This window comes from Trachurus japonicus, chromosome 20, assembly GCF_045865225.1.
Source record: "Trachurus japonicus isolate A0001 chromosome 20, Traja_1.0".
Taxonomy (NCBI): domain Eukaryota; kingdom Metazoa; phylum Chordata; class Actinopteri; order Carangiformes; family Carangidae; genus Trachurus; species Trachurus japonicus.
The window spans coordinates 6,150,727-6,286,156 of NC_140926.1; the positions used below are offsets into that span (position 1 = coordinate 6,150,727).

A 135,430-nucleotide genomic window follows, 5' to 3' on the forward strand; every position below is an offset into this window, starting at 1 on the left:
AAGAAGCCTATTAGCGCAATTGTGTCTCTGTATGTGTTACTGTCTCTTACATAAACAGATCTGTTCATTGTAGCCATACATCAAAAATATCCATTAGCCTACATTTTTTTTTAGCTTGTTTTTATTTTGAAAGCAGCAGCTTGTGCGCTTCCGTTTTAACCCAGGTGAATTGTGCTGCCTTGACGCGCCTCCCCTCTGTCGTCACAGCTCAAGGAACAACCCCCCCTCACATAATTGCCTATTTATACAGATGCTGCCAACATTTTTATTCAATGTCACATCAGTCAGTAACTCCATTAAAACTGACAGCATCATCATCATCGTCGTCATTATTGTCAGCCTCATCATCATCACTAAACTCAATTTATTCACATTTTTCCTTTTTTTTAGAAGTAGATCAAAGTTGCCATGTTTTGTTACTGATAGAAATGATCTTTTTGAAATAATTGGCTATACATTTTCATAACTGCAAGAAGTGCATGAGAAGTAGTTTAGTTTCGATAATGAGGACTGTTTACACTGAGATGTTAAACTTTATTGAATCTCTAGCTACCTTATAATAAAACAAAATAAACAAGAGTTTATCACTCTATCACTTTTTTAAGTTCACTTTTCCACAGCCACAAGGGCCAATGTATTTATTGGATGAGTTTAAGTGAAAATAATCAACCCTGTTATTTATTTGCTTTAACCTTATTGGAAAGTTATTTCTGTCTCAGCAGCAACTGAGGAGGACACAGTGGAAAAATGTGAGAGAAAACAAACTATCAAGTCCGGAAGATCCGTGGATCCTGTTTAGTCTCTAGAGAGTGTTTACAGAGGAATGCAGCTCTGCATTTCCCTCAGAGCTGCTGAAGGACCGAGGCCTGTAAATGGGTGACAAGTTAAATCTGCCTTAACGTACGCAATCCAAGTTTATTCTGTCCTTTTTTTTGCAGCTCATATGTCTGGCATATGTAAGCTTGCTCTTTCTTTTTTCACAGTGATTCACCCAAAAGGTTCGTTTTAATTCCAGAGAATCCACAGCAACTTTAGTTATATGAATCACACTTGAGAATGAGCAGATCGGGTCCAAAAACCACAGACTGAGCAAAAGATATAGTCCAAATAAAGAAATTTGCTCTGACTGCACAGCAGGAAGTGGAGGTGATGACAACGAGGAATGTCTTATGACTAAAAAAGAATCTCAGATGGGTTCAAATGAAAAATACTGATGGAAATATGCAGAAATCAAGATAATAATAAAAAAAACATGAAAAAATGTTACATTTTTCTGCCCATAAAAGTCAAACACTGTAAAATATATAAAATACAGATGTGGTGCTTCTGTATATTACATAAGTGCAATCTCCATCTTATCTATCCAAATTGTTGTAATAGACATGCATGTGCAATTTGTGCAATTAAATAAATGACTTGATAAGAGAGTTGTTTATACCATATATGTACATCAGCACTTCCCTTTGTTCTAGTGCCTCCCTGTGGCCTGTTTCTGTCACTGCATGGACACATGGATTAATGTAATAATCTGTTTTTTACAGTATATTTTCTTGTTTTTTGTGTTCATAATATCCCAGGCAGTTGAGATACAACAACACCTGTCACTCTCAGGATGACTTAATATTCGTGTTTTTTTGTTTTATGATGTTTTTACACTTTGCCTCAGGTTAATAATAACATTAACTACAGTATGAACAAAACCTGCACCCTGAAGATTGAATTCAGCCGCCGTTTATTTTATTATTTACACATTATTTGCGCTTTTCAACAGCTGTGACCTGTCAAAATGTCTCCAATAAAATAAAACAGCACAGGTGTATATTATAGTTTGTTTATTTCCTCTGGTAGTGATTTCTATTTTAATACACATCATAAAATCTAATATAGGCTCACTCCTCTGTGGTGTTTCTATGGTTATATAAGACTCTTCTATGTCTGAGCCTTTGTGTTAAACTCTAATTACATTTCTCTTTTATGCCCATGATACAGTTATTCTCAGTGTTGCTGCTCCACGGGGCCATCTAGTGGCAGAAATAGAAAACTGCAGACAGTTCATACCTGTGTGAGAGACTGTTGCTACTATATTTTTAAATGGTTAAGTTGATGCCTCTGTCTTTCTTATATATCACACTTTATAAAGGATAAACTAACATTTTATTAAAGCTCTATATGGATCCATCATGGGGGCCACAACGTATAAGAGCAGATTTGTGGTTTTTCTGATTCTCAAGTGGTCTGAAAATGAAAAACAGACTTTATAAGTTAACTTAAAATGAAGAAAATGTTCAGCCAATGAGGAAAAAGTAGATGTTTCCACCAAAATCTCTTCTAAAATGATGGATTTTTTTGGGTGTAAAGACAAAACACCAAGTTATAGCCTATTTCAAGCATCAGTGAATATGATGCATTCAAACTTTCTAATATAAAGTGTGTCTGCTAAATGACAGAGTGAATATCCAGTGATGCATCATCATTATACAACTGAGTATAGGCTATTAATTTGTATGAATATATCATTTTAATGTTTTCAAACTCTCTGATTGCAGCTCTAAATCACTTCAGCTGCAATAAATAAATGAGTGATGACGGCGCTGCTTTGTCTCATTGTTTGCACGACTGATTAACTAATTAATGCAGAGCAGAGCAGTGTGATGATGCGTTGCCAGGCTTGTTGGTTCAAGTAGTTTTAAGAGAGATAAAAAAGGATGTAGCCGGGGTTGCTGGGTTACAAATCTCTGCCAGTTAATTGAGTGTGAAGGATATACAGCAGCCAAATGATGTTACGATGTCTAATTTGCTTGTTTATGATAATGGAGCCTGAGCATCGCCGCTGTTTATCCGAGATGAGCAAACGTTTTAACACAAATATCATCACTAATAATAATTTGCTGTTATGTTTTGCTGCTAGCTGGACTCATCCTAATTAATGATGTCCTGTCAAAATAAAAGACTCAAACAGTTTGGGATCTGGAATGATGACCTACGTATACTTGGAGAAGAAAAAGGAAAAAAATTACAGTGAAAATGAAGACGGAGCCTAATTTCAGCTAATGACAGAGCAACATGATGAAACCAGGCAGTGCAGCTCACATCGGCTTCTCATTAGTGGTCAGCAGCAGCAGCAGCAGCAGCCGCTCCCTGCCATCATGCCTCACCACAGTGCAACGCTCCAATAGGTGGGGTTATACAGGACTTCCATCTGCCCCATAATAAGTAATAAATATTCACTTATTGCTGTGTGATCAATGAATAATCAAATAAATAAATGATCAGCCACCTTCATATGAAGACACTGTTTATTTGGATCTTTGGGAAAAGCGATGGCTGTGAGACAGACACTGGACAAATAAACTGTCTTCTTTACATCACTGTCTTGCTGTTTTTCATTCAGTGCTTTCACCTTATAATAAGTGAAGCAGGAAACTGATTGTGTGTGTGTGTGTGTGTGTTTGTGAGGCTGCTGGTTATAACCCTTTACAGCACAACAGTGATGTAGATCTATATAGGACAAGAAAACTGTTGGGACTTTTCTGTTTTTTTCTTCAGACTCTTAGATCACAACAAATATTCTCTTTTTCTTTTTTCATTTTTTTAAGGCGTTTGCTGTTTATTCATTTTTTTTATTCCTACAACAGCAAATTACAGAAGCAGTATTGAAAATAAAAGTCTTATTTTTCTTATTCTTGTAAAAAAAAACAAAAAATCTGCACAAAATCTTTTGAATGACAGTACAAAACGAAGCGTTAATATGCCATGTTAATGGAGAAGGGGAGGGGGGAGGGGGAGGACAGGGGACATTACTGTTGGAAAAATCTATTATGCCTTTTTCAATAATGAAAACATCTCAATATCTTTACATTTCAGAATTATATCACATAATCTGAAACTATATATATAAAAAGATGAAAGAAATGAACACCAGTTTTTTTTGTGTGTATTTTTTTTCTTTTTTTTTTTACTTACTTCAGTTTTTTTCATCATTTTTTTTGCAAATGAATGTTATAAACACATAAACCTCTTAAATATATTTATCAGTGCAACATCGGTTTCTTTTTGAGTCCACGCTACAGTATCCTTTTTCTCTAGTTCATTATAGCACACAACGGCTGGAGCTACAGTCCTCTATAGCTGAGAAGAAGCGCAGACGGACGGTGGTGGGTGGGGTGGGCTGGGTGGGGGGAGAGGTTGAAATGAACTATAAGCAGAGAATGTGTTCACCACGGCACCAAAAATACAACGCACATGGATGTAAAAAAAAAAAAAAAAAAGACGCCACTGATCTCAGGATCAAGTTTTTTTTTGTTTTTTGTGTGTGTGTTTTGATTGTTCCAGGTCCCACGGGGCCCTCGAGTCCTGATAACTGTAAAATCTCACACTGAGTTCACTCAGAGTTCCCCTTGTGTATGCATGTGTATATGTGTGTGTGATGGAGGGATAGTCCCATCCTGTCCATCCATCTGCAAAAAAACAAGAAAAAAAAGGAAAAAGAGTCTCTTTTTTTTGAGAGAGTTCACACCGAGGTGACATTTGCTCGTCTTTCAAAGCTTATAAAGAGATAGAAAAAACAGACACATCGCTCGTCCCATCGTCCCATCATCGTCCACCCGGCAGGTTTCAGTTCAGTTCTCCTGCCCCTGATGACCGTTGGTGAACTGAGTTAGTTGTGTAACGGTGAGAAGAAGAAAAACCCTCCACCCTCCATCCTTTGGTGAAGCCACGGAGCAGAGGGAAGGCCATGATTCGGCGATCCACCTCCCTCCGCTGGTTGGCTACCAGTGTCCTGTCCTAATGACATCAGCTCTGACATCACAACGTTATGGCTGCTACACGTGAAACACGTTAAGAAACTTCTTTGCGCCCCTTTTTTTTTTATGGGCCTTTTAAGCTACAATACAGCATGTGAACAATACAAACTGGGTTTAATTAATAATTCATCATGAGACACTTTTTTTGTTGTTGTTGTTGTCTGGCTAAAAGTAACGATAGCACCATTCTTTCAGTTTGTGTGGCGACCCCCACTCTTCATCTAAAACAGGGGGAATCGGAGACAAAGTGCATTCAAGCTGCATTGTCCAGATAGCACTTCTTCAGTGAACAATCCACAGTGATGTTGGGAGGAGATGAGTCGATCTAAGATTCAGCTAAAACAAAGAAATGATGATTGTTGTAGTTTGTTTTTTTTGGTTTCACCACCACCACCTTTGTGTTCGTTTTGAAGCTGTGTGAAGATAGATAGTATGGTAGAAATGGGAGAGAAAGGTGCCAAGAGTTCATCATCATGTCAGCTTCTTTGTCGTTGTTACCTTTTGACTAATTCGTGGGCGATGACATTCGATGACAGGTGGCTTGAATGCACATTGAAAAGTCGCTGTAACATCAGCTTCACACAAATCTTGAGCAACGTAATCCTAAAGTGAAACCTAAAGAAAGAAAAAAAAGAAAAAAGAAAAAACAGACCATAACACTGCACCTTCCACAAAACAGTCAGGAGATTGTATTTACACACACACACACACACACATACAAACCCATGAAAAAAGGGATACTGCAGCTTTTTTCCTTTTTACTTTCTTTAAAAAGGGCAATAAAATATATTAAAACTTATTTACAGTGTGTGTTTGTTTTGGACAGAACGACAAAACTAAACAAAACAGAACAAAGCGCATGTGATAAGATTGTTTTCCTGTATTTTTTCGCAGGTATTTCCACGTTTCCTGTCGTCATAACTTAAGCCATGTACAATAAAAACGTCAACAGAGGAGGCAAACCCAAAATGTACTAAAGGCACTGTCAGAACCATACATTGCCATGAATGGGACCCTCACTTTAGAGTGACAGGGGTCATAGGGGAGGTGGGTGGGGGGTCGGGGTGGGGTACATGTGTCAGGGTCCGGGGGGGAATGGGCGCACACCCTGTATGCCACCATACACCACAGGGGCAAATCTACAGTTTTGCCGGTTATGGTTCATTTTAAGATTTTTTTTTTCTCTTTTGTTGAAAAAGTTCATGAACTGATGATGAAGAGAGAAAAAAAACCAACAACAAAAAAAACATTTTTCTTTCCCAGAAAACGATAAATACTTTAAACATTATTAATAAATTGGTCTCAACACCAGCATCCGATTGTAAAAATGAATGAAAATCAAAATAGAAAATTAAAATATTCATCTAAATCATCTGTACATATTTTTTTTCCTGTATTGTTTTTTTTTTTTTTTTCATTATTATTTGTACACAGTGTCCCCTACTGGTAGGTTCTTTTTACTGCAGCTCCTGAGAAAAGCGTGGATCAGTCCAAACCTCCCACTGGGTCCTGAACCTTGTCCCTCATCCAGCGAGTTGAGCCGAGTCTGAGGGAGGGAGGGAGGGGAGGGGTTTGGGCGGGTGTTGGCAGTCCTTTTTGAGCTCTCACCTTGCTCGTGCACACACACACACGAGAGGATGCGCAGTGCACTACAGCCAGTCACTCGTGCACGAACGCTCTTGCACGTGGTTTACAGTACAGTCACGCTTAAAATGCACCCAGCGGTCGGTCTGTCTCTCCCCCATCTCAAGCCTCCGAGTACGAGCTCTGTACGTTGAGTTTGTCCTTCTTTAGCTTCACGCCGTCCACCAGTTCAAAGTTATAGTTCTCCAGGGCCGATAAGTTCCTGTCCGACATGCCGCCGTGCGAGCAGGCGCAGTACAGCACCACGCCGCAGATGGCGCCCAGGAAGACGCCCAGCGCCGACATGGCGATGATGGTGATGAGGATGGGGTCCAGCGTCTTCAGCATGTTGCCCGCTCCGCTGATCTGGTTGGTTTCCACGAACACCGGGTATTCGGTGATGTCCTCGACTGCTGGAGAGAGGAGAAGAGTGAGGTGAGAAGAGTTTTTTTTTTCACCATAATGCAAAAACTCAAAATCTATCAAAGAATATTTGTCTTATTTCTTGTCAAAATGTCTCATTTCTAGTCAAAACTAATCTCTTTCAACTTAGAATAAGACTCATCACCTAAAAATTAACTTGTTTTTAGATCATTTTCACTTGTTTCAGACAATTTTTCACTTGAAATAAGTTTGTGCTTGTAATAAGAAAGAAAAACATGCTCCACTATCAGATTTTTCTACTTATTTCAAGTGAAAATATGCTTGAAAGAAGTAAAATGTGTCTAAAAACAAGCTACTTTTTAATGTGATGAGTCTTATTTTAAGTATAATGAGATTTGTTTTGACTAGAAATGACATTTTGACTAGATATAAGACAAATATTCTTGGTAAGATATTTGAGTTTTTTTGCAGTGCAGAGGAGACTTGTGGATAAATCCTCAGTGTGAGGAGACTTACGGATTTCATTGATGTGATCCTCAGGTAGCATGGGCTCAGTGGGTATGTCGGGATCTGTGAAGAAAGAAAGAAAAGAGATTCTCAGTGAATAAAAAGCAGAACGATGGACCAAAAAAAAAAAAAAAGTGCAGAGTCGTAGGCTATTTCAGATCGAGCGGTTTTCTCACCTTTGCAGTCCGTCATGCTGAGCCCATTGAGGACCTTAATGTCGTCCACAGCGATGTCCCCCCAGCTCTTTCTCTCCACCAGACCTTCAATCACCACCTGGAAATTAGAAGAAAAAAAAAAGTATTTGGGTGAGTATTTGGAAACATTTTTCTGGACAGATACACAAGAATATTTGTCTTATTTCTAGTCAAAATGTAATTTCTAGTCAAAACAAATCTCATTATACTTAAAATAAGACTCATCGCATAAAAAGTAGCTTGTTTTTAGATACTTTTTACTTCTTTCAAGCATATTTTTCACTTGAAATAAGTAGAAAAATCTGATAGTGGAGCAAGTTTTTCGTCCTTATTAGTACAAGCACAAAAAACTTGCTTTCACTGGCAGATTTTTAGACTCATTTCAAGTGAAAATTAGTTTGGAACAAGTGAAAATGATCTAAAAACAAGTAAATTTTTAGGTGATGAGTCTTATTTTAAGTGGAAAGAGATTAGTTTTGACTAGAAATTAGACATTTTGACAAGAAATAAGAGTTTTTGCAGTGTAAACAGCGCAGGTCAACAGTACGACAGGACTTTTTCCTTTAATTTACCCTGTATGGTTTGTTGGTGCGAGGCACAAAGACGCGACCTTCCCTCCACCGGTTGCCCTGGTGACCGCTGACCGTCCACAGCAGGATGTCGGCCGGCCCGTCCACCGTCTGTTTGCGTTGTTTGATGTGCAGCGTGCCGATGTGTGACCCGAACATGTGGTACCAGAAGGAGACGCACAGGTCCGAGTCCGGGGAGCTGACGGTGGGGCTGACCAGCCGAGCCACCTCCGTCTCCTGGGGGCTGGTCGCCAACGTGTAGATGAAGTTCCCCGATCCTCCTGAAGGGAGAAAAGACGGAGAAACGTTGCAAAGGCTGAAAGGAAACCAGGGTTCCCACTGATGTCATACACTGACTCATCCCCTGTCCCATTCATGCTTTGGAGAAGTGTTCTTTTCAACAATGGTACCTTATTTTGTACATTTAAATCAGTTTGTTTCTATGTTTATTCCTCTTTCTCATTCTCTCTCCCAGAAATCTGATTCAAAGATGTGCAGTCTATGGCTCTAACTTATGAAATAATCTCTTAAATGCTTAGAAATGATGACAAAATTATCATAGAACAGCACAAACATGTTTTTTTTTTTTTTTTTGGAAACAAAATCCTTAGCAGGGTCTGAAAAAGTCAAATAGAGCTCTGGTAGCTGATGTCATAATGTGACAACTCAAGCTTCTCCAGGACATTTGACTTTTTTTCTCATTTTCCATCTGTTTTCCATGACTGGAGAATTCTGAGCAGGAATTAGCAGGACTCTCTCACCTGCATGATCCATCTTGGGCCCCGTGTTGAGGGTCGGGGTGCCGCTGGACTGGATCTGCCACCTTGAGCCCGTGTCCTCGGAGGTCCAGCTGCAGAAGGACGGGTCGTTGGCCCAGCCGAAGTCACAGGCGAACGACAGGAAATCTGAAAAAATCACATTAAAGAAAGGTTGAGCCCCGACGAATCAGAGAAAGAATCTGGTTTCAACATCCTGCTTATTACAGACGGACGATGTGCCGCGAGCTCTGGGCTTTTCCCCGAGCCCTGACCCTGAGGGCATGTCAGGATTATGCTGCAGGCTACACTTTGTGGGCTGGGATTCCTCTTCCACTCCACTCACTCTGACTAATTAAACTCTGAGCAGCAGAGGGCAGCAGAGGTCTGTGGGACGTGAGCGTCCACAGCTGGAGGACGTGCACTGCAAAAACTCAAAATCTTTCCAAGAATATTTGTCTTATTTCTTGTCAAAATGTCTCATTTCTAGTCAAAATAAGACTCATCACCTAAAAATTAACTAGTTTTTAGATCATTTTCACTTGTTTCAAACAAATTTTCACTTGAAATAAGTAGAAAAATTTGTTTTTGTGTGCTTGTACTCATAAGGAAGAAAAACTTGCCCCACTATCAGATTTTTCTACTTATTTCAAGTGAAATATGCTTGAAATAAGTAAAAAGTGTCAAAAAACAAGCTACTTTTTTAATGTGATGAGTCTTATTTTAAGTATAATGAGATTTGTTTTGACTAGAAATGACATTTTGACTAGAAATAAGACAAATATTCTTGAGTTTTTGCAGTGTGGAAACAGTCAGAGCGACTCAGGAGGGAAGAAGAGACTGAGATAGAGGAGAAGTTACATGAGAGAGAGAGAGAGAGAGAGTGAACCGTCAGCACAGACCTCATGCAGACATTGTATCTTGGCTCTGGTTAATGAGCTCTTTTAATGAATGTAAAAGGCAACATAAAGAAAGGTATGGAGGGCGTTGAGGGGGGGCATTAAGAGCAGAGAGAGCGTCGCAGGAGTCGGGGTCTGGACACGGTGTCCAGTTGAGAAGGCAACACTCATGGAAACCCGCAGAGAGCTGAGGATTTTAATGAGAGCGGGGACTTGAGAGGTTTTGAAGACAGCTATGGTAACAGTGCCAGGGCCCCTCTCCAACAATGCAATCCCCCACGGACACACGCTGCGCCGGAGAGACGTCTCCGCGGAGGCAAGAAAATGTGTGGGAGCTCGGAGCTTTTCAAACCGGATAAATAGAGAGTTCCAAGGAACACAAGGGAGCGAGGTGTTTGGGATGTTATCCACGGCCCCCGAAACTCCCATCATCAGCAGATGCCTTCAGAGATACAAAGAGATAACTCTCCAAATGACAGAATATATGAGCCAATATTCCCTTTAATAACGAGGAAGGCTTTAACTAGCTTCTGCAGGCTACGTTTCTGTTTACCCATTAAACACAGAGGATGGAATTCCCATGTGGAGCCGCATTTTCAGACGCCAAGCCACTTTTTTTCACGGAGAAATCCCATTCCCAATTAAAATGGCTTTGGCATTTTTTTTTATTGTTCCATAATAATTCTTGGGAGGCTCTGACGGAGGCTATACCAACCAGCGCTGCTCGCTGGATTGATGAGCAGCCACATGACTCACTTGGCCATTTCAAGAGAAAAGAAAAAGACCTTTTCTTTTTTCTTTTGTGATTTTCTTCCTCCTCCGAGCGCCGACGGCAACTAGCTACGTCCTGTGAGATTATGGTGCCCAACGCACACACAAACTCACACTCACAATACAACGGACACACGCATATGAACAGAGCTGATTAGCATGCGTGGTTTGAGGCTCTTGAAATGAAAAGTCGGACAGATAAGTGTTTATCCCCAGCAGACACTTGGTTCTGTGCATATATACACACGCATGCACACACCTGGACCTGAGCTCTCATCTATTGTGGCGGCTGCAGACAGACAGACCACAAAGCCAGCTGATGGAGTGAGGGGGGTGGAGGGGGGTGGGGGGTGGAGCCTATGGCCCATTAGCCAAGGTCAGACTGGGGCACAGCCTCTCAGCTGGCTGCTGCCTCATCAACCTGCTATAGGAGACGACGCTATGTGTGTGTGTGTGTGTGTGTGTGTGTGTGCATGTGGCCCCGAAGCTCACTTAATTTCCTGTGGTCATTTGCATTGTGCTTCCCTGCTCTATGTGTGTGTGTCTGTGCGTGTGTGTGTGTGTTTAGTGTGAGTCAGTGTCGGCCCAGTGATTAGTGATTATGCTGAGAAGGCAGCAGCAGAGCACCAGTGCTAATCATCAGCTCGCCCCGCATCACGCCACCTCCCTCACCCTGTCAGCAGGAGCCTCTCAGGGCCGTATCATCAGCTTTAATAACAGACACACATCAGAGGAGAGAGGCCGCCTCCGGCTTCGCAGTCATTAACTCAGAGACACTGCTTGATGCGGCGATGCAAATGAATCCACAAAAACCTTGAAAAGTTGAATATTTTTACTCTCTTATAAATTCTTACTTTCAGCCAATGTGATGTGTTTAAAGGAGACATATGATGCAACTTTTTCCACGAAGTAAAATAGTTCCCAGGTGTCTTAAAGATATGTCTGTGACATGCTTCGGTCAAACACCCCAAGGACCAAACATCACAGCTCTTTTCATCCTCTCAAAACAGAACGGAACGGCTGGTTTCAGTGCCTGTCCCTTTAAATGCAAATGAACCACTGCTTGCCCCGCCCCTTCTACCAGTACAGGTAGGGGTGGTATTATGCAAATTTGAAAACTAGTTACATCATTGGAAGAGATCTGAGGCAACAGCTCATAACACCACATGGATTTTAACCTAGGGAGCCTGAAAATTACAGATTTTTTTGTCAATTTTCACATTTTGGAAGCCGGAAGGCAAGACAAACACCCACATGTATGTTAAAGAGCCTTGAAAAAGTGATATTTCCATAATATGTCCCCTTTAAAGGCAAAAAATACAAAGTTGTCTGGGTTCTCACCTGGGACGGTGTCCACCTCGGCTGTAGTGGTGTCTGGCATCGCCGTACCTGTACCAACAGATGAGCACAGTTAGCTCCATGCGGCTAAAGGAGGAGGTTTCTTCTCAGATAACTGCACCCATGCTTTATTGTTGTCTCCATGCTACAGTAGATACATTTAGCTAATCAAACACACGCCTTGGTGCCCTCCCTCCATGCTCATCATTGGAGACTGCTGGTTAATATGGAGGAAAGGCGGGGGAGGGGGAGGGGGGGCAAGCAGCAGTGCAGCCTCAGAGGCTTCTGGGTTAGTGGGACATTAGGCCAAGAGGAGTAAGTGGGAAACGAGGTGCAGGAGGATGAGAAGAGAGTTGGTGTAGACGCAGGTGTGTGTGCAGAGGTGTGTGATAATGTGCTGCTGTGGGTTTAACAGGGGACACATTGAAGCGGGAGGAACTGCAGGTGCAGCTAATAAGCTAGCTGTGTGTGCGTGTGCATGCACGTGCGCTGTGCGAGTGTGCACAGTAGATGGCAGGTTAGAGAGAAAGAGAGAGCGGTCAAGCCGGGCGAGCACACTGCAAAAACTCAACATCTTTCCAAGAATATTTGTCTTATTTCTTGTCAAAATGTCTCATTTCTAGTCAAAACTCATCTCTTTCCACTTAAAATAAGACTCATCACCTAAAAAATTACTTGTTTTTAGATCATTTTCACTTGTTTCAAACAAATTTTCATTTGGAATAATTAGAAAAATCTGCCAGTGAAAGCAGGTTTTTTGTGCTTGTACTAATAAGGAAGAAAAACTTGCTCTATTATCAAATTTTTCTACTTATTTCAAGTGAAAATATGCTTGAAAGAAGTAAAAAGTGTCTAAAAACAAGCTATTTTTTATGTGATGAGTCTTATTTTAAAGTATAATGAGATTAGTTTTGACTAGAAATGACATTTTGACTAGAAATAAGACAAATATTCTTGGTAAAATATTTTAGTTTTTGCAGTGCAGAGCAAATATGAGCCATAGCAGAAGGAAGAGGCACGGGAGGGAGAGGGGGGTGAGGTGGGGGTGTGAGTGGGGGAGGCGGGCGGTTGCAGTCTCATGAGGGCGATGTTAGCACCTGTCACATCGTAGTCATCACCTGTGCCGCTGTGGCAGCTCGCCTGGTCGTCGTCGCACTCGTCCGACGGCGTGGTGCTCTGGACCAGAGTGGTGGGGGGCGGAGTCGGAGCTGCAGAGGAGAGAGAAGAGAGAGAAGAGAGGAATTTAAATACAGGAAGTTATTTCATGGAGAGAAGAAAAAGAAGGCAAGGCAAGGCAAGGCATTTTATTTGTAAAGCATTTTTACAAACAGTTTGTCTCAAAGGGCTTTACACAGCATCATAACAACTTCCTCTGCTCTTAGACCTTCACATCGACTGAAGAAAAACTTCCAGGAAAACCCTTTTAACAGGGAAAAAGTTGGAGAAACCTCAGGGTGAGCAACAGAGGAGGGATGACCAGAACAGGCAGATGTGCAACAGATGTTGTATACAGAAAAGAAAACAGTTTATAACATGGAATATGTGAATAAGAAGAGGGTTAGAAGAATAATAAGAAGAAGCTTCATATAATCCCTTCATTTGTTTGTTTGCTACTTTAGCCCAAAGCAAGATACAGTAAAATATAAACTACTATTAATCTGGAATAGTGGCCTTTCAGCTGCTTTATAGTTAAAACTGAACATTGGAAAGAAAAACAGAAACATGTAAACACAGCCTCTGCCCACAGTTACACACTGGGTTTCAATCTGGGCCTGAGCTATTAGCACGACTCCCCCCATCAGGCTGTGGAGGTGTGTGTGTGTGTGTGTGTATAAATAGAGCTGAAGCTGAGGCTCGGTGCTTCGGGCTTCGGCTTTAGGCGGAGCGGCCTGTCATTATGGCTGTGCTGCACTTGGTTGTGGGCGAGGCCCCTCGATCCACGCCACACTCCACTGCTGCACAGCCGTCCTGCGGTGTGTTTGTGTGCATGTTTGTATATGTGTGTATTTGTGTGTGTGTTTACACTGACTGAGTAATGAACGGGCTTCCCCAGTGCAGAGGGAGGAAGAAGGAAGAGGGAAGAGAGAGAGAGGCAGATATACACTGCAAAAACTCAAAACCTTTCCAAGAATATTTGTCTTGTTTCTTGTCAAAATGTCTCATTTCTAGTCAAAACTAATCTCTTTCCACTTAAAATAAGACTCATCACCTAACAATTAACTTGTTTTTAGATGATTTTCACTTGTTTCAAACTAATTTTCACTTGAAATAAGTAGAAAAATTAGATTCAGATCAGATTTTTCTACTTATTTTAAGTGAAATATGCTTGAACGAAGTAAAAAGTGTCTAAAAACAAGCTACTTTTTATGTGATGAGTCTTAGTTTAAAGTATAATGAGATTTGTTTTGACTAGAAATGACATTTTGACTAGAAATAAGACAAATATTCTTGGTAAGATATTTGAGTTTTTGCAGTGTAGGGGGCAAACTGCCGGAAAAATGTATTTGTACAGTATCTGTGTGTGTGCTTGTGTGTGTGTGTGAGCCAATACTCTTGCTCACTCCCTGTGCAAGATGAAATATGAGGCAGATCAACCCCTGTCAGATTCAGGGTGGGGAAGGTCAGGGATGGGGTCAGCGCTGCGTCAGGGGAGCCTCGCACAGAAATGAGGATTTAGCCCTCCTACTATGGCTCCACACACACACACACACACACACACACGCTTGTATGTGCGTGCGTGATTGCGTTTACATGCCTGTAACCGCATGTTTTGGCGAGGTGATTGCGGTTGTTGTGCGTCTGTGTGAGTATTAACAGTGAAAACAAGCGTTATCATCCGACTCCAGCTCCCGACGGGAGTCCAGGAGGCTTACAACCCGACGGGCCGCCCTGAAATCCAATATGTAAATCCACTTAGGGGGCTGACGCTCGCTGCTAGCTGCACGTTCTCGTATCTCTGAGCCGTTTCTGTGCAACATCATCAGCTTCCACAGACTCAGATAAAGAAAAGAAGAAAAAAAACCACAACATTTTACAGATAGCAAAGTGTGTATGTGTGTGTGTGTGTGTGAGTGTGTGCTGCCCTTTGAAAGAAGAAAGACATGGAGGAGTGTGCTGCAGGGGCAGGTGGGCTTTGATTTGATCTCTTCCAGAAGTGGCACAGATATGGAGGCAGCTTTGATGTAACAGTGAGACAAGACAACTGCCCCCTTTTCTTTTTCTTTTTTTGTTCAGGGGGTGCAGAGCAGAGCAGGAGCTGGACAGCTGTGGTGGAGGCTCCACACAGGAAGCAGCTTTAAATAACCGGGACTGTGGCGAAAGGCACGAAGAGCAAGACGTGTCATTAGCTGAGGTGATCGATGGCTCACCTGTGTGTGCGTGTACTTGTACAGCTACACATGTGAGGACCAGTTTGAGTTTTAAACCACCAGAGTGAGGACGTTTTGGCCGGTTCTCACTTTCTCAGACCCCTTCCAAGGGCTTTGAGGGGTAAGACTTTATAATAACTAGGTTATTAGGTAACACTACAATAAAGGTCCCTTAATTAAGCATTAATTAACTGTTTACAGATATATTAACAATCATTATGTATTACTTTGGATTAGGAAACACATGAATTAATGTAGCCTATTAGTAAGCTGTTAATTAATGTTTACTACTCAAAGTTAGTTAATAAATTATTAAGTAATAATAAAAGTTGAATAATGTAATTAGTTATCATTATGTATGCATTACTCAGCATTAATTAACACATTAGTTTATATATTAATGCTTAATAATGTACTAACTAACGTTAATTAAGGGACCCTTATTGTAAAGTGTTACCGGTTATAATAATTAGGTTTAAGTTAAGAGTAATGATTAAGTTTAGGCATTTGTTTTGGATGGTTAAGGTTAGGGTAAGGGGCTAGAGAATACATTATGTGAGCAACATTGTGTGTGTGTGAATGACTGTGGTGAACTTAGGTGTGTGTCAAGTCATCATAACTTTTATATACTATATATACATGACTATAAATGTAAAGATGTAATCACCACCGCGTGTGAAGAGTAGAAGTGTTTTTTACTGCGTTCCAACAGCTGGAGCTGTCGTCAGAGTGGGAGGAAAAGTTCCAGTGTGAGTGATAACACCACAGGCTGCTGCCGCTCCTTATCTTTGATATTTCGCTACTAGAACTGAGGCGATTTTTTTTTCTTCTCTTTTTAACAGGACTCTGAGAATCCAATAGATCTCAACTAGATATCGTAACAAGGGGGCTTCGGTTTTACCTTCAATTTCACAGCCCAGCAGCTCGAGTCGCAGGCCCATGCCGGCAGGAGTGGCCCTCTCTGGGTAAATCCTGATGAAACGGGTCAGCAGGGTCTCCACTGTCCTCAGCTCGGGGGTGTCGTAGTTGCTGTTCCCTTCAAAAATCTGCAAGGACGGACACAAGAGAGGAGAAGGTGAGGGGTTTGCTGCCTTTTTTTGGATCGTAGGGCTCTCCGTAGCTCGAGGCGAGCTCATTGAACACCGCAGGTTCGGGTGGAGAGGTGGCACGAGCCGGGGGGGAAGCGATTAGATACGATACGATACGATACGATAAACTTTATTGTCCCGTTCAGGGAAATTTGTCTTGGATGTACTTTATTCATCCCACAAAGGGGAAATTTAGTTGTTACATCAGCCAAGTTAAAAAAGAAAGAAAGTAGAGAGGGCTAAAAAACGAAAACACAACACAACACAACTCAACAGACAGAAAATATAGACCCAATAAACAATAAAACGAATCAACCTTCAACCAGGCAATGTGCAAAACAAGTACTAAAGATATAAGGATATAAGGTGGCCTGATATAAAACTATTGATAGGTAAAGTGACTATGGTGTAAAACTATTGCAATGTAAGTGACAATGATATACATATAAGTATAAATAATATAAATTTCACTTCTGCAGGTGTGCATGAAATAAGAATATTGTGATGTTAAGTGACCATCATATACAAATATTGCCAAGTAAGTGACAGGAGAGAAGAGATGATGTGGAGGAACAGAGGCTGACATCTAAAGCAGAGCTTAGGCGTCTGACGCAGGAGGGGACGGGGGCAACGTTGGGCTCCTTCAGATCCTCGTCCAGCGAGAGAGGAATAAATGAGAGGATGAGGGGAAAAGGGAGAGGAGGATGTCGGGTGTGAAGGAAGCGAGCGGAGGTGGAGCTGCAGGATTGATGGAGGTGGATTAATGGGTGTGATCATGTTAAAGGAGACTCAGATGCTGGAACCTCTTATATTAGACGAAGGGGGGGAGAGAGGGAGCTAACTAGGACAAGAGGGGGGTGGGTGGGGGGGGAAGGTGGTGGTAGTGGTGGTGGAGTATATAGATCCTCTTCACTCCCTTCATAAATCAACCATCAGCCCATCTGGATCAGATTTATGCCCTGTCAGGGACGCTTGTAATTGGGGACAGGCTCTTGTAGCTTTTCTTGTGTGTGTGTGTGTGTGTGTATGTGCTCAACTCGTATATACATTTTGTTTGTGTGTGTGTGTGTGTGTGTGTGTGTGTGTGTGTGTGTGTGCATGCATGGAGCAAAGTGCCGGCATGTGTCTCGTGAACGTGCAGAGACACCGGCTGATAAATCTGGAGCCACTTCTCTAACGTTGTGCATCTCTCGACTCCATCACCTCCACTCTGGTGTGTTACGATTCACTGAGGAGGCAGGACAGTGTGTGTCTGTGTGTGTTGTGCAGAAAACAAAGCAGGGAGAGAAAGAAAAATTAGAGGGGTGAAAGGACTGGGAGAGCCAGGAGATGCTTATCCTAATGTGATTCAAAGCGCTGCTGGAATTGACTCGGAACGACTGGTGAATGACTCACGAGCGCCAGACTCACAACGCTCTGGTGAAAACTGACTAAGTGCATCGTAATCGGAATCAATGTTGTGTTTTTTTTTTCTTTTAGTGGAAGGAAGCGTGTTTTCAAATGATTTCCACAACTTAGGAGGAGGTAAAACCTGTCTTTTGGTTTGTGCAGGAAACCATCAACTCCAACCCATTCCCTTGAATAATGAAGCTGCCGAGGAGTTCCTCTGGTTACACTGCAAAAACTCAAAATCTTTCCAAGAATATTTGTCTTATTTCTTGTCAAAAATAATCTCTTTCCACTTAAAATAAGACTCGTCACCTAAAAAATAACTTGTTTTTAGATAATTTTTACTTGTTTCAAACAAATTTTCACTTGAAATAAGTAGAAAAATCTGCCAGTGAAAGCAAGTTTTTTTTGCTTGTACTAATAAGGAAGAAAAACTGGCTCAACTTTCAGACTTTTCTACTTATTTCAAATGAAAATATGCTTGAAATTAGTAAAAAAGTGTCTAAGAACAAGCTACTTTTTATGTGATGAGTCTTATTTTAAAGTATAATGAGATTTGTTTTGACTAGAAATGACATTTTGACTAGAAATAAGACAAATATTCTTGGTAAGATATTTGAGTTTTTGCAGATCTGATGCAAAAGAGAAAAAAAAAGAAGCAAAGAGAAGAAACACTCACCTTTGGTTTGCTCCCGGTGGCGTCGTCCATCACCATCCTCCAGTCGGAGCCGTTGTTGCTGTAGCCGAGGCGGAACTTCTTCATGAAGACTTTGTTCTCGCGGTGCTTCCCTCCCTGGATGATCATGCCCTTCACCAGCTTCTCCTCGCCCAGGTCCACCTGCAGCCACTCGTTGGCGAAGGGCTGCGGCTGGGGCAGCAGCGTCCAGCCCGTCCTGCTGGTCAGCAGCCGCGCGTTCTCCGGCACCCAGCTCCGGTCCGTGTGCGAGGACGCCGTGATCTGGCTGTCGGTGATCAAGCCCGAAACCATCCCCAGCATGCCCGAGCACGGGTACTCTGAAAGACAAGAGGTGGTTGCTCAGCGCTTTTTTTTGATGCAAACTAATGAAAACCTGCAGAGATGACGGGGAACACGGGCAACAAAAGACTTGATCTGCGTCCAAACGCTTGATGTTGGACATAATTCATAGTGCCACGAGTCAAGTTTGGTGAGTTTTAAGTTCATGCAGGGGAAAGTCGGGAGGAGGACAATTCCCCAAACTCTCTGTGATGTTATTGTGATCTCTCCCTCTCTATTCTCTTCCTCTTTCTCCCTCTCTCTGCAGATCTCATGCATACTAATTCCTCTGCCTGAAGCGGTTGTCTCCAGGCAGCCAATTAAAACCCTGCTCTCGGTCGGTGCTTCCACCTCCTGCATTCTGTGGGAGACGCTTTTCCTTTTCATCTCCACTCGTCCACCTCCTCCCTCCACACATTCGCATATACTCACACTCACACACACTCTCTCTTTGTGTTTTATCTGCTGCTGCACTCATCTACCTTCTGCTCCACAGCTGTCAACATCTGTGTGTGTTTTTTCTTCTTTTAACACCTCATTGTTTCCTGTGTGTGCACATTTTCAAACTTTCTTTCCTTTCATTCTTCTCTCTGATCTCATCCCATCTTAACTCGCTGTAGGTCCATTTGTTCATCCTTTCTTCTTCACGACGTTCTCTCACATGAAGAGTCGAGCAGGAGAACAACAACCTGTTGCAACAGCTTGTTTATCTAAAGCTGTTTTTTTTCATTTTAAAGGACAATCCCGGGCAAATTCAACTCGGGCTGTATTTTCCTATCATTTTAGGTCTAAAAGAAGGAATCTGAAGATTTTCAGTTTAATTGCTCCTGTTTTGCGGTAGTTGTGTCTGTCCCCGCATCGCCACGGCAGCGATGAATGGGAGCGGATTGGTGGCTACTCAAACATGCACCCAGAAGTTTGTTTACTTCAAGCAAGTCAAGAGTTGATATTCCTGTGTTTATGATACAAATGGGAGCTTCCGACTGCACGTGAACACACCGAGCACGGCAACTGGGTCTCACGCGAGACTCTGCGAGACTTTGAATTAGATCTAGTTTTACAAACATGTCGGCTTGCTTGAAGTCAATAAACTTCTCGGTGCATGTTTGAGTCCATCTGACGATGTCTGTGGAAAAGAATTGCGGCCTAAGTAAAGCAGCGGAACTTCAATCCTCTCCATTCATCGCTGCCGTGGCGATGGGGGACAGACCCAACTACCGTAAAACAGGAGCAATTAAACTGAAAATCTTCAGATTCCTTCTTTTAGACCTAAAATGTTAGGAAAATACATCCCTGAGTTGAATTTGCTCGGAATTGTCCTTTAACTTTCCACATGTTGTTGATCTTGCACCACAGGAAAAGTACTGTAGGTGGATATCCTGCACCATGGCAAGTTATTGTTGAGATCTAATGAAATGTTACTGACTGTACTGAGTCCTATCTAATGATTCTTATTTAACAACTTAAAATTCATGCAATGTCTCGAAGCTTTAGCTGTTTTTTTTTTAAGCGGCTCAGTGATGGCACAAATTCAGTTTAGCTTCAGCTTTCTCAAACCCCACGGGATGAGATTTACTGTCACCGGTTGTGAGCTCTTTCTGCCCGTCTTTTTTACCCACTGTCACAGTGAGTGACGCCAACTTAAATCCACTGGAGTTTAGCAAAGTTCCCCTGTGCTGTAATCACCAGCAGAAGTCAGACACTCAGCCGCTTGTCTTAGGACTAAATCTTCCTTCTGTCTTTTTTTCCCAAACTTTCTTCCAACTCTCAATCCCAGGACACTGAGTCAGGGGTCCTGTGGTAAAGTAACAACATATTTACTATCTGGCTCCCACAGAGGGATAATTCTGGGCATTATTACGTCCCCTCTGTGTCCGTTACCAGACAAAGCGCGCAGTGTGCGGCTGCAGGACCGATGGTTGCAGCGGCATCTGGGAAAAAGTGAGCGAAGACTCTTTTGCAGAACAAGGCTTCATTCAGACCGGTCTTTATCTGAAGAAGCTCCTCTGCAGACCCGTGGGACCATCTCGGAGCTCAGGGAACAAATGGAAAAACTTCTTCTCCACTGTTTTCAGACTCTTTCTCTAACTCTTTCTTTCGTCTCTGGCCAAGATCTTGTTGGGGGGGGGGGGGGGGGGGGGGAGTGATCGCAGCAGCTACACTGGCCGCCTTTGAAGTGGGAGGATATGAGAGGTGTGTGATTGAGTGTGTTTGTGTGGAGGCTGATCTGAGTTTAGGCACTCGGGTGAACTCCCCGGGTCATCTGGAGCTGTTAATCGACTTCAGCTGCGATCACAGAGGATGGCACACATGCAAGGACACACCCAGAGGGGCCGGTACAATGTGTGGAGATGCTGCTCCATCATGCCTGCGTACGCGGGGCCTCGCTGAGGGTTTTGGGTGGAGCATCAGTGGTTCATCATCACAGATATTTATACACCGCAGCGTATTTACCAACAACAGGGCGGTGGATCTTTCTTATTAATACGCAGCTGTTTGTATGAACAGGGACACGCGACCAGGGTCATGTGGGTCAGAAACATCTTGGAGCATTCAGGGGTTGAACTCCTCCCGTCCTCTGATGTCTGAATCTGAATCACTGCCTCCATATTTTGAAAATATTGCACCAATACCAGTATTGGCCAGGCCTTGCTTGGAAAAGAGATTTTTTTTTTATCTCAAGCAATCTGCCTGGTAAAATAAAAGTTAAATAAAATATTTTTTTCAGACTGTTTCAGATCTTTACTGTATCCTTGCACACTTTTTATTGCAAGTTGCTCTTTCTTCTATTTTCCTATATTTAGGTATTGTATCTGTCGTATTTATTGTTTCTGACTGTGATCATTAGCCACTACCATCCATTAGGACCTCATGTATAGAATCAGAAGAATCAGAATCAGAAAACCTTTATTGTCCCCTGCACATAGCAGTGGAAATTTTTCTTAGACGTGTGCATACGTATCCAGTCATGACAGCTTAGTATTTATTGTATGTCTTCATTGCACTTTACCTTTGTATATTGATGCTGTTTCTATTGATTGTATTTTGATATTGTTGATATTTAATATTTGAATTCCTCACACTCAGACAAGTAATTGATTTGTGTCACACAGCCACGGCTTCCTGTGTTGGCACAAACATTTGCTTGAAAAAGGTCTAGTACCGAAACGTTGCAAGTTGGCTATGTGTGCGGGAACTCTTTTTATTTTGAAAACATTGCACCAGAAAGACTTTCATGCAGCTCTACAGTATACTCTGCTGCTGCTGCTATGGCACCAGAAGTTTTTTTTCTTCCATCATTTATCTGCATAACTCAAGGTGGAACCGAGTGAGTCAGTGAGTTTGTTGCAGCTCTCGAGAGCTTCGCAAATTTTCCCTCTCTCTCTCTCCCACTGTGCTGCTGCTGCCGAGCAGAGGAGCTGGCAGCGTCTTCAGAGCACCCGGGGGTGCTGACGTCATCACGGAGGCCCTGCGGTGACTCCTATCCTTCTGATGTGTTTATGCTCTGGTGTTGTGCCCGAAACACACGCCCCGGCCGTAACCCCCGCCGCAGCCGCAGCCACACAGCCACACAGCCACACAGCCACACAGCCACACAGCGGCCCTCTGCTACTGCACCGACTAGATACAACACATGTAACATCCGTAACACCATGAAGGAAGCTTTGACTTTAAACCGAGGCTCAACTTAGATATACAAGCACAAAGGAGCAAAACACACAATTAGCATCCGATTCCACATGCTCTAAAAAAAAAAAACCCATACAGATGCAGCCAGATGTGCTACAACCATATGAAAGTCAGCCCCACATGCACGCCACTCATTAAGAAAAAAAAAAAGAGGAGCTTTTGCCAAAATCAAAGCTCTGGAAGCAAAAAAAGACAGACTGTGGCTAAAGATGAGACTGAGACCAGATCAGCAGGAGGGAAGGGACCAGTGCCGAGCCCACCCAGCTCCAGCAGCACTCTCTCTCTGCCTGCCAGCTGTTGGCTCCATTTATATTGTATGAGCGACATCTAAACATGGGGTAGCATAAATAGGTAATCCTCCTTCATGTGCCACTGCTCCATTATGCAGCAGCTTGCTTCAGCCTTAGAGGAGGAGGAGGAGGAGGAGGAGGAGGACGCTCACAGAAATGGGAGCTACATCTGGCAGAAGTGAGGTGTTTGTGCAACCGGGAGCCAGGGTGGCAAATACCAGCTCTGCTTGATAAAAAAAAAAAACCAACAACAACAACTGAAACATGTGCATAAATCATAAATAAGAGTCAGTGGCATCATCTGATTATTATTGCACTTGAAATTGGAAATAATCAGCGTTATGCAAAGTTTGTTTTCAGTGGCAGCTGTGAGCAAAGATAAAGCTGAGATCAGTGAGTGGATCAGTAAGAATCTCAACAATACCAACCTGATATCTTACATCCGTACACCTCGAAGCGCAGTGCGATGCCTGTTTCCCAGGTAACGGGACGGATCCGGACGAAGCGCGTCAGCGTGGGTTTGGGCAGCATCGTCTTGGCAACGTCTGTTGGGTTGGTGTTGCCTTGGAAAACCTGTGAAAGAAGAAAAAAAATGATTTAACAGAGAGGAATGTGTTTGAATGTGTCGGAGACCTTGGCTGCATTGAATCAGCATCCAGGTTCCTTTTTTTTTTTTTAAACCGGTGAGATCAATAACCGGAGCCGAGTGATCGGCCTTTTGTCTGCGTTCACTTCAGCCGAGACGCCGGCTGCCGACACACATGAACAAACAAAACAAAAACCATCTGTGTGAGAGAATGGGATCATAAAACCACAGAGTTGAAAGTTGTTTCTGTTGCTTCCCTCTCACTTCCTCTCCCAGCACAAACAAACCGCCGCCTGTGACCGTGAAACCTGAGGCAGTAAAAAATGTAACACTGACAGGACCAGATTGGCTCAAGACGTCCTCTCTCTCCCTCTCTCCCTCTCTCCCTCTGTCCTCCACCTCCAGATCTGCTGCAGGTTTTACTGCGGCGGCGGCGGCTTGTCCAAAGGTCAAAGATGTCACTGTTCTCCCCCGGGGTCGGCTGACAGTTTACTAGCTCCATACGAGGAGGAGGAGGAGGAGGAGGAGGAGGAGGACGAGGCCACCCAGTGATGAAGCAGCAGTTCGTCACAGTTCAACTCTGGGTAATTGAATCACACCGGTGACCATGTGACCTCCCTGATGTAACAGAGAGGAATCCAGCTGAGAGGAGTCAGATGGACGGACGGATAAAAAGACGACAACCGGGGCTAATTTAGGACAAAACACTAAAACAGACCACCACCGGGACCGGCCCATTATCTGTCACTGCTACTACGGCAAAGTCCTCCACTTTCTTGAATGTCACTCCTCGCTCCTCGCTCCACTCGCTGACTGCAAAGTGGCTTTTTTCTCCAAACTGCAGACTCAGCGTTGAGCAAATGGTGCCCGCGTCCGCAACAAGAGCACTTTACTTTAGAGTCCGGAAAAACACCGGCCGGCTTCACCGTGGCACCTTTAAGCCACCACTTTGCAGAGGGGACTGTGTACTTTGTTAGAGGCCATAAAGTGAGTGTGTATATGTGTCTGTGTGTGTAGTAGCAGGACAAACATGCTTGTTTGGTCGCTCTGACTGAAACTTTTTTGTTCCCAACTCTTTCAGTCAGAAAACGCCCAGTGGTGGTATTTACATGTCACACATACTGTACTGTCTTGCCTTTGTGACCCTGCACTGCAAAAACTCAAATATCTTACCAAGAATATTTGTCTTATTTCTAGTCAAAATGTCATTTCTAGTCAAAACAAATCTCATTATACTTAAAAAAAGACTCATCACATAAAAAGTAGCTTGTTTTTAGACACTTTTTACTTCTTTCAAGCATATTTTCACTTGAAATAAGTAGAAAAATCTGATAGTTATCACAAGCACAAAAAACTTGCTTTCACTGGCAGATTTTTGTGAAAATTTGCTTGAAACAAGTGAAAACAATCTAAAAACAAGTAAATTTTTAGGTGATGAGTCTTATTTTAAGTGGAAAGAGATTCGTTTTGACTAGAAATTAGACATTTTGACAGATATTCTTGGTAAGATTTTGAGTTTTAGCAGTGTATATATGTGTGTAGCAGGACAAACATGCTTGTTTGGTCGCTCTGAAACTTTTTTGTTCTGAACTCTTTCAGTTGGTATTTACCCTGCGGGACACCCTGCGGGACACCCACAGAGTGTGTGTGTTTACCTCCAGATGGACAAGACCTGGCCTGTTTGACAGGCTGATCGGCAATCGATGGTTATAGCACTGTCACGCTCCGGTCAAGCATGCCGTCCCTCCTGTCCGTCCTCCTCGTGGACACACCTCTACCAGCTGCTCAAACATCTCCTCTTCCTCTCCTCTTCCTCTCCTCTCCACCGCCATCGCCCTTTAGCTCCTGTTTGTCGACTCGTTTGTCATCGTCCCTCTGCTGCTTTTTACGGCGAAGCTGACGTGAGCTTGACATAAAAACGGCCGCTACGCATTCTTTACACAATCCTCCCTGCAGCTATACAGCCACAGTGTGTGTGTGTGTGTGTGTGTGCTGGAAATACTGCTGGCTGTATTACCACATTGAGCAAAGTGTGTAATTGCATGTTGGGAGACAAGAGGCTCAAGTACATATAGCTGGGTATTCCCCATTTTTGTTGAGTTCAAAGGCAACTTGGACCAAACCACAATTCAAGTCAGCTGCTACATGTGCTGAGATGGGATATTCCAAACGCAGGGGTGGTTTTTCTGGCACAGTCGCACATAAATAAAAGAAAACAACTATTTTATCTGTCTGTCTGTTGTTATTTAACTTTTTTTTTTTTTTAAAGTCTCCTCCTACCTTTTGCTTGGAGCCTTCCTTCAGCGTGATCCAGTCCTCTCCGTTGGAGCTGACGTCCACTTTGTAGGACTTGACAAAGTAAATCCTCCGCGTCTCCTGGGAGATGGCGCCTTGGGTCCCGATGGCTGAGACAAACCGCAAGAACCCGAGATCCACCTGTAGAAGCCAAAAAAGAAGAAAAAAGAAAGAGAGACAACTGAGCAAAAGCTGCTTAAAGTGGCTTTGTGCATGAAAATTTCACAGTCGCTATGTGAGAGCGCCAGGATTTAGCTTCAGTGTTTGGACGGGGATGCTGCTGAAATATAATTCTCCTCTCCTGCTCAAATGCATGAATAATTTCTGCAGAAAAGGCTTCAGCCATGTTTTAATAACACACTGAGCAGAGCTGAAAACTGTAACCTCACTACTACAGTCACCTTTGGCCATAGTTTCATCATCAGCTGCTACCTGGAATTTAATAAACAGCAATGAAATGAGATTCACATTAATGAAAGAGACACAGGATGACAAGTTAATTTCCTGAGATGGGAGACAAGAGCGCGTCGGATGAAAGTGAAACGATGAATAGAACGAGGTCTGCTCTGCAATCACATTATCAAAATCGGCCAGGAGGAAAAAAAAAGAGAGAGAGATACAGACTGAATATCAAATATTGTGCTTTTTAAATATGCAGGGCTTTATAAAGTAATCATGAGGCGCGGTGCATTACTGCAGGGGCTTTTATATTTTCACAAGGAGGCAGCCAGAGGCGCTGGGGTCAGAGTGGCACGTGAGTGAGTGAGGGAGTGAGTGAATGTCTGCTCTGTAGCTGCATGTACGTTATGCACTGCAAAAACTCAAAATCTTTCCAAGAATATTTGTCTTACTTCTTGTCAAAACGTCTCATTTCTAGTCAAAACTAATCTCTTTCTACTTAAAATAAGACTCATCACCTAAAAATGAACTTGTTTTTAGATCATTTTCATTTGTTTCAAACGTATTTTCATTTGAAATAAGTAGAATAATCTGCCAGTGAAAGGAAGTTTTTTGAGCTTGTACTGCAATAAGGAAGAAAAACTTGCTCCATATCAGATTTTTCTACTTATTCCAAGTGAAAATATGCTTGAAAGAAGTAAAAAGTGTCTAAAACCAAGCTGCTTTTTTATATGATGAGTCTTATTTTAAGTATAATGAGATTAGTTTTGACTAGAAATGACATTTTGAGTAGAAATAAGACAAATATTCTTGGAAAGATTTTGAGTTTTTGCAGTGTGTATTCGCTGGTGAAGCAGCAGAGCGTCTGCCAACCATCAGGCCTGTACACTGTGACTGGGAACACACACACACACACACACAAACACACTCCTGGCTTCTGTTTCTGTGTGGTTTTTTCCGAGCTGCAGCCTTCAAACCCGCCGTTTGATCCTGTTCTGTTGCTTTTCAAACGTCACCGGGACTTTTAACTGTCTGACCAGGAGCACAGAGCCGGTTACTAATAACTCTGACACACATGTAGCCTACTGTACTGTATAATTTTTTTTTAGCCGGCGGTGAAATAACAAATCGGTTCCCTCTCCTCTGACCTCTGCGGCGGCTACTTAACCCTGCCGTGCCGTCCCCTTCATCCATAACAGAGAGAGGATGGTGAGGCTTTTAAAAGAAAACCAGCTCCTCGGCGTGTTTGATTTTAACACCGTCCCGTCTGACGTTAATGAGGAGTAATGCGGCGTCAGAGAAGTCAGAGCGTTTGGGTGGAAACAGGTTTCCAAGATGGCGACGAGAGATGTTTCTCTTTGATGTTGTTGGAGATGGATGATGATGGCGACACGAACACCAGAGTCTTGGAGCAGATTAGCACAAAAAAAAAATCCCTCTGTGCAGTGAGTGAAGGGAGCAGGCAGACAGTCACAGTAGCGTGCACATATTTGAGAAAATCAAAGCCAGGTTCATCCGCTGCAGCATGTTAAAGCCATACAGCTTTGTCTGCCAGCCCATCTACACAGCACACAGCACACCAGTACCACACTTAATGACTCGGAGCAAAGACGGAGAGAGGGGAACATGTGCATGCCACAGAGCGCTGGTCATTCCTGCTCTTCCTGGGGTAAAAAAGACCTAAACAGATGGGAGCAATAAACGACGTTCCTCTGCTCTATGCCATTCTCTCACTGTCTCTTGGCCACTCAAAGGATTTGGATGGATGGAGACTAACAAAGAAGACAGTCTCGTATAAAGACAGGATACTTTTTTTTTTCTTTCTTTCTTCCTCCCCCTGTCTACGGGCTCAATGGGCTTATACAGTAAGACCCAGATTCCTTTTGGGTCCACAAATAGAGACAAAATCAAATCCCCGTCAGCTTCAGACTGGTTCCCATTTAATAATAACGCAGGAGCTGAATTCCAGCCCATATGTGCCAGCGCTGGATGGAGAGAGAGAGAGAGAGAGATGGCAGCGAAGGCCCGGGCAGGTCTTTTAACATCTGCGTTCAAACGGGGCCAGGCTGATTCGTTTCCAATCTGGACCAATGGCAAAGCGGCTTACTGAAAAAGAGGCTCAGTTTTTAAAAAAAAATAGCAAAAAGTAAAAAAAAAAGAAACATCTAATAGGAAGACTTGGCCTTGGGATGTTTTCCCCTGAAAGGATCTCATTAGACGTAATGGAGAAGTGGAGCCTCTGGGAATGAAGTGAGTGGCGGGGCTAATTGGGAACACTCATGGGTGCTCAGACTCCAACGGGCTCAGGACATGAGCGAGATGAAATACGGCTGATCTGAAGAGATTGGACTGATATATGACTTTAATCAATATTCTGAGCCTGTAAACCTGTTAAATTCACTCAGAGAAAGTTTTTTTTTTCTTTTTTGGAAGTGAATGTTTTCATTTGGAGGGCAGAAAACTTGGAGCCCGGTTATTACAGTATATTTTATTTTTTATTTCTTTTACTTTGATCAGTTTGAGGTCCAGTACTTATAAGGTCCTGCAAAACCAGAGAGATGGAAAAAGTAAAGTGAATTACTGTAATTATCTAAAGTTTCTTTCTAGCGCAGAAGCACAAATAGTTATGCACCTTTGAGTCCAGATGGGGCGTGAGGCGGGGGCACCTGGGGGAAAGGGATGGGAAAGAAAGAAATAGAGAGCAAGGAAGAAGAGGAGGAGGAGGAGGAGCCGCTGACAGACAGTGATGCCTCGTAAGAAGTGAAGGACAGAAGCTCAGGGTCTCCTGTGAAGAAGTGCACAGACTAGATCAATTTCACTGACACGGGCTGATAACAGAGGCCGGGTAATGAGCAACGCATGATTTATTAATGTGCTGCTTGTTAGAGGCAGAGGAACGAGGCCGAAGCTGCGCTAACAGACTGAGGTTGCGCGGGTCAGGGGAGGAGAAGCTCGGCTCGGCTGCTGCTGCTGCTGCTGCTGCTGCCAGTCCATCCCATCCCTTCCCACACCACAGAGACAGACCGCAGCGAAAAAACGAAATCCAGGGCCCAGATAATGATTATACTAGCAGGACTCCTTTTTAGCCCAGGGGCCACAAAACAGCACAAAATGACCTATATACATAAACCAATAGGAGACGTTTAGAAACTGCATGCAGCGCAACACAGAGCATCTCTAATAAACAATCGATCCCTGAGAGGCTGTGATGTAATCGCTGCATGGAAATGTGTGAATTACATCTCCTGATCTCTGATCGAACACACACAAACACACACACACACACACCGTCTGTACTGTCTGTTATTCTCCTCCTATGCACAAATGACAGTATGGATTCCTGGCATGCTGCTGCACTCACACTTGACACCATAAACATGTCAGACAGGGTATGAAATCATCTGCAGAGCTGCAGCACGCCGATGTGTGGGCATAGCTTCGATGTGCTCTTGCATCCAACACCCCCCAAAAAATGTGTGTGTGTTTGTCTATACATACTATATGTGTGTTTGTGTTTTCCACCTTCCTGTTGTGAGGCAAGGCGATGACTCAAAGCCCCCCTCTTTTCTCACAACAGCTCCAGTCGTTTCACAGACTAATGAAACCAGAGAGGCAGAAAAAGAATTAGTCGTGCTCGGGCTTGTAACATCAGCCAGTTAAAGCCTGGTGTGTCTGCAATTAGATCGACAACACAAGCGAAATCCACATCGGGCTCGTTTCGACAGAGGCTGCACGTTATCGTCTATATTATGTTTTTCTGCGTAAAATGTGGCAGATAGAGTGACAGCCAAACAACGTTTACATGAATTTACGTGTGTTTGTTGCACATTTTTTGACGAGATAATTCCTCCCCATAGATGATGCCGCCTCATCATCATCATCATCATGAGCGGTGGTGGTGGTGGTGGGATTTCGTGGGCGTAATCGTCAGCTCTATCTGTTACTCAGTGCATCGTCTCTGTGCCGTGTGAGTCAGACGTACTGTAGATGCACCGACCGAGGCCACATGACATGTATTTGAGGCTAAAGCCGAGTCATTGTTGCTGCTGCTGCTGCTGTTGTGTGGGCGCAGCCAGGAGACGTGTGGTTTATAAGGCCGAGGGAGGGGTGAGGAGGCACTGAGGAGAGGAGGGGGCGTTCAAGAAAGTGCTCAAAAGCTTTATCTCTTGCTTCTTGATTGCCTTATAATTGAGTTGCCAAGTTGTATGCAGCAGACTGGGAGAAGTTTACCAAAATACGTTTTTTTAATTCCATTTCTCTGCTTCCCCAACAGAGGGGGTAAAAAATAGCTCCTCATCTCTCTTTGTGTGTGTGTGTGTGTATATATATACTGTATATGTGTGTGTTTGTGTGTGTGTGTGTTGGCTGCTGCCTCTAGGGAAAAGAGTTTATTCGTTTTTTTTCTCCCCCTTTTGCCAAAAACAACAACAGGAGAAATGCCGAGAGGAGGTGAGCGCTCCGGAGTCAAAGAGCAGCTGGTGGACACACACACACAGAGACTCCTCCTCACCCAGCATTGCATTGTGGGTCTCTGAGTGAACACACACACACAGCGACTCCACTAAAACCAGCTTCGCTAAATTTCCCCCGCATGCAGCGCTGCTTCGGTGTCGGTCGCCAGCGGAAGCCTTTCTTTCGGAATAGCTCCGTTACCTGAAAAGTGTAATTAATTCTCCTTTCATGAAAATTGTATTACTCTAATGCTGCAGGACCTGTGAGCTCCACTCGTGACCCCCCACCCCCCATTTATCACAATACTCACCTGACACAATTACAGTTTATTTTTAGCCCCCTGGACACCTCTTTAGGTGGCATTAAATTATGCATGACTTCCCATGCTCCCATCATCTGTTTCCCTGACAAAGAGGGATGTATAGGTCAAACTGTGAGAATAAAAAATAAATAAAGGTTTGTTGTGCGTGAAGTTCAGTGGATGTGTGATTAAAAGGGTTTCAGCCACAGTTGTTAAGAGGACGGATGTTTAACTGTCTGGTTTCAACGTTTCCTTCCCGGTGAATCATCGTAAAGACCAAAAGACTAACTCCTCACCACACACACACACACACACACACACACACACACACACACACACACACACACACACACACACACACACACACACACACACACACACACACACACACACACACACACACACACACACACACACACACGACTAATGCTCTGAGTAATGATTATGAAACCGAGACTGGGAGCGGCTCAGGACGTTCAGCTGCTGCTGATGATGATGACGGCGACTCACCAGCCGCGAGGCGTTCAGGCACTTCCCTCCCTTTTGAAAATGACACTGATTACGGCTGAGCTGAGCTGAGTTGAGTTTTTGTCTCGGGGAAGCTTATGCAGCAGCGCCGCCGTTTCATTTCATTTCATTTCATTACATCATCGTGCCATCCCTCATGTTTCGATTTTTTTTTTTTTAAGTCCCCACTTTTTGGGCTTCTTCACTCAAGTGTGTGGGTCTCTATCCTCTTCATTGATTTTCCAATTGAGAGCGAAGCCAGACAGCATCCATTGTTTCCATTTATGCAGCGCAATGACTATGACAACAATGATGATGATGATGATGATGATGATGATGATGATGATGATGATGATCTCACTGCCAGACTCTCGTTTGACTCCATCAACAGAAACCTGCTGTTAATTACCGGTTCGTATTGTAATTACTCATCACTCAGCACGATGGTGTAGGCTATATGCCACAGACTGGGGGACACAGGAGTGAAAAGAACAGGAGGAAGAAGAGGGGGGGGGGGCATCTCTGAAACTCATTGACCTGAGGTAATTGAAAGCACATTTAGGGATGAGAAGATGAAACAGGATGTAGAAGAACGCCCTGGTTTCAGCGTCAGATCTCCAGATCTATGTGAAGAACAAGAGGAACCACACTACACTGCAAAAACTAAAATATCTTACCAAGAATATTTGTCTTATTTCTAGTCAAAATGTCATTTCTAGTCAAAACAAATCTCATTATACTTAAAATAAGACTCAACACATAAAGGGTAGCTTGTTTTTAGACACTTTTTTACTTCTTTCAAGGATATTTTCACTTGAAATAAGTAGAAAAATCTGATAGTGGAGCAAGTTTTTCTTCCATTTTCTACTTATTTCAAGTGAAAATTTGTTTGAAACAAGTGAAAATGATCTAAAAACAAGTTAATTTTTAGGTGATGACTTATTTTAAGTGGAAAGAGATCAGTTTTGACTAGAAATGAGACATGAGACAAACAAGACAGATATTCTTGTAAAGATTTTGAGTTTTTGCAGTGTACGGAGTTTCGCTGTGGCGTTTTCCTGCAGGAAGTGCGCGATTAGCGGCGGCGGTTCAGCTTGGGTCAGGCGTTGTTGTCTTTTGCTAAGTGGCAATGTTTTGAGGAAATATGGTTAAAGCAGGTCATGCCCTCATGTCTCTTAATGTTTTTCTCTCGTATGACAAGAGCGGAGCGGCTCGCTATCTGTCCCCCCCGGCATCCTGATTAAACTATTTAGGTTATCAGAGACATATAGAGGCTGACAAATACTTAAACACTGATGAAGCAGCTGCATCCTGACAAGAAGATTGAAGATAATGGCAGGAGCCTCTGCAGAAATTGAGAGCAGAAATGAACTCGAGCTCATGAGGATATAAAAAAAAGAAAAAGAAATATATGGGATAACATAGTGTATATTGTCATTATGAGATGCTCAATAAAGAGGCTTTCAGGTATTGACAGTTGGGTTCTCTCCAAGACGGGGTAAATTATTCATGCTGTGTGATCAATGGAGGCCGACCGCCCTTCTGCCTGACTGACTGAGTTCCAGTTTAGCTTTTATGGCATCACTCAGGTGCTGCGGTGACTCGGGGCTGGCCGTCACATCCTGTCCACCGACCGACCGCCGACAGATTCGACAAAGCCATTCCACACGTTCTTTGTCAAGGTTTTTCACAGGGCCGTGACACAACAATCTGAAAACATAACAGAGACGGATGTGTTGTGGTTGGTCCAGGTATTTCCTCGTCGGTGTCGTGCATCACTCAGTGTTTTTTTATTTTTCCTCCTGGAGCTGGTGAAGCAATGATCGGGCCATAAACTGAGGGTGGACCCTCATTTAGTTCTGCAGCAGAGATCCTCTTATGCTTCAAAGAAATAAACGCAGCCTGGTTAAGTGCACACATCTCTCCCTGCACCTTGATGTAGATCTGTGGACCTGAATCTTCAAGAGGACCGAGGACGAGGAGGAGGAGGAGAGAGGAGTGAAAGGACCGAGGGGTAAAAAGGGATTACTGCCTCTTTCTTTGCTGCATCCTCCGGGAGCCACAAAAAAACAAAAAAGAAACGCACCTCAAAGGACATCTGTCCATCTTTGTGTACAACCAAAGGGTTGATTAATGACCTGGCTAACCCAGCACTCGATGCTGAACCACACCACACCAATCTAATTACCTAGAGAAGAGAGCACAGCCCTTCTCCTCTTCTTCTCTATGCATCAGAATGAGGCGGCATTAAAATGGATGGCAAATCTGAATCTGGATTATGTTCAGCTAAAAAAAAGAAGAAAAAGCAGAGAGAAGGAAAATGCCCCAGAATCAAAAGGCCGCCTGTCATGAATAATAAAACCCGTCGGCCTCAAATTGCAGTCGGGGAATGATAATGAAATAAATAATGAATTGATTACTATGCATCTGACGGAGCAGTGAGATGATTTATACGTGCCGCGAGGGGGCCTGAGCTTGTTGCAGCAGCGCCACGGACAGGCCTGATGAAAGAGGAATGAAGAATTGAACTCTTTTAATACCACTTGTGATAATTGGGCTTCAGCTCCGAGCGCTCGCCACAAGTGCATCGCAACATAAATTACGCCGTGACTTTTACGCACAGACTTTTCCTTGGCTCCGTCCGTGGCTGCGCTTGAAATTAGAAATCAGGGCCGGTGTTTTGATCCGATTAGTATCGGGGAAATCAGCACGGACCCATTAGAGGCACTAGTTTCAAATCAAATCCTCAATATGATCAATACCACAGGGGGAGAGAGACTGGAGTGGCAACAAATCACTGTGATCACTTGTTATTTCCGCAGACAAAAGGGGCCAAAGTGAGGACGAGGAGCCTTCCAGTCTGTGTCCTCGGCGTCCAGCGACTTCTCTTCTCTCGCTAAGTGCTAAGAGAAGCCATCTTTCTTCCCCATCCACTCAGACACATGCTGCGTTCCTCTGCAGGACAATATGGCCCCTGCCAGACCCTCCCACTCACCCACGAAGCCAAGGAACGTACACAGGAACACACACACACACACACATATAAAAAAGCATGGGAGACTGTGCACAAACCTGCACACATCCACGCTCACACACTGATTAAATTAGTCTGAAGGAGCAGCGGGGGCCCCCAGGACAATATTTTCATTGCAATAATAAAGGAAAAGCTTGCTTATGGCCCTCCCCAAGCAAATATTTGGCTTTGGGTCAGCTCTATTATTCATCCCCCGAGGAATACGCTGGGGCCAAAACTTTTTTCAGCGATGAAGCAAAAGCAAAAGAAAAAAAACAGCAGAAAAAGAAAAACAGTCTGGGCATTTACAAGGCCTGGAGGCTTTCTGTTAATAAATCAAACATGCTCCAAATGCATCTAGGTAGTGGTGGTGGTGCGGTTGTGTCGCTGAGGGAGTGTGTATATGTGTGTGTGTGTGTGTTGTGAGTGGACTAAGGATATGTGACTTATCCCCATATGAGGATATGAGGATGGAGGAAGAACTAAATCCTTAATCTTTCCACATAAAGTTTCCCTGGTGGGCGATGATCGCTTTGTGCAGATAAGCCGTCAGACAGGAAAAATATGACTATTTGTGCAGCCTATTTGTGTGTTTATGTGTGTGTGTATGTGTTTGTGTGTGTTTATGTGTGTGTGTGTGGCTTAGCAGGATGCCTGGACTAAATCCCAGCATCCCCCTGGAGGTGGACTGTGTTATCAAGTAAAGGGAAAGTTATCAGGTGTGACAGGGAAAAGATGGAGGCAGGTGGAGAGACGGAGGGGACGGAGGCGAGTGGACACACACAGAGGCAGCGCAGGACATTCATCGTCTCAAATAGTCGGGTATCGTCGTCATGGCAGCCAGGGGGGGCGGGGTTACTAGTCTGGGGCCGTTGACTCGCTGTTTTGGTATAAGCAACCGGATCCAGAGACAGGCCTTTCCGTCAAAATAAAAGCACCAAGGTAATAAAATGCGGTGAAACTTTTTAATTTAAGGAATTATAATTTACAAGAAAGTCCCCCGAGCCATTAAGTTATCCTTTTTCTTTTATTGTATTACAAGTTAATGTCTATTATTTTTTATGGTTTTTTTATGTTGGTGAACACTTTTACTTTGGTAAATTTGGTGATTTCTGGATCCGCTAGAAGATGGGAAGCCAAATGCAGACAAAATTCATTCATTCCCACCTCAATCCAACTTCTCAACAGCTAACTCCCACCATAACTTTTTCTTTTTTAATTAACCTGTTTTTAACTCATTTTATCATTGTATGTGTCTTTTTTTTTTAACCTTTTTTGCGAGTATTTGTACTTATGTGTGGTATGTAGGGATGTGTGGATCATTGTATTGCTGCTCCTGCACTTTTGATGTCCTTCCATTCCTAATGGAAGAATAAAGTACTTTTGACTTTGACTCGATACTGTGACTCACCTTCCAAAAACAACCAAACAAACGAACAAAAAAAAAAAGCTCAGACACCTGAAACAAACACTGATATTCGTACCTGGATCCACTCCTTGTTGGAGTCTTCCGCCGGCGTCCACGCGTTTTCATAGTAGTTGAGTCTGGAGCGCTCCGGAGACCAGCTGGGGTTGTACTGGGTCGAGGACATGATCTGGTCTGACGTTATGTCTCCTGACTCCATCCCCAGCGGGTCGCTACAGTCAAAGTCTGAGAGGAGGAAGAAGGTGGGAAGAGGAGGAAGAGGAGAGGAGGAGGATGAAAAGAGGAGGAGAGAGTAAAAGATGTTCAGCTGATTTTTTTCTGAAAGCACCAGAATGTTCCCAGCGTGCGCTCTCAGTGTCGTCCAGATTCAGAGCTCTGGTCTCTGGGGGAGGAAGAGGAGGACGACGACGCCGCACGACAGGCACTCAGGGCTGGAGGAGGAGGAGGAGGAGGAGGAGGAGGAGGAGGAGGAGGACGGCACATCAGCGACGCCTCACTAAATCCTTTCTGTTTCTCTCTGGTTTAGATGGAAGCAGGATGCAAAGTGTTTCCGCATTAAGAAATAAAAAAGTCTTCATAAAACATTCAGTGTGAGCGAAGTTCAAGGCGTTAAAGCGACTTTCACTCCACTTATTTCTTCCACTGACTGGATCTGTTTCCTTCACCTCCCTCTCGGGGCGATTTATCTTTTTTTTTTTGCACAACTATTTTTCCAAGGCTCTGTCTCTTGGGGGAGTTTACGTGTGTTTAGTATCTGTATTTTTTTTGGGGCCATATATCAAACTCAATAGCCGAACCACACATGGTGGGAGGAGCCGCTTCAATTGTTTGTGTTGACCTGAGGCTGAGCTTGAGGGGAGGGGGGGTGGGGTCAGCACGGGGTCAGACATACTGACACCGCGGCGGACGGAGCTGCAGCAACGAACGATATGACCTTTTGATCTCTGCCGCGGGGACGTCACCGTGACGACGCAGAGGTATCCGAGGATGCATTCTATCACATTACACTGCAAAAACTCAAAATCTTTCCAAGAATATTTCTCCTTTTTCTTGTCAAAATGTCTAATTTCTAGTCAAAACTAATCTCTTTCCACTTAAAACAAGACTCATCACCTAAAAATTAAATATTCAAACACATTTTCACTTGAAATAAGTAGAAAAATCTGCCAGTGAAAGCAAGTTTTTTGTGCTCGTAGCCTAATAAGGAAGAAAAACCTGCTCCACTATAAGATTTTTCTACTTATTTCAAGTGAAAATATCCTTGAAATAAGTAAAAAGTGTCTAAAAACAAGCTACTTTTTATGTGATGAGTCTTATTTTAAGTATAATGAGATTTGTTTAGACTAGAAATGACATTTTGACTAGAAATAAGACAAATATTCTTGGTAAGATATTTGAGTTTTTGCATTGCATGGTCGTCGACTCCTTCCTGCTCTTCGTCCTCTTCTTGTTTGTTTACTTTGCGTTATGGACCGATGCTCATAAAACACCTTGACAGTGTCACAACACACTGCAACAAAAATGCAGTCATGTGTTTGTGTGTATGGACACACACACACACACACACACACACTGAGAGGGCACAGGATGAGGAGCAGTGTGGCTGCTGCCTATGAGCTAACACAGATGGTCTCCCCATCTGCCACACAGCGAACACACCTCAGTCACTGGGTCAGCGTGTGTGTGTGTGTGTGTGTATATATGTGTGTGTGTGTGTTTGTGCTTCTCAGTGTCAACGTGCCGGTCGTGTATGTGTGTGCGTTGTGCTTCGGAAGTCTTTGTGTCGACTTGAGAGAAAGCGTCTCACACCTCTCTGCTCCTGTCGCCGACGCTCCTCTCTTTCAACAAAACTGCCTTTTCTCATCATCAAACTTTTTTTTTTCTTCTTCCAGCTCTCCATCTAGATTACTCATGATCAACAAAACACACAATCAGGCGTTTGTTTGCTGCAAAGGACTGTATCTGATCATGTGGATTACCGAGCGAAGTGCGGTTGATAGCCAAAAAGATAGCGGAGGGGAGAAAGGGTGATGATTGCAGCAGAGGGGAGGGAGGGGGAGACTGGATAAGAACAAAAGACAAGGCCTCCTTTCATCACCTTATCATCTCTCAACAGTAGCTTTCAGCTAGAGTGTTCCCCTTCCCCTTCTCGCCACGCAGCAGCGAGAAAATCCACCGTGTATTATGCATAAGGGGATTATGAATGATTCAAGTGGTGCGAGTCTGGAAAAAAAAAAAAAAACACATGCAAAAAAGTTTGGAGTTTTTTTTCTGAGCTCTGATGTAAGGCCCAGCAACTCACGTAAAAAAACAAATTATAAAAAGTATTTACTTCTGGCCAGACAGATGTGCAATTCTGCTTCGATGGAGGGATGCTGCCCCGCCAACGCTGAGCCAACGGCTTCAAGACATAACGACCTGTCTCAAGTTGGAGATGCTGTGCTGCTTCTCTATCGGCGGCAAGTTGTCAAAAATGAATTGAACGGCGTCGAACTTGGAAATTACAGGTCGAAAACTCGGGTATCATTTCAGAGCAGATCACGACAACATCAAAACATGGCGGCCCTCGTCTTAAACGATTAGAATTTAGAACTTTTAAGTTATTTGTTGAGGTTTTAATGCATATTTTTTGTGTATTATTGCAGTAGCCTATATAAAATATGTTTATATTAAGCTGTGATTGCTGTATTGTGTGAAATTGTGGTCCTCGTATGTGACGGAAATAATGTTTAACCGTTATCAAGGCCATAACATTATATGTGCACTCGTCTGCAGCGTCTCCTCTCCTCTTCATTTGCCTCCAAAATAAACATAATTTGCTGCTACCTATATTTTTCGTATTCAGCTATGAGCCACAATATGCCAAACTTCCTTCGGGTATCCATGTTTTTTCTCTTCCGAGTTCCTGCAGCGTGAACGCAATGATGTCGGAAGTCGGAAATTTCCGAGTTGGGAATTCCAACCAATTGTTAACCAATTGTTATGTGCGGGATTGTTAATTGTACCTGTTAAACTCTGCACTTCTTGTTTGTTAAAATAAGGACCTACTGTCTACTTTGTGATCAACATGCACATTATACCTGTCTGAAAAAATCAAATTAAAAATATTTGAAATTAAAGTATTACTGATTGCAGGTCAGATCCAGCACCTGGAAATGCAAAAGTTGATCTGTGTGATCTGATCTGAGACGAGTGATTAAAGTAACTCAGGAGAAACTCAGGAGAAATGACATCAGCAGTCATCGCTCTGCTCATTACTGTCAGGCAGCGGGTGTGTGAGTGTGTGTGTTTTTCCCTTTGGGGCAAAAGACGAAATCCTTTTTAGAGATGATTTGTAGATTTGCTGACTGTCATCCATCTCTATTACAATACAAAGGCTGACTCAGTGTGTGTCTGTGTGTGTCTGTGTGTGTGTGTGTGAGACAGGGGTGGTCTCGCCTCTGGACAGATTTACGACTCCTACCGACGCTCGTCTTCCTTAATGAAATGTTTAGCTGGAGCGTTTTAGCAAAACGGGGTGGGAGGTCAAGCCCCGTGACGACGATGTTGCATGTAAAGAGAAGGGAAAAAAAAAAAACACAACCCTGGGGTGTGTGTGTCTGTGTGTGTGTGTGTCTATGTGTGTGTGTCGGGTAGCAGCGCCTGGCGGGGAGGCCGCCTTCTGGAGCCGGTCTGGGGCCCACAGTGAGTTAACGTGGGCCTTGTAAACCACTGGACTGGCTCCCTGAGACTGAGACGATGAAGAAGCGAAGAGAAGAGGTGTTTATTTAATAACTCATGATGAGCTTGTGGAAACTTGTCACAATGGAAGCAGCTGCAGACAACATCTGCTTCTCACTTTGACTAATATTCCTCTGGTGGTTTCTTTATTGCCCTCTAATTCTTATTCAACTACCCACTTTTCAATTCAAAGATCCTCTAACACAGATTTCCCATCCTCCTCCTCCTCCTTCCTCCTCTTTGGAATAAATCCTCCGTTTATCTTAATCATTATTTTCCCCTCACCCTCTGGGACCGTCCTCTCGATGACGGTGAAGTTGGCGGAGAAGCCCTCCTTGGCGATGGCGCTGTCGGTGTTGATTGTCAGCGCCATGATGCCGGTGTAGGAGATGATCCGGCCCGGTGTGTTCTGGCCACAGTAGCGGCCGACGTACGGACCCACTGGAGAGAGAAAAGAGAGACGAAGACGTCGTTAGTTACTTTAGGGTTGGTTTAATATCTGTTTGTTTGCTACAACCTTGTCACACATGGGTTTTACTACCAACCCCCCCCACTTCTGACATTCCTCGTCTGCCTGCTGCTCAAACACAACACAGAAAGGCGGAAGGAGGACCTGTGGCGTGGACGGGTCACGGTCTCTGTCTATTTACTGGCTGTAAATACTTCAGACTCGACTCCACAACCTTGTTTTTTTGTTTTTTTCCCCCCTCTTTCTTTCTTTCTTTCTTTCTTTCATTCCTGAGCAGGGCATGAGTCACACACATAGCGACCACGGCCGAGCGAGTTTTGTGAAGGAGACCAAACAAGTGAAGGCTGAGCAGAGACAATAGAGGCTGCAATAAAAGCACAAGAGGGACACGTTCCAGTGAGCAGACGGAGGAAGAGGAGGGATGTGGTAACCAGGGGAAAGCACAGTGACCTTGCCCCTGTGATGTGAGCTATGATCCATCCGTCTATCTGTGTGTGTGTGTGTGTGTGTGTCCCTGCAGCTTATCTATGATTAGTAATGCTGTGATCAGCGGCGAGTGACAGTCCTGCCTCCCGTCATCCAAAACATGCCTCTTCCAGCCCGACATGAAAGGTGGAGGCCCCGGGGCCCCGCGGGGAGTTACTGCAGGGTTACAGAGGTTTGGAGGCTCAGATTAATCTTCATGACGCAGGTGTGTGTGTGTGTGAGAGAGAATCTGTCAATGTGGGTGTGGGTGTGTGTTTTCAAATCCGCTAAGGCCCGAGCTGAACGAAGAAAAAAACAAAACCCCAAAAACACCATCTCCCGGATTATCTGCATGACTCCCTCGTGTTATGAAATTTTAAAGAACCTGGCTATGAACTCTGCGTCCTGCCCGTCTCTCTGCTCCTCAGGGAGGAGGGATGTGGGAGTGGAGCTGTGCTTTAAAGGAATAGTTCAACATTTTGGCAAATTGGCCCATTACCATAATCCCTATAGTCAGGAGTTTGTTACCTTTAATTGTCGATGCAAGCTGTTTCTAGAACGCAGAGGATTTTTTGGTTTCCCTCATCAATCTCATCAAATACACAATCCAACAACTCCACAACGCTCTGGTGGACAAGTTGTGACCTGCACATTCACCACGCTATGAGATAATAACACAACGTTACCAGACAAGAGTTGTTTTAGAGGTAGACTGCTGCTGAAAAACTGTCCCTGAAGGCAACGCACATCAGTGGTTTTGCATGAATTTACCTCTAAAACAACTCTGTCTGGTAACGTTCTGTTATTATCTCATAGTGTGGTGAATGTGCAGGTCACAACTTGTCCACCAGAGCGTTTTGGAGTTGTTGGATTGTGTATTTGATGAGTTTGAAACCAAGAAATCCCATTAGCCTCCGTAGCGTAGCTCTGAGCAGCTCGTGGCTCTGCTCCGCCGTTCTAAAAAATAACTTGCACCGACAATTAAAGGTAACGAACCTACTGCTATGACTATGCCAAAATGTTGAACTATCCCTTTAAGAAGTGTGTGTGTGTGTGTGGGGAAGATACAGGGAAGGAGGTGCGACTCCCATGGTGCATCATGGCCGCCTGCATTTGCCCGGACATCTCCCACTTCTGTGCACCCTCACCCCTCACCCCTCCTCCTCCTCCTCCCCCCGACCGCTGGCATGACACCTGTGCTCTGTGCTAATGTACTATCGACCCAGCAGGCAGCACAGGAAACACACACACACACAGACACACACACACACACATTTTCCCTCACATGGCTTATTTTTACACAAAGCGTCTGCCACATACAACAACACTTGAAGGGTGTGATCCCCGTGTCCATCTGAAAGTGATAGTTCAGTGTCTGGGTCGGTCTTTTGTGTCGAAACTCTTCAGCTGAGAAATTCCATTAAGTCGGAAGTAGCAACAGGAAATGTGTCTTTTTGTATTATAATAAAAAAATATGTATTTAAAAGGTGATAATAATGTGAGATATTCGCTGCTCTCTGATCTTTAATCACACAAAAAGCTGAAAATGAAACATGTCCCACCTCCCTAAGGGGGAGTGATTCACAAATGAGCACAGAAAAAAAAACGGATTCGCTTCTCTTTGTAGATTCAAAGTTCGAACGTGAGCTTTGGAGATTATTGAACTTTTAAACTCGCTCGAAAAAAAGGCGTCAACTAGATTTTTACACTTCAACCTCATCAACCTGAACCCGGAGCGGAGGGCTCTGACGTGCAGCGACCACGTCCAACGCTCGTAGGGAAAATTCCTTCACTTTGCGGCTGATGAGCAAGAGGAGCTTTCATCTCGATTTGAGGGGGGAGAGAGAAAAAAAACTGAAGGCTTCAAGAGGTGAGTTCAAAGCCTCGTCTCAGGCTGTGGAAGAGCTGATCTGAACAACTCGCCCTCTCTCTCATCTGCTGACTTTTTTCTTTAAAAAGTTGGATCTGAGAAAGCAATTTAAGCCAATAACTCGTCTCGTGGTCGATGCTACGACCAGGTGAAGCTGCTGCTGCACTACTACTTCTTTTTTTTCTTTTCACTTCTGCTGTGGGAAACTTCCAGAGGAAATTCCTTGGAGAGTCACTTCCTGCGAGATCCTATCTGGCGTTCGCAGGGCGGCGGCGACTTAAACTTAAATATCACCGCTTAGATTAGACCTTCAATTCCCGAGCGCAGTGACACTAACAAATCTTCAGACACGCTGCTGGTTTGTGACAGAACCAGGAAGGGGAGGGGGCGGGGGGGTCTTGTAATCAGGAAGTGTTTGGCGTTGAGCGATGACGAAGCGCTGCGCTCGTGACGACAGACCCTCTGGCCCGCGGCCAGGACTGGCCAAAGCAGCACTTAGCCCAGCGGGCCGGATAATGCCATCAGAGAGTGTGAAGTTGTTCATTTCCTGTGGAAAGGCAGCGAGTAGTGAAGTTGAAACCCACCACGACCCCCCACCCCCCTATCTTCTCTCACCTTCCCCAGGTTTCTAACTTCACCAACATTAGTCACGGTAAATTAAACCAAGTGAAGCCGAAGCAGGAAAAGCCCGAGAACATTATAGCTGACAAACACCGGACTTTGCTTGTTTATGAATTTCTCTTCTGCATTTGTTTCATTTCCTCTTTCATAAAAACACAAAGTCGGAGATCATGTCTTCACTGCAAAATCTTACCAAGAATATTTGTCTTACTTCTTGTCAAAATGTCTCATTTCTAGTCAAAACTAATCTCTTTCCACTTAAAATAAGACTCATCACCTAAAAATTGACTTGTTTTAGATCATTTTCACTTGTTCCAAACAAATTTTCACTTGATATAAGGAGAAAAAGTTTTTTGTGCTTGTAATAAGGAAGAACTATCCGATTTTTCTACTTATTTCAAGTGAAAATATGCTTGAAAGAAGTAAAAAGTGTCTAAAAACAAGTACTATAATGAGATTTGTTTTGATTAGAAATGACATTTTGACTCAAACTAAGACAAACATTCTTAGTAAGAGTTTGAGTTTTTGCAGTGTTTATGTCTGGCTCACCTCCAGGGAAGCCGTCCCAGATCTCCAGCCGGTCGTAGCGGCAGAACACGCCGGTGGGGGGCGTCGGGTCGGGCTCCAGCTCAAAGCTCTCGAACTCCAGGATGATCTCGGACCGCTTCGGGGCGAAGATCATGAAGGTGCAGTCCAGGTTGTTGGGGTACTTCTCGGGGAAACCGGGCGACTTTATGACGCCGCTGTTGGACGTGAAGTTCCTGGAGCATTCTGGACCTGCAGGAAGGAAGGAAGAGAGAAGATGAGACGAAACAGGGACAAAAGAAAGGGTGGGAACGACTCCTCTGAATGACTGGTTGGTTAAGTGATCTGTTTCAGGAGCCTTTGTGTGCGAGGCTTTCAGACGCTCGGCCTCACAGCTGCTCTATTGACTGGAGGAGTTTATAGCCCAGAGATGAGAGACAGAGAGAGAGAGACCACCTTGATGCTTCACCAGCGGCTGCATCTGGGTCTCAGCTCCTCTCACTGTGTGGACTCACTCTGCCTTTTTCCTCTTTTCATAAATGTCACAGCATTTCATCACCATGTGTGTGTGTGTGTTAAATCTGTAACTCCTGGAACATCTGGATTGGGAGTATAAACATTAGTGAAAGGCCTCAATCACTAGAATCAGGGAACGATGATTAAATGGCTCAATTCTCACACACACACACATGTGAAGCATATGAGAGGCAAAATTACAGTGTCAGTGATGGAAGACTGTGTGTACATCAACACACACACACATACACACACTGTAACGCTCATTTTTTACACAAAGAGAAAGTCAAAACATTTATTCACGGCTCCCTGCAGAGCTGAGGAGCATTAACACGTCTCGCACGTCGGAGCTGGAGATCATCACGTCTGAGAATGAGTGACACGTGTTAAAGGGATAGTTCAACATTTAGAAAAATTGGCCCATTGCCATAATCTCTATACTCATAGCAGTAGGTTCGTTACCTTTAATTGTCGGTGCAAGCTATTTTTAGAACGGCGGAGCAGATTTCTTGCAGAACCGCTGATGCGCGTTGCCTTCAGGGACAGTTTTTCATCAAGCAGTCTCTGTATTTACCTCTAAAACAACTCTGTCTGGTAACGTTGTGTTATTATCTCATAGCGTGGTGAATGTGCAGGTCACAACTTGTCCACCAGAGCATTGTGGAGTTGTTGGATTGTGTATTTGATGAGTTTGATGAGGGAAACCAAGAAATCCCACTAGCTTCTGTAGCGTAGCTCTGAGCAGCTCGCAGCTCTGCTCCGCCGTTCTAAAAATAGCTTGCACCGACAAATAAAGGTACTGTGACTATAGCGATTATGGCAATTTGCCAAAATGTTGAACTATCCCTTTAAAAAAGAAGACGAAAAGAAACGCAGCCGACAGGTGCATAGAGAGAGGATTTAAAGAGTTCACATAGCGTCCAGTGTGAGTAGAGTCTGGCTTCACACAAAAACACACATAGGCTACATACAGCAGCCGCCGCAGCAGCAGGGAGAAAATAGAGGACTGTCATCCAGGGCAATTATTTGGAGCCATTAGTGGCAGAAATGTGCCCGTGATAACGTCATTTTCACGGCAGGCTGACAGGCGGCGTGATGGGTGCAGATGGTGCCGATCCAGACTCAAATTGCAGGGAGTTATTGGCCGATAGAGCCTCAGTGCTGTAGCAGCCGCCGCCGCCGCCACCGGCTTAAATGAATGTGGCAAACTGCTTTTTTTTCTCCTCACTGTCATTCAAAGATCTCGTCGGGCCCCTAATTCACGACCATCAGGCCCACTTCAGCCTGTCCACTGACTGGTGGAGCCGCGGAGCAAAGAAGAAGGGGCGAGAGTCATGTTGATTTTCTTTCTTTCTTTCTTCGCCGGCGAGTTGAAAGTGGCGGCGAGCGGCGTTTTGACTCTAAAGAGAGTTGACATTTAAGCGCGGCAGCTAAAGTGCGGCTTTCGAGAACAGTGGACACCATTAATTTCACAGTTTCCCCCCAAGTATTATTTGCCCCGTTTGGAAAATAAGAGAGATTTTTTCCGCTGAGGCCTCGTCATGTTTGGGAGAAATGTCACTCAGACTTTTAGAGAGAAGGATAAAATAAAATAAAATAAAAAAAACTACAGATGGAGAGTAATACTTTGAAAAAGGTGTTGGATTTCCTGTGGATATATACCGTCACAGAGCTCCGCTCTCCATCCATCACATCAGGCCCAGACCTTGACCTTTGACCCTCACATAAAAAATCCTTGAACTTTTCCATCATAATCCACCAGTTTTGAGTATTTAGCGTGGTTTTATTCAGTTTATTTACTGCGATTTGTGATATATTCAATATATTCAAGGACTATATATTCATCCTGGCTCTCTGTTGTGTCTGTCACTGCCCTCCCAGACAAAAAAGACAAGAGTAAGAAGTCGTCACAACAAAACAGAGTGTCAGGAGAAGACAGAGCGCCGTGGTCAGTCCCACCGGCAACATAATCATCAGACAGATCTCTTTTATCTGGTGTCTCCACGCGGGAGGGCGCTCGTCCCAGGATGCTTCGTGCTTGTGTGTGTGTTTATGTGTGTGTGTGTGTGTGCGTGCATCTTTGTTGACAAGGAGCTTCAGGAGACAAATATATCCCATTGTCAGCCAAATGCTAACACTCTGCCCCTCACTCACTCTCTGTCTCACCCCCCCCCACTTGTTTTATCGCTGCAGTTGTCGGTGTCTCTCCCGGTGGATTTATCGCCGTGACAGAAGCGGTAGCAGCAGCGGCGACAACAAAAACGTGGAGAAGAAAGAAGAAAGAGAGTAAAGGTTTTATAACAGGAAACAGAAAAAGAAAAGGTTTTTAGTCTTGTCAATACGACAGGTAGCGGCTGCTTTTAAACTAACGGCTGGATTAACGGCGGGAAGCGAGGAGAGGAGGGGAGAGGAGAGGAGGGGAGAGCGGTTGGCTATATAACCTTGAACGCAAAACATTTACTGGCAACCTCCAACCAGGCGCTCCAACCTTTACTGCCGTCCGTAGCTTCTGCAGTAATGGATTCTTTTAACTCTGGTTTATATCGAGCTCTTCTCCTCCGGACGAGGGAGTAAACAAATGTCAGTCCCGCTCTCTCGCTTGCTCGCCGTGACTGATTGGAGTTTGTTTAACGGGGACGAGCCGTCGCCAGCAAAATGATATTTAATGGAGATCTGATTTCAATCTTTTGCAAGTGTTAGAGGTTTATAATAAATCTTAAATAAATATGGTTTGTGGGGGGGAGTGGGGGGAGAGCATCAAGGGGAGCGGGCGCCTTTCAGCCCTCCCCTCCTCCGTCTCTCTGATGACTCGTCCTCTACGTCTCCATTAAGCCGGTGGCGTTGAGAGCAGAGAGCAGCGAGGAGGGGGTTTGGGGGGTGTTAATCATTACAACAACACTGCAGCCGCTGAACACGACTTCAGCGTTTGAATGTGACGGCCTCTCGCTACTTTTCATTTGGAAACCTGTCTGTTCACATATCCTCTCTTCACTCACATCAACGTTTCCCCCCCACCCCCCCTTCTCCCCTCCTACCCCCACCTGCCCCCCCCCCCCCCCCCCCTCTCTCTCTTTAGTCGGGGTTATTAGTGGCCGGAGCCATTGGGACTGAAGGTGTTGTTCTTGGACTGCGAAGTAAATCAACCAGTGTTTATTTTCCATGTTGCTCTCTGGCTGATCATTAGTCCAACTGCCCCCGCCCCCCCCCTCCACCCCACTGTCCCCCCTCTGGCATTTACCTACTTTTACCCACTGACACATAGGGACTCATTGCTACTGGTGGAAAATTAACTCTTTCCACACAAAATCAAACATTAACCTGACACACACACGCAAACGCACTGCAAAAACTTGAAAATCTTACCAAGAATATTTGTCTTGTTTCTAGTCAAAATGCCATTTCTAGTCAAAACAAATCTCATTACACTTAAATTAAGACTCATCACATAAAAAGTAGCTTGTTTTTAGACACTTTTTACTTCTTTCAAGCATATTTTCACTTAAAATAAGTAGAAAAATCTGATAGTGGAGTAAGTTTTTCTTCCTTATTAGTACAAGCATAAAAAACTTGCTTTCGCTGGCAGATTTTTCTACTTATTTCAAGTGAAAATTTGTTTGAAACAAGTGAAAATGATCTAAAAACAAGTTAATTATTAGGTGATGAGTCTCATTTTAAGTGGAAAGAGATTAGTTTTGACTAGAAATTAGACATTTTGACAAGTAATAAGACAGATTTTGAGTTTTTGCAGTGTACACACACACACCCTGAGGCATTGCACTGCTGACATGTGTGTTGTTCACTATGTCTGGGACGTCACTCCCCCCTCGAGCCAATGAGGGATGACACAGTGCTGATGGGATGGGGGGGAGCGGGAGGGGTAGTGGTGGTGGTGTCTCCCCCCTTACGGAGATTTGTTACTCTAAGTTTCCATGAGGGCTGCGTGTGTGTGTGATGACAGTATATCTCCATGCCAGATGTGACCTATGCCATCAGGGTGTGTCGCCCATGAGAGGAGAATGTACCCTCTATTATGGCCCCACCCAACACACACAGTAAGACACTGAGACACTGAGACACACACACACCTTGACAGTGTTTTCACAGGTGTGTGCTCTGACTGAATGCGCCCACATCACAGTGACATAACAAACAGAGCTTTAGTGTGAAGGATAGGGATGTCACCATTATAGATTTTATTGATTATGTCAGAAAAAAAATAATCACGGTATTACGATTATCACGATTATTATTATTATTATTATTATTAACACTATGAATGTGTAAAATCAAATATAGTCAGAATATAATTACCAATTCAGTGTTACATTAGATAAAAGGACTAGTATGTGCATTTTCCTTTACTTTGGCGCACATCTTCTTTAGAGCATCCTGGCAGAAGAATTTACTTTGGGATGAATAAAGTTCTATCTATCTATCTATCTATCTATCTATCTATCTATCTATCTATCTATCTATCTATCTATCTATCTATCTATCTATCTATCTATCTATCTATCTATCTATCTATCTATCTATCTATCTATCTATCTATCTACATCTGCCGATATGGTTCTAACATAATCTTTTTCAGAAAGTTACGGTATTTAGGAATCTTTACCATCAATTAATTGTGGCGTTTAATACCGCGGTTAATTGTGAAAACAAGTAATCGTGACATCCCGAGAGTGAAGGATGCTGTTTTCCAGTGTGAGGGATGAAACGTGATAGGCCTCCGTCCAACAGTCACTCTGCTGAGTAATCGAGAAGAGATGAGGATGAGTGTGTGTCTGTGTGTGTGTGTGTGTGTGTGTGTGTGGAAGTGGGAGGAGGGAGGAGCGGCTACCACCAGTGGCACTATCTCTGCCTCCTCCTCGCCCACTTCAGCGGGCCCTCAGCCAGCCTTGATGTGGCTCTGAGCAAACTGCAGGGCTGTTAAAAGAAAACATATGTTGTGTTCGTGTGTGTGTGTGTGTCTGTGTGTCTGTGTGTGTGCTTAAGTGGACGGATCTTTCCAGAAACACTTGGAGGATTTGAAGTTAAAAAAAAAGAAACTAAGTGAGATGTGCAGATACAAACAGAGCAAACCAGGATCCTGGGTTTGAAGGTAACCCCGCCCCGGAGCACCGGGGGAGCTGCCATGATGGATGTTTGTCCACGCTGGAGCTTATTTATCTTATTTTATCTCTGTTTTATTACTGTCTGGAAGTGGAGGGTCTCAGCAAAGACACACACACACACACACACACACACACACACACACACACACACACACACACACACACACACAGCCATCTTGCTAATCTTCCCCTATCACTTCAAATATTCCTCACTCTCAGAGTTATCCCCTCCTCCTCCCTCCTCCTCCTCCTCCTCTCTATCGCCCCCAACATCTCACTCCTTCCCGGCCGCTCGCTGCCAGACTTCAGCCAGTAGAGCGAGGCTGCCAATTTGCAGGCTATAAAATAAATAGCCCATGCTAATTAAGATGGTTGGATGGGATTGAGGAGCAGAGAGAGAGAGAGAGAGAGAGAGAGAGACTGATGTGCAAGTGGCCACAGAGAACCGCAAAACAACCTGTTCTCTTCCAATTAGACACTTTGCAGGCAACCGCTGATGAAAGCCTGCATGCGCCACCGTACGCCAGCGTATTCAAGCGTGTGTTTACACAGTTTACAGCTTAAGTGCATGCAAACACCGGCACACGTGGTGCATCTTTACATATATTTACTTCCTGTATATACAGTATGTGTGTGTGTGTGTTTATCTTGCATGTGTGAGATAAGAAGCAGCACCAGGTTGAACTCCAGTGATCTCCAGACCTATAATCACAGTGATAAACAGCCTCCATGTTTTTTTGTTTTGTTTTGTTTTGTTTGCTCCATCCTCTCTTCATTGGCATTCATGAGTGCGATCGAGGCTCCCCGTTCCTCCATCCGTTATCAGAGCATCTGTGTATCATCATTAACGTTACATGTGTTAGCCAACACAATGTTTTCCCAACTAATACCCTGCTTGTTGATAAGCCGTGCTAATCAGCTAGCTTTGTATCTCTCTCTCTCTCTCTCTCTCTCTCTCTCGGTCTCAAACAAACACGGCCACGGCTGTTAATTGATCTCAGAGCCCCGTTCTTGGCGCCTCAGTAGTTAAAACGCAGAGAAAACATAATGAAGGTCTGGATACATGGAGGAAGTGAGGGGTAAAAATAAAAAAAAGTTTGGTCCTGGGTTTAATCTACAGTAACGCCCCGTGAGCCTCCGTCTCATCAGCAAAAAAACAAACCACAGATCCTCATCTGGCTTCAACTCTTTCTATCCATCTCTCTGCCGTCCACACTTTCTCCTCCATCTTTCTCTCTCTGCAGATCCGTAGTTCCTCATATCTTGCTCAGCGTTCAGCAGTTTCCCTCCTATCTGGGCCCTGTAACACGCCTCATTTATAATCAGCCCTGCCTAATAGATGAGAACGAGGAAATACCAAGAATGTCGTCGATTTAACCGGCCCCCATCAAGAGGAACGAGGCGGCCTTGATGAGTTTGCGTATGCCGGGGCGGAGCGCCGCTTTGATCTCCTAAATGGACCCACACACTCCACCAGCTGCCCTCCCTGCCGCCACCGCTGCTGCAGTGGTAGTGGTTGTTGTGGCGACACGCACAGAAAAACCCCCGGGCACGCAAACACAAGCACACACACACAAAAACACACACTAGCCCAGATTAAAAGGAAGGAGGGACCTAACAGGGGCCATTCATCTTGTCTCTGAGGTCACGGGGGGCCGTCCCATAGAGTGCTGCTGGGGTTAATTAATGAAAGTGGAGTGTGTAGCACCTGTCTGCAGATATGTGCTGTTGTCCTCCCCCCTGCTTCCCTCAGCCCAAACAAAGCAAGGCGGCCAACAAACAGGACACACTCCCTCATGTCCTGATAAGATAGACTTCCCCCCTCAGGATATTTATGGTTTATCGTACCTCATTCACTGCTAAAATTACCCATTGTTCTTATTTTTAGTTTTTTAAGGGAGGATCCTCATACTAGAAATACTGTACCAAGAAACATAAGGAGGTTGAATTATTTCCTGGACTTGAGTCCTATTAAAGCTGTTGAAGATTTATTTCTGGTTTTAAGCAGCCAAAAAAGCATCCTGTAGTTTCTTATCCTCTCTCAACAACAGGTCAGTGTCAGCCAATCAGAGGAGAGGAGGTTCTGAGCCTCTCTTTTGATTGGCTCACTGTTTGCTAAGCGATTAATTAAAAAAATAGAGCAGGTTTCAGAATAAAACACTAAATTCTGCACGTGTTGGATTATGGCTCCAGGTGGGCGGGGTTTAGTGATTGGTTTGTTGTGACATCATAAAGTCACAGGAAGTACTGACTTCTTATTTAAAGGCTGTGTGTGTGTGTGTGTGTGTGTGTGTGTGTGTGTGTGTGTGTGTGTGTGTGTGTGTGTGTGTGTGTGTGTGTCTCTAATGAACCATCTGACGAGAGAATCCAACACTTGAAGCAGCAATACTTGAATCAAAGTTTAGCACAATTATGCCCTTGCTTATTGTACAATAATTCACATCAGACAAAAATTGCGACAATTATGGAACATATGGGACTATGATTCATTGGTTGTGAATGCAGCATATTGCTCGCCATATTGTGATTGCATAATTTGATGCTCTGGTGCTTTGACTAAATCACAAACAAACCATGAAATTAGACAGAGAGGCTCTTTCTTGCCCCATTATCAGAATGATTTCTCCAGCTTTCTCGCCGCGTCCCGCTGTGCCGTTGTGCCGCTGTGATGGATTCAGCTCAAGACGAATTGCAGCAAAATTATCTTTGATGCGATGTTTTTCTATAACCTTAAGACGAGAGCTGCTTTAAATATCGATAAATCAGTCGTCTTTGGTGGAAGAAGAAGAACAGGATGTGCTCCTTCAAGTAGAAGTTGTTTCTTTGGCTGGGAAGTTGTAGTTTATGACAGCATAGATAAGTATTTACAGTACTCAGATTATCTCCCCTTCACTGACAGCTTGGTAAATGGAAAACTGCAGGTGAGCTACTAAATGGACCTTGAAATGAGTCTTAACTCTTGTCTCTTTCACTCAGTTCATGAGAAACGTGGCTCTAAATCTTGGAGGATTTATCTTTTCTCCCCCCCAGAGTTAACCAAGCTGGCACATTTATGATGTTGACATTTATTTTTTTGGTGTGGTGAGGATATAAAGTGAACCCACCTGTCTTGAAGATCTCGTATCGGATGGAGAAGCCCGCTCCGTGGGTCTCGTAGTCAGACACGAACTTGATGAAGAGCTGGTTCCCGGAGGAGACGACCGGAGAGGGAGCGATCTTCCCGCAGTACTTCCCCACCAGCTGACCGCTCTCGTCCACGCCGTCCCGCACCTCCACGTAGTCGTACCTGAGCAGAGAAAGAGAAGAGGAGCATGTTTTAGGTTTGGTTTTTAACTTAAAGGGATAGTTAAGTAGTAATTGACCCATTGCTGTAATCGCTGTAGTCATAGCAGTTGGTTTATTACCTTTAATTGTTGGTGCAAGCTATTTTTAGAACGGCGGAGCAGAGCTGTGAGCTGCTCAGAGCTACGTTACGGAGGCTCATGGGATTTATTGGTTTCCCTCATCAAACTCATCAAAGACACAATCCAACAACTCCACAACGCTCTGGTGGACAAGTTGTGACCTGCACATTCACCACGCTATGAGATAATAACACAACGTTACCAGACAGAGTTGTTTTCGAGGTAAATACAGAGACTGCTTGCTGAAAAACTGTCCCTGAAGGCAACGCGCATCAGCGGTTTTGCATGAATTTACCTCTAAAACAACTCTGTCTGGTAACGTTGTGTTATTATCTCATAGCGTGGTGAATGTGCAGGTCACAACTTGTCCACCAGAGCGTTGTGGAGTTGTTGGATTGTGTATTTGATGAGTTTGATGAGGGAAACCAAGAAATCCCATGAGCCTCCGTAGCGTAGCTCTGAGCAGCTCGTGGCTCTGCTCCGCCGTTCTAAAAATAGCTTACACCGACAAATAAAGGTAACGGACCTACTGCTATGACTATAGCGATTATGGCAAATGGGCCAATTTGCCAAACTGTTGAACTATCCCTTTAACTTCATTGCGTTGTCATGCAGAAGGAGAAGTGTTGTTTATATACACTGTTAACACACACACACACACACACACACACACACACACACACACACATTCATACTCAGGAGCAGACAGAGCAACACAGCATATTGTGCAGGTAATGTAGTGGAAATAAAACACTGTGTTCTAATGAGGTCTCAGGTTAAAACTCAGAGAACAGGTGGGCAGGCTTTGCTTTCATTATATCGACCTGGCACACACACATATATACACACACACAAATAAACACACGCACACACACTGCAGAGGTTGTGTACTCCCAGCAGCACCGAGGTCAGCTTTTTCGTAACTGCTTCAACTACTGAACTTCAGCTTGAACAGTTGTCAACCACAGGATAAGTGTACGTATGTGTGTGTATCTGTATATATGTGTGACTCTATATAAGAGAGTACGGGAATTGAAAGTGATTATATTTTGGCCTTTGGCTTAAGGTGGTATAGACAGAGCAGGTGGTAAAGCTATTAAACACACACACACACACACACAAACTCAAACATCGCATTCAAATGGAATTTCAGACCCACGGCTATTGAAGGGAGCAGCCGCCTAATTGAGTCGGTGCAGAGTTTGGGAGCAGAAGAGGAAAACAGCTTTGAAATAGGATTGGGAACACGAGCCATGACGCGCACACACACACACACACAAACACACACACTTACACAAACACTTACACACACCCAATCTGGCAAGAGAAACTTAAGATGCTAGAGTAGAAAATCAGAGTGACTGGTCAACGAGGGTGGTCTAAACAGCCTCTGGTTATCACTCTGTGTGTTTTCAGAAACTTGTAAAGTGTGTACATTAAATGCACTCCACTGCCCGCATATACGTGTGTGTGTTGCGTGCATGAGTGTGTGGGTTCAGATGACTTTTCCGTGCTGTGTTTTGACTGTGAGTGACGGGCCGAGCGCCACTCCAAAAGCAGATTTTTGGTTCAGGTTTCCAGAGTTCCTAATTGCCCATAACGTCGCTTCCCGCCAAGTTTTTCAGCTCGGCGGCTTAACGAACATGTTCCTGTCCAAACCCTGATGACCTGCTGCTGCCGCTGCTGCTCCGTCTCCATCAGGAGAAAAATGCACTTCACACGCACACTAAGTAAGCACCGAAATTAATTCTAATGTATGTAAAGTATAATGTGCAACAGGTGTGGAGAGACACACACACGCATGCATACTCCTTCTGTCTCCTCAGAAACTATGTGCCCCGTGGGCATCGGGGGCCTATTTTCACGGCTTTTTGCTTGATTCCCAAATTACTGTCAAAACATCAGAAGCTCCTTAGCGATTCTGAACGCACTTAATTCACAGGATCTCGCACAAAAAGGCGATTTACACTCTGAATGATGGCTCGGGGTGGGCTGAGTCCCTCAGGTGGGGGGCCTGACATGTATCCACACGCTCTGTTTTCTTACAGCAGCGGTTTTCCTTCACCTGCCTCAACGTTAAAAAAAAAATAGAAAAACGTGTTTGTAAAACAGAAATGTAATCACTGGAGGGGATTTGCAGGGAGCCGAGGGAGGGTGTGGGTTTCCAAATGTGTCAGTGATGGAGAGACGGAGTGGAAGTCGGACAGAAGCAGCACTGTGACGACTTCACTCGTTCAGATCTGAGGTGATGCGAGCTGTCGGCATGCATCAGGTGTCTCCTCCTGCTTTGTCTCTGCTTTAAATTTTCATGGTCTCGGGGTTAAAGGTGGGCTACGTGGCGAGGAGGAGGAGGAAGCCGCTGTCTGATATTCAGCCTTTTGTTCCACTCCTGCACAGACGTTCATTACAAGTCTCATCAAACACTGTCTGGAAACTGCTTCCTCTCTCTCTCTCTCTGTTGAATTCATACGTTTTAATACTTCTTTATGAGCTCAGCTCATCCCCGGCTTCCCCTCTTCGCTTGTTTGGCTTCTCCTCATTTCTCTTTGCTGTGTTTTTATTTTTTTTCAAAAGCTCGGTTTCCTCCACAAGTGCTGCTTTGTTTCAGCCACTTTATCAGTTACAGCTCTGTAAAAAACACACTCACACACACACACCAGCTTCACATGGTGTTTACAGTGTTATCCCGCCTCCCTCCTGCTCTGCGGCTAACCGGCCATAATTTAGTTTAAAGGGCTCCCCTGAAGCCAGCATCGGGTTTCTGTTGTAATGATGTCATTGTCTAGTTTAGTCACCAGAGCAAATATTTATGATGAGAGGAGAAGAAGTTCCAGTTCACATAGAGTCGATGTCATATGTTTCTGTCTGTCAGAGCTCATCAGGATACACTGAGAAATAGTCCATGAGGATGCAGCAGGGAGAGATGCTCCCTAAATTTTTTATCTATTTATGAATCAACTCCTCTCCTCTCCTCTCCCCCTACCCTCCTTCTCTCCTCTCCTCTTCTCTCCTCTTGTTCTACCCACCTTTTCTCCTCTCCTCTCCTCTCCTCTCCTCTCCTCTCCTGATTCACAGCTCACGACGGAGAGCATCAATCTCTCCGTGGCTCTGCTCTGTTCTATCAGCAGACTTATAATTCACCTCAGAGTCTGTGTCTCTGCAGCGATCTGACTCCTCCCCTGCAACTGCCAAAAGCTGAGCATTGCCAGACGCCTAAAAAATTGATGCTGAGATGCATCACTGAGATGAAGGAGGAGGAGGAGGAGGAGGAGGAGAGAGGAGCGAGCTGCAGCACAGCTGAAGGAGCCCAGCAAGTGCACGATATGCTGCATGTGCAAACGTGCAGGAACCTGCAGATCATTACGTGCATTGTGCAACATCGTGCTTGTCCCCCTCCCCATTCCCCGGTTTAGCATGTAGCCAAACCATGAGTGTGCACGTGAACAGAAGCCAAATAATTAATGTTTTCATTTAGCCTCACCCCTCAGAGAAAATATTTCTATTCTATTTCCACTCGTTACACCTCCAGAAAAGCTGTTTATTGCATTTTTGTTCTGTGGCATCATCAGATGGGATGGACCCCGTGAAGGCAGCACAGCAGGGGGGCGGGGGGGGATGCAGATGGGAAGAGAGAATACGCCCTGGGGGGTCCTCGATGTGCAAAAACAGGCTGAAAGACAGATAACACCTTTTAAAACGTCTCTTTATTTGTGTCGAAAACGAGCGGCGCGGCGGCCAGGACTCCACAGACTATGCACACGCTCGCCGTCCAAGCTCTTATCATCTGGAAGACATTACGGAGGGGGGAAACGCTTTGGCGAGGCAGTTTGACGCCTCCAAAACGATCAACCGCGCGTTGCCAGCTCGTGTTAACTGGAGCTCTAAACACCTGTGAGGACTTGAATGGGGAAAACAAGCTTTATCTAAAACCATGGAAGATAGAACATGAACGCGGCCTAGTTTTAAACCCTGGGTGGTCCCATATAGTTTTCGTCTTGACCCGTCACGTCAACTCAAGATTCCTCCTCTAAGGAGTCGGTGGCGTGGTGAACGTCGTATCACCGCCACCGCTGCTGCTGTTGTTGGTTTTATTCCTCATGACAATACAATCCAGTTGAGCCACGCACCTATTTATCTGTCTAGTCTGCTTTGGGTCTGGGTGGGCTTGTCAGTACGCCACAACACACAGCGAACTGCCTACCACAGTGCTAATAGTGAAAACGGTTTGCCAACCCAGTGGGGAAATTAAAGGGAGGATGAAAAAAAAGGGTGCGAGGCGGGGTGAGAGAGGGGGGTGGAGTGAATGTAATTCTCAACGACCTTCGCTTCACCGACTCAAATGTATTAGCTCGCCTCCTTTCTTCAGGCACCGAGAGAAAGCAATCCGCCAGTGTCAAACGAGAACATTAGGCCTCCGTGCAAAGCCAAAGAGAAGGCGACAAACCGCTGCTCTAACAATATAACAGTTATATTGCCTGCAGCTTTCCCATGGAAATAATCTGTCCTCCCTCTATAAACGTCCGCTTGATATGGTTCTACAAAAGCAATACAATCTGAGGCAATGGAATAACACTATGACAGACTGTATAAGCCTCGCACAATTGGTTAGATTTCTTAATCAGACCATTTATAAGCTGCAGCGTTCGGCGGGAAAACCCCAGAACAAGAGGCTCTTTTTCTTTTTCTTTTTCTGTCTTTGCTATCACTCTCTTTGGTTTCAGTCGTGACACGGAACAAAAAAAAAAAAAAAAACGCCTGACGTTTCTCTTTCGGAGCTTGTCACTGTGTAACTCGCCGCCGCGGCACCGAAACATGTCACCTACAACATGTCAAAACATCTCTAGACATGAGCTACAACAGCAACACGCAGGTGAAAAGGCCTTAGCAACACATACACACACACACGGGACAGCTTTCCCCCTTTCCCCCCTCCCACCCTGAGGGGAAAAACTTAAAAACTTGTTGTCAGCTGTCAGGAAAAAAAACTCCAGCCCGTGACTCCACAGGTTAACGAGGAGTCTCTGCTAACAAACTGTCATTGGGGCTCCGGCAAAACATCATTAACATTTGTAGAAAGGGGCCCCGAGACAAGCTGAGCTCCCGACTTATAGCTACTCCTTCCCTTCCCCGGAGCCTGGAGGGGACGTATCGCTGAAATAAAACGATCTCTTTCTCCGCTTTTCCCTCCCCCTCCTCTTCTTGTTCTTCTTCCATGTGACATTCATTAACCTGAACTAGAATAACAAGTTCCTTCTTTGCTCGGGTCCGGAGCAGCTGTAGCTAATGACCCAAACATCAGCTCGACTGGACAGACAAGTGGAAAGGAAGGAAGAAAAGCAGTAAAGCAGGTCCTCAACTACTGTACGAACATTAACCCCAACATTAAGATTTTTATTGAAGGCAACAAAAAAAAATGTGTCGTTAAAACAGAATCTGAAAAGAATTGGGAGACTTTTTTCTTTTTTAAAGTGTCTCCACTTCTGGATCTGCAGAAAATTACTGCAAGAGCCTCGGGACTCGCCGAGTGGGATAAACCACCGACCAATCAGAGCTGATGGGCTCAGAAGTGGTTGGTGAAGAGGAGGAGGAAGAGGAGGAGGAGGAGGAGGAAGGAGGGTGTGATTGCTCTGCTCGCCACCACACTGCAACATGGATGGATGGATGGAAGATAAAAAAGATGGATATTCCAGCTGCACCCGTCGTCGGGCCTCTTTGGGTGTCACCCAACGGCAACGGGTCGACTCAGCACTGTCATATTTTTAGACGCTATGGGGCTGCTTTTAATTTTTTTTTTTTTTCCTGTGGCAGCGGCCTCGGCCACATGTTTGTGAAGCATATTCGCTTTCCTAAACAGCAATTATCATTAGCATTGATGGATTCAACGTGCCTCCATCCATTAGCTTTCCTAATTACACTGTCGAGAGGTCTGCTGTCGCCAACAATCAAATTAATGAATTCAGCTATTTAGGCTCGATTATTGCACATACAACCCCCCCCACACACACACACACCGCCCCCCTCCATCTTTCTCTCCCTCTCAACACACACAATAATCCTTTATCCTGAAATATGAGCTCAGACAGACAGACGGAGGGAGATTTCTGCCTCGAGGTGGTTGTTGTTGTTGGGACCACCTCACATGTAGGACATACAGTAAGTCTGTTCAGCTGACTCCTCATTTCCCCAGAGCGAGTGTGTGTGTGACTGCGCTCTCCCAGCCGTCCCGATCAACTCCCCTCATTAAAATTGACAACTGATAAACACAAGTAGGTCACGGGGAGATGATGTGATTACAGAGGAAACTTCAGTCGTTAGTCACTTGGTCACAACACAGCAGACCTGAAGATATCAAACCAGCTGTGATAAGATATAATCCATTTATTTCTTAACCCTATACGCCACTCATTTAAATTTCAGCCCTTATTCAGTGATTATTTGCAGCAAATCAAGGTCAATGAAGTGACCAGATGTGTTTTTTTTTACCCTTAATAAAGTTAAAGGAATATTTAAATGTGTAAAAAACAAAAAAAAAACTTATTCTTAAACTTAAAGCAGAAGTAAGCGGAATGTTTGTGTTAATATACTGTAAGTCTTAAATAGTTATATCTTCCAACAGCAATCACTTATATAGAGTGTTTGGTCTGAAACACGGGTCTGTCAGTCACTCTGCTCTGCTGTAAGTCGAGGAGAAAGCTTTCCTTGTATCCTACAACCTTTATCCAATGAGGAGAGAGAACGGCATAAAGGGGCGGTCCTCTCTGTGTGTGCAGCCAAGGGATGCGCGTGAATGTGGTGACGTAGGGACGAGGGCGGGGACTGCTAACTCCATCAGCTGACAGGAAGTTAGCCAAAACGACTGGATCGCTTACTTCTGCTTTAAATTACTTATTTTGTTCGTCAAAAATATGTTACTGAATGTGGTTTCTTGGCAGATAAAGGGTTAAAGAGGATGATTAGTGTAAAACCGGTTTGTTTTTGTTCCAACGTGTCAGAAAGTTGTGATTTTACAGTCAGGTAATGAGGAAATTAGTGCAAATGAGCTGCTGATTATCGCTCAGCTGACTTCATAAAACAATAAATGCTTGTTAATATATTCCTACAATACCCCGCTGAATATTTGGGTTTAATATTTCATCCGATTTCAATGAAATATGATTCGACATCAGCATTTATTAAAATACAAACTGTGTCAATATATCATCTGTACAAAACTAGAGGCAATAATAATAGTAATGACAACAATAATAATTCCATACAGAGTTTTTAATCAGTGTATAAAGTTGAGAAGCTGCAGCTGGTTCAGATTCTCCATAGCTCATCTTGTTATCATAACTGCAGCGAGAATAAGTGAAATTAAATATAGAAGTGCCAGTGGCGAAATGGAAATACACATTTAGCACTTTTTCCTGCTATGTGAGCTTCGGAAATGAAATTGCTTCTCGTACAAGCGGAGCTCCGAACGTATCTCGGTCTGCAGATATGAATATTCAGGCTGTGGATGTATGCTTCTGCAAATGAAGCCAACGACCCTCAGGGTTAAATTTCTAAGAAACGCTTCATGGAAGTGAAGTCTCAGCGTTGAAATGGTCTTATTATATAGTAATTTAGAGAGGGTTCGTATGTACCTACAGTACACCCTGTTCTAAAAACTTAAACATCATAAAAGAGGCAAAAACTCTGTGATGTGATTTTTCAAGGGCCAAAAAAAAAAAAAAAAGTCTGAGAAAAACAAGGAAGGAAAGCGACGCAATAAGATCAAAAGGATGGAAAGGCCGGTGTGTTTTGTCAGAGAAGGAAGAGGCCAAGAGATGGAGGGTGAGAGAAGCACTCCAGCCCATTTCTGGGGCCATTACAGGAGGGAATGACTCCCATTTGTCCCACCTTGACATTTGAGAGGATCTCTGATTACACAGGAGCGCGGGGCAGGCAGAGGTGAGCGAGGAGAGAGTCCTCCACAGGGGGCTGCGGCCCGGCTCAGATGATACGCCGTCGTTACGACAATGAGAAGTCAAGGGTAAAAATAACAGGGCACTGGGAGAAAGGCAGGGCGGGTGGGGGTATAGGTATGGCATGGAGGGGGGCTGAGGCTTTGAACACACTGTCGCCTCGCTGCTCTCGTGGCCCTGCTCGCCACACATGCACATGTTTGGTGAGAGAACCGTGTTTGTTTCTCTGATAACACACTCCTGGAGGAGAGCGAGGGTCCCAGAACAGAACCCCATTTATTTGGAGTAGTTTAGTTTAGTTTAGTTTAGTTTAATAAGTTTATTTGTATCAGGGACAATGTACAAAATTAGTCTCGAAATGAGAAGAGATGCCTTGTACTGGATTTAGCTTATTAGCTACTTTCCATCCGTATAGTCCCTGGGCAGGTGAATAAGAACAATAGAAAGGTAAGAATTATCAATTTACATAGCGTTCTAAACATCCATACATATGTGCATAATACACCCTCTCACACATCACAAGCACTCAAGACATATTTCATATCAGAAAGAAACATACAGTTATTAAAATACTTCACACTTTGCCAAGGTTAAAAATAATTTAGGCTCATGATTAATGATTAATGCTGACATGATTAATGCTGACATGACTGATTTCTTAGGATCCATTGTTTGACTTCCCGGGAAAAAACATTGAAGTCTGTACAAAGTTTCAGATTAGTTGGAAGATTGTTCCATGATTTGACAGATTTAAAAGAAAAGACAGATTGAGCAAAGGCGGAGCTACGCTTAGGAATATTACAATCTCCACTTGAGACAGATCTTAAAGCTCTGGTGGGATGCTCAGAGCAGAGTTTAACGAAGGTTTTCAGTGGGGGAGGGGCAACATTATGAATCATTATCATTAAATTATCATTTTATTAGGGTCCGGGCAGCTAAGCTGCCGGGACACTATTGTATTCCTAGGAATTCTTCTTCTTCTTCTTCTTCTTCTTCTTTCTTTCTTTCTTCTTCTTCCAAGGAAGTCATACTTCCCATGGGCGAAAACTCACCAAACTTTGCACAAAGGTTCAGTCCCATGCCAGATTCACTCAACTCCAAGGACATGTGCCCCCCCCTCCTAGGGGGGGCACAATAAGCGTTTAAATTTAAAAACTTTAAAAATTCCTACCAAACCAACGGTAGATGCTACAGTGTTGAAACTTCACCACAATGTCGCCTCAATACTGCTGAAACTTTTGTCCACTTAAACTTATTACAAATTATGAAGTCCATCACTCTGTTTTTTTCAATAACTGTAAAACTTTTAAAATGTATCTCCTCCCACAATTTTTGCTCAATTGTCACCAAACTTGCTACAGAGCATCTCCAGACTGTCCTCCACAAAACTTGTTTCTCGGATTTTTGATTAAGCAAAAATTGAGCCTACAGTGCATGAAAACGTTTGACTGTAAACAGTACTGTAAACACATACCATCAAATTCTTGCTAAATACATTTTCAAACTTCCTGAAAAAAAATGAGAATATTCTGGAGTCATGGTTGATGAAGTTTAGCAAATATCAGAATTTTAATTCAAAAACTGAATTTTTGAGAACATTTTGAATTCTGCTCTCATGGGAACAACTGCAGTCAATGTGAGAGTGGAATTTATAAACATCATATTTTCTCTTATGAAGCAAAACACGTATCATTAAAAACAAATCACCAACATTTCCATGCTGTCAAGATGCAATTTATGTATTATCAGATTTTTGTTTAGATGACTGAATTATTGACATTTTGACCATTTCATCACAACAGCTGCCCGGGCACTGGCTCACCTGAGTGGATAAATGAAGCTACACAGCAGGTCTCACTACCAGCCAATTAGCTCAGCGAGTTAGGAGCTGGTTCTTGGTGTCAGAGATTGTGAGTTCGAGACTCAACAAGGATGATGATGACAGATCAAGATGTCACATGTCCTCAAGCTGTTTTGCTGTCTAAATGCAATTTATGTATTAACAGATTTTTGTTTAGATACTTTTTGAAATCTGCCTTGACAACAGCTGCCCGGGCACTGACTCACCTGAGTGGATAAATGAAGCTACACAGCAGGTCTCACTAACAGCCAATTAGCTCAGCGAGTTAAGAGCTGGTTCTTGGTGTCAGAGATTGTGAGTTCGAGACCCAGCAAGGGAGATGATTATGATCCAAATAGCTTGGACTGGACCATGTGCGAAAGCTCTTAACATCTTAGACTCATAGTAGATGTTTGACAAATACATATCATTATTTTACCTCAAAAACTGATTTTTCTTTTTACTGTGGTTTCAAATCTGCCTACACGACAGTGAATGGCTTACTCAATTTGTGAAGCCACTGTTGAATGCCACTTGTCAAGTAGCTCAGTGCGATAGACAACAGTCTTTGGTTCCCGAGGTTGTGGGTTCAATCCTCAACTAATGCAAATTGAACATTATAAGGTCAACTGTCCTGTCTTCCTATTCTCCTGTTTGTTGCTCAGAATTGCCTAAATTTGCCCAAAAGTAGCCCGGACCCGACCCATCGCTGCGCAGCAGCTATAATCATCATTTTATATTTGTTGTGAGTATGTCACACAAAAATAAAGTGGTGCATGCGTTCCGAGGGGGTCAAACTATTACTGGATATCCTGCTCATGACGGAGCTCCGGGAACCATGTGACACGGAGAAACGTTAGGAAACATAGAGATAATTGTTAACAACCTCGGGCCAGTGACCCACTGAACTTCACATGGGACTAAAATTAATCAAACGAGCGCTACAAGACTTCATGTATACGGGCTGAACAATAATAAAAGACAATATGAACTCCCCAACATCACACAGCCGTGTGCGCGCAGACAATCGCCTGTCTGTTTGTCTGATGCTGCTGCGAGGAGATCGTGGCGCTCCCCGCCGGATAATGAGCGAGCGAAGAGCGTGCTGCAGTCAGTGGCGGCGAGAGGAGCTGAGGAGGAGGAGGAGGAGGGAGGAAGAGGTCAACCAGAGGTAAAGCTTTGAGTGCTGCCCAGAACTGACTCTCTCCTCTTCACAATGGGCAGGAAGTAAGAAAGAGTCACTGTTTAGGGAGATAGAAGTTAAAAAAACGCGTGTACAGTATAAGGAGGTGGTGCAGGAACCGAAACAAAAGGCAGGAATGGTGCAAACGGCTGATAGAGGGAGTTGGCAAACTGTCGTCAACACCGAGGGTTCAGTGGTGTGAAGCTCGCTCGCTCGCTCGCTCGCTCTCAGATTCTTCTACATTTGAAGAGGAAGCTCGAGGGCAACAGTGGTAATAACTGCACTGGGAATTATTCAATTAAACACCCCCATCTGCCCCCCCACACCCCACCCCGCTGGCGTTCTCCCTCGTCTTTCTTCTCTTTGTCCTCCTCCCTGCAGCCTGTGGAGGCGGTGGTGGTGGCGGTGGTGGTGGTGGGGGGGGTTAGAGAGCAGTCTGATGACCCGGTCATCTGGCTGGACATGCGGACACTTGGCTGCGAACAGGAGGAGACTGTGAACAGGCCCCCACAGTGAGAGAGGAAGAGGATCAGGAGGAGGAGGAGGAAGAGGAGGAGTGGGAATGTCCTCCTCAGTGTGCACAATGCTCACAAACAGCCACCAGCAAATACACCTGACCTTAAACCACACTGTCACCTTCAGACGGGGGCTATTTGTGGCTGCAAACAGGAAGAGGAAAAGGGGATAATCATGGTAATGGAAATAAACAAGGGGCGGGTTTTAGCAGTGGACACATATTTACAATGTGAATCAGCCCGTGGTTAAAAGAGACCACATCCTTTATTTCATTCTGACGGCTGCATTGTTCTCCCCAACTCTTGATTTTCCAGTGATGCAGCACTTTAAAAGCCAAACAGTCCGTCGTCCATGCTGCGAGCCGAGGGCCGCATGCCAAGCGGTGCATCTCGGGCAGAGAGCGGCTGAATGCTTGGCATTACGGGGGCCGATCTAAGTGCTGATGGCTGGGGCCGCGGCTCTTGCCAGCTTTTTTGGAGGGCAAGGTGACTCTTCCAGTTACTGGCCCCACATTTAAACTTCCCTGCCAACTTGGAGGCCGAGCGTCTGGTGGAAGTATCGCTTCCCTTTCTCTTCTTGGTCAAATCCTCAGAGAGGTTGTGTTCGTGTCGCTCGCCCATACGTAGGCCGGTGGTCATCATGGGGGGAAAAAAAAGAAAAGAAGGGGGGTGGAGAGCTGGACAGGCGGTCTCAGAGATACAGACGTCTAATAACACTCTGAGCACCGCCCTGCTGTGATAATGCCACACAGCGTTGCCTCGAGGCTGAATTTACAGTCGTTTTTTACAATTACTGTCAAATAACAAAAGAAATAAAGCCGTGAGAAAAAAAATGGTGGCTGTGAGGAAAAAAGACCACAACTAATGTCGCCAATTTAGCGAAGCGAGATCAAGCAAAGAGCAAACAAAGCCGGGGATTGTGAGTGCTCTAACTCAATCACAGAGCAGTGGGGTACCGGCCCATCAATCACTGTCTGCTTTTGCTTCGCTACGGACGAATCAGGCCGAGCTGAGTGGTTGGAGGAACAGCGGCGGGCCGCGGCGGGGCCCCCGGCGAGCGCAAACACACTGACCGAAAATGACCCCTTGGGGGATCTGGGAGCTGAGACAGGAGCCTCTTTGGGTTTTTTTTTACTTCCTATACCCACCAGCTTCCCTCTTAGCCACCGCAAACAAACTTCTCTTCACCCAGAGCCCCTTGGGGACCGGCTTGATTGTTTGAGTAAAGCCCGCCACCCCTCGAGAATCTGTAAGCACCGGGGCGTTGGGGCAACAAACAGGACCACGGCCACATCAATCAAAATCAAGAGCCGCATTCAAGGTTAAACCGTTGAAGGAAACACGTGTGACAGGCGTGGACGCGCTCGTATTAAAGTGTCCACAAACTCCCCCCGACTCATCAATTCAGCTGAAGAGTCTCGTCTCTTCCCTCTCTCGTCTCCTCTGGGAGGCGTTGGACAACTGAGACACTGGGAGACGGTGTGTGAAAGTGTATGAGATCAAACCCGCTGAAACACACACACACACACACACACTGTATTCACTCTCTTGTTTCTCATCAGCCCCATAAACTGAGAAATCAGCGTTTGATGGAAAAGAAAAGGGAGGCAAGAGAGGAAAACCTGTTGCTAATTATATTATATGAAGCAGAGACAGGGAAGGAGGGTGGATGAGGAGGTAGTGGTGGTTGTATGGGGGGGGCTTCTTATTGCCAACTGTCCTTTGGAAACAGAAACGCATAATTGAATTACAGCCTCAGTGTTTAATGCTTATTTGTCGGCGCTGGAAGGAAAAAGCGAGTATGAATTTCTCTTACAGTCAATAGATGTGTGTCCAGATACGGAGCTGAGATTACCAACTGTTGTCCTCTAATCACCAGCCGCTCCATACGGCTGCTGCGTCTCTATAGCAATCTGTTTTGGATAAGAAAAGCAAAAAAAGCAAAAAAAGCGAGCGGGATTCGTCTGACATCTCTAAGCTGTGTGGCCCGCGGCTCCGGTCCACAAGAAACTTCCATATAGGGAAGCTTGTACTGGGGTTTTCTTTCTTTTTTTTGGAGCGGTTGGAAAGAAAAAAAGGGAGCGGAAGAAGGAAGAAGAGGAAAAAGGAATTCACCCTCCGTGTGCCAGAAACAGCTTAGTGACACTCAATCCCCTGGCAAACACGAGCCGCTAACTCCCACATCGAGATGAAAAAACAAAACAGGCCGAACGACGACGACGACACGTGACGTGAGCCTCGAAATCCAACGGGTTATTTATGAGCACAGGCCTCTGCTCTTTCTCTCTTCCTCCTCCACCTCCTCCCTCTTTCCCCCTCTCTTCTCCTCCTCTGCTGTGAAGTGGACCTCCCTCCCGCTGCGAGGTAGAGTGGCTCGCCTCCCGGTTGTGGTCAGGTTGTGCATGAATCAAAGCGGTGACAGAGCAGCGGGGAGGATGGCAGATGCCACGGCCAGAAAGCTTTTCAATCAGACTGCCCTTCCAAGCCGCGGCCAAGGTGAAACACTTCACCGGCAGATGAAGAAGCAGAAGAGAGAGAAAAAAAAAAGACCCTCAACCTGACGGTCACCAACATGCACACACCCACACACCCACACACACACAGGTAGCTACTGCATGGCTGCAAGCACACATGCACGCAGACCTACTTTAATCCTGCTCATTAGCTGGGAAGCAGTAGTGCTTTATGTTTAAAAGAGATGGAGGAGAAGGAGAAGAAAGAGAGTAATGACAGTGAAGGTCAACAGCGTTCTGATGCAACATCTCTGTCTGCTGTCCTGTCTTCTCTGCCCTCTGGTTAATTAACAAGGTGAACACTTTACATCTATCAGCTTGCTGCAGCTTTCATTCCCCTTTGAATCCGCTCATTAAAGCCTCGGCCGTGCAGGTAGGAAGCAGAGATGAGTGGATGATGATGATGATGACAGCAGGTAAAAACAGACATTTGAGCTGCGTTTAACGTTTGTTCTGAAAGTTTCACAAGCGGCGATGACAAAATAAGGTTCGCTGTAATTGTCTGTGAAGTACAAAACCAAATATATTCAAAGTGGTGGTGTGCTTTTTTGACAAGACGCATAAACGTTTTTCATTTGATTTCCATTGTTGCGAGCTGCGGGACGCGTCGCAGCGCCGGAAAATACCAGGTGCATCATTTCAGCTGCTTTTGTCCAACCCGGTAGTTAAAAGAAGTGGTGTCGCCCCGGGCGCTCTTTATTTTGCTGCGCCTATTTTGAGGCGTCACTTTCAACACCAACCATCAACTCCCCACTCCTCTCCGCAGCATGGATGCCTCTCTCTCTCTTTGACATTCACTTTGAACAGAAGTACATATCAACAACAGAAATAAATGTCCGCTACCAACCAGGCCATAAGTATCTCCAACAATCCATGCCCCCCCCCCCCCCCTCCACCCCCCTCCTGTCCTCGGCCTCCAGGGGTCACAGCACTTCCCGTCTTTAACAGCCGCCACCGCCACCGGCCCACGTTTAAAAAAAGGTTCCTCTTGCATTACTGCCGTATTTATTTCCCTCCATGACAACGGCTGATAAATGGTCACGCAGCCCCATCTCTCCTTATTTGCCCAGCGTGAGAGAGGTGTTGCTCCTCCTCCTCCTCCTCCTCCTCTCCATGCTGTGTGGCGCTCCATAGCTCCACCACATTGGCTCCCAGTCAGCTACAGAATAGATTTTAAAGTTCTGCTACTGGTTTACAAATCACTGAATGGTTTAGGTCCAGAATACATGAATGACATGTTAGTAGAGGATAAACCCAGTAGAGCTCTAAGAGATCCACTGACTCAGGTCAGATAGTGGAGCTCAGAGTTCAAACCAGACATGGTGAAGCAGCATTTAGCTGTTATGCTGCACACAAGTGGAACAAAATACCAGCAGAACTGAGATCAGCCCTTTTAAGAACTTAAAACTGTATCTATTTTCTTTTACTTTTATTTGCTCTTGCTTTTAACTCTGTTTTTAGTGTTTTGTTTGTTTTTATTCTGTTTTATGCTTCTTTTTTTAATGTTTTGTCTTTATGTAAAGCACATTGAGTTGCCTTGGTATGAAATGCGCTATATAAATAAAGATGCCTTGCCTTGCCTTGCCTTGCCTTGCTCTTTCTCTGCCTGTTATTCAGGTGGAAGGGGAACTAGGGGATTATGGGAAAGTGTCCAAGTCGCCTCCTCTGGCCACTCTCACTTCCTAAGAACAGGTGGCTCTCTTTGTTGTGCGCTACGACCACATGAGTGGAGTTGGTGGGATTCCACATGACAAAGGAAACAGCCAACTATAGATCCAGGATAGGTTAATACCCCCTCTCACCCCATGCCATCCCATCCGCCCCCCCCACCCCCCTCTGCAGCTCCTGTTAGTCATCTCTGGAGTCCCGGCCTGTTCAGGAATGCCAGTAGGGGCAGGATGTCTTTTGTAGAGGGTACATAGTGGGGGATGTTTGCCCTCCCAGCAGGCCAAGCAGCACCACGGGGGCAGCTCAGCAGGGGAGGGGGGGCAGGCGGAAGAGGAGGGGGGCAAAGAAAGAGGAGAGGAGAGGACCACAATTTTTAAAAAAAAAGAGGAAAAAGGGGTTACACTTTATAGGTATTCATAAGATTGACATAAAACTGTCATAACCATGCTGTCATAAACATCAATGAATACTTATGACAGCTGTCGTTAAGTGTCATTCGGTAAGTTATGTCACTTTTGATGCAAAGTTGACATTATTTGAGATGTCCTTGTTATGAGAACTTGACATAATTTTTAAAGTTTGGCAATTAGGTCTGCTATGACAGTTTAAATTGTCTTTATGTCAAGTTGTCAGAACAAAAACATCTCAAATAATGTCAACTTTGCATTAAATGTGTCATAACTTACCGAATGACACTTAACGACAGCTGTCATAAGTATTCATTGATGTTTATGACAGCTGTTATGTCATGGTTATGACAGTGTTATGTCAATCTTATGAATACCTATTCAAGTAAAGTGTTACCGAAAAAGGTGCTTTTCCAAGCTTTGTGTTACAGGCTCCGACAAGCAGGGGGGCTCTTGTATAGACTCCTGAAGCGTGGCGGGGGCAACAGACTTTCTGCACAATCTCCCCCACAAAGAGAGAAAGGGGGGAGTTGGGAGGTGGGGGGGTGTCTGGGAAGGCATTCCTCAAATATCTCTCCTGCCTAGTACCACCACCCTGCCATACATCTCATCTGCTGCTCAGACTGTCACCGTGGAATTTCTGTGAGGTCCAAAAAATACCATCCATCCATCCAGAGAGAGGGGCAAAAGAAAAACGAGGGAGGGCTGGGAAAGAAAGAAAAAACAGAGCCACTTTCTCTCCCCCTCTGTTTTTAACCCCTCTCTCTCTTTCTCTCCTGCTCCTCCCAAAACAAACAGTGCAGCCTTGACTGACTGAGAGTTCAGAGAGCTCGGAGAAGTACAGGAACTATGATTTTTTTTTCCTTCTACTTCTTCTTTTTTTTTTTTTTGGTCTGGTCAGCAAATCCGATGTCATCAATGATTCATAATGTTGTCAGGAGTCGGCTACATCATATCTACAGAAGGCCGGCTCTCCCCTCTTTGAGTCAGCAGCAGGAGAGGAGAAGGTGGAGAGAGAAGTGCAGCCTGCAGCTTCAGGATGAAACGCTCCAGTGTGAGTGAGTGGATTTTCAAAACTCTGGAAACTCTCCACCACTCCGTGATGCTATACACCCGTAAAAAAGTTTTGCGTCTTCATTACACAAATGAGATCGACTGCCCCTTTGACCTGCCTCGTGTCCCGCCACTTGTTTAAGATCCAAATCCACTGAAACCTCAAATTTTTTCCCCCTTCAGATGTGAGAGCCATGATCAGATAGCAGAGGAACAGAACGGGTGCAACACAAGCGTATCTATTTACTTCAGTTTTCATTTGAGCTTAGCTTTGTGCATTCCACTGATTCTCAGAGCGAATTGACTTCAAATATTTGCCTTGATGCCGGCTGCGCCTTTCGCCCCCTCAAACTTCATTAGCTGCCAGAGCGGCGGCGGCGAGGGTGGGCCTCCCCTCCCTCTCCTTTCCCCTCCACTCCTGAAACTCTCTCTTCTTGCACTCTGTGAAAGTCTACAGCGGTGCGTGAAAGGTAAACACGCTGTGCATTCAGAATCACAGGGCTCACTTAGTCTCCTTATCTCTGTGATGAAGTGTTTTCCTCCTCCGAGTTCTCAGGATACAGGCCTCTGCACTTCCCCAAACAAACCTGTCGAGGGGTAGCGGGCGGAGCGGAGCGGCGTGCACGTGCAACAACAACGCGGCCCAGACTCGGGCTTGTTTTTCTTTTTACGAGCTCCACTTTGAGTGCTTCTTGTTTGGTTTGCTGATAACAGCCATGTTGGGGAACATGTGGTGCATGTGTGTTCCATTTGCCCACTAATTAGATTGCAAGGCGGTGCACTGAAGCATGCATTGTAGCCCCCCCCCACACACCACCACCACTCCACCACCCACCACCTCCCCCCCTGCGCCTCCACCCACTCTGCCAGTCCATCAGATAAGGAAGCCATTCTGACTCTCATCAGTTTCCATTATGTAAGGGCAGATTTGGTGGAGTGGAGCTGCGACTGGGAGTCTGATGGGCCCAAAACAAATCATACCCAACTACTGTCTGCTGATACATAAGTGACTATTCCCTTGCTTATAATCGAGTTACCTATGACATGCCTTGTCAGCGATTAACACAATAAGCCGCCCTCATGTTCCACAGTGCCATAATTTAAAAGAAATTAAGGTGGAGGAGGAGGGGGGAGAAATGGAAAATGGATTTCGTTCAGTGGATTGAATTGTGAAGTGGAACTAAAGTCCCGTGAAAACCACAAACATTAAAAAATGAAACGGTGAGCGGCGGTACAGTACAGCCGCAGGTCAGCGTGACCCTGCTGCTTTCCTCTGCACGACCCACAAGAGTCAGAGACTTCAGTTCAAACAGGCAGAGAAACATATGCACAAATGATGACAGAGAGAGAGACAGAGAGAGAGAGATGCTCACAGATGCAAACACTAAACTTCATCTGCTAACAAATTTATGAACAGCCAATTAGCTGCCAATCAGCAGATTCAGTGGCTGCTGAATGAAAGAGCAGAGCTAATTTGGAAATGATACATCGACGGAGCCCGCCCTTCACTCAACCTGGGAAAAAAAAACAACACAAAAACGCTGCCTTCCTTTCCCCCGCAGGGACCGAATTCTTTTTACTGCGTGTGTGTGTGTGTTTAGACACAGGAAACTCATTCCTGACTAATTTGATTAGCTGGAGCATTGTTACTGCTGCCCCCACCTCCTCGTGTCCCCTTGACTTGAGGATCATGGACAGTTTAACGGTCCCGTCGGTGCTGAAATTAGACCCCAAAAAAAGAAGAGTCAAGGAGCAGAGAGAGAGCAGCACAGCTAACCCTAACCCCCCCTCTAACCCCACACCTTCTCCTCCTCCTCCTCCTCCTCCTCCTCTGGGCCATAAATCTCTGACAGCAATAAAGAAAAGGTTAAAGTGGGATTGAAATCTGGGATTAAAGGACCAAACCCTCCTGCAAACGTACACCACGGCCATTCACCGAGCACAAAGGAAGCGTAAGGTCCCCGGTTTTGGGGTGGAACGGGAAGAGAGGAGGGAGGGAGGGAGGGGTGGTGGGGATACAGTAACAAGATCCAGCAAAGCCCTGTACTCTCCTGAGCCCTGCAGCGTAAACAAACAGCTGAGACACACACACACACACACATAAAACCACACACGCACAATCACAGACACACAATCAGAGCTGGCTGTCTGTCTGCCCAGGCAGGGCTCATGCACCTCGGGGCAGCGCACTGACACAGGCTCATCACATTACTGTCTGTCTCCGGTTTCATCAGCTTAAACTATCTCTCTGACAACAGGTTAGCTGCTCAGCCTTCGCCTGGATGTGACAGCTCGCAGCTCGCCGGCCAAATAAGGATCGGTGACGACCTGTAACTCACAGGTCCACCTTGTGTTTTGACCCCTGAGGAGGTGAATCATTTTTTTTAAACGAGGAAGGAACTCACTCACTTGTTTGGAGAGTTAATGGGATTTTTTTAAAGAGGGAATATGAAAATAAAATGGGTGATTAAGATGGACATTTCTTCTTGTAGTGTGTAAAACTGCTGCAGTTTAATGTTTAATGGGGCTCTGGCTCCTCAAGCAAAAAAAACGAATAATAAAAAAAAAAAATACTGTAACTCAGATCAGTATTATACCCCGGCTGCATGTGACTTCATCCTGCAAAGACGAGAAGCGAGGACACTCCAAAACCAAATGGCAGGAGTGAGACATTCCTGCCTCCCTATGTAGTGCCAGAGCGGGAACACATCAGCAGCACAGGCCGGTCGGAGCAGAGCAGGGCCGACACTAGATGGCGCAGTTTCATGTGCAATATGGAGGGGCGGGAGTGAGCATCACTACTACACACACATACACACGCACACACACACACACATTCATGCATGCAATAAACCTCACAGGGTCTGTATGTAGAAGCAACACACTATATGCAATATTAATAAATCTGCAGGTGTGTGAACAGCATATGTTTGGGTTGAATTATTCAGCACAGCTTCTCCTTGAAGCTCTGAGCTCTGAGCTGACTTTCTATCATCTAACTAATTGTATTTCTTTTTTTTTTTTCTTTTTTTTACATTTGGTTGCAAAAAAGAGAAAAATATGTGACACTAACTTCTCACCCACATCCCACATCAAACTCGCAGTGCTGACTTCAGATCAGACAAAAGAGAAAAGACAACACAGCTGCTTTTCATAGACGCGATTACACAGATTACACAGATTACAAAAAACCCATGCGTTGCTGGCTGCACTCACTTGCACTCCCGGTCCTCCAGGTCGAAGTGCGGATTGAAGTTGATGAGGATCCGCTGGTGGTGAGCGGGCGTCGATATCACCCACACGCACCTCTGAGAAGGGGGGTAAGACATGGGGTATCCGGGAGAGGTGAGGTAGTTGGCGGTTGAGATTCTGATGTTGCTTCCACATTTGTCTGCAGAGAGTAAAGAGAGATGATTATCTACTGTATCTATCTATCTATCTATCTATCTATCTATCTATCTATCTATCTATCTATCTATCTATCTATCTATCTATCTATCTATCTATCTATCAAGACATAATGTATAGGGATTTGCATGCACTTCTCCATTCTGTATTATTCATTGTATCAATATGATAATGGAGTATTGTTTATAGTGAGATCATGAAGTAGAGATTTGTTGAGTTTCATCATGATGAAGCACTTTTGGCTCCTTCCACTAAAACAACAGCAGGTTTCAGTTTGAGTTGATGCATAATTCAAACAATGCAAATAAAAAAGGTCCGAGGGGGGAAAACTTTAAAAAGTCACAAAGTCACCAACAAACTACAGGAGAGTTTCTTTCTTCCTCTGAACCTGCTCAAACACTTTGTTTCATCCACAATTGAATAAAAGGCCTGCTGCTGCTGCTGCTGCTGCTGCTGCTGCTGCCATTCACATTCATCCTCATTTGCGCCTGTATTCATCCTTTTTATTACAAAAGCCCGACCCATCTGCTGCTCTAACCTGAGCGCACACCTCCACAAAAAAACAATCTATTAATTGGGAATAAAGCAGAATAAGGAGAAAACAACGCGAGGCTGAAATGAAACTAAAGGGGAAAGGAAACTTGGGGAAGTTCAGCGTGTGGCCTGACTCACTGGGAAATACACAACAACCCCAGCAGCAGCTCTGAGACCGAGAGATGAACGAAAACCGATTCTAAGCATTTAATAAAATCTGAAATAACAAAAATAATTCATGGTAAAAGTCTCAGGAGACTCTGAGGCAGTGAATGAATAAAAAAAATCCAGACATCTAACAACAGGGCTTTTAAAGGGGGCAACGATGTGTTAATAATAAACTCACTGAACAGAAACAAAAGCATTAAAGGAATATTTCAAAATGTGCAATAAAGGCGTAAAAGCGTCGCTTTAGAAAGAAACAGGGGAGGTGTAGGCACTAGGCAGGACGATCAGGTGAACGACCTACGAGTTTACCCGATCAGAGGGAGTTAATCTTTTAAAACAATACCGGGCTTTAGTTAGAAAAGCGTAATTCAAACAGATATCAGATGTCAACACTCACCGTTTTTGAAAGCCTTGACAGCCAAGAGGATTCCCATGAACAGGATCAACACTAATCCACAATGCATCCTTGGTTTATCTCCAGAAAAATAAAATTACGCATAAAAAAAATTAAAAATGAAAAAAAAAATCTCCAAAACCAAACTCCTTTCGAAAAGATGTTTTGGGGGGTCCAATATTCTTCTTTTCTCCTCTCGTTTCGATGAATAAATAAAGCAGAAGCAGAAGAAGTCTGTTTTCTCTCTTTTTTTCCTTCTTTTTAAGCGGAGTTGGGGCTGATCTGATCTGAGAGCGGGGCTCAGGTCTCGGGCATCCTGTCATTCAGCTCCTGGTTCCTCGCTGCTGTGCCGCCGCCGCCGGCTGCTGCTGCTGCTGCTGCTGCTGCTGCGCTCCCCTCTCCAGCGCCGTCCGTGCCATATCCTCTCCAAAGAAGGAGCCCGAGAAGCGCGAAGAAATCTCCCACTCACTCACTCCGATTCCGACCGTCCTTACTCCGTCAAATGCGGGAGGTAATCCGTGGTGGCTGCTGCTGCTGTGGATGAGGAGGATGATGAGGAGGATGAGGAGGTGAAAGACAACAGGAGAGAGATGTGAGCAGGTTATGAACGCAGCCTGACGCCGTGCGCACTGGACATTCCCCCGATCTGTCCAAACCAAACCACCACAACCACCGCCGCTGCCGCCGACTACAGAAAGGCACGAATATCTATCTATCTATCTATCTACACCTCCCTCCTCTTCTCCTTTCCCCCTTACCCCCTTACGGCCTGTGACCGCTCCTCTTCTATAGGCTCAGAGCGGCCGGGGACTCGGAGAGCTTTATGATTGGCTTGATTACAAATAGCCAACCGAAGTGGTAAAAGCCCCGTGTCTTTATATGTAAGCGGAGCTGCACACTGAGTCACAGAGCACCAGCAGTCCGTTAAGTGACATGACTCCCTCTCTCTCTACCTCTCTCTTTTACTCTCTCTCTCTCTCTCTATCCCCTCCCTCCTTCCTTCCCTCTCTCTCTCCTTCTCTCTCTCTCTCCCTCTCTCTCTCTCTCTTCTCTCACAAAAAGGGGAGTTAGACATTAATGGAAGCTGTATAGTGACACGACAGGAGACCCTCCAGGAATATTCAACACCACACAACCTATAACACAACCTAAACCTTAATACATAAACAGGTTATTTTTGGTGAAACATCTGGACTTTGAACAGTTTTTACATGTGGATTATGAGGAATGTTGTAGTAGTGAGTGTTTCCTCAGGATGTTCCTCCTTCCGCCACTGTCTGGGACTGATTATTAGGACTATAATATGACACACTGGAGCTGCCCATCAAGACAAGTTACAGTGCTGCAGCAGTCACTGTCTGTTCTGTTCTGTTCTGTTCTGTTCTGTTCTGGGCCCCGAGCAACAACAACAGACAAAAACCTAACCTAAAGAAGAGAAAATAGTCGATTTCTCTCCTGCACCAGCAGCAGCAGCTGATGATCCAGATGCGCCGACGGTTTAAAACCTGCCCCACAACAGTGACACCATTAAAACCGACACTCCGGAATTTAGGGAAAATCAATTAAAGCGTAAATTATAGCTTTTATAGCCTCGGTGGTTTCACTCCGGGCTGCCCTCACTGGGTCACACTGCATGAATAACACCGGAGCAGGGGCGCGCGCGCGTATGAATGTGTGTTTGTGTGCACCGCAAAAATCCTGCACTAAGACACCGCATAGTTAAGAGAAAATATTAATTTATACCATTTATAAAAACATAAATCTAAATGGAGTTTAAACCAAAAATGGGGTCATATCAGTCTAATGTGATGAAAATGGACAAGAATCTGAAATCTGCAGTGAAATCTAACGCTGCAGTGTTTCATTTAATTCTCCTCTTTGCATTTATAAGTCAAATAAAAACAGCTGCATTCACCTGCGCCTTGAGGACTCGCAGACCGCAGGCATCCAGCCCTCCTCCCTCCACCTCCAGCATGCGTGGAGGAGCAGAGTGGACGATCCGACACACTTCCCCCCCGATTCTCCTCAAATGTCACCAAATCTTCTTCTTCTCCAGGTCCGCCACAAAAAACAAAAAACAAAAAAAAACCCAAATCAACTTATCTCCCTCCCTGTGTCTCGATCTTTCTCTTTCTGTCTCTTTTTGTTAGTTTAAAGCCGGGGTAGAAGCACCAGTCCAACCCGCTCCGGAGCTCCTACCGCGCAAAGACGCACAGCCGCTGCCGGGAGACCGACTCTCCTCTCCGCGTACAGACTAATCTCCTGCCCGCTGATCTCTCCGCGTCTCTCCTTGTTTCGCTCCCTCCCATTCAGCGCTGTCACAAAGTATGAGGTCCCGGCCGGCGGTGAGAGAAGGTAAAAATACACAGTCCCACAGATGTCAGAGAGGGAGGAAGGTAGGGAGGAGGAGGAGGGGGGCAGTAATGCAGATAAAAAAGCAAAGTCCTTACAGGTCTATCGTTAAGTTTCTCTCCCCGTCTCTGTCTCTGTCTCCGTGCGCCACCGCTCTCTCTCCGCTCCTCCGCTGCTTGATGCAAATGCAGAGGGTTTGAGTCCCTGCCAGACCCACACGCCTCTTTACGAGGGATGAGTACGCGGGTGCGCGCGTGATAGCTCGCGTGCGCGTGTGTGTGGAAGAGAGAGAGAGAGAGAGCGAAGGAGAGAGACAGAGAGAGAGAGGAGGGGGTGTCTCTCTGCAATCAAGATGCAGATTTCGCCCTGCTGCTTCTTCTCCCTCTCCAGCAGCCTGTAGCCTGTACAGTCACATCAGACAGAGGCTGCGCTAACGCGACACCATCTCTGCACTGCTGGGTTTTTTTTTTTTATAATCTTATTTTATTTTTGAATAACTCACACAGACTGATTCTGCAGCTTTATCTGCCCTCAGGAATCACACCGCACACCTTAAACACACAGAAAACCTGCAACTCCACCCAGGATCACTCTGGGATTATAAAAGTTTTATTATAGGAGATAAATAAAAAACTGCATTTAAAAGATCACACACACACCACAAAGTCTATATATTCGTATCATAAAGGGTCTATATGGGCTCGTGTGAGCCTTTAGGGGCCAAAGGGTGAATGCATGGTGTTGTATCTCTCTCTGTGTGTGTGTGTGACTGAGTGTGTGTGAGCTGTCTATCACCCACTTTGTTCTGTGCCAAAAATACACACTGACTCGTGAATGACAGCGTATGTCATCCAGCCTGTGATGTGAGAGTCATTAACATTATAGGTGTTGGATATGACAGCGACCAAGCAGGAGTCACTGAGTCAGTGTGTGTGTGTTACCATGGAGAAGAGATGAATGAATAAAACCAGTGTTTGTGGTTTGTTTGTTGGTCCAGATTCAAATAGGATTAAAAAAAACTTGAACTTCAGTGCGGGGAAAAATCCAAACCACAAAGTTGCTGTTTCATTTCATTGAACAAGCATCTGATTCATTCAGAGGGAAAAGATGTGTTTGTTTCTGTTATCTGCGACTGATTGGAAGAAAAACAATGAAACTTAAGCTCAAAAACACCCATTCATAGGCCTACTGTACCATTCTTCTTGTCATTGTGAAATTCTCCAGAAACAGGAAGTGAGATTTCCTGTCGGAGAAAATTCAGCTTCATATAGCTAAAAACTTCCCCAATCCTGTTTCTCTAACCTCCTCTGTCTCTGGGCCTGGGGTGGTGGGAGCTGAGAGGTTGGAGGGGGCTATTGGGGGTTATTATGCCTATAGCAGCTACAGTACTGTAGTAGTAGTGCTTCACTCCTGCCGGCCTGTGTGTGGTGTTAGGAGCCTTGTGCCCTGTAGGGGGCATCAGAGCTGGTGAGAGCCACCACCACCTCCCCACTGCGCTGCTCCTCAGGCTCACCTCACTGTGAGTCTGCACAGCTGGGTTTACAAACAAGTGTCCTGATTAAAGGCTTTTTTGCTGATTTAATCACTATATTCACTCAGACATCCCATGCATCAGCTTTTAAAACCGCTCTCTTACTCATCTTTGTGGCCCAGTAATCTGTGTTTTACATATTATCAGCTCCTTAAAACAAACCAATGTGTTGCTGCTCCTGTTGCCCTGTGTGCAACACAAGGAGCACCGTGTCAGTTCAGGAGTTTGACATATGCTGCATGCACGGAGCGTATTGAGACGTCTTTATGAAAAGTTTTTGTGACACAATAGAGCCAGGAGAGATAAGCCCACACAGTTCCCTCCTGCACGTTATTATTATTTTTTTCTTATTCCTGGAGAGAAGGGAGACAGAAGATCGAGTGGCTTTATTCCCTGGTAATTCTCCGTCTTGCTGATAACACAAATGTTAAAACGGCGGCGGGCATCTCTATCAAAGGCAGCGGCGCTAACTAGCCTTTCGTGTCTTCAGGATAACGCACGAACAATGGCTTAGAGTCATTTCACAAGGGGTGCCAGCCTGTGTGCCGTATCTAAAATGAGGAGGAGGTGGTGGTGGTGGTGGTGGTGGTGGTTGTAATGGAACAATAAAAGAGCCATTTAAAGGATTTGCTTCTTCATATTTATCCGCACTAATCTTTAGTACAGCCCCACGATGAATAATTAGCTCTGGTACAAAAGCAGACATTTCATGGCTCCTGTGAGCAGTGGACTTGATTTCATTAGCCTGAACCTTTATTCACCAGAGTGAGTGAGTGAGTGAGTCAGAGTAAAAACGCTGCAGGTTCAAACCATTTGGCACAAAGTCGTGTTGCATGTGTATGTGTGAGCGTTTCACCTGAAAGATCTACCTGCTGCTGAGGAATCAGACACCACTGGAACAGTTTCTGGTGCTCATTCTGGATCGAAGCTTGGGAGAGAAAAACGAATGAACGCTGTTTCAGACGGGTACGTTACGACTCTCGAACCCCTACGCTTCCACCCACATTAAAACACTAAAAAGGGAGGAGGGAGTGCACTTCAAAAGGACAGCGTCTGCTCCTCCAGAGACCTGTGGGATCAATGCCAAAGGAGCACGGACTCAATCACGGTGGTCCAACATCTTACGAAAACAAAAACACAAAGACTTCCCTTTCAACCGGTGCCAATATCTTAGAAATATCTTCCCCTGGCAGCTCTGAGGTTGAGATGAAGGAAAAGATGTCAGCGATGATTGATAATGACACAGATGTTAACTGCAGGTGACCTCTGAGCTGCTTCTTCAAACCAACCATCCTTTACTCCTTCAAGAAGATCTAACCTGACTTGTCTCTCTTCAGATCTGTGCTGTTTAATCCACTTGGCTTGGACTCTGCTTCCTTATCCTCTTCGGCACAATTTGTCTGGACAGTGGTGAATGGACTGTACAGAATAAAACTCCAGATAGGAAGTGATGTTGGAGGCAGATGATCATAAAAAATCAGCAGGTAGCAGAATAAAACAATCAAGGTTTGACCTGAACTAGCAGCAGAACGTGTTGTCGTCTCTGTATCCGGGCAGATGAGACCTTCTTCCTGTGTTTACCTTCTTCACTTCCACCACCCCTCCGGCCCCATATAACAAGGGAAGAGGAAAGTTTACCAGAGCAAACAGAACGCCCTGAGGCCATTTAAAGGGTAATTAACCGTTTTTTACAATCTGGACCTTATTTCTAGCATAAAATATGATTATTTACTCACCTAGATAACTTTGGTGTCATTACAAGTCGTTCCGATGAAATTAGCTCCAGCCGAGAATATCTGTATAATACGAGTCTACAGGGCAGCGGAATGCAGCCTCTAAATAACACATTATCTGCAGCGAAACTTGTTCATTTCACCAATATGTTGTTATGATACGCTAGTGCTATTCACCTCTGAGTCCGGGGTTAGCTGTTATCAACATCTGGGGTCTGTAGGTTGATCTACTGACCTCTGACCTGGATGATATCATCTCTGAGCGCTGCGCGGCTAATTCTGATTCTGCTTCGGCATTCGGGTCCATTTTTAGTGCAACTAGCCGGAGCTTTAGTGAGTCCAGGTTGCAGAGAGGAAGCCTGTGGAAGCTGAACTTCATCCAGCTGCTCATTTTGTTCTGACAAGTCGGAAACACGCAGAAACGAACCATAGTATTAGCGGTAGCAACAAGCCGCGACATCATCCAGGTCAGAGGTTAGTAGGTCAACCTGCAGACCCCGGATGTTGATAACAGCTAACCAGCTAACTCAGAGGGGAATAGCACTAGCCTATCATAACAAAATATTGGTGAAATAAATGAGTTTCGCGGCAGATAATGTGTTATTTAGAGGCTGCATTCCGCTGCCCTATAGACTCGCATTATACGGATATACGCGGCTCTTGGCTGGATTTAATTTGTTGGAACGACTTGTAATGACACCAAAGTTATCTGGGTGAGTAAATGATCATATTTTATTGTAGAAATAAGGTCCAGGTTGTACAAAACGGCAATTCTCCTTTAACATCCCATTAAAACTCGACCGATCACGCAGCACCCAGTGCATTTTACTGGTGAGGAGACTCAGGGCCACACATTCAGAGCTTTACCTCCATTTTCCGACTGCAGCTGCACAGCGAGGCCCGATATTTTCAGCCCTGCTTGCCCTAAATGAGTGGGTGCCGGATGCCAGTCCCTGATGTCATATCAACCGACGTGTGCCGCACTGATCTCAGTCAGACTCTGCGTCTTTGCTTTGCTGCTGTCACATGCACCATTTAAGCTCTTGGATTTATGCGCTTTACAAAAAAAAAAAAGAGAGAAGAAAACCTAACCCAACCTTTGATATGAGCAGCACCGCATCCATCTTGGCGGCGAGGCAAGTTCCCCGACTTGTCAGGGACATCACACACTCTGGACTTTCATGTTCGCTTACGAGACGACAAAATGTGGTGTTTCACCCACTAGCAGGAATATTTAAATGCATGTTCCCATTCCACTGCATTACGGAGAGGATTAGAGCTGCAGACCATGAACTTTTTAAAAGACCTTGTTACCTACTAATCATACTGTGTTCCACATTCTCCTCCATGACAACCACGATGAAGAGCCACAGGCAGAGGGAGGTTATTGTGTATGTGAATAGAGCAGGGGTCTATACAGCTCTGTACACTGTAAAGACCGCTGCAGCACTGTATCTGTATCCGTTTCACAATATCCAGCAGCTGTCGATAATTACCAACCGAAGAATGTTTCACACGCTCTTGAACAGGCACAAACGACACACCTTCAAACTCTGTCAATGTGTCGTAATCCTGGAGGTTTTTTTTTTTTTTAGGATAGAGAGGGAATGCACATGTGCGTGGAGAAACAGGGAAACCAGGGAGGTGAATGGATTTTTGAAGACAAAAGAGGGAAGAAGCCGAAGAAGTGAGTGAGTCGGCTCTGGGAAAAAACAGAGGAGGCCCTGAAGAATCCCTGCACCGCTGATTCTTGAAAGGCGGCGCAGTACGGTGGCGGTGGCGGGGGGAGGAGGAGGAGGAGGAGGAGGAGGAGGTGGCTCAGTCGGATCAAGGTCTGGAGTAATTGCAACAAAGGCTGCGTTACTCCTCGGAGGCGTTTGGGGCCGAGGTGAAACTAAGTGTGAATGGAATTAGCAGAGGAATGAATAAAGAGCTTTCTGAAGTTTAGAGACATTATGGTAATAGAGAAAGAACAACCGAGCTGAGGATGTTCCTCATTCATAGCGGAAGAAGAAGACGAAGAAGAGGAGGAGGAGGAGGAGGAAGGAAGGCGAGCTAAAGGGAAATAGAACAAAAACATAAAGAAATGGCTTCATTAGAAGTAGAAACATTTACAGTGACATTTAGTGAAGCGGGGAAGATGTATGAATAAATATGCATAATGTTGCCGGGAAGCATGGAGAGCTTCTCAGGGCCAGAAGGAGGGTGAGAGTGATGGCTTGTGAATTAATGATGAGGGAGCCTACTGTCTGTCTCTGGGTCTGTATGAGTGTCTGCGCATGTGACAGCATTTAACTGCAAATGGATGTGTGTGTGTGTGTGTGTATGTGTGAGAGTGAACTTGGGGCATGCACACACACAAACACACACATATCCAAATCATTCTTGCTGCACCCCAATTTCACATCATCACTGATGGAAATTACCCAATCCTCGATACCTAATCAAGCGATCATTTTTTGGAGACACACAGTCTTGCGATTGTCTCTGTCTGATGCTTAATTACATTTCTGGAAAGCCAGGGAGCAAACCGCCTGGCAAATTCCAATTTTTGGTGCAGATATATAAATATATATATAATTTTTTTTTCTCTTAGCGGGTGAGTTAATGTTCTATTCTCCACTTTTTTTTTTCTTCCCTCCGCCACTTTGGAGGGTTGAGATGATGAATATTGTGCCGCTCATCATCAAACGCACTGGGAGAAGCCCCAGAGATCAGGGCAACGGAGGGGAGGGAGGGGAGGGGAGGGGAGGGGAGGTGTAAAGCGAGGGAGGGAACTGTCAGGGAGAAATGCTATGTAGGTCAATGAAGAATTGCACTGGGATATTGCCTCCTCAGCTCACAGTCTGGGAAGCTGATTTGATTTCTGGTGAATCCATCCGACTTGAATTATGAGAGATTACCTTCCCTAAAATCAGCTCGGCGACCGCCTGCCGCACAAACCCCCCCTACCCTCTTCCTCCTCCTCCTCCTCCTCCTCCTCCCGCTCTCAGAGGAGATCTATACGCAGAGATCTATACGCCGTATTGGATGATAATATACGCACTTCAAGTCTGCCCAAGTTCTTCAAAGAGACACCTGAATCATACCGTCTCTGCACTGTGGAGGTTTGGTCTTCAGATATGAGCTGCCATAGACACCGACTCTTTGCTCAATATCTGCACATGTGAGGTTCAAACTGAGGTAAAGATTGTATAAATAAAAAAGAAAACACGCGTTTTCTCCATCATGAACATCCAAAGTACAACAGTAAATCTGATCTCAACACCTGCATCCTTTCTTGATGATGCACCACTTCCTGTCCAATATCAGGCTAAAGGGATAGTTCACCCAAAATTGAAATTTCACTCATTATCTACTCACCCTCATTTGGACTAAGGGCTGGGAGAAGTTTCAGAGTCCTCCGTGGCTTCTCTGAGTTACAGGGGGTCTCGGCATAGCAGTGCATGTCCATATAACGGTTGCAAATGGATACCAACTGTCTTCGTCAAATTTGGACGAATCGGGAAGAGGAGCGTCGAGAAGCTTCCGCTACAAAACAAGCTTGAAATATAGACTTCTGAATTTTTTTTGGGACAATTTCGCATTTTGGGGCTTCAATACAAGACGGACATTACATACGAGCAGCATGGAGGTATTTGGATGTTTTTTTGGTGTGTCTTTTTGTTACGAAGACAGTTGGTATCCATTTGCAACCGTTATATGGACATGCACTGCTACGCCGAGACCCCCTGTAACTCAGAGAAGCCACGGAGGACTCTGAAACTTCTCCCAGCCCTTAGTCCACATGAGGGTGAGTAGATAATGAGTGAAATTTCAATTTTGGGTGAACTATCACTTTAATTCCTATAGGCGCTGTACTGATATCAAAACTCTTCTCGGGAAAGAACAACAATGCAGAGTTGAAGCTGTAAAGTCGACCCATGGGTGGTGGTGGTGGTGGTGGTGGGGGTTCAGATCAAAAGCGAAACATGAGCAGCAGGTTCCCGCCCGACTGTATAGCGAAAGCAGGAGGCTTCATCAAACATAGATACTGTTCAACATACAAACACGAAGACGTCTACGATTTCACAGGTCTGAGATCAGCAAACAAGCAAAGAGAAAAGTAAGAAACCTATACGCCGCTCAAGTCGGAGGTGAGGATGAAGATTCCTCAAATAAGAGACGATGAACACGAGCAAACAGCAGCTACTGACCTGAATGTCACCTTTATGGTGTTATATGTAAATAAATACCCATGAATTATTCTCTCTGAATCTCCTGCTGCTTTGATCTCTCAACACAGAGCACCTGATTGTTGTTGTGTGTGTGTGTTTTTTTTTAAACAGTCACACAAAACTCTGCATTTAAACAAAAAAGCCTTTTTTTTTTTTAATCCTCCTGCTGTGAAATCATGCAACACGACACCATTAAACTGCACAGTGTCGACCTCAGAGCTCCGGGGAGGAGGAGGAGGAGGAGGAGGAGGAGGAGGAGGTGGATCGACTCATTGTTCCTCTTTTCAAATTGGTTGTTTATGTATTTTCTATTTCTTGACTCATCACTGTGTCGATGATGGAGAAGTTTTCTTCCTCGCTGTCCCTGAAAGCATCATACCTAACTTTTCACATACATATTTAAAGCAGCAGTTAATGCCTGATAATGTAGTAGTGTAGTGGTGGTGGTGGTTTGACTGATGACCTGCCAGACCTTCTCCTTGGTAAGATAAGAAGTTGCTGGAAGTCCCTCCCTCCCTGCCTTCATGCTTTGTGAGTTTGTTATAGTAATTGCCACAACAGGTGGTAAACCTAGCTGCCCCTCTGGCCCTCCAAGCCTCACAAGGTGGGCGGAGGGGTGGAGGTGGAGAGGGTGGAGAGGGGGGGTTAAGGACGCACACAACAGGGGTTAGAAATGGAGCCTGGGACTGCAGCACAAAGCCCAGTGTCCTCGTAATTAAGAGGAGGAAATCCCAACAATGGCGTCCGCGGCCTCTGATGGTAAAGATTATCTGACACAGTGAGACGGGGCTGCTGAGGAAGATGAGACGCTGGCTTTGTAAATGAGTGTATGTGTGTGTGGGTTTATGTGTGTGTGTGTTGCTGAGGGGGCGGGAGGTGCCTGGTCCACTGTGTGTGTGTGTTGTCACGCTGATCATTTCTATGATTCATGTCCCTGTTTAAACATATTTGTGTTTGTCTTTTTAGTTTTTTTTGCGGCTTTGTCACGAGCTGCTGCTGACAAAACAGCGTCATCATGTGACCGACTGGTGATTATTTACCGAAGACTGACAGGATGTGACTAAAGAGGGATAAAAAAAAAAAATGTTTGATTCACATCCAACTTTGCAGGAAGTAGTAGTTTCACCATGATATCTCAGTCACACACAAACACATCACAAGATTGCTTTTCCACCGAGACGACCAAAGATGGTCACAGGCGGTTAGAAATGTTTGGTATGCATTGAATAATCCGACTTTTTTTTTTTTTCCTCCTCTGAATGACTCATCAGGTATTTTCCCCCAGAAATCAGAGCGACTGATGGAACCTCTCACATCGAATGTATTTGCATTTCAAAGTTGGCGAAGCCCCGCTACCTAAATGCACTTCTCTATCAAAGTCATACGAGCGTTTTTAATCTGCCTTGTAAGCAGAAAAATCAAATTGCTGCAAAAAAAATGCAATCGAGCAAAGGATTCACTCATCAATAAGACTTAAATTTCTCCAGCAGCGGTCTGATTCACATCGGGAAATAACACCATCCTCAGGCTGTGCATGGGCAGAACTTCTTTAAATGATTTTTTTCTAAATGAATCTGGCGTTCACCCTAAAGCAAACTAATGGCCTCCTCAGCCTGCTCAGCAACGGCTTAATGGGATTCTAAGGTGTAGCAACAGTGAGGGATATATTGTTGGGTTATGGATAGTGTTCTTTCCTCTTTATGGACTGATGGTAACATTTAACAAAGTAGAAAGCTGTACTGTAGGTCTTCCTGGAACAGGTTTGTAGCTTTTCTCATTCACTGACACCCAGGTTGACAAATACCCTCTTTTCCACCAAAACGAACCTGGTGCTTTGGTGAAGGAGCCGAGTCGGCGCCATGCACCCTCCCCACGCAGGTGCTGCTCCTGTCTTTGCAAGACTGTTATAGAGTTTTCAACAGGCCTGAAAATTAAAACTTAGTCCGACCTGATGCGGCTAGTCTCACTAGAATTAAATCTAGGCCTGGACTTGGCCCCCAAAAAAAAGAAAAGAAAAGAAAGGACCTTTGTCGTAATCGCAGCAAACGGCAAATACGTTTTGACGGCGAGATGTTTTGATTCTGATGAGCGTTAGCCATTGTAGCTTGGCTACTTAGTTTCAACTGTGAACAAACAAATGTAATAAGATATAGAGTGTCGAAGCAGAAGTGGAAGTGGAAGAGAAACTGGCCATGGGACCTCAATTCAGAAAAACTCTCCATGTAAGTGAATGGGAGTCAAAATTTTATTTCATGATCCGATTGAATTGTGTCATGAGAAAAATATCTGACCTTAACCTACTTAAAACATTGCGTTCCATGCCAAAAAATCAGCAATTTATCGTAAAACGGCAATGGAAGAATGTATTTTGTGTAAAGACCGCTCTACGGACTACAGATCGGGTATCCCACAGAAAATACGTAAAAGGAAAGGGCGGCATTTGGTGTGTGACGTCACCTACGCCACCTTTTTGGTCTTTCTGGTTGGAATTTTATTTTACAATAGTTTTACAACAAACTTCTGATTTCTCGGCATGAAACACAATGTTTTAAACAGATAGAGGTCAAATATTTATCTCATGACACAATTCAATCGGATCACAAAATAACATTTTGACTCCCATTCACTTACATGGAGATTTTTCCGAATTGAGGTCCTATGGCGAGTGTTACTTCCTGCTTCCGCTTCGGCTCTCTATTGATAACGTCTAGCCAGGTGCGGTCAAAAAGCAAAGAACATGTGCTAAGATCAGGCTCTGGTTATGAACTAGCACTGGAACCAGCTTGTTGGAAAAAGAGGTAAAATGACTCGGCTTAAATCCAACTCATGCCACATCCAGGATGAATGAAGTCAGTCCCAGTGCAGAGGCCAGAATCTGTCTCTCTGTGATTCTTGGGTTTAGGAATCAGAAACTTTTCTACTTTGATATTGCACCTCCGAATAAATTGATTTTGCAAACCTGGCCATGTTCACAGAGGCTTTGCACTGTGTTATCTTAACTTGTGACCTAAGCTGCACTAAAACCATGACTGTGCTTTTAGCAAACAGCCTATTTTTAGCAGCCTCCTTGCATTAGCTGGAGCTGTGTGTCCTCCTCAGCTCAGACTGTACCCACAGTTAATGTCTGCAGCAGTGCTTTAAAGTTTTCACCTTCTCCTTCCTGCCAGCTCGCCGTGTAACCCTGAAGTCCTCTCTGTCAATATCTGGAGTTGTTATCCTCCTGACTGCAAAAGTGCCGCCGTCGCCGCGGGAACAAACTAACTCCATTTCACCGTGTCAAGAGTGCAGCCCTCGGAGAAAACCGACCTGTCCACCGAGACAAATAGAGACAGACAAGCGAGAGAGAAAAGAGATGCAGCGGGACAGAGACAGAGGAGGAGGGAGGAGACAAATAGAGGCATGGCAACGGCAGCGGTGGCGATAGAGAGAGAGAGAGAACAAGAAGGGGATAGAAATATTTTAGAATCAGATAGAGTGGAAGAGACAGCGAGTGAGGAATATGTGTGCATCAAGAGTGAGAAATGAAATTGGACGGAGGGAGAAAGTGTGATCAACAAAGACAGAGAGAGAATCAAGGGAAGTGATTGAATAGCAGAGGATAAGCTGGTGTACACACACAGTATATATACATATGTATGAATGCATATAATAAGTTAGAAAGAGACGAGACAGACGGAGACATGGGAATACAGAAACTTCCAGAGATTTTGTGGCTTTTTCTTTCTTCTTTTTTAACAGGTACGACTGTTATCAGGCAGAAAACTCAACCTGCTCCCTGGTGCACATCCACAGGCCTCAAACACATCCTCTCACTTCTTTTTCTGACACAATCCTCTCCAGTGTGGGTAAACACCACATATAACTTAGTTGTAGACTTGTGCGTAGACTATATAATTCAATAGATAAAGAGATATCGAAACAAAACAAACACACAGAGCTGCACATGGCCTCAGAGTTTTGTTTTAATCTGCTATAAAGACTCAGGCCAGCCGTGTTTTTTGGACAACCAACACACATACACAAAAAGCGGCAGCTCACCGCACTTCCTCCAGTCATATTTTATGGTTCATTATAAAGCTTTTGATGAGAGTGGCTGTGTTTTTTTGTTTAAAAAAAGAAAAAGGCCAAATGGATTGGATGGCTGTGAAGCTCCGGCGTTCACAGACGAGACATATGGCCGGGTGTAATCGCCACAAGGTTTCAGCAAATGCTTTAAACAACAACAAAAAACGGAGGCCGCCTGGCACCAGAACACAACGGCAAAACACAAACAACACAACACACTTGTTCCCAGCACATTGCACTCTTGTTAACTGCTACTTTAATTTGCAATTGGACACGATCACCCCCCCTCCCCCCTCCCTCCTCCTCTTTCCTTCCTCCTCCTCCACCGTTCAGCTCCACTGATATGAATCAAATGCCATGCAGCCACTTTTCTGAGGCTGCTCTGCAACACTGTGGCAGCTCAGATGTTGGTTCGTCAGCTCTGCAGCTCGTGTTAGACTAACAGTCATGCAAACCGGCAGCAGACTGAGACTGACATTGTGATGTTTTTGACCCTCCGTGACCCCATTTGTTTCACTGCCAGCCATCTGATGTAGCGATACGCCTCGGTCTGTTTTTATCAGGCCCTGGTCTGTGCCTCTCCCAACTCTGCCACCTTCACGGCCTCACAATGGGCCCTTGAGGCAAACACACACACACAAACACATGAATACACCCAGCATGACACATACTTACAGAGGTTATCTTGCCTTGACATGCCGGTGGTAATCAGCGTCACATCGCCTTGTGCACGGCATCTCCAACAACTCTCCAAACAAACCAGGCCTGTAAATGAAGTGTTCTTCTCTCAGCTGTATGGCTCCTCGTCCCCTTCATCCCTTCTTTTCCCATTACGCCGTCCCCATCATCTTGTCAAGCCAAGGAAGTGCGCCTAAGCAGACACTTAATTTGTCTTGCTTTGTCATTAGCTCTTGCAGCCACAGAGCGACCCACAAATACAACCCCCACGTATTGATTTAACGTCAGCCGTCGCGTGTCGACGAACCGGCCGCCCCTTGTTTTGGTTTCAGAAAAACTGACAAGACATCGCATTGTAATGTGTGTCACACGCCGATGAGACACAACGGGCAGCGGGGTGACAAGGAGGACTGATGGTGTTTGATATAGTGTTCCTTCACTGCTTTGAAAAGTCAACACACAGGCCACGGCCGGCTGGCTGTCAGCGATGATGAACCGATGGAGTCCTGCCTGAAAACACAAAGGGAGGGAAATCCTGTGTGTGTGTGTGTGTGTGTGTGTGTGTGTGTGTGTGTGTGTGTCTGCTGCTGCTGCTGCTCATCTGACACAGTTTTGGCTTGTTACATGTTTATGTAGCAGATATCAGATGAGCTCATCACGAGGTTCATTAGTACGTCTGCCAGAGCTTTCAACATGTACAACATGTTCTTTATGACTCTGTGTCCCCCTCACGTTGGCAGAAGATTTAAGATTCACTGTTTCATCGCAACTGAACTCTGTCGACTGATGGACAGTTGGACACTGACTGACCACTAATGGAAATAAAGATGGACGTAGGTTTCTAAGGAGGAGTTTTGAGGCCATCTTGGCAACGCCAGACTCTAACTAATCCAAGAAGAGGCAAAGAGGAGCATGTCTGTTAAATAAATGTAGTGAGTCCACACTCTGGTTAGCATTGTTAATACAGTTTGACATGTTGGTTTTCTGCTTGATGAGTAACTGGAAGCTAATTCATTTGCTTAGCTAGTTAAAGAGCTAAGCTAACAAGCTAACAGGTATGACACTGACACAGACACCTGCAACTTAGCATATAAACATATGACACATATAACATATAAATACTGTTAGCTAATTTTGTTAATCTCATATTCAACAGGCCTGTATCTGCTCCAACATCACAACGTGTTCAGTTAATGTTCAATGAGTCGAATGAGATGAGATGATGCTGACCAAACAAGGATTCACTCCGTTTTGGAGCCAACGTCTAGTGGCCAATCGAAGGAGTGCCGCTTTGTTGAAGCTATTTAATCCACAGGTCGTACAGTTTAACATATGTACTGTAAAGCATTTTGAGTTGTCTTGTTGCGGAAATGTGCTATACAAATAAACTTGCCTTGCCTTGCCTTGCCTTTAAAAATCTACATAATCCTTGTGAATGATTATAAAATACTTCATCCAAATTGTCCTGACTTTGTTAGAAAATAATTATTCCAAAATCATGAGAAAAAAACTTTTGGATGTTTCCAAATCAAAGAATAATTCACCAAAATATAAAAATAAACTAAATTCAAGTTGTATTCTTGAAATAATCAATTTTGTAGACCACAGTGGGACCTACAATAAACATAACAAATATAAATATTTGATATAAAAATACCTCCAAAAACCAGACTGTTTAATTTCACTTTCTAAGTAGCTCCAAACACTTGAGTTGAACTTGAGCTGTGTGAAGTGTGAGCAGATGAGATGTGTCAGGCCGGATCGATCTGGACTCAGACGCCGTGACTGACTGCTCTGTTATGAAGCTCAGAAACAACGACCGGTGGGAGCACATTTGTTAAAAAATTGATTTCATGTGACTGTTAGTTATCAGAAGGCCAAAATAAAGTATTTCTGCAGAGCAAATTTATTATTCATCATCACATTCATCATTCTGCACATAAACGACTTTGCTGTTTGACCACTGTGATAATAAACCACGCCGGCTGTCAGTCAATGCAGTTTGTAGACATTAGGGCCATTTCTAGTTCATGTCGGGGCTGTTTAAGACAAATTGTGTTAATGTTGTTTTCTGACTGGATTTGTTGCTCATGACTTTGTGTCTGGCTGTGATGAACGGACCTTGATACAGGCTGAAAGAAAAGGTCAGAGGGGTCAAGGCTCCTTGCAGCATGGAAACTCCTCTCAGGTCGTAAGGTTTAGTTCAGACGACGGTAGAAGTGTCTGTCAGGAGTGACTTCCTGTAATCTGTATACAGAGGGCCTGTCCCAATATGCACACTCCATCACACTTACACACTTGGGCGCTTGGCGTGTGTGTTCATGGGCTTAGTGTCAGTGCGCAAGTGTGTCCCATTTCTCCAGCGACCGAAAGTGCAGCGCGCTTGATTTGCACTTTACCCACACTTAAGGTAAGACCGCATCCGAGCGGTATTTGGCCAAGTATAAATCCCACAATGCACCACGGTGAAGTCCGCCATCACCGGGAGCCACAAGCCACGTTTAGGAAATGCGATTGAATTAATCTCAATGAAATGACATTAACTTGCTATCTCATAATTATGACTTTTAATGTCATATTTTATATTCATCATGCTCTGTTCATGTTTTTATTTCATTTTTTTCGTTTTTCTTGTTTGTTTTATTTACTTACAGAGTTGGGTTTACACATTTATGATTTGAATCTTGCGCATAGAGACACTTTTGGAGTAGAAGAGACTGTGATCCAGCAGCACTGTTTATTAAAACTGTTGCTGTGTGTGTGTGTGTGTGTGTCGCAGTTGTGCTACTGTGCGCAATGGCACAGGCTGCACTTGTCAAGTATGACCCGATTGCTTTTAAATATCCCCCCACACGCTTGGCCACTTAATACATGCTTGCACACTATATGCAAATATACGTTCCGCCAGAAAAACGTCACCAAAGTGTGTGCGTAACCAAGCGCACTGAGCCAAGTATGGAGAAATGGGACAGGCCCAGTGATGTCTGAGTGGCATACTATGATGACTAGGGATGACGAAGCAGAGCGATGGACTTGTGGACAATATGGAAGACGGTTTGATCAAGTGACGATCTTCCTTCTTCTCTTTGAAAAGCTTTGACCCCGACGTGATTTGAACACGCAACCTTCTGATCTGGAGTCAGACGCGCTACCGTTGCGCCACGAGGTCCTATGCAAAACACCTGATCAAACCAGAACTGTAGTCTGAGAAAAGAATGAGCTAAGAACAAATAAAGAGGAGGTAAACAAAAAAAAAAACACCCCCCAAAAGGTCCAGTTGAGACAGAGCGACCCTGATGGCTCCTGGACTCGCCCACTCCATTCTTTAAGGGAAGACATAAACAAATAATCAGTTGGAAACACAATGAGGCTCCCCACATGAATGGACTGTGGTGTTCGTTTGGGGGATTTGCTTGCCAACATATTTTGTTTTGGGTTTAAAACACAAATCCAAGAGCCTCAAATATCTGCTACTATTCTGGACATCTTGAACTACTTTCTAGAAATTATGTGAAAACAAAATTGAACAGATCAGCTCTGACCACACCATTTTTTGCCAACATGACATGAATAAGCACCTGTCAGTGAGGATATACACTTCATGGGCAAAAAAGAGGCCTGCTGACTTTTACATACTTCTCTGTGGTTTGGTCTCTGAACTATGTATTTCTAATGAAGAGGAATCTTAAAGCTCTGCAGCATGGAATAATGTCTAAGGGCTTTTTTTGTTTGTTCCCTTTGAAGAGAATCAGGGGACTTAAATGAGTGTTTGCTGTGTCCCCATATCGAAAGGAAAAACAAAATCAAAGTCTGATTTATCCAGACTAAACAAAGCAAACACTTGTGTTCCCAACTATGTAGCAACAGTTCAGGATGTGACAATAAAGTCTGTACCTAAAAAAAAAAAAAGAAAAAAAAAAAAATCCAGACCCAGAGAGAGAAACTAACCGTTCTCCCCGTCTGGTGTGGAAGGACCCGACCGCCCCGGCTTATCGAAAATGACTAATAATCTTGTGGCTGAATGGGAGCAAATCCCTCAAAGCCCGGTTCCAAAATCTGGTGGAAAGCCTGAAAGTAGAGGAGTGGCGGTTGTTATAGCAACAGGTGATCGCCCGTGGGTTTGGGGAAAAAGATGTGCAAAAATCAGATTTAGGTGAAGTTTCTCAGGGTTGTTATCTTTGAGAGATTTTTTTGAGAATTTTTATTTTTTTCCCCGCATTTTCACACTTCCATTGATTGATTATTATTGTAGCCTTGAAGACAAATGAAAAACCCAAATCATGTCCTGTCCCTGATCCTGACCTGGTTGTTTTCCTAAACATTGTTCTCCTGCTGACGGGCCAACACGTCAGGAAAAACGAGAGGTAACAACAACTGTCCAACTTTGTTTGCACCATGTTGTGTAGGTAAATGCCTGAAGTATTCGACATAATGGTGTTTGGATTTCCTGTAACAACAAAAAACCAAATCTGCAGTCGCCTCAGAGGTCAAGGATCTCAACTGTTCAAGGTCCATTATGGTCTGAAGTCGTCGTTTATCAGCTGCAGAGCTAACCTGACACATCAGCGCCTATCGAGGAGGAAATGTTGAGTTCACTGTAATTGCTTTTCGTTTTAGTGCTAAAAATTTCCATATAATAATTCCTATAATAAGGCTGGATGTTTACTTTGTGTCAGGAGGAGTTCTCCGCCTCTTCACAAGTCGTCGTCGTTGTCTTCGTCATCACACTCAGTTTCCAGGCAACTGAAGGACACGATGATGAGTATAATGCAGGTCTGCCATAGCTGCAGCAGGAAACTTGACAGGTTTAATGAAGACAGGTAGAGAAACAAAGACAAAGAGCGGATGGGGAAAAAAAGAAAAGAAAAGAAAAGTTGGTGATGAGTGATGCATGAAACGGACGAGGACAGAGTGGAGAGGCAGCGCTGCAGCTCACACAAGCTCGACCCAAACCCCCGGTTGATATATGTGGTAATAAAGTTATTAGGGGCCTCGTAGGCGACTCGCTTCAGGGGGTGATTCAACAAAATGACCTCACTTAGATATGATGCTGCTTCGGAAATGGCTCTGACAGCCTGCAACACTGAAACCACAGCTCTCCCAAAAGATCCTCCGATACCAATACACGAGGAATGTTTTCCTTGGCTCAGCTACTCAACACCACGCTAGGAATTTATTTGGGTTTTCGATGCAGATGAGGGTTGGCTGTGTTTTTTTTTTCTTTGGGGATGGCAGCTTGAAGCTCAGCTGAGGTGGAATCGCAGAAACCGGATGATTCAATGAGACGTTTGTGGAAACTTTTGCACACTTGGAGGTTTTTTTTATTGCTTGTTTAACCCGCTTCATTCCTGCTGCCCACACAATTCAGGTCGGTCACAAAAGGTTTAAAGTTTATTGCGAACGAGAAACGGTTAATTTTTAAAGACATTTCAATATAAACATTTAAGCCCCCGTAAAATATGTAGAGGCGAAGAAGTCAAACCCAAAGCTGGGGCCGTAAAAGTTCAAACAGCTAAAGCAAACAGTGTGTACGGTTCGGTTTCTACTATCACCAGAGGAGAGGCGGATCTCTCCAAACATGAAAACACACTCTCCTATTTCACCAAACCCCCGAGACAAATGAGGAGGAACAGACTTAAACAAACACAGCGAAAAGTACAAGTTAGCACTCTTCAGCTCGGCTGTGGCGACTGTAAATACTGTAAGAGAGCTTTGTAAAACAGAACCAGGTCTGTCATTGGTGCTGCTTGTTTTTGGGGACTAATATGTAGCTGCTCTATCATTTGCATTCTTCACAACAGTAGCTGGTGGAATGAGTGGATGTTTTGCATCCTCCAAAGCTTTAAAGAGGAGCTATGCAAGATTTTTTACCTTAATGAAACAGCTTCAGAGTAATTGTGATGGTTAGATGACTTGTTACGGGGGATGGAGGCTCTCGGTGGCACCACGACACAAACTTGCCCCAAAATCTGTAATCTCTTTTTTATGACAGATAAGACTACAAAAATATGCACACTGTAAAAATGTATATATAACGTTATCCACTGCTCCATGGATTGATTTCTGGCCAGCTTTGTTGAAACAAATGCACATGGCCTTTTAAGTAAATCTTTTTCGTTAGCTTAAAAATGACGTACTGTAGGAATATTTCAAATTCTTCAAACTCCAGAATAAAGCCACTGACAAACAGCAACTAGAGTAGATCTGATATTATTTTCTTATATTAGCTTTCCACTGCAGCTATTAAACAAGAAAACGTTTAGGACTTTTAACAGAGACCACTTTGTGAGCACAGAAGTTAAATAATCCTCCTCCTGTGACCTTTCCACTCACAATCACATCAAATTAATTTGATCTAATTTGTTTTTTCTAAACACACGAAGTGACGTTCTGTTAAGACAAGCTCTTTCATTAGCTCATTACCTTATTAGCTTATGAATAGGTGTGTGGGGGAAAAACAGTTCTGGTTTCAATTTGGTTCTGCTGTAAAAAGAAATAACTCAATAATGATGTCATCATCGGCCTCCATTATAAACTGAAGGTGTGAGGTTCCAGGGTCAAATGAAAGATGCCGTCCAGTGAAACATAAGCTCCAGTGCTCGTGGACCTTGACCCACACTGATGACTGAAAGTCTGGTAGTCTCCTGTGAGTCTGGAGTGGCCCTTTAAAATCTGCTTCAGCCTCTAAAATATTTAGTAAGTGAAGGTAATCATTTTTGGAGCATGTGAGAACACAAATAAACCAGAAAAGTAGAAAGAAGGAACATTTTCCTCCCTACAACATCTCATTTTTATAGTTTCTCACTCGACAAGTGCTGCTTTTAACAGTTTACACTACATTACCATGTGCTGACATATTTACATTACATGGAGCGCCACTTGTTGCAGTGTGAGGCTCGTGTTTCGGGCTCTGGAGAAGGATGTCGGGTAAATGTTTTAGTATTTGATAACACGAGTATGATCAAAAACCTTGTTCTTCAAACGCAGATCCCCACTGATTCCCACACGCTCGTTTTGAAACCGTTTCTGAATGACGCTCTGTGAATCATGCTGTTGACACATTCTGCACATCCCCAGACGCCCTGTTTATCAGGGAGGATGGATGTGCGATGTGTGTGTGAGAGAGAGTGTGTGTTTGTGTTGAGTGCACATCAGACGGGAGCTGTTGGAGCTTTTGTCTGAGTTAATTACTAAAACAGCATCAAACAACAGAACAGAAAAGCTCTCCATGGATAGTCTGAGCTAGCTGGACAGTTTGTCACAACTTCAAAACCACCTCCCACTGCTGTGATAAGGTGTGTGTGTGTGTGTGATTGTGTGTGTTTGTGTGTGTGTGTGTGTAGGCGCAGGTGGATGTATGTCGTCAGTTGGACACAGAGAGTCTATCTGTTTGTCTTTGTTTGCCTGACGTGGGCTTGTGTGTGTGTGTGTGTGTGTGTTGTCACACTGGGTGGGCCACAACAATTTAGACAGCAAGCAAATACAGGAAAAGTGTCTGAGCGGGTCCAGACATCTCAGCTACACACACACACACACACACACACACTGATGCCACATTTCGGTGGTGAAATATTTCTATGGCAGCAGCAGCAGCAGCAGCAGAGATAAGCCCTCGGGGGCCTTCAGGTTGCAGCAAAAGAAAAAATACTGCGACTTTATTCTGCTGAAGGTCCGTCGTCCAAATCGTGTCAACTAGTTAATTTTCAACAAGTCACAAGGAATTTATTTTCATCTCCATCACTAAGTGGAAAAAAATACTGTTCAGTCTTCAGTGGAACTGCTTCCTACAGAAGAAACAGTCACAAAGAAAAAAATAATAATTGAAGCTCTTTGTGACGAGAGTTTCACATACAAACACTTGGCATCGCCTTAAAGGAGCTGTTTGTGTGTTTTTGCCATCGCTACAGAGCCAGCGTTAGTAAAAGAGTTTAAATCATTATCATATTTACAAGGTAAGAGGTTGTACCACGTCCTCTGAGCAGCGCTACAGACCGGACACTTCAGTGACTCGGTATCGGAAAGTGAGAAACCTGCTAGCTAACCTGTTATCCAGTCAGTTAGCATGCTAACTACAGTAGAGAAGAGGAAGCAATAGTTCTGAGAATCTCATTAATGTAGCCTACTGTACATGCAAAAGTGAAAAATCTTTTTATGAATTACTACTATTGAGCAAATTGAATCAGAAATTATTTGCAATTTCAGCAGCTCGACTGAAAACCAGAGAATCAGAGACGGCTTCTTCTTTTTTTTTGGTAAACTCGATAAGTTGCTCCAGCAGTGGCCTCGAGCCTGTAGCATCAAACTTTGAGCTCACTTCTTCTCTAACTTTTTTGTTTTTGTAGTCTTCACCCCCAACTGATGCTGACTGGAGGCAGTTTGACAAACTTAGTGCAGCTCACACACTTAGCAGAGCTGCACCCATAGTCTGATGTTTGACACTGATGGAGATATGCATTTAAAATCCTTTAGGGGATCAAGTGGGAGCACTAGAGGTCACATGAGTGTTGGTCAAACAACTGCAAAGCTAAATAACATGAAGGACGTGTGATAAAAATCAGCTCTGAGTGTGAGAATTGGGTGAAACTGAACCTTTAGATAATTCAGATAGTTACTTCACTGTTGCAGTGTGTTACACAACAATGCTGCCAATTTTCACAGCATGACGGAAAAGTCTAACAACACTCTTTTAAACACGATGTTGTGAAAGTGGTGGTATGTGTGAGCGTTTAACAAAAATCTACCTTTAGAGCGCTATCAGTTCAGGAATACTATTCTTCTCACACTGTTGTTGGTTGTTTCCTCCTCTCTGCAGGTAGAATCATATCCCTGGCTCTCTTTATTAAAATCCTTATTTAAATATCTTATTTTCCTATTGGAGTCACGTCTGGCACCCAAACGAATGGCACAATAACTTGATATCTTATTCAATTGAAATACCATGGTGCAATAACGATTTGCTCCTGCAAACAGCTTGCAAATAAAGCTTGTCTCCCTGAGTGGTAATAAAAAGCCTCATGTGGAAGAGGTTATATTAGGACTGTGAGAAATCAAACAGATAGGATCTGAAGAGCTCGATTTCACTCAGAGATCCAAAAAAAGAGAGAGTTTGGCTGCCTGGCAGAGCAGCAGCAGCGCAAATATTGAAACATTTCACCCGACGACGGGGGAGTTGAGCAACACGCTGAAATGTCAGCGGGTCACAGACGTGTGCAAAAAAAAATCTGCCTACTACCTGTCTGATAGGACAGATCTGACCTCTCTGACTGACTTCAGGTCAGTACTGAGCCGGTGTGTTTACATGCCCTCAAATAAACAGGTTACCGTGGCATTTTCTGCAGTAACCTCGTTTCTTTAACATCATTATAATCTCAGGTCTGTGCAACAAGGGCATCCATTTATCAAACCTCCAAGAGTTGCACTTAAAAATGAGCCGAAGCAGCAACTTTAGACCGAGAAGACCGTTATTGGCTGAGTGTGAGCAGTAAGTCAAATTATCAAATGTCTCTCTGCCAAATGTTAAAAAAGAAGCTAATGTGAGTGAGCACATGACTGATCAAACATGTGGCGTCACGTCACATCTGTCTGTCGCTCAAAGAGGCACGACTCAGAGGTTGGAAGACGGCAACTCTGCAGCAGAAAAGGTAAAGAAAATAAAAACTGGGCTGCACATTTCTGCTCTTATCGACCACTGAAGCACTTTTTCTATCACACACAGACACTGATGATCGACCAGCAGCAGTTTGGGGTTCACTATGTTGTCCAAGGACACTTCCAACATCTGGAGGAGCTGAGGATCGAACCACCGACCTTCCTATCGATGGACGACCTGCACTACGCTCCTGATTCAGACTTGTGAAGCCTTTCTATCTGAACTGTTTATTGATTTTTATCGATATTGACAATGATTCTATCTGGGGTTTGTGTCTCATGCTGCTGGCTACACACAAACTGTTTTCATTAAACTGTTTTAGCAATTTACCACTAAAGAGAAGCTAAAGAGAAGTGAGGTTACACATATTGCCTATAGTTTTTCTTTTCCCTTGATACTTGAAACAACCCCATGGCTCTAACAAGGGGGGCTAACAGCAAGAACAACAGAACAAAGTCTCTGTACAGTAAAATGAAATAAAATAAATACAAAGTGTAACAAGATTGCCATTTATGAAGAAATTTAGCTGGGCTACCCTTTACTGAGAATCTTATCTTTTCTAATTTAAGTAAAACCTAACATCTTTAATTCAATTCAATTCAATTCAAATTCAAATTTACTTATATAGCACCGTATCATGCAGAAGCAGTTCAGAGTGCTTAAGCCAGAGGGTTAAGATAGATGGAGGTGAAGGTAAGATACGGCGTCTGCACTGATCATCCTGGCGTGTGAGTGTTACATTACATGAACCTGCAGCATCTGTTAACTCATTGAGTGCCGCGCTCCTTTCCAAAGTTTTAGTCAAGTGTACCGGCAATTTAGACCATTTTTGACTTTTTATTTTAGAGCCATAGTGTATTCTATATTATTGCCACCAACACATACTGTAGCTCAATTGAAAGGTTTAACTTTATGCTTCAAGTGACCACAAACCGTTTGTTTCTACGTGCCTCCGTTCCTGAGAAAAGTCAAGCTAAACATGGCTGGGTTTCACCAAAATCCCTCCTTTTTTTCTAGAAAAGGAGATAGAGCGTCTTTTATGAAAGGTGCGCTGTTTGTGTCTGTCGCTCTTCTCACACTCGCATTTCTGGATCAAAGGGCTCGTATAAGATAAATATATACAACAATTGTTGTTCTATTCACAAAACCACCATCGGGGGCGGGGGGGGCGCCACTAAACAGCAATAACACAGACCGCACCGTGCCGTGTCACAGCCTCTCGCCGCGGAACGTGAGGCTCTGCCGGCCACAGCGGCTCGCGAACACCGGTCCCGCCGGTGGTCGCGGTCCGTCTGTGGTACGGTCGGTGACGCCGGTCTGCTTTGGTCCAGAGACCATCAGATTTTACCGCGGGAGGACTTTGGGGAGGACACGGTGTTGCTCCAGATGAAGACCGGGCGGACTGTGGGCTGAGAGCTTCCTGTTTCTGCTCTGAGCTGCTGGAGCAGCTGGAGCAGGAGCGCAGGTGAGGGCGGAGCAGCAGCGGAGCAGCTGCGCTGCATCTGCATGCAGAACTCCGTTTGCAGAAGCTGAGTTATGATAAAAACTTCCAGATCATGAGCTGTCATGTGACTTTGATCGTCATCTATTTCAGTTCTCCTCGTCGTAGAGTCCCCAAATTTACATATAATGTGTATTAAAGTGTCTATTTTCATAATTTAAAAAAAAAAGCAAAAAACGAAAAATTCCGTTTTTGGCACTCAACGCATGGGAACGAAAAACGAGAAATTACGTGGTTGGCACTCAATGAGTTAAAATTAGGGCTGGGTAAAAATATCGATTCAGCAATGCATTGCAATTCTTTTCTCTGCAATTCAATATCGATTCAGCAATCTTCTGAATCGATTCAAGCCCCTGGCCAGTGGGGGCGCTGCGAGCAACACCCTCGTGTGATTCGCGCTGTACGGACGGGGGCCGCACTAGACCAAACCATAACAATATGGGAGTGAGTAGCAGCAGCAGCGGGGATCGATCGTCGGGGGAGGGACGCACCGCGCCGTGCCGTATTAACTTTCGCTTTCAACACGCGCTGCTGTTATGCATGCGTGCTTCTCTGTGGTGTGTATGTGTGTGAGAGGATGCGGCCATCGTCCGACGGGGGGGGGGGGGGGGGGGCGGGGGGGGGGGGGGGGGGGGGGGGGGGGGGGGCGGCGGCGGCGGCGGCGGCGGCGAATATCGCTACTTTTTTTTTTTTTTTTAAGACGTTAGTTTAGGCGGCAGCTCTTTGTTGTTAAGGCGGCCGCCTTAACAGGAAAGCGCTGCGGGAAACCCTGAACTTATCTGACAGCTGCTCTCACTTCTTCCTCTGCTCCTCCTCACTCACTCACCTACACACAGACAGGACTCTGTCTTCCTCACACTCACCCCAGCCCCTCAGTTCTCATCCCACCTGCCCGTACCAATACACATTGACAGTCAGTCAGAAAATCACAGAACTTAAACATCATAACAAGAACATTACTGCGGGTCGCTACAATATTTTCAGTTGTGCAGTCAACTATTATTAATAATATTGTTTTGTATTGTTTTATTACTCAAAATGTTATGAGTTATTTTCCAAGAGGAAAGTATCACATAGCCTAATTTAAATTTAGCTGCCCTGTAGTTCAGTGTTAAAGCAGTGTCATATTTTGTTATGCTATGAGTTATACTATGGCTGTTCATAAGGCATGAAACTAAACAAATAATTATTAAAAAAAAAAAAATCTGGTACTCTTATTTGTGTATTTCTGCTTGATACTGAATCGATATCGAAGCATTTCAATCAATATCGAATCGAATCGATATCGAATCGAATCGTGACCTAATGAATCGAAATCGAATCGAATCGTGAGATTCTCAACAATACCCAGCCCTAGTTAAAATGAAGCACCTATTCCCTTTGTTTCACCCTGTGATTTACTCAGAAGCACGCATGTATTTGTTTTACATGCTTTGTGCACTCACACGGCCGACGTGAGATCAGTGCTCAAACAGGTCTCACAACTACAAAAAGCCTTTTATTATGTCGAGTGTTAACCTTTAACCGGGGGGCAGCTTTGAGGTTTTGTGCATACAGAAAGGCTAACAAGGTCACACAAGCTTTTCCATCCTGTCCACATGCCTGCAGGGGCTAGACTCCACTTTTAGCCGGAGAGATAACCTTCCCCAACAACAACAGCAACAATAACAGAGGTCCTGGGACTCCAACAGTCTCCAATGAGTCACCGATTATCTGTGTTTACAAAAGGTCAGCGTCGTTACAGCCCAGGACGTGGAGTGTCCGCCGGCTTATCTGTCACCTGGCCTCCATTGCTGGGGAAGAGAGGAGCTGTCACAGTAAACAAGCCTGGGCTGCAGCTGCATGCATCCTGCGAGCGTGACGTTTAACAGAAAGCGTTCACGACGACGAGGTGGAGAGGGGTTTCCCTCCTCTCAGCCCTCAGGACGTTGAGACTTCCCTGTTCCAACCGGAGCAACACGGAGCTGAGCCTCCAACTCCAGGGCTCTGCTAAATCCTCTAATTAGGCAGCCAGGGTTTCTGGTGGAGCTCTCCCCTCGTCTCTCTCTCTCTAACCCACTGTGCTCCCTGCAGCAGAACATGTACATTAAATGTTATTAGGGCAAAATGACACAGACACAGACAGCTCATAGAGATATAATAATATTCTAATAATCTTAAGTGAACACGGGCTTGTTTCTAAAAACGCTCCCTGCAAAACATTTTCTTGTCAACACCAAAGCTGTCAGAGCCGCAAATGCTATTATCGTGATTAGATTGAATGTGTTTTAAGTGCACGCACCCCAGTTTGCATGTGTGCTCTGCTTTGTGTGCCGTAGATTGTCTGTGATGTAAGTATGCAAAACGCATAATTATGAACAACCAGCTGCTAAAGAACCGTGTCATTTTTTTTGCGCCCTGGTCATAGCCGTAGGAATAAAGAGGCATTGACTGTATTCTTCGATGTGTGTTAAAGGGATAGTTCACCCAAAATTGAAATTTCACTCATTATCTACTCACCCTCATGTCGACTAAGGGCTGGGAGAAGTTTCAGAGTCCTCCGTGGCTTCTCTGAGTTACAGGGGGTCTCGGCGTAGCAGTGCATGTCCATATAACGGTTGCAAATGGATACCAACTGTCTTCGTAATAAAAAGACACACCAAAAAACATCCAAATACCTCCATGGTGCTCGTATGTAATCTCCGTCTTGTATTGAAGCCCCGAAATGCGAAATTGTCCCGAAAAAAAATTAAATAAGTCTATATTTCAAGCTTGTTTGTAGCGGAAGATCCTCTTCCCGGTTTGTCAGAACTGGACGAACCGGGAAGAGAAGCTTCCGCTACAAAATAAGCTTGAAACATAGACTTATTTAATTTTTTTTGGAACAATTTCGCATTTCGGGGCTTCAATATCGTTAATAATCGTTATATGGACATGCACTGCTACGCCGAGACCCCCTGTAACTCAGAGAAGCCACGGAGGACTCTGAAACTTCTCCCAGCCCTTAGTCGACATGAGGGTGAGTAGATAATGAGTGAAATTTCAATTTTGGGTGAACTATCCCTTTAACTCTTCTATCGTGTGAATGACGGACAGTTCACCTTCCTGTCATGTCATAAACCTCCTACTTCACATAAGTAACGCAGGCCGGTAGACGACCCGGGGGCCGCCGTGCATGGGGCGAACTAAACGCAGCTCCTACAATTGAGTAGGAGGGTGAACAGGCCGTAAATAAAAGGAGGAAGGAATAATTAAAGGGTCGGATCATGTAAATACGTCTCTTTGAAGTTCTCCTCGCTGAGTTTATAAGTGATGCTTCTTGTAATCTTTGTTCATTCCTCCTCTATTTTAGACACAAAACAGACACGTGCTCCTCGTTGAACAAAACAAAAAGGGGGAGTTAAGTGCAGAAAGTTGGAGGGCTGGAGACCGACTGACTTTAAAGGCATCGTTAGGGACAAAGATGGTTATTTTGTCATTTTCTTGCTTTTCTTTTGTTCTACAAATTCCATAAAACTATGGAGGCCCCGGAGGACAAATGCACGCTCAATAGAGTGGTTCAATACTCAGATATATTGACATATGTAATGTCTTTTGGAAGAATGACACATGTTTTATTGGACAGCTTAACAACAGTTCTGCCTCTGTGGACTTTTCCATCACAACACATCAAAAAGAATTAATGTTTATAATTTTAAAAAAATGGACAAAAGCATTTCAGTCTACATTAAATTTAGCTTTGTTTTCAGAAATTCAGAACGTTAACTACCCTTAATGTCTTTGTATTTGTTGCATTTCTGAATTTGCAGCTTGTTTCCATGTGTGTCCATGTCCTCGGGAGACCCAGCAGACTACACTTTGTTTCTGTTTTGGATGTGGTCATGGTGTCAGATTTGAAGGCTTTAACAGAGCCTTGAAGTCGAGCTGCGACCCGGCAGAGAGCCCCGTCGGCCCACATGCTGGACTGCCGGTGATGGAGGAAGAGAACCTGCCTCTTCTTTTTTCAATTTGTGCTGTGATCTTGTGGGTGAATAACGTGGCACAGTGGTCTTTTGTTGGGAGATCATGAGGTGGCCCAGATTCTGCACTGGTCAGCCGCAAGCTGCTTTAAAAAAAAAAAGCTCAGTGATTTCCCCAAAGAGCTGCTGGACGCTGTAGCTTTTTAAAAACCTGACACTAAACCAGGAGTAAATGCTGCTTTTGTTTGGCAGGCGTGACAGCGAGGATCATATTGTCTTCACCTTGTGACAGTGAGCGTCATGTGTCAAGCGGGTCGGGATGTGGTTTTTTTAAAGTCGGTCAACGAGGCTTTTGTTACGACAAACCTGCAAGACACGGCCACTAAACTGTACAGGTGAGAGTGACCTCACAACCTCACCTGTCCGGCAAGATGGCCGCTACTTCAGGGGACTATTTTCAGACGCGAAATGAGTGTTCGGGTTTAAAGGGATAGTTCAACATTTTGGCAAATTGGCCCATTGCCATAATCCCTATAGTCATAGCAGTAGGTTCGTTACCTTTAATTGTCGGTGCAAGCTATTTTTAGAACGGCGGAGCAGAGCCGCGAGCTGCTCAGAGCTACGCTACGGAGGCTCATGGGATTTCTTGGTTTCCCTCATCAAACTCATCAAATACACAATCCAACAACTCCACAACGCTCTGGTGGACAAGTTGTGACCTGCACATTCACCACGCTATGAGATAATAACAGAACGTTACCAGACAGAGTTGTTTTAGAGGGAAATGCAGAAAACCACTGATGCACATTGCCTTCAGGGACAGTTTTTCAGCAAGAAGTCTCTGTATTTGCCTCTAAAACAACTCTGCCTCGTAACGTTCTGTTATTATCTCATAGCGTGGTGGATGTGCAGGTCACAACTTGTCCACCAGAGCGTTTTGGAGTTGTTGGATTGTGTATTTGATGAGTTTGATGAGGGAAACCAAGAAATCCCATGAGCCTCCGTAGCGTAGCTCTGAGCAGCTTGCGGCTACGCTCCGCCGTTCTAAAAAAATGTTGAACTATCCCTTTAATATGAACTGAAGCATGTGTGTGTGTGTGTTTTTAATAATGAAGGAGGCCCAGTGAGACTCATTGACATGTTTTCAATACTTCTGGTCGAGAAGTGGAGCTCGGAGCTTCGGATCCTGACATGATACTGCATCGATTCATGGTCTGTTCTGGTTTCTTAACCGGGGCTTTGTTGACAATAACAAAATAAAAAATAAAAAACACACACAATATCACTTACTGAATATTCAAGTAAACTGTTATACATTTATTCTTCCTGCCAGGACTGTGTTGTGAATATTTGAAATGCAACTCGTGACCCGCTCCTGTGTTGCTGTTGTTGAGACGTTTCATTAAAGAACATGGAAGTCAAATTGTCTCGCTCTCTGTGTTTTCTCCCCAATCACTCCCTCTCTCTCCCCCCTGACAGCTCCACAGTACACAGACCACAGTTTAATAAGGCCATTTCATTTTCTGGAGCCTCATATGCAAAAAGAAAAAAAAAAAAGAAAAAAAAACCCAAACAAATGTGTCGTTTTAATCAACACTAGCTGGCTGATTGCAATTCAACTCCTCTATTTGCATCCTGCGTGGAGCTGTCACCGTGACCTTGCCGTGCCCCCCACCCCCGTCTCCAGGATTCGCCCTACAGCGTCTTCCCAATCAGCCCACCCACTTGTGTGATATCATTCTAGGGAGAGTGTTGGGATATTGATGCGAGGGGTCCTGTCACGCTCGCTCCCCGTAGCTCCACTATCAGTAATGCTTTCGATAGAGGAAGAAGTAGAAGAGAAGGAGGAGGAGGAGGAGGGGGGGAAAGCGAAATATCTTCTCGGTTTGAACCCTGGCAGAAACGCGTCAGGGAGGCGAGGCGGCCATGAATCTTTGAGGCGCTTGCTAATGGCTTCCAAAGAGCAGAACATTTGTGTGTGTAATGCAACACGCAACGCTGAGATGGGGATGGGAGCTGATGGCCTGACTCCCCGAGATGTGTTGATGCCACTTTCACGCCGACCCCCCGCTGCTCTCTCTCCCCCCGCAGCAGCAGCATCCTGCGTAGCTACATCGTTCCCTTCGTTCCCAACGTCACGCCTCGCATCACATCCTCTCACCCCCTCTCTGTTATTTCTTGTCCACTTTCTTTACTTACAATTCTCCCCTTTTATTTTTAATCCTTTCGCTTTTTCTTTCATGTGCTCTTTATTCTGGTATTTCAAGGAAATTATCCTCTCTTTACCGACTCCCTCTCTGGCTGTGGGGGATAATGTGGATGGGAAGCAGAGACTCTCTTTCCCTCTTCTCTCTCTCTCTCTTTCTCTGTGTCTTTCTTGTTGGGTTGTTAATGCTGTCTGTCTGCTTGACTCTCTCGCTCTCAGACGGGGGACTTGTGGTGATGAAGATGCTCATTTCTCTCTCCCCTGGAGGGCCAGATTGCAGTGTTGTGCCATTAACCAGAAGTTGCGCTCGTGCCTTGGCAGCTTATTAACATATTTCATCTGCACACACGCTACTCTCCCTTTTACAATTCAATTGTGCTTCTTGTTTTTTTTGTTTTTTTTAATTTATAACTTATTTTGGTAATAATCACTGGTTCCCATTAGAAACAGAGGTGAGTGTTTTTAACATATAATTACACAGTGGAAAAAAAAGAAAAGAAACAGAAGCTGAAGAATTAGGGAGCGATCTGTGAGGTTTTGGTTCAGAAAAGACAGACAGAGGCGGCCACACACATACAGAGAGGGAAAACAAATACTTGGCCACACACCGACATGTAAATACACAACATGGGTCGACCGCGCCTGTGGAAGTGAAGGAGGAAAAAAAGAGAGTTTGGTAACACTTTATAATAACTACACACTATTACGCATTAATTAATCTTTATTGAAGACTTCAAACTTCATAGTAATTAGTCTGTAATTTATAAACACAGTCATAAAAGTTGAAGTCTAGATTAATAAACAAATCTATAATGTGTTTAATGATTGTATTACCATGCTCAATAAATGATGGAGTCAGCATTGTGTTATGTCAATGAAAAACCAGTTATTATAGAAGATGTCAGTGGTTCACATAGTGTTAGGAAATGATTGACAAACTATTTAGATTAGATTTAGAACATTTATGCTGCTCCTGGACTTACACAATGATTTAGACCTGTACTAATGCTCAGTGTTTGATTAGATGTTTTATAAAGTACTTAACATAGAGTAATTACCTGAATCAATCATGAGTTGCAGTGTTTATAAAACACTAATTCACTGATGCTTTATAAATGATCTTGGTTGGTTTGTAATTGATATAATAGCTGATTTATAGACGCAGAATCCATCCTTTAGCAAGTACGAGCATATTTAATGTGATGTATTACAGACTAATTATCAATGGAAGATGACTCCTTTATAAATCAAGTGTTTACGAAGGTTTCACAGTTTTATTATGAAGCTTTACCAAGGATTTTCCTAAGTGGTGTCACGTCTATGCACCAGTAGCCTTCGAGTCGTTAACAGAGTATTTCAGGGACTGCACATGCACTGGTATAAACACACACACACACAGAGAGACACACACACACACACACACACACACACACACACACACACACACACACACACACAGTCATTAAAATGCACCTGCCTCCTTTCTGCCCTCCTGCTGCCCCCTCTTTGCTCTGCTTCTCTTGCTCAATGCTAATGGTCGTCCTGAGGAGCAGGAATGCTGCATGGACCAACAGGGAGCAGGAGGCTGGAGGAGTTGGGGGTGGGGGGTGGGGGTGTGGGGGCCCTGAGGGGTCGGGGGTGGAGGGGGCCGGCTACCACCGAGGGGCCGCAGCCTTTTACACAACCAGGATTAAACTTTAACCCGAGCTCAGTTGCAGATTGAGGAGGTGTGCATAGCTGTTTAATGACTCAGGGTAAAAGCTGTGGTGTGGGGGAGGCTGGGGTTGGTGTGAGGGGGGGGGGGGGTCATCTCTCAACCACCATGATGCAGTGAGGATGACACGTTGTTAAACACAAGAGAGAGAAAGGGAGGGGAGGGAGGGGCTGCAGCATTTATCTGAGGTGTTTATTTAGCCTAGTTCTAACGTCCTTGTTTCTTAATGAAATTCTGTTCAGTAACAAACTCTGGGGGGAAGAGTCTGAACTGTTTTCCAAACGATTTGAGCAATGCAACACCTGAGAGATAAACAAAACTATACCGATAAAGATTTGCTTTTTTTTTTTTTTTTTCTTTTCCATTATTATTACATCCAACTGACTTACGCGTGAGATAATACATTTATTTCACTCCGGCGAGCTCCTTGCAAGCTTGTCATCAGTGGCTCTCCACGATCGAGCTAATTATTCCTCATCATATCCAGCAGGTAGTAATTAGGCCTTTGTTACTCGCTATCATACTGTTGATACAATAGACGGCTCTCAGGCTGCAATTGTTCTCCGCAATTGTGAAGAGGTAAAGGAGATTATGCATTTTAATAGGTGAGAATTAAAATAATATGAAGTGAAACCCGGCGAGAGGAGAGGCCGCCCGCTTTGTGTTTACTACTGATGTTTATTCATGGAATATACGAGTATAATCTCATGATTCAAAGTGACTCATTCATCCTGCTCATTCAAGTGTTCTTGACTGTCGCTGATGATCGAAATGGAAAAAAAAAGAAAAAAAAAAAGCCAAATTGACTCCTGTCTGGGTTGATCCGCGGCAGAGGCAAAACAAAGAGCAAATTGGCTATTTAAAAGATCAAGCCAGAAAAAAATGCTGATTGCTGAGTGTGTTTTCTGCAGATGTTGTTTGTCATACAAAAGGGATGAAAGGCAAGTGATAGGCAAGCTGATTCTGAAGAACACAACACTCAGAAGACTCTTAGCTGATTGCCGTCACACCCACAATCAGACATTGGCAGCAGCCGACACACAAACATCATTTTATTTATGGTAACTTTTTTTTTTCTTGTTGTTCCTTCTCTCCCACTGAATTTCAGTCAAAATGTGATTATACGACAGGACGTGACCGTCCTCCAGCAGGAAAACAACATCATCATCTACATACTTAAGTCTGTGTTTCATCACAAAGAGCTCTTGTGTGCGTTGAGACAGTAAATCCTTAGAAAACAGAGGTGCAGTCTAAACATTTACGCAGGTGTTGGACGCCTTTCAGGACCTTTGTACACAAACTGTGACTGAGTTATGGACGTTGTGAGCGTGGGTTCAGCCTGTTCATCTAAAAAAATGTCAAACATTTCCTTCAGTACACGTGACCCGACCTCTGACCCCTGACTTAGTTGTTGCAAAAGGGACTAACTATGACACTTTGGTACATTTAGGGGCCACGTCCCTTTTTTGTGGCCTGACTCATCCCAAAGATTTATTGCATGTTGCTTATGAAAATAAAACAGCAGCCAAAACAGACCCAGAGGATTACGCTTTTAAATATGCATCGAGTTTCATCCAATTTCAACAGCTAAAAGTGCAACTGTTAAAAAAAAATATTTCAAGGGCCTTAAAAAGTCAAGTGCTTGGCAGGTTGCTAGGCAGGTTGCTAGGCAGCGTTTTGTGATGCAATGATAAGAACAACATGGAAGAAATCTTCCGTCGTCTTCAAGGCAGTATTGACAAGAGACATCCGTGTTGGAAGTGACGAAGAGCTGAGAGATCAGACTCCCTTTAGTAGAAGTGGCAAATGGTTATGGGGGTTTCCATGATGTTTACAGACCATAAACAGTGTCAGACATGAAGAAGGTTGCACAAAGTCTTCCACAAGTGACTGAGGTCAGCAGAGAATGATATGGAGACCAGATTTGACAATTAATAGGACAATTGAAGCCAAATTAAAGGGATAGTTCAACATTTTGGCAAATTGGCCCATTGCCATAATCCCTATCGTCTTAGCAGTAGGTTTGTTACCTTTATTTGTCGGTGCGAGCCATTTTTAGAACCGCCGAGCCGAGCGGCGAGCTGCTCAGAGCTACGCTACAGAGGCTAATGGGATTTCTTGGTTTCCCTCATCAAACTCAGCAAATACACAATCCAACAACTCCAAAACGCTCTGGTGGACAAGTTGTGACCTGCACATTCACCACACTATGAGAAAATAACAGAACGTTACCAGACAGAGTTGTTTTAGAGGGAAATTCATGCAAAACCGCTGATGCACATTCCCGTGGGGGCAGTTTTTCATCAAGCAGTCTCTGTATTTACCTCGAAAACAACTCTGTCTCGTAACGTTCCGTTATTATCTCATAGCGTCGTGAGTCTTGTCCACAAGAGCGTTTTGGACTGCTGCCTACAGCGATTATGGCAATGGGCCAATTTGCCAAAATGTTGAACTATCCCTTTAAGTGCCTGTTGGGAATCCAGTGGAGCATTGCTGACGCAGGAAACTTTGAAACTTTGTTGGACAACAACAGAAGGAAATTCAAGCACAGACTTGACTTGGGGAAGTTTGCAGCTTGCAAACAGTGGCCTGATGAGTCAGTGTTTGATTATCTGACCCGACTGTCTGAGGTTCACAGCGACAACACTGGAGACTGTCTCATTTGGTTCTGGCCTCCGTAGACCATGTCCCCTGAATTAAGCCACAGCTTACGTCTCTGTCTCCGTTCAAAGTTGGTCACAGTCATTGAATTTAAATGGCCGTCTGATTACTCACCACTGACACTGACCCCTCTCATGTTTTGATCTGGTGTTTACAGACATGATGATGATGATGATCTGCTCCTGCTGGGTTATTATTATTATCATATTATCTGAAGGGACTTTGTAAATCTTCCTCGACTTGAGGACATTATTGTTGAACATGACCTCAAACTTAGTGGAGCCAGAGGGAAAATCATGAAATTACTTAAGAATGCATGTGTTAAACACAATTTGTATCCACAATGGCTTCTTTTTACTTGTCGGCTTTCTTTGGGATTTCCAGCTGCACACACAGACACAGATACAGACACAGATACAGACACACAGAAGTAATGTTGCTGACCTCCCTAAAAAATGTAAGAAATGTCTGCTCATGCAGGGGAGGGTACGAGGGCGGGGTCAGGAATGAGTGTATGGATGTGGTTCGTGTGGTCAGTGGTCAACGCCTCGCACTGTTTCACTGCACTTCTCTGACTGTGTGAAGCCAAAGCAAACAACAGACGAGTCAGATGGAAAACATATATCAGTCACTCCATCTCATTCCAGCGTGATCTATTATGTGCTCTGCATCTCAAGTCGTCGTGAACGGCAACCGTAACAAGCATCACATGTTATATGAATTATAAAAATCAAGCATCCAAAACCCCCAGTGGAGTTGTCTTCTGAAAACGGCTTGAAATCCATTTAACAACACAGTTGCTCTTGGATACGACACTGGAAACATTCCTTTTCCTTTTGTCTTGCAAGACCAACATCTTCTCCTAATCACCATCATCATCATATATTATTTTTCTATATCAAACTCTCTCACACACACACACGAAGAAGTGAAACCAGATACGCCGAGAACACACACTACTATCTCCTCTGTCAATCACAAACAGGGATGGAGCGAGAGAGCTGCAGGTAAAACAAACATTACACAGATAGGTAAATATGCCTATTTGTAGTTTTGCATCATTATATATAATTCTCTGTCCAAAGGAAACAAACCAAACGGGTCAACACAAGTTCACATGTTGTATCTGCATGAAAATTAAAACATAAAAATGACATGTTGTAATGTCAGAGGTGGTTATGTAGCTCTAGCCTAGACCTATGACCCTTCATTATTTGGCTGCTGCTTTTGTCACCTTTAGATAAGGCAATGTTAGCATTTTATGCTAAAGCTAAGCTAACTATACACTGCGGAAGTTTAATATTTCACTCAAATTAGCACATTTGTCAAATTTGTAACTATAGCTGATTGATTTCCCCTTAATTTTAATTGACTAAGTCTGTTAGCTGAATCACATTGTTTCCCTGTGAATATTCCAGTCCGTCAGATTTATAATAGGTTTTATACACAAACAGGTAACTTATCTTTTAATAATGATAATGCACATGAATGGTGATGTCTATATTTTATCCACTACTTTGTAGATTAACACTGACCAAAAAAAAAAAACATAATTTCCTGTAAAGATGGAAGATTTACACGTCAGTCGGGGGAATAAAACAACTTTTCCTCCTTTTCCCTGCGAGCACCTGCATCTGTATTCAGTTTGGGGCTCCGCACTTTTAATTAAGTCTTCACAACGTTTAATAAATTCTGCAAACACACAAATCACAACTGATAAGATAACAACTTGGCCGACTTGCAGAAAACGCTGTCCTTCACTGTGTACACCATGTAATAGCCCCGGCACTTAATAAACGAAGCGAAAGGGGGGGCAGGAAGGGGGGGGGTCTGGTGTGCTCTGCGTCAGAGTGATTCATTAAAGCTTTCCAACGCACAAACATCCACTTTTTTGTTCGTTTACTTCAGATATTAGGAGCTTTTATTAAAAGAGGAGAAATCATTTAGAGAGTGAGTCAACCCAGAGAAACGTCTGCCCTGCTGCTGAGTAGAAAGTCTGTGTAATGTCCAACTGAGGTGAATAAAGCAGAGAGTTCACAGTGAGTCTGTGGGAGTATTGATGACAAAGTATTGGTCAAAATGCATCATAGACTCTCTCCAGATCACATATGTACATTAAATAGAAGTTATGACAAACTTTTCTCTCGGGTGGCTCAACCTGACCTGACCCTGAGCGTTTTCTACTTTAGTGGCCGAGTGTTTACTCAACGATGCAAACATCCTTAAAACTTTACCCGGAGTTCATCCCTCCTCAGCCTGGAGAGCTCAGACTCACAGAAGCTGCAGCATCGAGTGCTGTGTTTGTGCTCCTGAAGTAACACATTTTGCAGCCAACGCTTCATACTCGAGTCCCCACTCGTGTATCTCTATTGTCCTCTCCACGCCGATGCTATCAAACACAAAAATGCATCTCCCTGTTATATTTCCTTTGGAGCTTTCATCTGTGCCTGCCTTTATCTAAGAGAGAGGGGGAGGACAGGGAGTGCTGTGACATTTATCACCGGGCTGGTATGTGTGCGTACATACGGTCTCTTTCTCTTTATCTCTGAACAACGGGTTAGATACACAGGGTGTTGGAGCAGCAGAAAGATGATGATAGTAATGGCCGCTGGAATGCTGCTATCACGCTGGGCTTTCCTGCAGAGCAGGACGGGGGGGAGGCCCCGGCCCCCTGCATGAGCGTGTGTGCATGAGCGTGTGGTCAAACTATTTAAAAGCTTTAAAACACTCACCTGAGAAGGAGCTGAAACACACCCTGTGATAATGAAGCAGTGGCACAAGACTGAAACTCCTGAGCAGAAAAAATCTAGAGCAGTGACTCATCTCGGGCTTAGATCACCGTGAACCACAAGGACATTCACCAGTTTATGATTAAGCCCATGACAGCAGAACAGATAGGAGCTCTGGAAGTGCTTAGGACTTCCCAGATAAGAGCTGCTGTGGTTTGCAAAAACGTGCCGACTGGCACGGTTTGGCCCTTTGAAGACCACAAAAGATGGCGAGCCCTGTGCTTGTGAGGACAACTTGTGGATGTGTGTGGATGTGTGTGTTTGTGTGTGTGTGTGAGGAAGGCTGCGCCTCACTGACACACATTTATCATTTTGTCTGCCCGCTCACCCCTTAAACAACACCAGCATTTGCATAGCTCAAACAACATCTGTCTTCATGTCAACCTCTTCGTCGCAACCCAAAAAAAAAAAAAAAACACGCGGCAGCGCCTGGAACAGACAGGCTGGCTTCACAATCTGGCTTCAAATTAGTTTGTTTAGAAGTTTTGATGTGGCTCGGAGACTTCGGGGCAAACCTCTCTTACGAAAGCTCGGTGATGAAGAACAGCAGTGGTGCAACATGTGAGCGGCTTTTTAAAGGGGCCGTTAGAGATTGAAATATAAGTATCCTGTTTAAATTCAAAAGAACCACAAACTGATTTATTTGAGTCTTTCTGCTCAGATGTCATAGTTTCGTGTTGCTCTCCATCTGCAGTCATTGAACTTCAGTGACAGGCTGCTGGGTAATGGATTTAGCAGTAACTTGTGTCAGATCTCGAGCAGTGCCTCCTTTTCATAAAGAAGCGATTTAGACGGACAGAGATTATGGCTGCTGTGATGTATTGTCCGTGTCAAAGAAATGTCAGCAAAGCAAACAAACAAATAACAGCTGCTCATTTCTGCCGACATCTGAGTTAATGAAATGAGAGGAAAAATTAGGGCTGTCCGTCTGCGAGGAGGAGGAGGCGGCGGCCGTGGTGTTGATGGGTTGTTCTCAGGGGCGGCTAAAGTGCTAATGTCCACTGAAATGTCATCAGTCAAATCAGCGCCTTCATCTGCTCGCAGCTGCTTCGACCGGGAGATTTCTTTCAGGCCAACATTGATTGACAGACGGAGGACTGATGAGGGGGCTCCGCAGAAGCTTTTCTGCCCTGGCGACACATCTATTCCTCTTGGAGAGATTGCTCCGAACAGACAAGACAAAGTGCCTGGTTGCCTGGTTGCCTGGCTGCGCTCCCCCCCCCCCCCGACATTCCTCTTTGTCGAAATCAGGGAAAGTGACAATCTGTCTAAGCGCACATCACTTATTCTGAGCATCCGTTCTGTTCGGAACAAGCCAAGTGACTAGCAGGCCCACCGTGTACGCGAACCGGTCCTGAACAACTGTCTGGCTCCGCGCGGCTCCCACGGGGTCGAGCCTGGGCAGGAGATAACACGCTGCTGGCGAAGAGGAGGAGGAGGACGGGGGGGGGGGGGGCGACGCTAGTCCGGAGGCCCTCGGTGGAGCGCCGTGTCTCTCAGGCAGGCGGGGCGGACAGGTGGATGTGATGAGTGACTGGCGCCTGCTGTAGGAGCAGCAGATGGCCAAGAGGTGGCCGGTGCCAGCGGGGTGAGGAGACCCGTGTCCCCGTGTGCATCTGCAGCCCGCGTCAGGATTCTGGCTCCACTTTTCCACTTTTCTCTCTTTTCTCTCTCTCTTCTTCTTCTTCTCTCTTCCCCTCATCATAGAGCAGCACTTTAACTTTCTTCTCTTCTCCATCTCTCTATTTCTCTTTGCTTATGCTCTGTCTTGAGCAACACTAGTTGCTCCAGTTTCAAAACATCGACTTCCACACACACAGCAACACATACACACTCACATGGATGCGCACACATACACGTTTACTATCCTCCACCATACACGTATCCATATAGTATGTACAGCAGTGGTTCTCAACTGGTGGGTCGGGACCCAAAAGTGGGTCGCGGACCCGTTCTGGATGGGTCGCGGACAACTGGTCAAAAAAGTAAATAATATTTAATGCACATCTGATGTTGGACATGTCTTTTATTTTGAAAAATAACTTATATTGAAAGACACACGAGACACATGAACACATGCAGTTGTAATGGTCCTCCTCAGTTTCTTATTATTTGCTCTGAATGCAAAGATATCAGTTTCTTATTAATGTGGCCTGAATGCAGTGAATCTTGTTTTGTTTTGTGGGTCTTTATTTTGTGCAATTTGATATTTATTCACTTTTGTGAATATGCTCTGAATGCAGAGATGCATTAGAAGTCAAATATATCATTTTGTTGGTCTCCATTTTGTGCAGTTTGATATTTTTTTATTCACTTCCGTACATGCAGTTGTCATGGTCCTCCTCAGTTTCATTCATGTGCTCTGAAATGCACTTTGCTGAATAAAGAGCAAAATGAGTTTTTAAAGGCTTAAAAAAAAATCTTGGTTTGAATTCTATAAAAGTGGGTCACGACTTAATGTCCATGGGAAAATGTGGGTCCCAGAGGGAGACTAGTTGAGAACCCCTGATGTACGGCACTGTTTGCACCAGTTTAACACTTGTCCTCGGATTTTTGGTTGTTATTGTTATTTTGTTTTTGCTTTTTTTTTTTTTTTCGTTTCGTTTTGCTTTGTCTTGGTAGGTTTTTGTTGTTCTCCACTTGTCTTGTATTGGCACTTAATAAAAAGGAAAAAAAAAAGTCACAAAAAAAAAAGAGGATTCTGGCAGGGCCATCGTGTCCGGGCCAAGTCCTCCCCTCCCTCCACCTCCACCTCCTCTGTCTCCGGCGGTCGGCAGCCTGCAGTGGCGATGGAAATTCAAGTTGGGCAAAGGATGAGTCGAAAAAAACCAGCCACGCACCTGATGCTGTGTTGTCGTGCAGGGAATCAGTGGCAGTCGTCCAAATAGGATCTGAGAGTATGGACACAGAGTCGAGATGAGCGAGATGGGCCTTGGCATCTGGACAACTTACCTAGGTGAAGTAGAAGTTGGAGCTCATCAAAAGTTTGGTTTAATTATAGACCAGGCCAGGTTGAGTGGTGGTGCCAGAGAAGTTGGATTTTGAATATTCAGCAGCCGGGGGAACACGACTCAACTCCCCCCCCTGTGATCTCCAAGAGGTGGTGTCCACGCTTTCCTCCACTGGCCCTTGTGTACAAAACATGTCACATCTGAGATACTGAGGTTTGATTAGGTGCCAAATGGGCAAATTATTGAGATTATTCTGCAAAATAAATCAAATACAACTAACAATGAAGCCTTAAACTGATACAACTGAGAGCATGAACTGCTGTTTGATCAGATTTGAGATCTTTAGATGTTTTATTACAAAAAGTGTTTGAAGATAAATGAGTCTTGTTCTTCACTGCTGCTCTTTTTATTCCTTTACTAGTTTCCTCCACAGAAAAGCATAAAAAAAACACATTTTAAAAGGGACAAGGAGGAGTTTTGGAAAGCAAAGTGTTTTCACACTACATTTCCCATGAGCCTCCAAGCGCACGGTGAAATTCTTGGACCGGCGCAAGACGGACGAAAGCGAAAAGAATGTTTTCAAATCAAGAATTAAAGTCGGAGGTTCGAAGACGGTCAGATACCGTCGTAGTTCTGACCATAAACGGCGATCCGGCAGCGTCCACGAAACCTAAAGTAGGAAATGCTGGGCGAGCAACAACAAAATAACGCTAAAGACAAAACGATATATTTATTTGAAAATGGACCCATTGAGAAGTGTGGGTAATGTAGATTCATCCATATTAATGAGACTTTTTTTATAACCAAATACAAACTCCTCGTTTTTAGCACAGTTGCTTAAACAAATTTCCACTTGTTTTGTCACTATACTACACTGAAAAATGCAAATTACACCAGGTTGTATAGAAACATATTTGATGTATCATTTCAAGCTGAATGTCTCATACTCTCTCCCCTTTGATGACTGCGGCACGTTCACAGTGTGTCGTGTCGGTGTCGGTGGGTTTGTGACGGCGCTGGAATCACAGTCAGCCCGTTGTTGTTCTGACCTCCGCTGATGAACCATCCGCCCGGCGCTCATCCTCTGGGATGCGTCACATAGCACAGCTGAGCAGAACGTCAATATGAAGGTGATGCACCCCCTCCCTCACTCTCTTTGTCTCTCTCTGAGGACTTGAAGCTGTAGCATCTCTACCACAGGAATCTGGATGAAATCAGACGAGCCTCTGAATTCTTTCCTCTCTCTTTGTTGTCGGGCCTTTTTCCTCCCACCTTCGATTCCTGCGGGTGAGTGAGTGAGTGAGTGGCTGAGGCGAACCAGCTCAAAGACAGCTCCACTGATCAATATTTGAGCAGCTTGGCGCGGCTTGAGCTCCCCATACATGTCACTGGGGTCCCCGTTTCCTCTTGCTGGGACAATTGCCAGGACACGGCGATGCTGTTTGAGGCCTGCTTACTGAGGTGATCCAGTATACCAGCAGCAAGAACATCCCCCTTGATCCATTATAGATGAACTTGGGAGTTTTGCTGGCAAGTTGTAGGCTACGCGTGTGTAATTGAAGGAAACAAGGCGGCAAACATCGCTACACAAAGAGCAAACATGTATACACGCTGAACATATGCCAAAAACACACACAGAGAAACGTAGCTGAGTGCATCATTACCGAGGTCTGAGCAACAAAACAGGTCGGTCGCTCAGGACCTGCCACATGAAGAGGTGGGTGGATGACAGGAAGTGACACTCGCACTGTCATTGTGCAGCAAAGGCAAAACAACAACCTGCTGTTGAAATAGATTTGTGGGTTTTTAAGGAAGAATAAAATTAAGTGCATGTGTCTCCACCTACGCACACGCTCAAATTACAAACGCGATCCAGCAGAACTATCATTGCTGTGAAGGATGGCGGTGGCAGCAGTGGTGGTAGCGGTGGCTTCTTGCCTTTGATCCCCGTGGAGACATCTGTCACAGATCGCCATCCTCCCAAACCAAACGTCCTCCGCTGCTAGAAAACAGTGTGTGACAGTCTCTGTGAATAGTTTGACGTAACACCAGAGGCCACGAAAACACATGAAGCGGTTCATCTTTCAGTCAAAAGTGTAACATGACCCACATTCAGACTTTCTGATCTGAGATCTTTCATATTCTTACTTTTTACTATACTAGAGCGCAGATTTGCATTTATTTTTTGCTGATAATTCATACAGTAAATCTGCTTCCTGCTTTCTATCAAGTGAAGCAAAACTTTGATCAGTGCGTAATTACATGAGAGAGAGAGAGAGAGAGAGAGAGAGAGAGAGAGAGAGAGAGAGAGAGAGGAGAATTGTGTTGCCTGATAAATACTTTGGAATACATTATCAGTCGGATGTACGCGGAGCGCTGATTTATTTTGTAGCGCTCGTAATGCTCTGTTAATTAGAAGAGGGGAGGGATGTTTAATTAATGCTGGTGGGGAGGATTAAGGACAGGGGGGGTGGGTGTGGGTGGAGGGGCAACAGCTTTCAACTTGTCACTTAGAAACACAACACGAGACAACCAGATAACTGACAGATTCACCGGCTGAACGCAAACAAGATGCTAACAAGGCCGACTTTGTTTTGGTTTGTTTTTTGTTTTTTTTATTCTTGGCCTGTGCTGCTCATGATTCATGTAAAAGTTTTTTTTCCCTCCTCTGCCCCGGGAGAAGAAGAAGCACTTCAAGAAGAAAAATAAATACATCTCAAATTGTGTTCGGACTTTAAAATTCAGCCCTCCGAAAAGGCTTGACATGCTATAACTCATGTTTGTTCTTTGCCCTTCTTTTATTAAAATGACAACAGACACCACAGGTCAAAAACCTGAAATAATTAAATCAAATACAAAAGGTTACATATAATAATATCAATGAACTGTAGGCTAACTTCTAAATAGCTAGGACTTTCATTCATTTCAACAGACTTCCTTTAAATATAAGCAATAAAAATGTCTTTTTTATAATGTTGAATTACATAAAACACAGCAGAGCCAAATGATGAAATACTTTTGTGGCTTGGCTTAATAGCTGAGAATGCTAATGGAGTTAGCCGAGAATGCTAATGGAAGCTAGCGGAAAAGGCTGACGGGTGCTAGCGCTAGCCGAGCGCTAACTGCGAATGACAGTGCGGTAAACATCAACATAACACATGTATTTACAGGGCTAGTATAGTATATTGTATAAGCTAAACATCGTTAGCAGGCTATTTCCCAGTTAGCTGCTGCTACCAATGGGCTGTGTTCTTCTGTAAGACCTGGAGGTAAACTACTGAACAAAACTGAAGTCGCACAGACTTACAAATAGCTTTTCAAAATAAAATGATGAGGTACAGAGACCCTTCAATAAATGATTCAGACTCACACTAATTAAATTATTTAAATAACACAACTCTTGACAAATTGTGCCCCCGAAAATTGCTTTTCATCACAAGTTTTTTTTTACTGTTCCTCGATGCCACAACATGGCAGAGGAAGTGGCTTTTTCAGTCTGCCTGATGGAAATGTCTTACCGCTCACCTGCAGTTTGAATATTTTCTCACTCAAAAACCCGTCCACCCGTCCGTCCATCCTGGCCTGATCCTGTCTTGATTCTCCGAGTCTCCCTTCAACCTTCTGACATGAAACTGTGGGTTTTATTTCATTCACTGTTTCCTTGGCAACTCTCTCTGAGAGACCGGCGAGGTTTCAGCAGGAGACAGAGTACAGCAGCAGCCGAGTCATTATTTACTGCAGGGCTCAAGCTGATATTCACCGACGCGCTTTTACAATATCATCCACGCACGCCGTCTATTTCAACCCCTCACATCACCACATAAGGTTACTGTACATAATTACGGTCTCCATGGCGATGCTGTTGTTCAGGTTCACTCACTGGACATTTTCGAAATACACAAATTACCTGTTATGGAAAGCAGCGAGAAAATGAAATGTTTTTTCTTTTTTTTGTTGCTGTTGTTTGTGAAAGGTGAAACCTGCACGCTTGATGGAAGATTTTCTAAAAGTTGTGTAGCTATTCAATGGGGAAAGTGTGAAAGTCCCAAGAACATAAAAACAAAAAACAAAAAAAAAAAACCGCGTTGAGGTTCATTTACAAATGCGCTTCAAGGCTAATTAGAAGAGTTATTTTACGTGCTAATCACAGTTTGTTGGTTCAGCGTACTCTCAATGCGGCGAAGGCAAGGCCACCTTTTTCACTGGGTGATAAATCTAAATTTGAAAAGTGTGAAATTCAGTAAGCCGGGGTCTTAATTACCGCCCATGTTCACTCTCTCCATTCATCCATGACCGTAAACTGAATAAAAGCTGCTCCGAGCGGCTGCAGCAGCGCCGGGAAACAAACGGAGTTCACCTTGTCCCAAACCCATACATCATCAGCTGTCAGCACCGGGGCAATGTTAGTTTACTTTCATTAGAAAAGACTTTGTGAAGTTTGGTTTACAATCAGGTTTCTGCAAGATAAGATTGTAAACAAAATAGAGAGTGAGTAAAAGTTATATTTAACAGAATAATAAGTACCTGAGGTTCAATGATCATTGTTTTCTTAATTAAAAAACATCTCTTATTCCAAGTTGGGAAATATTCAAATTGTTGTTAGCCTAAATGCTAAATGGGCTCACAAATAAACAGTGTGAGCTTGTTTTCTATGTAATGCATTAGTATTTATTACTTTTTATCCATCACAATCAGTTCTTTATTTGTCTAACACTTTGCTTTATGAAAGAAAAGCTGCAAAACATTCCCACTTTGCTAATGAACAAATGTTAGCATGCTAAGAAGCTAATATAAGCTGGTAAAATGTTAGTGCTGTCTCTGTAGGATGTTAATGCTCCAGACTTTTCCTGTGTTTTTTGTGCTTTTAACACTTTAATTTTCCACCTTTAAATAAAATGTGGTCACACATTAAGAGCAACTATAGTTTAAGCTCCGTAGATCCATTTCAGGGAACGTTGAAATGCTCCAGTGATATTTTATCCTCTGCTCTGCTTCCAACTTTGTGGCAATAACTTGGAGGAAACCTTTCCCTGACAAAACGCCAGGCGCATAAAAGAAATGATTTTCCCGTAACTTCTCTTGACCTGCACCTCTGGCACGAGCCGGAACCGCGACCGCGAGCCAGGCCGCACCGCCCAACATCAGCGTCCGACCTCGCTAATGCTCCTCTGGCTGAGTGGGAGAATATCCAAGCAGCCAAGTACTGTAGGCCTATATATATATATATAGCTGAGGAGTGTTCCCAGAAGATTGAAGCTTTTACACCAGCAAATTAGTATTGATGATTTATGTTATGTCAATAAATATTAAGTACTGCAAACACAGACTGAAGAGAGGCTCATATCATCCCTGCCTGTTCTCTATAAGCTGCTAATGAATCAGGTTTTGAAGCATCACTCTGCTCCATGCATGTGACACCTTGAAACAAAGACTTGTGCCTGTCAAAGCATTCCCCGCCCGGCCTCGACGCTCACACACACACACACATAGACACACAGGCACACACACAGGTGTTATTGGTGCCCTTCTCCTTGACTGACCTTCAGGATTGCCTCACACCAAAAGCCGTCTTTGTCTCTGAAATGGCAGCAATTAGCGTCTGGAGCCGAGCGGAGGGGTTATTTTGAATGTGCGACGGGGGCAAACAGAGCGAGGGAGGAGCGCGCGGGGAGAGGCAGGAGACCCCGAGCGAGCCACAGGGGCCCGGAGTGGGAGGCAGAGAGAGGGAGAGCCAGAAGGTCAGGGATAATTAGAGCCCTTTGTGGTCCTCTCAAGAGGCTCAGGAGGAAGCCCACAGATGGGCCCACAGCACCCAGACACCTTGGAAAGGAGGGTGCACGCACACACACACTCATGCACACATTCATACACCTGAGGGATGCTGCAGTGAAAGCAGCAAAACAAATAACAGTGGACACAGGTGTATTTAGAAAGAAGAAAGAGTGACAGGAAAGATGAAAGTGTAAATATTGACTGAAGCTTTTTTTAATTGTTACTAAGTCAAACTGGTTTTCTGTGACTGATCAGCAGCGATCATGACGGCTATTTCAAGGTTGTTTATGAAATGAAATCAATCACCGCTGCAGCCTGGCAGCCACTTTTCTCATTTGCAACACAATCCTTATAATGTCACACAGTTGCTCTGGATGAATTAACTCTCTCACTGTGGCATGTGCTGCCACCAGTGCTTGACTTTTAACTTCAAATGTCAATTGTGTCACCCGGGTCTCGCATCCGGCCCGGAGCCTTTCCCCCCTCGTTTTCTCAGTGACCCGGTGAAAAATCAATTAAAAGGAAACCGTGACTTCGCTTGAGCCTCAGGTACAGAAAATACTGTAGCAAAAAAATAAATGAATTTAAAAAAATAGCCGTGATACTGGTGCAATTATTGGGGCCTGACATTTTTATCCAGGCTTCCATGCAAATTCACTTAGCTGTGAGGTGGGGAGAGAGGGAGAGGGGTGGATCATTTCAGAGGGGGCTGCGATGCCGTTGTCTGCAGGTTTAATCAAGAGTTTGAAGCAGCATGATGCTCCACACACACACAAAAAAACACACACACACACTCACTGAAACCACATCCATCCTCCTGGAAACAGTAGTCTCCATCAGTTAAGGTCTTGACACGCGCTCCACGGGGCCTCACCAGGCTGCCTGGGAGTCAACCTGCTGATATAAGCCCTTCTGTCACTGCTAGCCGCCTGTCACTCAGGTAATACTTCCATTAGGGCCCGCCGATGACAGATCTACCATCACTGTCATGTGATTAATGTAAAAACCTCTCACTATTGCCTCACATGTCTCCCTGCGCCATTCATCTGGCATTTATAATTTACCTTTTTTTTTTTCTCTTCTCAATATGCAGCCTTATTTACTCAGGGACGCTTTAGCTGCACTGCAGTTGAGGGATCCACCGTACAAACGGCCTCACTGCTTTATATTCTCCCGCTGCCGGTGCCATAACATCTTTCAGCGTAGTGGAGCCGGTGTAGTGAGTGATGTAAACGGTAAACAAATGTATTATGACACAGGGTCAACATTCAACTGCAGCGTTGACAGCACAGGCAGTAGGAAGAAATTACTTCTGACTGATATTTTGCCTCTTGTCAGCAGAGCAATTTCAACCTGAGCAGACGGACAGGATTAAAAGTTTCCCCTGCAGGGATACTGTGTTTCGCTTCACTGCTATGTAAATAACTTGTGTGTGTAACATTTTAATGAAGGTTGGGGATGAGGGGGGGGGGTACCAGGACTAAGTGGATGTCTTGGCTAAGCTGCACAGGTCACCTGCCGTAAATCTTTGCATGATAGATTGTGTGTAATTGCTAAGCTTTGTTTAATCTGTAGCTTAGTGTTTGGCATGCTAACTCAGCGCCATGCATGGCATGTAAATATCAGCTAAATGTCACGTTCATTAAGGGATGCGGAGCCCGTCTGGGTGCGTTGCAGCCCCGTGTTTGAGTCTGTGCGGTGGATGGAGATGACTGCACATGCCACTGCCTGGAGGGAGAGAGGGGGGAGGGAGGGCGCTGGAGGGGAGACGGGGGATCCCCCCAATCTGGGGTCGTCCTCAGAGACTGTGGCATTCTCCATGTGTGTGTGTGTGTGTGTGTCAGTGCACAGATGCATCAATGTGTGTGTGTGTGCATGCTCTGGCATCAAATCTATTATGCGAACAGTTTTTATTTTTCCTCCTCGGCGTCGCACAGTTAACGAACAATGACTTGACTGTTGAATGCGATGTGAAATGTCAGCTGTCTGTTTGTCTGTGTGACATGTCGCTCTGACAGGAGTGGCTTTCCTCCATCATTTCACAGCCTCTCCATTTGTTTATGTGAAGGTGTGTGTGTGTATGTGTATGTGTGTGTGTGTGCGGGTGTGTATATGTTTTCAAGGCGGCAGCTCTCCTCAGCAGGAAACATTATGGAAACTCATAGATCACTCCCATTTCTCACGCTGCGCTGCTGACATGCACAGCGTTTGGCCCAATTATTCCTGTTTCCATTGTAATGATGGATTGCATATGTGCATATTTATATTTTTCCAAACGCCCTCGGCACAACGGGGAGGTCTAAATGTTCGTTCATTTAACGTCAGCGAAGTTAACGACATGATCTATCGCCACACTGACCTCCCCCGAGCTCCGGTGGACGACAACACCCGAAAGTTCGATACCGTGAACTTCTGGAGTATCGACGGCAGCAAGCGAGAAGGTGAAGCAGATGGCCGGTATCTTCCCACTTCCTGTTCTCCTCATCATCCAGCCCGGGGTCCTCTAAGCTCCTTCCACCGAGGAAGAAGCTCCCTGCAGCGGCCCGCTGATTTCTGCCTTGGCAGAGCCAGAGCTTTGGCCTTTTCCCCTCCAGGCACCCACACAGAGTGACGCTGGGCGTGTGTGTGTGTGTGTGTGTGTGTGTGTGTTTAGCAGGAATCAGAGGGTGGGGGTGTGGATGTGGGTGCTGCCCTGATAATTAGCTAAATAGCATTCTAATGGTGGACGGTGCCATCTGTCCAAAGGGGTGGGGCACGGAAAAGGTCTCACACATTTTTAATGAGGCTTAATATTCACACAGAGCAATAATAGGATTGCACAGTGTGACTCAAATGCACTTGCATTTGTGCAAAGGGCAAATTAGGATGCATTGTTATCCGTCATCTGTCAGCTACACACACACACACACACACACACACACATACACACCAATAGGGGGAACAGGGGACCTGTCAGGCCAAGCTGCCAAGAGGGGTCTTATGTTTCTGCTTATTTTGAAAAACCAAAAATGGAATATAAAATTGACTTTTAAGGTGTTTTACCATAATATTACTGAAAATGTGACTTTTAATTATTTTTAAAGAAATTGCCAAGAGGGGACTTGGATCTCTGAGCGACATTTACCTATCAAAGAGTGGACCTCCACATACTGCAGTGGAGCTGTCTGCACCCATTCACTCACCTAACGACCCATTCACCTAATGAGTCTTTGTTTACAACAATGACTTTCTCAGTTTCTTTCAAGAATGACTAATATAACTTGAGAGTTATCATTACTTATTTTAAAGTCTCTGTAATACAAATTATATATATATTTAAATAATCATGGCCACATTTGAGAGTAAATTTTTTTTATTGAATTGCATGCAATTCAGAAGTAACATGGCTGCATGCACTAATATCAAGTTCTGCAGTATAAGCAACAACATTTACTTAAAACCAGCTTTAATGAATGAATTCCTTTTTTCTTAACAAAGATAATTTGCTTGTCTGTCTTTACTCATCCATAAATGTGTTGCCTCTGTCATTCTTAGCAGTCCAAGAGGGGACCTACTATCATCTCAATTTTAAATAGTCAAAATGCTCCATACATCTGGTTTCAACCAATTACAGTAATAGGAAATACATTAATATGTAATATGTATGAATAAGAAAGAAATAAGCAAAAGTGATCATTCTTAAGATAATGTTTTTCATCAAAACTTAACACAAACATTTCTAATAAAGTAGCACCAATAATGTTGTAATTATTTTTAAATGTAGGGTGCACTACTGCAACACACATATCTACAGTCTATTAATTTTTCCCCTACAAGAGTTTTATACTCCTTGACTGCATTGTTGTTACAGAAAAAAATATTTGAATTAAACCAAGGGTTTTAGGTCACATTTAATGTACTTGCATCATGAATCTGTATTTATGAGGATGTATTTTATTTACTGTTTTACATTACAGAAAAAGGTCCACACTTGGTTTATATGGAATGACAGGGGTCCACTGTTGGTTGGTGCATAATGATACAAGTGCCCACTTAGTTAGCATGAAGTGAAATACACACTCCATCATGTATGAATAAGAAAGAAATAAGCAAAAGTGATCATCCGTAAGAGAAATTTTTCATCAAAACTTAACACAAACATTTCTAATAAAGTAGCACCAATAATGTTGTAAATTATTTATAAATGTTGAGTGTACTACTGCAACACACATATCTACAGTCTATTCATTTTTCCCCTACAAGAGTTTTATATTCCTTGACTGCATTGTTGTTATAGGAAAAATATTTGAATTAAAACTCAGGGTTTTAGGTCACATTTAATGTACTTCCATCATGAATCTGTATTTATGAGGATGTATTTTATTTACTGTTTTACATTACAGAAAAAGGTCCACACTTGGTTTATATGGAATGACAGGGGTCCACTGTTGGTTGGTGCATAATGATACAAGTGCCCACTTAGTTAGCATGGAGTGAAATACACACTCCATCATGTATGAATAAGAAAGAAATAAGCAAAAGTGATCATCCGTAAGAGAAATTTTTCATCAAAACTGAACACAAACATTTCTAATAAAGTAGCACCAATAATGTTGTAATTATTTTTAAATGTAGGGTGTGCTACTGCAACACACATATCTACAGTCTATTAATTTTTCCCCTACAAGAGTTTTATACTCCTTGACTGCATTGTTGTTATAGGAAAAATATTTGAATTAAAACTCAGGGTTTTAGGTCACATTTAATGTACTTGCATCATGAATCTGTATTTATGAGGATGTATTTTATTTACTGTTTTACATTACAGAAAAAGGTCCACACTTGGTTTATATGGAATGACAGGGGTCCACTGTTGGTTGGGGCATAATGACACAAGCTCCCACTGAGATAGCACGGAGCGACATACACACTCGAGCATGGGTGGATAAGCAGAAATTAGAGAAATTGCTAAGTTTTAAGATACATTTTTAATCTAAATTTAATACAAACATTTGTAACTCTTAATACACACAACACACACGCACAAACACATGCAAACACACATATTTAAACTAAAGTAGCACTGGTAAAGATTTCATTGTAGTTTTTTTAAAACATGGGATGTACTGTGAAAATTCAATGGCAACCTATCAAGATACTTACGTGAATATTTCAGTTATTGACATTTATGGCTCAACAATAAAACATGTATGGGAAAATAAAGGAGGCGCTGGGGGGTCATCAGTTTGTCTGAGATACAAGGGATAATTCTTCTAGAGGATGGATTAACCTCACTAAGTAATATGATATACCACTGCAACACACCTTTCTACAGTCTGTCAAGTTTTTGACTTAATGAAGTTTCATACTCCTTGACTGCATTGTTGTCATGGGAAACTACTTTAAATAACTAAACTCAGGATTCAACATGGTCTGATGGCCCAGAGCCACAAAGTGTTATTCTGTAGTCACCTAATGTCCCATATAGATGAAGCTCTGTGGTGGCCACCTATTGTCACTCTTCTACTTTTTAACAGCACATGGTTTCAATCAATTTTAATGTACTTGCATTCTAAATCTATATTAATAGGGATGCATTTTACTTATTGTTTTGCATTGCAGAAAAAAAAGGTCCACACTTGGTTTATATGGAATGACAGGGGTCCACTGTTGGTTGGTGCATAATGATACAAGTGCCCACTTAGTTAGCATGAAGTGAAATACACACTCCATCATGTATGAATAAGAAAGAAATACGCAAAAGTGATCATCCGTAAGAGAGATTTTTCATCACAGCTCCAAGTTACACTTGTTCCAGGCTCTGCCCGTCATTTTTCTCTAGAAATAGAAACTTTTTCCAACTTTTTTATCTCCATAGCGATCGCACTCGTCTTCTCCTTCTTCTTCACTTCTTGCTCTGATCTACAGTCTCATTCGTTCTACACATCCCAGAAGCCCCAAAATTACTCACAGTGTGGGCGACAGCGTCCCCATTTACCAGCTGCAGAAAACTGCGTTTGACGTATATGTACGTCAATGGCACTCAATGAGTTAAGTGGGAGGTACACAATAAATCTAATTCTAATCAAATTTATTTTGAAAACAAATAGTAGAATGGCAATCTGATTCAGTGATTAATTTGTTACACATTTGGGTTGCTTCCTAATGATTTTTTGATGTTTTAGTACCCAGCTAAACACAAGTGTGTATTCCTTACTATCTACAGTATGTATGTGCCTTGTAGGCACTTTACTTGCAAGTGTGTGTATGCAGTGTTTTATAAATCTGAATATTTTTTGTCACATCACATCTACCCCAACACTTTAGAGCGCTTCTGTCTCGACACCGTGTTTGCCTTCGTTCTGACCTGAACACGGCGTGTGTTGTTTGGGTTAGAAACATGCACATTTGCAAAGGAAAAAGCTAAATCGATTAGCGGAATCATTAAGCACGCACGCACACAATCCCAAGGAAATGATCACGTGGGAACCAGTTCTGAAGAGGAACCGGTTCTCAATTCCCACCCATAGACTTCAGTCTATGATGTGGACACAAAAGCATTCCTCTACATTGAAGTAGTGAAGTCATCAACACTCATGTATTTCACAGATCCTAAAGCCTGGTACACACATAAAGATTCTCTAAATTTCAACCAATTTTTTTATCTGTGAAAGACCCCACACATGAAGATAAAAAATCTGTGATTGAACAGTTTTGATCGTATTGTGTGTGGTGTGCTGTGATATTCCAAACACAGCGCACCACACACATTAAGATTTTTCAGAATCTTGACCCTCCGGTCAGAAAACTCAGAAAGAGATCAGTATTGTTGTAGCTACTCTTTCGGTCTATTTCCGGAATGGACAATGAGAGCGATGTAATTTTTAAAAAATGAAAGCGGGACACTTCAGCCTTTACAACGATACCATCTGTGTGTGTCTGTGTGTCTGTGGCTTCGGACGCCGAGCAGTAAAGCGGCTGTGAGCGGCGGTCACATGATCGTTTAAACATGGCTGCTGTATTGCCGGCTGTTGCCGGCTATGATCGCTACCGTCTTTGCTATCGGCTATCAGGAAATCTCCCGTGTATGCGTGGATGTCTGTGTGAACCTCATGTATTGCCAGGGCTGCACCGTGGCTCTCTGTGGGATTGCCGGTGTTGTGTCGAAAAGTGGCTTGCCACGAGCAGCATGCAGAGCTTGGCAAGCAGGCACTTCTCAGCACAACACCGGCTTTCCACACGCAAGATGACTTTTGATTCGGAAATATTGAACATGTTTAATATTTACGATTATCGGCGCCGAACGTTTTCCGAGGCGATTGTTGTGAGAATTTTGACTCTTAACACACCACACACTACAAGAGAATCTCATAAAATAATCTTAAGACTTTAGGATAATCGGCCGATTTTTGTCTTTGGTCGGAAGGGGGAAAATCGGGGCAAAATCAGCCCGATTATCTTTATGTGTGTGGTAGGCTTAACTCTACCTCCACTCTCCACTCTAAATGTGGAACTGGCTTCTGAGAAATGAGTGAGGGCTTTAAATCTGTGCCAGACGACTTGTGTCAGTCCTTGACTGTCGGCAGTGTGGGGGATGGTTTCTTGTAGCTGACGATGGTCGTTAGCAACTCTGAAGGGCAACCTGGAAAAGACTAACATCCTTCAGCCAAGATCTTATATCCAAATCAGACTAGCAGACAATGGAATTCCCCAGTCCTAGGTTGGCCATGTGCTACACACCTATGGACTTCTGTGGCAACTGTAAAGAGTGGGTATCCCAGCAATAATCCACCCTGTCAAGTCTTTGATGAGTTTTGTAAAGGTGTGTGATGCCTTGTGATCAGTATAATATTTTGTCAGCCTTTATATGATCTACCATTGTGTGCCAGTAGAAATGTTGTCTGAAATTAGGTATAATCAGATTTCCAGAGATACAGGGGATAAATCAGCTATAGTGGATGGAATAACTCCAAAATACCCACTGTTGAACTACTGCAACACACATTTTTACTTACCAAACTATTAGCTCTACTGGAGTTCATGTATACCTGTCTGAATATTTTTGGTCCACAACAAAAATGAAAACTAAAACTAAATTTGTGTTTTTTTTCCTTCTGTATATTACACACTGTATCACATAGTCATACACATCTATAGATAAAATTGGTGTATACATTGAAACCTAATTTAAAGTTGTCAAAAGGTACAGGATTGGCACAGGATCAGAGAGTTTACATTAAGTGGGAAGTACACAATAAAAGCTGTATTCAGTTCACACTGGTGCTCAGCAAAAATGGGTCTGGTTGCTTTCAGGATGTGTGGATTGTACATTCAACAATCCCATCAGGGTTTCCCGCAGCGCTTTCCTGTTAAGGCGGCCGCCTTAACAAGGAAGAGCTGCCGCCTAAACTAACATCTTAAAAAAAAAAAAAAGTAGCGATATTCGCCGCCGCCGCCCCCCCCCCCGTCGGACGATGGCCGCATCCTCTCACACACATACACACCACAGAGAAGCGCGCACGCATAACAGCAGCGCGTGTTGAAAGCGAAACTTTAATACGGCACGGCACGGCGCGTCCCCCCCCGTCGATCGATCCGCCCCCCCCCCCGTCAACAGATCTCCGCGCTACCCCCCCCCCCCCCCCCCCCCCCCGTCAACAGATCTCCGCGCTACCCCCCCCCCCCCCCGTTCAGACACCAGGTCAGACACCACCTTAACTAACACATTTTCTGGGGGAAACACTGCCCATATTACCTTATTCATAGCATCTGAAGTGGATTATAAACAAATTCAATTAATTGTGTTCAGAAGATGGTAAAATGTTATCTAATTTATTTATATTTTTAAGTAATTAATTTGTTATCTATTTTCTTTGTTTCCTAATGATTTTCTTTCGTTTCAGTACCCAGCTAAACACAAGTGTGTATATTCCTTATTATCTAGGTATAACCTTGTGCATGTTGTAGTAAGCAATGCGACTTCATTACATTTACACACAGTTTTCTAAGTAGAGTTGAACATTTTTAATGGGGTTTCAGTCTATGAATGTTGGGCACCAAAAAACATTCCTCTACATTGAAGTAGTTAAGTTCCACCAGCTCTCAAGTATTTCACAGATCCTAAAACTTTAAAGGTAGAGTGTTGTTGAACTGGGATCTGAGAAGTGAGTGAATGGAGTGAAGAGCGGAGTGAGTGCCAGATAGACCTGTGGTCAGTCCCTTGAGTGTGGGCAGTGTGGGGGATGGTTTTGTCTGTAGCTGACGATGGTCGTTAGGTAATTTTCAGGTTGGGCTTCAGAGTTTCATACTTCTTTCAGCACAATATCATTAATTATCCAAATCAGACCGACCCAGGTCTTAGGTTGGCGCATGATGTGGCTACATACGCAACCTATGGCCTTTGGTGACTCAACTTTCTGTGGCAACTGTAAGAGTTGGAGTACCAGCAATATTCCATTTTGGTCCTAAAGAATGTGTCAGTTATTCTAGTTGATTGAGTTTTGTGAAGGTGTGTAATTATCCTTGTATATAATATTCTGTGACAGGGCCTTTATATGGAGCCACTGTTGTTGTCTGCTTGTAGTAATGCTTGTTGAGAACAACAATTAACATGGACTAAGAAATTAGGATTCATCAGGATTGTCAATGATACAGGGAATATGTCATTGTGTGGACGGAATATAACCCAAAAAACCCCCTGTTAAACTGCTCATTAAGAGGTATTTAGAAAAATCAAGGGAATCAAAAGGAACGCAAGCAATTAATAAAAAAACACATGCAAAGCCTTACAAAGCCTAGTAAAGGACAATTAGGACACAGCAAAGTACTATATTCCTCAGAACATTACGGTCCACACCACTTGTTAATTTTTTTTAGTTGTGTTGCAGCAGTTCAACATTGAGCTATTGGGGTTATTCTATCTCTACAATGCCTTATCTCTTGTATCCTCTGACAAATCTGATGAATCCTAATTTTCTTGTGCCATGTTAAGTAAGATGTTGTTCCCAAGACAAAAATTTCTGGACAGAGATTGGTAGCTTCATATAAATGCTCTGGTGACTCTATATTGCATGTACCCATGTTTCAGTCTAGTAGTTTTGATATGTAAGTAAAGTGGAGTGAAATGCACCACTCATCATGTATGTTATAAGAAAAGAAGAGTAATATGCAAAAGAGATCATCCTTAAGGAGAAATTTTTCATCAAAACTTATACACAAACATTTCTAAGTAGCTCAGAAAAATACAGTGGGGCCAGGGCCGTTTAAGGTGCTTTAAAAACAAACATTAAAAGTTTAAAATCAATTCTGTAAGGGACAGGGAACCAGTGAAGGGAGCTAAAGAACAGAAGGTAATGTGCTCACAAGTCTATTAGTGTTAGTTTAAAAGAAACAGGCCGCAGCGTTTTCAGCGTGTTTGACAAGTGGGGAGGCGACTGAGGCGAAAAAGACTGGGAGACGACAACATTAATGTGCATTGCCATAGTCCCAATCTAGAACCTGATTATCTGCATACGCAAGATGGCTTTCTCGAGGATGGTGGCTGTTTAAAAACATATGGAATGTTGTTAGAATGTGTGTGGGCAAATAGTTTAACATAGGGATCCTCTCAATGAATTATCCCTTTGTATCTCTGACAAAACTGATGAGTACCCCTTTCCCTCTGTATTTTCCCATATCAATAAGTTGTGTTTTATCAGTAAGTACCTCTTTGATGTGGTTTTTACTTGTACTAAAAATATAATATCGTATGCAGTTTGCCTTCTTCCCATTTTTGTTTTTTTTTGCCATTGAGTTTTTTTTCACAGTACACCCACATATAAAAATAAAAACCACCAACTACTAAATTACCATTGCTACTTCATTATAAATGTGTGTATTAAGTTTTTGATTAAAGTTTTGAGCTTTTGAGGTTAATCCATCCTCTAGAAGAATTATCCCTTGTATCCTCAGACAAACTGATGAACGAAACACCCCAAGCTCCTCTTTCATTTTCCCATACATGGTTTATTGTTGATCCATAAATGTCACTCACTACTGAAATATTCCCTTAAGTATCATGATAGGTTGCCATTGAGTTTTCACAGTAACTAACCCTAACCTAACAAAACTACAATTACAACTTTACCAGTGCTACTTAAGTTGAAATATGTGTGTTTGCATGTTGTTTGTGTGTGTGTGTGTTACGTGTATTAATAGATACAAATGTTTGTATTAAATTTAGATTTAAAATGTATCTTAAAACTTAGCAATTTCTCTCATTTCTGCTTATCCACCCATGCTGGAATGTGTATGTCACTCCGTACCAACCAACAGTGGACCCCTGTCATTCCATATAAACCAAGTGTGGACCTTTTTCTGTAATGTAAAACAGTAAATAAAATACATCCTCATAAATACAGATTCATGATGCAAGTACATTAAAATGACCTAAAACCCTGAGTTTTAATTCAAATATTTTTCCTATAACAACAATGCAGTCAAGGAGTATAAAACTCTTGTAGGGTAAAATTAATCGACTGTAGATAGGTGTGTTGCATTAGCACACCCTACTTTTTAAAAAATAATTACAACATTATTGGTGCGTACTTTATTAGAAAATGTTTGTGTCAAGTTTTGATGAAAAATTTCTCTTACGGATGATCACTTTTTGCTTATTTCTATTCTTATCATACATGATAGAGTGTGTATTTCGCTCCATGCTAACTAAGTGGTCACTTGTATCATTATGCACCAACCAACAGTGGACCCCTGTCATTCCATATAAACAGAAAATAAAGTGTGGACCGTTTTTCGGTATTGTAAAACAGTAAATAAAATACATCCTCATAAATACAGATTCATGATGCAAGTACATTAAAATGACCTAAAACCCTGAGTTTTAATTCAAATATTTTTCCTATAACAACAATGCAGTCAAGGAGTATAAAACTCTTGTAGGGGAAAATTAATAGACTGTAGATATGTGTGTTGCAGTAGCACACCCTACATTTAAAAATAATTACTACATTATTGGTGCTACTATTATTAGAAATGTTTGTGTCAAGTTTTGATGAAAAAATTTCTCTTACGGATGATCACTTTTGCTTATTTCTTTCTTATTCTTACATGATGGAGTGTGTATTTCACTCCATGCTAACTAAGTGGGACACTTGGTATCATTATGCACCAACCAACAGTGGACCCCTGTCATTCCCCTTAAAAACCAAGTGTGGACCTTTTTCAAAAACGTAAATCAACAAATAAGTCCCTATAACAGATTTTATAACGCAAATATCATTAAAATTAATTATGAAATCACATGCATTTAAAAAGTAAAAGTCTGTCCATAAGGTGGCCCCAACAGGGCTTCATCTAGATATGAGATGTACGTGGCCAAAAAGTAACTTTTTGTGGGCTTCTGAGCCATCAGGCAATGTCAAACTGTGAGTAATTTAAGTATTTCCCATAGACATACAATGCAGTTAAGTAGCATAAAACACCAGTACAGTGAAAAATTAATAAGACTGTAGAAATGTGTCTGGCAATAGTTAAACATAGGGACTTTGTGAGATTAATCCTCTCAATGCATTAAACCCTTGTATCTCTGACTAAACTGATGATCGCGCCAAACTCCATATGTATTTTCCCCATAGATAACAAATTGCCGTGCCAATACTTTAATATCAGTTACTCTTTGATGTTTAACTTCTACATAATATATCATCATAGGTTGCCATTGAGTTTTCTGTAATATAAAACAGTAAATAAAATACATCCTTATTGAATACAGATTTATGATGGAAGTACATTAAGATTACCCTAAATCCTAAAACTCCTCTATTAAAAAATGAATAGACTGTAGAAATGTGTGTTAGTCACCCTACATTTAAAAAATAATTACAACATTCATTGGTGGCTTACTTTATTAGAAATGTTCACTTCTTCACATCACTTTTGCTTATTTCTTTCTTATACATACATGATGGGAATGTGTATGTCACTCCAATCTAACTAAGTGGGATCGTGTGTCATTATGCATCAACCAACAGTGGACCCCTGTCATTCCATATAAACCAAGTGTGGACCTTTTTCTGCTATGTAAGTCAACAAAGAAAAAAAAAAAAAAAAAAAATAATAATTCCTAATTAACAGATTGAGAACACATGTATAATGTAAAATTGAAACCTAGTGCTTAAAAAAAACTGTAAAGCAACAATAGCAAGGTCAATTATTTTTAATGTTTAATCAGAATTCAACAGAAATGATCTAAATTGACCATTTTATTTAAAATTTTTGTTGTCGGGTGATCAATGTTTTTTTCAATATTTTAAAATTTCTATTATAACGATAATACAGTGTTGAGTTTAAACTTATAGACATATTTTGTTACAAAAAATAACAAATTATGTTTCAAAAGGTACTGGTTTGTTCACTAAGGAGCCTGTTTTTGATAAGGCTCTCTACAGTCTGGCACGCTGCCAGGGGCTGCTAGATCTTTCTACAACAATGGAGGAGTGTAAGAAACGACGTGTGTGAATGAGTCGTTAAAACCCCTGCTCCAGCCTGCCGGGGCACTGCTGAATATGGGATTTTACACACACTCACACTCAGGTCCCCGCTTGGCTAATAGTTACAACCAATTAACCAGAAGGTTTTTCACAACTTATGATGAATTTAAGTTGATTTAAAAGCATGTCCAACAGGGGACCTAAAAA

General features: G+C 43.9%; 1 protein-coding gene and 1 non-coding gene across 5 annotated transcripts; both read right to left on the reverse strand.

The window, feature by feature from the left end:
- Positions 1–6,226: 6,226 nt before the first annotated feature.
- On the reverse strand, positions 6,227–76,022 carry nrp1a (neuropilin 1a). 4 transcript variants are annotated; one of them, XM_085762575.1, is made up of 18 exons: positions 75,916–76,022; positions 74,004–74,534; positions 72,713–72,887; positions 52,072–52,253; positions 43,359–43,586; positions 39,670–39,825; positions 35,723–35,889; positions 25,552–25,707; positions 23,114–23,258; positions 18,370–18,704; positions 16,115–16,259; positions 12,964–13,053; positions 11,849–11,896; positions 8,844–8,987; positions 8,086–8,363; positions 7,496–7,592; positions 7,329–7,382; positions 6,227–6,838 (listed from the first exon to the last, which is right to left on the reverse strand). In XM_085762575.1, exons 2-18 carry the CDS (start codon positions 74,068–74,070, stop codon positions 6,552–6,554), a joined length of 2,754 nt encoding a protein of 917 aa, XP_085618701.1. In that variant the 5' UTR covers positions 74,071–74,534; positions 75,916–76,022; the 3' UTR covers positions 6,227–6,551. The 4 variants fall into 4 exon arrangements, with proteins under 4 accessions (XP_085618701.1, XP_085618699.1, XP_085618700.1 ...); XM_085762573.1 differs by having other exon boundaries at positions 12,943–13,053; positions 75,916–75,974; XM_085762574.1 differs by lacking the exon at positions 75,916–76,022 and having other exon boundaries at positions 6,227–6,841; positions 74,004–74,182.
- A 15,651-nt stretch (positions 76,023–91,673) lies between these two features.
- Positions 91,674–91,745, reverse strand: trnaw-cca (transfer RNA tryptophan (anticodon CCA)). The gene has a single exon. It is a non-coding gene; the product is annotated as a tRNA-Trp (tRNA).
- Positions 91,746–135,430: the final 43,685 nt, after the last annotated feature.

Excerpts from the sequence above, each read along its gene's own strand:
- nrp1a (XM_085762572.1), bottom strand. The coding sequence starts at position 74,070 with ATGCATTGTGGATTAGTGTTGATCCTGTTCATGGGAATCCTCTTGGCT. Across the intron at positions 39,826-43,358 it reads CTGGGACGGCTTCCCTGGAG|TGGGTCCGTACGTCGGCCGC; the intron begins GTGAGCCAGACA and ends TTCTCTCTCCAG. Across the intron at positions 7,383-7,495 it reads CAGCATGACGGACTGCAAAG|ATCCCGACATACCCACTGAG; the intron begins GTGAGAAAACCG and ends CTTTCTTCACAG.